The 144,179-nt window shown below is 40.7% G+C and overlaps 1 protein-coding gene and 3 long non-coding RNA genes across 7 annotated transcripts; 1 reads left to right on the top strand and 3 right to left on the bottom strand.

Annotated features, from left to right (window-relative positions):
* Positions 1-279: 279 nt before the first annotated feature.
* On the bottom strand, positions 280-12,845 carry LOC138918805 (uncharacterized). The gene is made up of 2 exons (XR_011428575.1): positions 12,529-12,845; positions 280-565 (listed from the first exon to the last, which is right to left on the bottom strand). It is a non-coding gene; the product is annotated as an uncharacterized lncRNA (long non-coding RNA).
* A 25,116-nt stretch (positions 12,846-37,961) lies between these two features.
* Positions 37,962-46,662, bottom strand: NABP1 (nucleic acid binding protein 1). Its single transcript, XM_023622247.2, has 6 exons — positions 45,915-46,662; positions 45,489-45,627; positions 42,725-42,796; positions 40,925-41,000; positions 40,407-40,473; positions 37,962-39,322 (listed from the first exon to the last, which is right to left on the bottom strand). Exons 1-6 carry the CDS (start codon positions 46,003-46,005, stop codon positions 39,153-39,155), a joined length of 615 nt encoding a protein of 204 aa, XP_023478015.1. The 5' UTR covers positions 46,006-46,662; the 3' UTR covers positions 37,962-39,152.
* Positions 45,551-126,593, top strand: LOC102149599 (uncharacterized). 3 transcript variants are annotated; one of them, XR_011428571.1, is made up of 7 exons: positions 46,620-46,895; positions 48,426-48,519; positions 83,974-84,265; positions 87,618-87,796; positions 120,877-121,024; positions 121,678-121,734; positions 124,595-126,593. It is a non-coding gene; the product is annotated as an uncharacterized lncRNA (long non-coding RNA). The 3 variants fall into 3 exon arrangements; XR_011428572.1 differs by lacking the exons at positions 46,620-46,895; positions 120,877-121,024; positions 121,678-121,734; positions 124,595-126,593 and adding exons at positions 45,551-45,764; positions 111,503-111,843; XR_288751.4 differs by lacking the exons at positions 120,877-121,024; positions 121,678-121,734; positions 124,595-126,593 and adding an exon at positions 111,503-111,843.
* On the bottom strand, positions 107,728-114,169 carry LOC111768776 (uncharacterized). 2 transcript variants are annotated; one of them, XR_011428574.1, is made up of 4 exons: positions 114,082-114,128; positions 113,322-113,437; positions 111,572-111,710; positions 107,728-109,088 (listed from the first exon to the last, which is right to left on the bottom strand). It is a non-coding gene; the product is annotated as an uncharacterized lncRNA (long non-coding RNA). The 2 variants fall into 2 exon arrangements; XR_011428573.1 differs by lacking the exon at positions 113,322-113,437 and having other exon boundaries at positions 114,082-114,169.
* Positions 126,594-144,179: the final 17,586 nt, after the last annotated feature.

Below are 144,179 nucleotides of genomic sequence, written 5' to 3'. Positions count from 1 at the left end.
GACCATGAGGACTTTTTGTTTTTTTTAGGAAGATAAGCCCTGAGCTAACATCTGCTGCCCATCCTCCTTTTTTTGCTGAGGAAGACTGGCCCTGAGCTATGATCCGTGCCCATCTTCCTCTACTTTATAGGTAGGACGCCTACCACAACATGGCTTGCCAAGCTGTGCCATGACCACACCCAGGATCCGAACCCACAAACCCCAGGCCGGTGAAGTGGAACGTGGGCACTTAACCGCTGTGCCACCGGGCCCACCCCAGGACTTTCTGACTGTTAGTAATTTTCTTTTTTTTTTTTTCTTTAAGATTTTATTTTTTTTCTTTTTCTCCCCAAAGTCCCCCAGTACATAGTTGTATATTCTTGGTTGTGGGTCCTTCTAGTTGTGGCACGTGGGACGCTGCCTCAGCGTGGTTTGGTGAGCAGTGCCATGTCCGCGCCCAGGATTCGAACCAACGAAACACTGGGCCGCCTGCAGTGGAGCGCACAAACTTAACCACTGGGCCACGGGGCCGGCCCCAGTAATTTTCTCCAATAAGATGTGCAGCAAAAGAAATAGGTTAATTTAACTGCAAAAAAAAAAAAAGAAAAAGAAAAAGATTAAGCTCGGACTCCAAAACATTTAAATTGGATAATCAAATTATTTCATCTTTTATAACTTGATTTTCTTCTTTTCGAATATTTTCTTCCAAGTTTTTTTTCCAAAGAGAAATCCGCCTCCTTGATAAACACTTTCATTTTAGAAAATAAAGTTGTATTGCTGGAATAATCCAGTTTTAGAAAAGATAGAGTATATTATGAAACCAAAAAACAAGGGGATTTGACTACTGCATAACCTTGATGGCAGATTAGAATGCATGCCATTTCTCATCTTCGTTTTAATTTTCCTTACCTACAAATTGAATTTCAAATACAAGATGGGCTGATAGTGTTGAGAGAGAGTTTTGTTACTTAAAGTATTTATGTCAGTCCTGATAATTACACTTGAGCAATAGTAGTCTTTCCTCATGTATTTGTGGAATACTGATTCTTCCTCTGTCAAAATTACTCATTTAAACCCAGGGATTTGGCATGAGAAGATGAAGCTCGATGAGGGTTCAAAATTGGTTGCTAATTGCCACCTTGATTCTGCAATCCCTGAAGTTTCTCTGAACAATAGGCTTCACACAATTTTAAATTAACTCAAATCTACATTAATTTAAAATAAATGTGCATGCCACATGGCACTTTCACCTTGGTGGAGACAAAGAAATCTGTCAGAAAAACAGGATAGCCAAACTGGAATGTCAAAGTTCTGAAAAGTTTAGGGATAGCTGTAATATCAAAAATGTACCTTTTCAGTTACATTTCGAGTTTTAACTATTACCCCAAAATTATCTGAAATCTTAAGGGGAGTTTTAATACTTACTAGTCAACCTGAACTCTGTATATATATATTTTTTTTTTTTTCTTTTTTCCTTAGGAAGATTCACCCTAAGCTAACATCTGTTGCCAATCCTCCTCTTTTTGCTTAAGGAAGATTGGCCCTGAGCTAACATCCGTGACAATCTTCCTCTATTTTGTTTGTGGGTTGCTGCCACAGCATGGCCACCAATGAGTGGTATAGGTCCACACCAGGGAACCAAACCCAGGCCTCGAAAGCAGAGTGCACCAAACTTAACCACGAGGGCAAAGGGTTGTCCCCTCAAAATATGTTTTTTATTAAAATCCTCTAAATACAGGACTCAAAGTGACTGAATGGAAATCTTTTTAAATGGAAGCCAATGATTCTTATTCAGTTCTCTCAAGGTTGTTAATAAACATTCACCTTTTAAAATAAATGAGTATATCCAAACACAGAACAGATGTTTCGATAAAAATTGGACGACTTAAGCTACCCAAAACAGCATTTCCTAACAGTTTTCTTGGCACATTCAAATGATGTCATATTCTCCTACTCTGGCTAAAAGTAAACCAAAAAGGAGAAGTATTACTGGTTCTACACAAGTGAGTGACCAGAGTGGGAGTCTTCGTGGCGCCAACCCCCTGCTAGGACATGATAAATGGGAACCTTCAAAGCGCAGAGATCCTTTATGAATCAGAAACCGGCCCTGAAGGCCGGGGAAACTCCAGCTTCTTCATTCCCTGAGAAAAAACACAGTTTCTAATTGTTCTTAAAAATATGACGAAAGGACAATGATTCTGTCCATTTTTTTTTCAGCATCTGAATTAAATGGATGTATAGGAGTATGCCTAGAGGGAAAGAGGGAGCTGAAATTCTGCAGGATCCTAAAATCCAGAAACTTTTTGTTAAGTGAAAGTCACAGGTTCAAAAATGTCCTTTGGCCATTGAATCAAGTCTGTATTCCAGCTGACCTTTTTCTTTTTCCTTTAGACCTCCTTAAAGTCACTAGAAATTTATATTTTGAGAGATATGTATCATTTTTAAAATAATATCCCTTACTGGAACTCAGATACAAAGTCCCTGAGGTCACGCTTTGATCTACTCCCGTGAATTGATCGATGGGGATGACTCCAGTGTGCTGCTCCTCTCTTGAACTCATGAATCTCCTGTATCAGGTGGGTATTCGCACAGATTGAGATGTGAAAGGGGTAGAAATTAGCAATGATTTTTCTGCCCAGGATATGAAAAATGCTAGCTAAATGCTACCTTAGAAGGTTCAGTTTATCCACCAGCTTCACAGGTGATGGGCTAGAAAGGGCAAAAAAAAAAGTTTTTGTTAAAGAAAAAAAGCCACAAACTAGAAATGTCAAGGATAATCTAAGCCAAGGGAGTCATCCTAAAGCCAGTGGTGACATCACTGCCTTTCACCCTACTGTCAACAGACACTGTATAATTTAAAATAGAAGTTTACAAAAATATGTTTTTGTAATCCTAAAAGAATGAAATGGCACTCTCTCAAGAGATAATACAATTTCCAGGGTGGACATGCCCTTAGGGATTTTAAATTAGAACATGATACGTGTCTTATACAGCTAAGCATGGTAAAAAATGTTGTGCTTAATGATAAAATTGAGCAAACACATGGGAACATGACATGCCCTGAAGTTATCATTTATAACAAGAACAAAAATAATCTGAGAATAAAGACTTTGAAGAAATAGGAAAAACAAATTCACAATCATGTGGAGGGTCAGTGGTGAAACTAGAAATTGAATTTACTAACATATTCTATGCCCTATTAGTACTAAGTTTCAGAAGTCCCTAGGTTTTCATACCATGTTCAATCTTTTTGTTGTTGTTTTTAATTGTTGTTTTAATGAAAGGAAATATTTTATGTGTAAAAGAAAGGATAAATTAATCAGTATAACTTACTAGAACAATATTGGTGACATATGCTCAAGATATAAAATAAATCACTTAAAACATGTTTAAATTACTCAAATTCTAGCTTTGAAAAAGTGGGCCCACATCAAGGGAAACACACAATCGAGTGGGAGCATGAGGAATGTGGTAAGTAGCGTTAGCCAGCCATATGGAGCTCCTTTTTCTCTTCCCAGCTCCTCAGGCTCAGTAGGTCTATGCGTATTATTCCCTGGGATGGGCTGGTGTTTTCCTTTTTATAGTTCACATGTAGCAAGGTCAAGCTCAAGTCTACCTAACTTATTCTCTTCGTAAGCAACAAGTCTCCTGTAAACCAAGGCAACTCACATTGGCTCTGGTTATCTAGTCCATATTGGTGTGCTGTCCAAGGTTATTTTCAGAGCCATAACAAACATCTTTGGAAACTTCAGAGCTCCAGCCAATATAGACAAGCTTGGGAGAGCTTTTTCTAAATGAGAAGAGATACTCGCTTTCTCCCAGTTTTTAAAAAAATTAAATAAACTTTTTATTTTGGAATAATTGTAAATTTATAGTAAAGTCGAAAAGAATATACGGAGAGTTTCAGCATGCCCCTCTTCCATCATTAATGTCTTACACTACCATAGCACATTAGTCAAAGCTAAAAAAAAAAATCTTGGTACATTACTATTAACTAATCTCCAGATTTATTTGGATTTCACAAGTCTTTCTAATAATATCCTCTTTCTGTTCCAGGATCCAATTCAGGGTACCATATTTTATTTGTTTGTCATGTCTCCCTTGTCTCCTCTGATCTATGTCAGTTTCCCAGTGTTTCCCGGGACAATTTTACAGCATTTGCCAGGTTTCTCTACTGTAAAGTTATTATTTCTCTCTTCCTATAGAATATGATTTAAAATTTAGTCACTAAGTCTGGCCCATGCTCAAAACAGGGAGGCTTCCACCTCCTGAAGGGGAGAGTATCTATCTATCTATCTATCTATCTATCTATCTATATATAATGGAATTCTCTTGTAAAGAAAATTCATCTCTTCTCCATTTATTTACTTATTTATTCATTCATTCAATCATTTATTTCTATCAGTATGGACTCATGTATGCTTATTTTATGCTTTGGGTTATAATCTAATACTATGTTATTTATTTTGTTGTTCAAATATTCCAGCTCTTTCAAGTTGTCTCCTGTGTTACTTTGGTATGATGCTAATGTCTTGTTTTTCTCTCCCACATCTTTGGAGCTCTTTTCTTTACACTATATAATTTATTCCCTTGGGTACCTTATCTAGTCCCTTGACTTTAAATAACATCAGTATGTTGATGATGCCTAAATTTATAGCTCAGATTTCTCCACTGAACTCTAGACTTTCATGCACTTCTGCCTTCTCCTCATCTCCACTGGGTGTCTAATAGGCATCCCATCTCAACAAGTCCAGATTAGAATTTCTGATCTTCCTCTCCTGCCCCACTCAGTCTTCTCATCTCAACCTGCAATAATTCCATACATTTTTGTTGCTCAGGTCATACCTTACATTCACCCATCTATCCATCCATCTACCTAGAATCTCACCACCTCTTGTCACCTCCCCTGCTATCATCCTGGTCCAATTCACCATCATCTCTCTCCTGGGTTATTGCAAAAGCCTCTGCACTGGTCTCACTTCTTCCACTCAAGCCATTCTGCAGCCCTTTCTCACACTGCAGCCAGAGTGATCTTGTTAAACATAAGTTGGATCATGCTGCTCTTCCCCTCCAAACTCTTTGTTGGTGTCCCATCTCATGTGCAGTAATGGGTAAATTTCTTAGCCTAAGTTCTTATAGTGGCCAACAGTTCTCTATATATCTACTGCACTCCCCCCTCCCTGCCATCTACATCGCCCATGTACACATACACAAACACACACACACACACTCCCAGTGTTACTCTCTGAGTCTTTCTTCTAACAGTCTCCCCCTCAGTCACTCTATACCAGCTGCACTGGCTTCCATGCTATTTCTCAGCCCACCAGCCATGCCCCTGCCTTAGGGCATTTGCGCTTACTGTTCCTTCTGCCCGAAATGCCTTTTCCCCACTCACCCACTTGCCTCATTCCTTCACCTTCTTCAGGTCTTTACCCAGATGTTATACTGTGAGTGAGAACTTCCCCAAAAACCCTATTTAAGATTTCAATCTCCCCTCCCCATCACTGTCCACCACCTTCCTACTCAACACTATTTATTCTTTTTAAAGATTGGCACCTGAGCTAACAACTGTTGGCAATCTTCTTTTTTTTTTCTGTTTTTCCCCAAATCCCCCCAATACATGGTTGTATATTTTAGTTGTGGGTCCTTCTAGTTGTGGCATGTGGGACGCTGCCTCAGTGTGGCCTGACGAGTGGTGCCATGTCCGCACCCAGGATCCAAACCAGGAAAACCCTGGGCAGCAGAAGCGGAGCATGCAAATTTAACCACTCAGTCACGGGGCCATATTTTGCTGCAATTTTTATGAAAACTCAAAAATGCAGGCCATCTAACTTGCTTCTGAACAAAACAGCCAGACAAGGTTTCTTGTCAGGTGAGTGTCAGGAAATGGTCAAACCTGGCCACAGCTGCCAGCAAATAAATGGCTTCATCGGTTTAGCTCAGGGAGAAATGTAGCAACAAAAATGTCACCCTGCAGTAACTAAGTGCTCTAGAATAGTGGTCTCAAAAGAGAGGAAATACAGTCCAGAAGTTCTAGAAAAGTTAGAACTACTGGGGCCGGCCCCACGGCGTAGTAACGGTTAGGTTCCTGTGCTCCACTTCAGCAGCCCATGGTTCACAAGTTTGGATCCCAGGCGTGGACCTACACATGGCTCATCAAGCCACACTGTGGTAGTGTCCCACATACAAAATAGAGGAAGATTGGCACCGATGTTAGCTCAGGGCCAATCTTCCTCACCAAAAACAAATTAGAAATATTATTTCTATTTTATCTAAAGAAAAATAGTAAAGTAGTTAAGCCTTGCTATTATGTCATATACCAGTTGACCCTGGCACCTGCCTTGTTCTGTACGTTGAGTGGTCATGTGCACATCAAATTCCTACAATGTCTTGAGGAAAGAGTGGGAGTTTCATGAAATCAACAGTGGCGCCCGCACTTGTTCATCTGTCTTCAGTATATTGTAATATACTGTTGTTAATTTGTGCCTGGTAGAGCAGCCAGATGCATCTGAAATTAAATTTGCTGATGTGGCTCTTCAAGAAGGAAATCAGCCCCTGGAGTAATGCAGCACCACATACTAATTGTTAGAGAAAGCAACTTAAAGTCCCAACAAATGAATAAACTCTAATGTTTCATTGGGCTCGCACTGGGACTGTTTTCAACTGTATCATATTATCTCATTTTAGCTAAATTAACCCTCAAATGTTGGGCAGGTGACTTAGAAGAGTTGCTACAAAGCAAACACAGACGAAAGATGCTACTTATAAGACAAGTAGAAATAAATTTTAAAATGGTAGTGCTGGCACTTCTTGTAAGAGAACTCTTAGCCACATACAGATAAACACCAAAAGAGTTTACTCCAGAAGCTCCCAAACTTCCTTAGTTCACAGTGCCTTGATGTCTCAGTAGCTTTTTCGCGGTACCTTAGATAAAAAATTGTTAAATATGCAATCTTTTGTTTATTAAGTAGTTAGGTCCAAAGAATTTAAGTATTTAGTTCCTAACAACTTAGCAGCCATTTGAAAAAAAAATAGTACACATAAATGGAAAAAAATTCCAGTCCCTAGCAGTGACAACTACTTACTAATAGGGTATCTGCCCCTGTCGGGGTCTGTACAGCCTCTCAACCTTGGAATCAGATTGGACACACCACCTTCATTTCCTGTTCCACATTGGTTTCCAGAGGCACTTACTTCTTATCCCAGCAACCACCAAAAACCTAGCACTGCAAATATATGCCATTATTGAAAACATTATAGCATTTTCCAATGTTGAAAATAGAAACTACCTGGTACTGGTAGTTCATGTCCTGACCAGTAGATGCTGAGTTTTGCTGTGTTTCACTCAAAAATTTGAAACATCCTGCTGCATCTCTGTGCAACACTCTTGGGGAAATGCCCGAGTCCAAGTCTGGGGCACAAGATACACAAGACAAGCTTAGAACATTTTCTCATATTTATGGAGGGAAAAAAAATATTTTTTTGTAGGAATATCAGCCCTGAGCTAACATCTACCGTCTTTTTTGCTGAGGAAGACTGGCCCTGAGCTAACACCCATGCCCATCTTCCTCTACATTATATGTGAGAGGCCTGCCACAGCATGGCTTGACAAGCGGTGTATGTAGGTCGGCACCCGGGATCTGAACCGGCGAACCCCAGACCACCAAAGTGGAACATGCAAACTTAACCACTGCACCACTGGGCCGGTCCCCCCAAAATTCTTAAAAACAACTAGAGTCATATCATAAGGATTCTGGAACCAATTTAAAGAGGTTTTCATTGGCTGAAGATGGGCTAATTTGAGCACGATAAGATTAATAGCTTTAACGGATTGAAACATCAATATGTTTCAATCCGTGTGTTAAAAATGATGCTTAAAAAATCTAATGAGTCATCCTGTAGATACGCTAAGTCATTATTTTGAAAACTGATAACTAAAAAATTATCTAGCATGTGTCTTCCCTTTCTTATATGAACTGGACCACTGGGTAACAAAATAGTAGACAAAGGATGTTTCTCTTTCTGCACGTATCTCAGCTAGCTAGTAAATAAAGAAGGAATGACACAGTACTAGAATATTATCATTTTGCAACATGTAATGAATTATAAAATCTAAACATCAATTATCAATGACAGCTGCATCACAAGAGAAAGATCCAGATGCTATCTTCCTGCTGCCAGAAGACTACACCACCACCTATGAAGTAGTCTTGCTGAAAAAAATCAAAACCAAATAATAAATCCAATCAACTTTCAAGACCCAATCATCAATTTGCAGGAAAGACAGAGGACAGCAGAACATGCTAAAGGACACTCTAGATATGCAATCAACAAATCTATATTTTTGGCAACTCTAAAACCTAGCTTCTTTAACAAATAAATTGCAAGTAAAAAAGAGGGGAAAAAGAAATATCATGCTGATCTAGAGTGTGTCAAAGGCGGCATATCAAGTCTTTAGGGAAAAGATGGATCATTTAACATATGGCATTAGAATTACTGGCAGGCATTTGAAAAAAGTAAAGCTAGATCACTTATACTGAAATAAACTCAAGAAAATGAAAGATTTAAATATTTTTAAAATGAATGTACTAGAAATATACATATGTGATTTGTTTTTCATGATATTGGCATAGAAAGGGCTTTTCTAGGCAAGATGCCAAACAAAATATACAATGGAAAACATTGATAAATTTGACCACACATAAATTTTAAACTTTCTAGAGAAGAACACCACAAAAGATGTCAAACTATAACCAACAAACTGGGAAAAAAAATATTTATAACATATATATCAGAAAACAATGTAATTTCTTTAACATGTACAGCACTGTTAAAATCAGTTTGAAAAAAATAAACTTCAATAAAAAATAGATGAAGACATGAAGCATCAGGTCCCAGAAAAATAAACACAAGGAAACTATTTCAGCTTTGCTTATAATAGTCAAGTCTTGGAAATACATGGTCATTGATCACAAAAATAAAAAATAAAAAGAGAGGACTATGTAGGTTAAAATAAAATTAGAAGAGATATCAACCAATCACAATGTGTGGACATTGTTTGAATCATGATTCAAAATGAAAACTTTTTAAAAAAAGGAATGATACTTGGAAATTTGAACACTGACCGAATTTGATGATAATAAGGACTTAGTGATCATTAATTTTTGTCTAGTAATGTTTAAGTTTTTAAAAGTCCTTATCTTTTAGAAAGCCATACTGAAATACTTATGGATGAAATTATATGATGTCTGAGATTTCCTTCAAAATAAACAAGGGAGAGAGAGGTGTAGATGAGATAGAAAAGACCATTAGTTGACGGTGGAGTTGGGTGTTGAGTACATGTAGGCTCATAGAATTATTCTGTTTATTATACATTCAAAATTCTCATAATAAAATGGAGTTTTTAATTTTGTAAATAAATACTACCCAAAGAGGAAACAGTATAGCTTGATTTTTAAGACCACGGTCTTCAGAGTCAACCACCTACATTCAAATTTTAGCTTCATGGAGCAATTCCCTGAGCAGGCATGCTCTCAGTTTTCTGATCTGTAAATTGGAGACAATAATCATACCCACCTCCTGGATGGTTATCTCCAGATGATATTGAGATAACACCCAAAAATTGTTAGACAGAAGGCCATTGATTTTCATTTCAGAAAATCATGACATAGATGTAATGTTTCCTATTACATACAGTATTAGTTCTAAATTTTTCCCATACTATCTTTTTCAGAACAAGTAAGTAGATTCTCAGAATCCCAGCGCAAGAGGTGATGTTTTGAAAATTCCACATGGGGCCTGTGGTATGCTGCCACAGGGGATTATGCTCCTACAGACCATTACTCTAGGAGTTTCTCAGAGATGCCAAGAAGCATGGCAAGAAGTAAACAGCCAGCACCAACTGGCCCATTACATAAGTGAGCCACCTTGAAATTATCCCAGTTAGGTCTTCACATGGCTGCTACTCTAGATGACAATTGAGTCAACCTCCTTAGAAACCCTGAGCTAGAACCATCCAGCCAATATACTCCTTAATTCCTGACCCATAAAAATAATAAATGTCTTGAGTGATAATAAATGTTACTTAAAGCCCCTAAAGTTTGGAGTAATTTGTTACACAGTAAAGGATAACTAATAGACATATAAAGACATGCAAACATTAAAATTCCCTGGTAAATATAAGTTCAGCTGTAAAATGCCATTCTGGTTTACATAATTCTCAGAAAAATGTCCTGGAATGAACTTCAGAGAGGTTTCTCTACAAAACCAGTGCTGGTCATGGTTAATACGTGGACCAATTAACACAGCAGATTAAGTGTTGGCTCAAAAAAATAAATTTTGCTTTCTTAGAATATATTATCCACTTGTTTGAAAGCAGAGTATGTTTTTGAAAAACAAATATTTGACTAAAACTACCTAATATAAAGCATAAGATGTAATACAGATTATCAGCAACAAACTGCTCCTCCTGGCGTGTGTAATTTTGGTTTGTGGTCAATTATTTTTTTCTCAAGTGATCTTAGTGTTTCTGTTGGAACCATCTGGCAATACTATTTCCAAACACGCATTGAAAGTTCTAGTACAGAACTTTGCAGGGAGATATGCAAATAAGGTCAGGGATAGTTAGAGCTATAGACTATAATTGACGAAGACTTCAGTTGAACAGAAGGGCTCCTATTTGCCAAGCACTGTGTTAGATGCTAGAAACAGAAAACTCAGTCAAGTGTGAATTTTATAGAACTCAAAGAGTCTGAGAACTCTTTTAAGTATTAAAGGCATTGATTCAGGGACTAATCAATTCAAAAAGAATGGGAGAAAGACCAGAATGAAAATCATGGGCCACAAAGAACTAAGGTGATTGAAGGAGACAAGGGTCAGCCAAGAGTTGTATGACTTCCCTGCTAAAGAGAAATTGGAAGATCAGTTAACACCATCACAATGCCCATTTGCGTCAGATTTTCTCTAATATAATTACTATGTTAATTGTTGAGTAAACACAACTCTCAACTCTCGTTCTGTGGGGTGGGTTCTATTATTCTCAGTATTTTTGATAACCATATAAATTGTACTTGGAAACCATTTATACAAAAATATCTTTGTCACACTGCGCTTAAGTTTTTAAACTTTTAGAACTAAGAAATTTTAATTATTTAACATACCCTAAACCCTCTAATTTCCCTCCTAAAGAGATACCTTAAAGAAAAGTCTTGCATATATACACAAGAATACACATAGAGAATCCCCTTTGCTGTATTGTTTATAATAGGTAATATTGAAATCTCTAATGGGAGAATAAAGTATGGTTTCTTTCATTTCTTTTCATTTTAGGGTTTGTCTAGTTGGTCTTGCTCATTTATTTTTCAAATTATCTTTAGGTTCAATTTGTCTAACTCTAGGGAAAAAGTTTATTAGTATTTTTATTGGGCTTGCCTTAAATTCATATAGTAACTTGAGAGAATTGACATTTCTATGAGGTTAAGCTATTCTATCCAAGAAAAAAAATGTCTTTCCACTTGTTTAAGTTTTCCGGGTTTTTTGCTCTTTATATAACTAACAGTGCCATCCCTCTCATACTCTTAGATCATTGGTGTAGTTGGGGTTGAGCCTAATTTGATTGAAGGAAAAGAGTGGGCACATGACCCAGGTTCTGCCAATCAGAGTAAATGTTGGGTTCAGGAATGGGTGGGTATATGACCCTATCTGGACCAATGAGCATCGACTTGAGAATTGTTCCTGAATCTATCGGGAAAAAGAGACAGGCTGCCAGTGTTGCTAAGGTGGTAGAACATAAGCCTTTGGCTGTTTGGGAAGAGCCTAAGAACAAAGCCAACACCAAGAAAAAGACAAGTCCAGTGATGGAGTATGCCAGGTGCTTGATGACAGTCCTTGCATACTAGGACCTGGCCTTGCTTGATCATGTACCCTGGCATCAATACATTTATTGTCTTAAGCCAGTTCAAGTTGAATTTTTATTACTTGCAACTAAAAGAGGAAACATAACTAATATAATACTCTTTTCCTTTTTTGGAATTACATGTAGAGCATGATTCCACTGTTATAAAATTATTTCTGTCTTCTACCTTGGTCATCTCATTTCCTCTGGATCAAAGTCTTGAGATGGGGGAAGGACATAGCGGGAGATGTCCAAGCCCCTTTCTCCCTAGAGAGAGCTCAGATGAGCAGTCCTCACACGTCACTTTCTCTGAAAATTCTTTTGCCTCTATAGCTGGACAGGAGGGTCTTTGCTTAGCGCCATGTAATTAAACTTACAGTGAGGATTTCAGCTTAGGGAGAAACAGTCTTTCTGGAACTGATCTTTTCCAGCCACTAGACACTGTTTCATATGCATAAGACTCGAGATAACAGTGAGTCTGATATGTCCCTTTTTCTCAACGTAAAGATCAGCCTCATAGTTATAGCTTTACAAAGCGGAGATATGCTTTGTAACTGATTAAACACATAAAAGGACAGAAGGCATGAACCTGGAGCTACTGTTTCTAAGCAGTTTAAATATGCGCAACCAAAAGCTACAAGATATCTTTACTATACCTGTCCTCATTTCACATATTCTGCTGCTTCAGGCTTGTACCACAAAACACAAAGAGCCCAGCAATACAAGATACCCAGCAAATGTGCAGACAGCATTTCCCAGCGGGGGCCTCCGCCTCTCCCAGCATGGGGCTCTGCCTCTCGGTGATGTGAAAAGCCTGTCACAGACGGACTTTTCAGCTGATGCTGCAATCTTCTTACATTCTGGATAAGCAATTTCGCTACTGTTATCTTTTCACATGGATTTCAGAAATGGTTCGTATGAGTTTGGCACAACGTGGTCATCTGAAATTTTCAAAGAAATGACATTTCTATCCCTGGAAATATAAAGTAAATTTGTAAATGTATTTGAGGATTTTTGTTTTAAACATTGCGTTACATATTCTAGTTACATTGTATCTATTGGCAATCACCACCTTGTTTCTCTTTATCCAGTCTAGGTGAGATAACATATACCCTCCAAAAAATGTTTCAGAATCTCTAGAAAACTGTAAATCACTACTTGCTTCCATCCATTCCTCCTATCTTAAACTATTAAGGATTTATTATGTGCTCAATTTCTTGAATTCTGCACTAGAATCATTCTTTATTCCATTTCACCCTTCATTTTCCTCCTTTTTTCATTCTCTCCCTCTTGTCCTTCCTTCTTATTGTGGAAGGTCCTTTGCTAGGCCCTGGATTAATGTTCTGTATGTGTGTATATACGTATGTTGGTGATAGAGTTAAATTAAACTGTTACAGGTACATCAACTTGACCTTAAGTTTTGCTTACTGAGAGATTTAGAATGTCTCCATATAGCTGGAGGAATGATGGAGCAGGAAAGCCAGGACTCTATTTACAGCAGGGGGAAAAAAATCATGAGAAAGAACTCATTCTAAGGGAAGAGAGAGTCAAGATGTCCATTTTAGTTGTAGGGATGAGGGTGGTAAGTCCTAGACAAAAGGGCTACAATAAAAGAGTGAGAAAGCCAGGTGATTTCACCATCACAGTTGAGTAGAAGACCCCAGCCTGCGTCCTCGAACAAAGATCAACAATTATCTATCCACAAAAAACACTCTGGGAGAGCTTAGGAGTCCACTTAAGAAACTTTAGCTACACAGTGGAACAAAAAGTCTTCTGAAACTAACCACACAAAAAAGGGAAGAAGAGCTTCATTTTCCCTGCATATCCCGTCCTCCAGGCTGACATTGCACAGTACCAAGAGGGAGCTCCTTGGCTCAGAAAAGTCCCTCTCACCAGGAAAGAGAGAGTGAGTGACCGGCTTCCTCAGCCTTTCAGGGCAGTTCACCAAGGACCCACTTTGATCTCACCCTATCCAGAGACCATCAAAACTAAGACATCTAAAGATGGCTAGGAACAAGGAAGCAGGGCAGAGGCTACCAGCAGCAGCCATGCAGTGGGAGCGACAGTGGTTCCCAGTGACCTACTCTGCAGAGGGCCCCAGCGGTGTTCACTGCTGAAGAAACCAATGGCCAGCACAGATGCCATGGGCCCCCTGCAAATCTCACCAGCGAGGTTTTCCCCCGACAAGTTTCCCATCTTCAGACACCAACTCTCCCCTTGCTGCCTACCCAACCCTGCCTTCCCCCAACACCCAGCAGAGCTGGAATCTGGCAGCCAGCCCTGGCCTGTGCTGCTGAGTGCAAGAAACCAGCCCAGACCCCAGCGGCTGACCCTCACCACTGTATGTGCTTTCAGGGTTAGCTCCTCCAGCTGTGCATGTGCAAGACCCTTGCCCAACTCCCACCACAAGCCTTCAGTGCCATACACATGCCCAAGGAGAGACCCTGCAGCCATAGGAGTACACACTGTCTGCTAGGGCCCCCACAGCTGCTAGAATGCCCACAGTTGGCCCCAGCACTTGCCACTGGGCTCCCCGCTCCCCATAACATGTGTGTCTGCATCCAGCCCCTGCCACTATGCAGGCACCTGTAGCCAGCCCCCACAGCCAATGTATGCACACCACCAATGCTGGCCACCACTGATGCTCTGCTCTGGTACCTGGAGGCACTGCTAAGCACCCCTCATTCTTTCAGCCACTGTGAAACCTCTGAAGTGTTTGCCAAGGACCACACAGTTGTTGATGTCATAGACCCCAGCAGCCACCACAAACCCCTACACTTGGCATCCTGTACCACTAGACCCTGGGTTGCAGTACATTACAGCGTGCAATCACCATAAACTCTGGAAGTCAGTCCATAAACTCTGGAAGAGGTGACTGCTTCTTCAAATGTTCAGACATCTACACAAGGCTACAAGAATCATGAATAGTTAAGGAAACACAAAAGGAACGAAAGGAACACAGCAAACTTCCAGCAACTGATCTCAAGAAACAGAGATATATGAATTGTCTGACAAAGAATTCAAAGTAATTGTTCTAAAGATACTCAGAGAGCTTCAAGAGAACAGAGATAAACAATTTAACACTATCAGGAAAATAATACAAGAACAAAATGAGAAGTTCAACGATAAGACAGAACACAAAAAAGAACCAAACAGAAATTTTGGAGCTGAAGAATACAATGACCGAACTGAAGAATTCAATATACACATTAAACAACTAACCAGACCAAGCAGAAGAATCATTGAACTCAAAGACAGATCATTTGAAATTATCCAATCAGAGAAGCAAAAAGAATAAAAAGGAATGAGGAACGTCTCTGAGACCTATAGGTCACAATAAAGAGAAAAATCTGTACATTATTGGAATCGCTAAAGGAGAAGAAAGGGGGAAAGGGGCAGAAAGCTTATTTATTAAAAGAAATAATGGCTGAGAACTTCCCAAAACTGGGGAGAGATTTGGACAATCAAGTTCATGAAACTCATAGGTTCTCCCCAAATTTAAACCCAAATGATCTTCTCCAAGATGCATTGAATTAAACCAAAATCAAAGACAAAGAGAGAACCTTTAAAGCGACAAGAGAAAAGAAGCTTGCCACTTACAAGGGAACCCCCATCAAGCTATTTCTCAGCAGAAAACTTACAGGTCAGGAGAGAATGGGATGATGAGCAGAGTGCTTGGCACTGAAGCCACCAGCCTCCACAGCATCAGAATATGGCACCTCAGGACATATTATGCAGGCTCTTAAAGCCCTGGCTGCCCTGAGCCCAGACTTAGGGACAGACCCAGCTGTCTCACTACCACCTCTGGCAGTCTCTAGTTTTAGGCAGTGCTAGGTACTAAGGCAGTGGGGCCATCAACAAGGAAATCTGACCGTCCTTGATGGACATCACTGGACTCCTGGAGGCATTGACATTTTGGGCTCCAGTAGCAACAGAAACTATCACCATACTCAGGGTCTGGAGGCAGTTATCTCCCAGCACTCATCATCAGAAGCTAAGAAGGGCCCAACTGTGCCTGTATTACTAGTGATTATTATCCCAGCACTTAACACAATACTTGACACAGAGTAGGCACACGGTGAATATTTATGGAATGAATTGGTGAACAAATGGATGGATGGATGGGTGGATGAATAAATGAATGAACTAGAAAATATCTACATCCCAGGATATACATTTTCAACTGTGGGAATAAACTCCAAAGGTTGTCTTTAAAAATGTATGAAGGGTATGTTTGTGAACACTTACAACCCCAATCAAGCTGACTGAGAGCCGTCTCAAGAAGGCAGAGCTGGCATTTGATTGTAAGTAGAATCCTAATCAAGTATATCAGACTCATGTTTGGAAGAAAAACCACATGAATAGAAGATGATCAGCCACATAAGCAGGGGAAAAAACAGGATCCCAGAGCAAGAAAATGTTTACAAATAATTATGCAAGTGTTATCTAGAGGAAAAGGAATTGTGACTGAATATGACCATTTTGAATTTCTTGGCAGCATCATTCTTACAGTAACTCAGTCTGTCCCAGCTGGGGGACACTTTTTGAATCAAATCACTCCTAATATTTAGATTCCTTGCTCACCAATCTTCTGCCAATCTTGACTGTTACAATGCTCTCTAAAATTTGACAAATCCATCCATAGGAGACAAGCCTCTGAGAGCCTGGGAAATGCCAGGCCACCTGAAGGGCTGGCACTGCATCAGTGTCCTGGCAAAATGAGATTTCAGAGCCCCAGGGCTGAGGACTAGTTATGCCCTGATGGTAGTAGAACTCCCAGGGTGAATGTCACAAGCTGTGGAAAGTGGTTGGTGGCTGGCTAGTCTTCCAGAAGTGACTTCTCTGCCTTGCCCTGTGACTTCGCCAACATCATCTGTCTCCTCAAAGAGCCAGAGGGGGAGAGGAGGAAAATGGCGGACACCACTTGGCAGCCAGTGGCTTGTAATAAATACAAGAAACACCCTGGAATCCCCCAGAAATGTGTAAAGACTTTTAAAATCTCTGGATTTTTCTAAGAGAAAATAGAAACAGAACCCAAGAAAATCCATTTTGTGTCTGTCACTACAACTCTATGCTTTGTTGGCCCAATGTCTCTGGGAAACTTTGTTTACACCATATTTACCCCAAATCTAATAAAATTCAAAGTCACTTACCATTTGTTCCTGTGCATCTCACCAAGTCACCAATTACCTCCAAATTACCAAGTTCATCTTGTTCATTGATTATCTTGGTGCCTCTGAAACATTTGACATCATAGATCACCAGCTCTTCACGGAAACTCTTTTGTCATTAGGGACAATGGTGCAAAGACATGCTGTGTCTCTCCAGCGGCTCCTTCACTAATTCTGACTCCTCCTCATGCTACCTGGAGTTCAGGCTTCAGACCCTACTCTGTGTCTTCTCTCCTGGCAAGCTCTGACACATTCTCACTACTCCAATCACACTTGACCAATATTCATTTATGGAGCAGCTCCTGTGTGATATGCTACCTCCTCCCTACTTGTGACTCAAGTATCTGGAACTTTAGACCCATGCTCATAACAAAACTTCTGGACATTTACGTGTTAATGGCCTACCTTCACCTCCAACAAAGCACAGTAAAACAATTGTACTTTCTATCGCAAGTAATAGGATAAGCAAATCAAAATAGCCTAACCATAAGTGAAAATTATTGGCTCAAGCCCAGGTATGGAGTAAACTTCAGGATTCTGGCTTCTTTTCTCCTTCTCTCACCTCTGCCCTTTTCCTAGGGTTGCATTAATAGTCAGGTCGGCTCTTGGCCTTAGCACTGTCTTCTTAGAAACCTCCATGCCGTGAGAGCCAAGTGGAGGAAGAAGAAAATGCGCAGGCTGAGGTGCAAAAGAAGAAAGATGAGGCAGAGGTCCAAGTAAATCGCTAGCTTGTGCACCCAGAGAGGCCATGGGGGCAAAAACATGGAAGGCCAGAGGACAGGGATGCTGGTACAAGTTGGTGGACTGCTTGCTACTGTCTAGAACTTGTTCCAATGGATCTAAAATACCCATCACCCTCTGACCGCCACAACCACCTCTGAGAGATCACCTTGCTCATACCAAAACAGTCCCTTTTGGTCCTTTACCCTGGACCTGTGACATTCTGAACTAGTTGTGTTCTCAGCTGCTTCTGAGCATGAAACACATACTATAAATCTTCTCTTCTGCTGCCTTAAAAAAGTCTTCAGGTGGGCTTTCTCATGGTAACAAAATGGTTGCTGCAGTTCCAGGACTCAAATGTACATCTCAGATTACAGAAGAGAGCCTTTCTTTCACAGCCATTGCACAGAAATTAAGGGCTTTATTCTGACTGATGAATTGGGATCAGCATCTACCTCCGAATGGTCACTGTGGCCAAAGCAATGCTTTGAGCTATTGGTTTAGGCCATAGCTCCAGGCTCATTCTTGAATCAGTTACTGGGGCAAGGGGATGTGATTATCATGATGAGCTTAGGCCAAGCAGAGAATTTCTCTGGAGCAAGAGGTGTGGTCAGTCCCACCAAAAGCATGGCTGCTACATTGTGAGAGAAGGATGGAATGGATGCCAGGGACGCAACCAATAATTTTAGCTACATCTTGTCTACTTGGGACTTGGAGAAAAGGATGAATTCTATATAGTCAAGTTTCCAGACAGCTAAGCATTCACTTCACTCCTTATGTATATTAACCAGTTTGAATGATATAGTTCAAAAGTATAGTCTTCAGGGATCGGTCTCGTGGCCAAGTGGTTAAGTTCGCACGCTCCACTTCAGCAGCCCAGCGTTTCACCAGCTCTGATTCTGGGTGCAGACATGGCACTGCTCATCAGGCTATGCTGAGGTGGCGTCCCACACAGCACAACCAGAAGCACCTGCAACTAGAATATACAACTATGTACTGGGGAGAAAGAAGAAGAAGAAGAAAAGAAAGAAAAACTATATTCTTCATATCTCCAAATTTTAACAGAAGGATACCGAACATGATTTAACCTTTTAATGATGATTTGAGGTCATCGTGATGTAAATTCATTATTGTATCAATTACAGTACAAATGACTGACCCCAGGAGTTACCGAACTGTGCATGGCTGTGGCCCATTAAACGACTTTCAGAGTGCTTTGCACTTTAACAAATTCTATCTACTTTTTATGACTTTTCTCCCTCTTCTTTTTCTCTAAATTGCTACTTTGAATCTACAGTGGAATATGGAACTAGATAATGAAGGTTTTTAAATTGTGTATAATTTAAATTTTGTAAAAACAAAATTGCCTAGGAGGAAATATGCCAAAATGTAAACTGTGGTTGCCTTTGGGTAGGGACATTAACTTGTTTTTGTTTCCTCACTATTTTTTTCTATAATGATTAAGAGTAACTTTTATGATCACGCAACACACACACACATCATACACATAAACACAAAATTAAACAAAGTCAATAGGATTTGAGCGGTGCCTTAGAGTTTCACAAGTGGAAAAATGTCCCAGCTATTAATTCTTGCAGTCTGTGACAGCTCTTCCAGCAGATCGGAGGCCTTGTTGTTGATTTACTGCTGCCTGGTATGTTCTGAGTCAGGCAGTGTACACACTTGAGAAGAGATCATGGAAAAGTCAGAATGTACCAGGGGGAAGGTCAGCTGCCTACCTACCACGAGACTTGACCCGGTAGGTCACCTCCCAGTGGAGACTGGCCCTCAGCCTTACAGATGGGGAAAGCCAGTTTTGCCTGTGCCCCCAAGTTGGTCAGCTCATGAGGATGATGACTCAGCACCATGGAAACTCAGAACTCACACATGTGCTCCTTACCCAGAATACCAGTTTAATGACAGACAATGAAAAGGGACCTGTTACTCACAAGGAATTTTTCTTCCAGCATGGAAACCATTTGGGGAGCCAAATTATAATTAGAAGGTTGGTTTGGTGAACCTAAAATTAGAACAAACTATGAAGTGGCATAAGGTTAAAATAGCCTGGTACATCCACCCATCAACACACTGGGTCATATCTGCCAATCACACCAGACTGCCTAAGGCCTCAGGTCCCTCCAAACAGTGCTTCTGGGACACTGCCAAACTTTATCTCCATGACTCACCATTTTATTTACTTCATTACCAAAAACCCCTCTTTCTAATAAGCCATTCTTTCTTTAGATAAGTTCACACAACCACAGCTTGTGGATAACCATCATTGCTCTCAAAGGTACGTATCTTACTTCTCTTTGTAAGTATAGCTCTCTAGGGGAGAAGTTTCAAGTTTCAGGGCCCACTCACAGTTACCTCCCACTCTACATACTGCATCTGATTTCTAGGAGAGCTGAAATCCAAAAAGAAAAGGGTGCAAATAAGTATATAAACAAACTCACTACCTTCCACACAGCTCCTCCACCAAGCCAAATCAGTTCTCCAAACCAACTTACCTTTTTAAAAAATTAATGGTATGCTCATCTTTGACCCATCTCTTCTGTTGCCCCTTATTCTTAGGGAGGCCAAGTCTTGTTTACTCCTTATCCATCCCTCCTCCTTCCATTGTTTCTTGCCACTCCCACTGCCCTATTCTTTCTTATCTCAACCTGAATACCGCAATAGTCCAAGAACTTCTTCCCTTGTCTGCATATTATCGCCCTGTTAATCTTCTAAGAACTTTCTCATTCAAAATATTTAAGGGCTCTTTACAAAGAATTAAATGCAAATGCCTTGGACCTGTGCTCAAAGTTCTCCCAAATCTGACCTTTATGTTCTGTCTTCACTTCCTGTGACCCCTCAACAAGAACCCTCCATTTCAGCCTTTGTATACTCACTGTGGACAGATGAAAAGTCAAATACAAACGATGCTTTATGTTTTGTAACGCAAACTATAGGGAAGAAGTCTTAGAAATTAACACCAACAAATGCAGATTTTCATTTTAACAGCTCATTCACCTTTTTAAAAAAAAGTCCCTGTATTTACCTTCACAGTCTCATACATACATTCATAGAACCATGGCTGGCTACCAGGGAATCAGCAGTTATCCGTGGTTGCAGTCATGCTTTCGAAGGAAACCTAAACCTGTTCAATGTAGGTCTTAATCCAAGGACAACATGAAAGAGGCATCACATAACTTGTACTGACTTGTGACCTACCATCATTCAGAAATATCCTGGAACATAAATGTCTCTGACATTTAATGTGATAGAAACTCTGCTTATTCCTCATGCAGGACATGACCCTGAGGAATGTAATATGATCTCTCAAGTTTGGTCACCTTTCAATAAGAACCCAACACAAAGTGATTTGAGCAACAAAGGGAATATATTGACTCAAAAGTTCAGACATGGCTGCATCCAAGTGTCATCGGGACATGTCCCCACCTCTCAACTCTGTATTTCCCTGTGCTTCATGCCCTAGTAGATTCTTTCCATACAGGAGCAAAGACGGCACCAGGAGATCCAGAGTTATAATTTCAGCAAAAGGATAATGTCTCTTTTCTAGTAACATCGATAAACATCCTGGGGTGGGTTCTCATTGGCCGAGCTCAAGTCATACACCCATTACTGACCAATCACTGTGGCCAGGGCATACATGACTTGATCACCCAGGACTCTCTCCTATACTCCTGCTCCCTGCTGAGGCCAGAGGATGGGTCAGTCCCAGGGAATAACATGAACTGAAAATAGAGGAAATGTGGTTCTCCAAAGGAGAATCAAGGTGCTCTTACCAGAAAGGAGAACAGACATGAAACAGACAGGAGACTCCTAGGGCAGATTCTCACATTCCTGGACAAGCCTAGTACCTCTTACATAATATGCTCATCAATGAGTCCATGACTTTATAATCAACAGTGCGGATGAACTTTGGCAATATATATCAATATTTTTATATACATACCCTTAACCCAGCAATACCATTTCCAAGAATAAATAGCTCTGCTAGTAAGTGCTTTCCTATGTGCCCAACATTGGCCTAAGCACATTGCATATGCTTTTCATTTAATACAGAACTCTAGTATGAAGTGCCACTCTCTCCAGTTTTGAGCTCAAGAAATTGAGCTCAGAGAGGTTAAGTGATTTAAGGCTGCACAGCTAATAGGAGGCAAAGCCAGAATTCAGCCGTCAAAGTCTTCACCACTATTAGTTACTTCCCTCAGAAGTCTCTGTGGCATACAGTCTTACGAATTTTTCTAAGAAAAAATATGACAGGTGAGAAAGGATGTACATCCAGGAGGTTATTTATAAGTATTTGTCCACAGAACTCAAGTGTGAAATAAAGTATCAATAAATTATGTCAACCTACATATGTCCTCTCATTATCAGTAAATATACACTAAGTTCCTACTTTATAAAATGATAAAAGATTAATGACGTTTTTTGTGAGGCTGTGAAATTACAAGTTTGTTCAAACCAGCTGCCTAAGCTGCAAAAGCAGCCACAGTCAAGGTTAATCAAACACAATAAGGCCCAGTGCATTGTTTCCTATCTATCACCATGTCAGTTTATCATCTCAGAAAAAAACAAATGCTTAATCTGTACAATCACTCAAAATATATCTTTATATGTTAGAGCCATCAACTATCAGGCCAAAGGGAGCGTCAGGCTAAATTATTTAACTGTGATGATGCTCAACACTGGAACATTCCACCAGATGGGAAAGTGAGTGGCCTGGGAGCCCACAGAGCTGCTGGTTTTAACCGCTGCTCTCAAGACGGAGAAGCTTCCGTTAGCAGTCAGCAAACTTCGCTCGGCCCCAGTTCCTAAATCAGGATGAAAGAGGGGTAGGACAGCAAAAGCCCTGATGCTAATAAAGAGCTTAGACCACCAGTAAGGACAGCTGGACAAGCAGCCACACTGGTCCAGGCTTCTGACATCTGCCTGGACTTGGGGGGAGGAGGGAGAAAGCTGAAGCTGTGTATGTCACTAACTCATTATTGTTACTTTTTTTTAAAAGATGAATATTAATGTAAACAAAGTCAAGTTTTTACTGGACCTCAGCTTTTCTTTTTTTCTTTTTTTTTTAACCTCTTGTGATACACATAAAGATCAATTACTTTATAATCAGTCTCTTTTTAATCATGCCTCCATTTCTCATTATCCTCAGCAAATATCACCCGAAAACACTCCTGAAAAGCCCAAGCAGGAGAAGCTCATTTGCACAAGAGTAATGATTTAGTCCTGTGAACTTTTAATTTGCATAATCTCCCTTCCATTCCCCCCTTTGTGAAGGTCTTTGATATTTTTTTCTCCAAATGACACGGGTTGGGAGAAAGAATTAAGCAAGCATCAAAGTTCTAGCTCCTGAGTTCTCAGCTATTACATTAATCTTTAAGATTTTTCTCTCCCATTTATTAAAAATCAGTGACTCATCCAAATTTACACATAAATCCAAATCAAAGTTAATTAGAATTTTGGTAGTCTAATGTTTGTCTCTTCCCTTATTAATTCCTGGAAGCTTGAAGCAAGGTTCTGTGTGTTATTGTGGAAGAAAGAAACAGAGAAGTCAGTGATTAACAAGCAGTGTTTGCATAGCAGGATTCAGAACTGGGCCCCGGCCCACTCAGTGCCAAGAAGGGCCAGACCTCTAAGCAGCCCACCTGATGGTCAGCTCAACCTCCTCTGGAACTGACATGAGCCCTGCCCCCAGTCTGAAAGAGGGAGGAGGGAGCTAAGAATTAAACAAAGGGCAAGAGAGCCCCGCTTGCTGACTTCTTTTTCTTGTCCTTCTCTATAATCGGTAAAAGCAGCCAATTATTCCTGGAAATTGACTTTCTCTCCTTCTTTCCTGTAAAGTTAAAAAAATACCATGCAGCTTTGCAAAACTTCTACTGGAAACAGAGGGAAAAAAGTGCAGGAGGTAAGATGGGTGCAATATGGAGATTATCACGCAACAAAACATTTTTGGATTTAGTTTTCTCAAAGTGTACCTGGACACAAAATGTAAGGAAAGTACATGAGTAGGACAGGGAATTCGATCTAGTATACTTATTAGTGAGAAACTGACAGCAAGAACTCCAGCACCCAGAATTTTATTGCACTTTGATTTTGCTTTAGGAAGTTCATGTGGAAATCACATAAAACAAACTGAGAAGACTAATTTTCTTCCTAAACTGTTCTTGAATAGTGTTGGAGAATCTTCCAATGTATTTTATTATTTTAAAAAATCAGTTGCATTATTAACATTCTTAAGTCTAAAGAAAATATTGCAGGAAAGCTAAGAAACTCAGGCTTACACCAAACAAGCAGCTTAATCAACCATAGATAGGACAACTTAGAGTTTTAGAGCATAATCAATTTACTTCACATTAATACATTTGAAACTACTTTTTATAAAGTTGCAAATTCCATGCTAAATGTAATTTGAAAGGAGATAATTTGAAATCCTGGAAAAACTTAAAACCAAAAGAGTTAATATTGAGTGTAACCCACACTGGAGGGCTGATGCGGGCACTGTGGCCCCCTGGAAAGTGCTCCTCCATCGGAGTTCTGGAGCCCCCACAACCCAGGGGCCTCCACTTCTCTGCATCTGCACCTGCTCCCCCACTAACCCCTGAGCCTGGCAGTTAACTCTCTGCCAGTTGGCAGCCCGTGACTCCTCAGGGGAGTCCTGAGATGCAGATGGGTAAAGTGCAGCTCCCTGTCCTTTGGCCCAGCACCGTTTGACCCTACCTAGAGGAATCTCAGAGCAACATGCTGGTGTTCTAGCATGGTATGCAGTCTAGTGCATCAGGGCTTTCCCTTTATCTCTGCAGCTCCCTCTTTCGACAGGATCCAGCCAGCACTGCAGGACCAAGGCTGTGTTCTGAGAATAGTCACTGCATTGTATTCAGAGCTTCCTCCCACGCTGATGACTAAGGCTTTGTTCTGGGTTAAGTTCCACATGCTCAGATCCTTCCTCCCAGGATGCTTCCCCTCTTTCCCACCATCTTCCTCTCTTCCTCAAACACAAGCATCAGGCAGTCTGACCAGCGTGCCCACAAGGCCGAACCCCAGCAATGGGCCAGCTCGAGTTCACTTCCCAGGAGGCTCTGCTGCCTCCAATCGACAAGAAATCTAGGCAAGCTGAAACTCCAGAAGTACTGATAATGCCAACAAAGAGTCCAGAAAAAGAACAGAGAAGGTAATGGGCAGAATCGAGAGCACTTTCAGTCCCACTGAGCAGTGGCCACAGATTGCTTTGGACCAATGGGTGCTCCAAGCTATCCCATAGCACGGCTAAAACGTGGGCGTGGGGGTGGGCACCTAACGCGATAAGCAATTTGTAATACTCACATTGTCACAAAAGACCAGGCAAGACCAGACTTACACTTAACAATTTACATAGCCAAGTTCACGTTCTTGTGGCAGCTTTATCACATTTCCACCCGTGAAGTGTCCAGTCCCTTTGAGATAAGAAAAGTTGTTTTCCAGCATCCCTTGACCCTTCCTTCTCCAGATGCTACATTTAAACATCATCTTCACTTTTCAATGCTCAATCCTCCGTGCTCTTAAGGAGCTATTATTGTTTTGCCTGAAACAAAATGATAAACTTTGGATTTTGACACACTGTCTGTGCAACACTGATTCAACACATTCAAATGAGACACTTATGTTGATTCAATATGTAATAGAAACCATATAGAGGAGTCATGCTTTATGCAGGCAGAGGGTCTAAATTCAGCATATAAAATAAAACCATGTAGCACCTAAATTTATTGAAAATTCTCTTAAACTAATTTGGAATGCATAATTTTGTGTATACAGCCCTACACAGTATACCATTTTCAAATTATTCCACTTCATATAAAAGAGACATGAAAATATAATTTTTGAAATTTGTTAATTCCATAAGAAAAGAGTGTGAGAAGTTGGTATTCCTCATTGAATTCTGGATGAGGTAACTGGTTTGCATTTAGAGTGCATGTTCTATTTAAAAAAACAAAAAATAATAAACAAAAGCATGTCTTTAAGGGCTAGAATCCCACAGAGCAGCAAGATGCTCCACTATGAGCATCACATGAGAACTGAGACAACCCAGAGGAGCGCCAGTTGTTGGTGTCATGGTGGATGCACTGTTAAAAGGAATATTCTCGTCTTTCTCTCACTTCTATCTTGTTTTTATTGTTTTGTAGGCTGTTTCTTTGCTAAGCCAAGCACTTTTAGCTGAATTCCCATAAATTAAATGTGTCTGAAATGCAACTCCACTGTAGAGGGAAAAAAATATAGCAGGTTGATTACCCAGCAATGTTCACTTATTCATCTTTTTAATCTAAATATGAAGTTTGACTCCTCTTGTCTGGGAGAGTGAATCCTCCTGTTGCCACTGCTGCATGCAAATAGATGTCCACACACATGCACATATGTATGCTTGTGTCAAATACATGTGCACACACACAAACACACCGCCACCACCGAAGGGGCAGTAAATGAAACACTTTCCTCTGAAATCTCCAGTCGAGATTCAGTCCACTTCCTCCCACTAGTTGTTAAAGTCCTTGGCACCTACAACCCCCACTTCACCCTCACCATGTGCCAAGACATCTCACCTACTTCCCTGTGCCCCTGTAGATCCCTGCATGGTGACCACAATGCCCCTGTTGGCACTGAGCTGCTCCAGGGCCCGTCAGCGCGCTGCCCCTGTTCAGGGCCCTGCTGTGCACTACACACTCTGCCACCCAGGCTGTCACCAGCACTTTCCCAGTTGCCACCTTTCTGCCCCGGCACTGCCGGCAGAACCTCTACTATTGCTGCATTTGCTGACGCAGCAACTGCTACTGCTGCCTCTCCCCTAGGAAGACAAGAAACAGCAAAACAGGCCACTCTTAGGTACTAGTCAGCTAGTACTCCCTCAGGAGTCCAAGGTCTGAATTCCTGAACTCTTGATAATGCTACCTTGGGAGAGCAGCAGGGGGCCTCATCAGCAGTAGGGCATGCTTCAGGTTGACTGATGATAGGAAATCATTAACACACAATAAAACAACAACAAACACTTACACAGCACTTAGAATATTCTAGGCACTGTTCTAAGCGCTTGACAAAATTATTTTGGCCGCTTTTAATTTGGCCATTTGTACCTATACTGGCCTCGTAGCCCTAGCCCCAAAATTTCCAATAGGAGGAAAATCACTTAATCATAATCAGCCAGGCTGACAGTCCTGTCTTCTCAGTCAGTGTGTAAGGTTGATACCTGGCTTCTCCCAAATTCTGAGCAATCTTAGAATGCTAGATTATAATATAAAGCTTAGGCTTCTTAGGGACAGATAATGCGTCAACTCACCTTTACAAATTTTTTTTATAATGAAAATGAGTAAGGAACGTTTATATATACATACACACGTATGCCTTTATGTGTTTATCTCATATATATATGATACATGACAGATATATATGAGAAAACATATGTCTCATATATTTGAGATAAACATACCTCTCTCATGTATATCTCATCCATATAAACATATATAAAAAGTAGAAGAGTATAATGAATGGGTATGTACCAGTCCCATCTTCAACAATTATCAACATGTGAATAATCTTGTTTCACCCATATCCCCACCCACAGGATTATTTTGAAGCAAATCACAGACATCCTAACACTTCATCTATCAATACTTTACTATGGGGGCTGGTCCACTGGTGCAGGGGTTGAGTTTGCACATTCCACTTCGGCGGCCCGGGGTTCACCAGTTCGGATCCCAGGTGCGGAGATGGCACCGTTTGGCAAGCCATTCTGTGATAGGCATCCTACATATAAAGTACAGGAAGATGGGCACAGATGTGAGCTCAGGGCCAGTCTTCCTCAGCAAAAAGGGGAAGACTGGCAGCAGATGTTAGCTCAGGGCTAATCTTCCTCAAAAAAATAAATAAAAATAAAAATAATCAGCTTTTTAAAAAAAAATTTTTTTAAATACTTTACTACGTGTAGCAGTTATCAATTTAATACTCCTCAGCTCCAAACCCACCCTTTTTTGTTCCAATGTGTGGAACTGGAGCTGGACCCTATAAACTTTCTCTTTTGTGAGCTCGCAAGATGTTAAACTTTGTCAGTAGAGAACACCAGAGGGACACTGGAAGAGGAAGGGGTAACTCTTGCAGGTTTCATTGCGCTCTCCCCTGCTTGTACTTGTAGTTGAGAGCAGCTGCAGCTCATGAGCCACACAGCGGTGCTCACCTCCCAGGGAGTTTCAGCAGCACCCAAATGGGGGGCTTCCCGGCGAGTGCTGCTGGCATCTCAGCCAGCTTCCCAGTGAGCCTCATAGATGCCCCGCTGGTGCCTTCCCATAGAGCTGGGTGCCCACTCCTGGTCTGCGCCATCCCAGTGAACTTCTCTGCCATCCAGTGGGCCAAGAACTCAACCTCTCCAAGCAGATGTGGATCTTACCACTGGAGTGGGGATGTGAGAGGGGAGTTTGCTCCTTCCTTGGGTGTTCAGTCTCAGCCCTGGTAGTAGTGGCCGCTCCTTATACCTCCTCTTGCTCTATTCTTTAATGTTTGCTTTACCCCTTTGTAGTTAATTTCCTAATACTAATAATTCTTTAAACTTCCTCTGTTCGGAGCACTGTGTGGTTTCTGTCCTGACTGCACCAATTGATACAGAATGTAACTCCAAAAAATAAACACTCCTTTAACATAGCCACAAAACCATATCACAACTACAAAAATTCTAATTCCTTAATATCAATATCTAGTCACTGTTCAGATTTCCCCAAATGTTTAATAAACACATTTATCCAGTTGAAACTTTCCCAACCAAAATTCAAATAGTCCACACACTGCATTTGATTGATGTTTCTCTTATCTTTTCCACAGCCTCTTGCCTTCCCCCCTTGTTTTCCTTATAATTGATTTGTTGAAGAATCAGAGCTGTTGGTCTTGTAATTTTCCATGGTATTGCTAAACTTGCTCCTCTGTACTGTCCATCCTGTAAACTAGTCGTTAGATCTAGAAGCTTGAACAGATTCAGGTTCAACTTTTTGAAAGAATGCTGGTATTAGTACTTCCTATTGCTTCATATCAGGAGGTACATAACATCTGGTTGTCTATTTTTTTTGTGATTGATCGGGGGGGAGGGGGTCCTGAATTGTCAGTTAGCTCTATCAAGAAGTTTCTCATAGAGGCCAGCCTTGTGGTGCAGCGGTTAAGTTCGCATGTTCCACTTCGGTGACCTGGGGTTTGCCGGTTCAGATCTGAGGTACGGATGTGGCACTACTGTCAAGCCATGCTGTGGTAGACATCCCACATATAAAGTAGAGGAAGATGGGCACGGATGTTAGCTCAGGGCCAGTCTTCCTCAGCAAAAAGAGGAGGACTGGCAGCAGATGTCAGCGGAGGGCAAATCTTCTTCTTCAAAAAAAAGTTTCTCATCGATTCTTCCAAAAGATTTTAGAAGACTTTGCCTTTTTTAAGGAAATACATTATGACTTAGTGATATTTCCAACTCAAATTTGTAATTATACTTAGAATTTATAATTTTATTTAGCATTTTTAATTTTATATTTGTATATCTTCTCTTGATTCTTAATACTATTAAAAATTATTTTATTTATCCTAGAATATATATAATAGATTCAGATTAATAATATTATCATTAATGATATTAACATTTCTTCCTAATTCACTTTTATCTTGGGAAATATCACTAAGAATGCATAGACAAATGACTATATTTTTAAAATAGTTGAAATAATTCTTCTCTGTGTGGTTAAGCCACCAAGAGAATTTTCATTTATTTCATTTTGCTTTAGCTTTAGATATGTATTTTTATCTTGATTTTATCTATGTATATGTGCATGTGTGTGTACATCCATATGTGAAATATTTCCATGACTCTAAAGTTATATCTACAAAACAAGGAATATTTACCGAAGTCTAGCTTCCATCTGTATCCCCTCCCTTTTCCTATAGGAAATCATTTTTTATTGATGTCATTTCTTCTATATTTAAAAATAAAAGCAAAAATAGTCCCCCCTCCTTAAGTAAAAGCTAGCACATTATATGTACATTCTATACCTTGCTGTTTTCCACTATATAACAATATATCCTTAAAATATCTTCATAAAAGTATGTGGAGAGATTTCCATAGCAGTTGCTTAGTTTCCACTGAGCGAATGCCCTACAGTGTATTTAATCATTCTTGAATTGGTGGACATCGGAGTTTTTCCAATCTTTTGCTATTATCAGCAATGCTTCACTGAACATGTCTTTTCATATTTTTGCCAGTGTACCTTTAGTACTGTATCAGTTAGCTTTTGCTATATATAGCATGCTACTTCAAAACTTAGTGGCATAAAGCAACATAAAGATTCTGTAGGTCGGCAATTTTGGCAGGGCTCAGCCCTGTCCTTCCTTCTGCTGTTCTCATTCATGTGACCCAAGTCAGCTGTCAGCTCAGTAGGAGCTGGACAGTCCAAGACAGACTCAGTCACACGTCAAGGGGTTGGCAGGCTATCAGCCAAGGGGCCTCAAGTGGCCTCTCATCCTCCAGTAGACTAGCTAGCACTCTTTTATATGCTCTCATGGCCTCTCAGGGCTCCAAGCACATGGACAGAGAGAACGAGGCCCAAGTACAAGTACTTTTCAATCTCCCGCTTGAGTTAAATTTGCTACTGTCCTAGGGCACTCACAAGACCACTGTCACTGGGAAGAGGGGCTTACCCAAAGACATGCCTATAGGAAGGGGTATTCCAGCAGCCATTTGAGAACAATCTGCCCCAAGGACAGAGCCCCAGAGGCAGGATTGTTGGGTCACAGGGCATATTCAGAAGTAAAAGTGGCCAATGCCCCCTCAGCCCTAGGATTAGGAAGTTCCCATTCCCTCCAACTATAAACGAAAATGCCTATTTCTCATAATGTCACTCGAGTGCGTTTTCAAACTTTAAAATTTTTGCCAATCTAAAAGCAAGTGTATCTCAACGGCATTTTAATTTGCATCTCTCATTATGAGGTTGAGCATTCTTTTCATAGGTTCAGGAGCCATGTGAAGTTTTTTTCTGTGATCTGCCTCTATTTCTCCACTGTTTTCCCACAGTGATTGGTCTTCTCTACTTTTACAAGCTTTCTATGTGTTAGGTACTGAGCCCTGTGTCGGTGATATAAATTACAAATCTTGTTCCCAGTTTATCATCTTTTTCTTTTAAACATGCAAATGTAGTCAAATTTTTCAATCTTTCCTTAATGTTTCTGGAGTTTGAGGTATTGTTAGAAAAGTTTTCTCCATTCACAAATAATGGCGGAATTCACCCATGTTTTTCTAGTGTTTATATGGGAGGGGTATCCAATTATCTCATTTCTTCCCCTATTGAGACACTACCTTTATTGTAGACTTTGAGTCTGTACTCAGTTGATACACAGAGTATAACTAATCCTAAGCAAAAATATGAGTCAAATTGTGTACTTCTGTCCTCCATCTTCCCCTCTGTCTATAACTGAATCTACACTCCCTTCTAAAGCCAACTCAAACCCCGGCTCCTGTCCAGCACTGTCCGGTGAGTCAGCAGAGGACAGTGAGTCAGGAGTACGGGACTCTGTCAATTCCTGGATGCGTGATCTCAGGCCAAGTACTCAGTCCTTCTAAATCTCTGTCTCTTTATCTGTAACGTAAGGGTAACAAAACCTCTCTCACAAGGTCATTCGATAGAATAAGTGAGATGATGCCAGTAACTCACTAGCATAGAACTGGCACACAGTAAGTGCTGGATAAATTATGAGGAGCCCACTGAAGACAGAGAGAGGAGCCTTAAGCACCCAGTGATGGAAAAAAGGAAGTATCTAAGAGTGGGAAGGCAGAGCTTAATGCAGAGACAACTTCACTGGCAGCAACTGTGTGTCGTGTGCTTGTACGTGTGTGCACAAACTGGGAACAAAAACACAATTGTGTTTTCTGTAATGTGTCTTTCAGGGATGCTTCCCTGTAAACCGAGAGTGGGAGGGTCTTTCCTTGACAAGGAACTTACACACTCTTAAGTATGCCAACTCTGAATCCCTACATATGAGAAGAAAAGGCAAAACCCCCAAAGAGTAGAAGGCCCTTCTGCTCAGCTCACACCTTAAGAAAATCAGTTTTAGAATCAAAATCTGAATAGCTGAGCACTTGACCTGAGAACACTGAAGTTCCGGTGAACCCCTTGTACTCCTGGCACTCAGCGTAGCCAGTGTACCTTCTACTCCGGGCGCTCAGGGTAGCCAGTGCACTCCTTCTACTCTGGGCACTCAGGGTAGCCAGTGCACCCCTTCTACTCCTGGCACTCCATCCCAGAGGACTTCACAACACATCCTGCCGAGGCTCCCCCTCAACCAGAGCTGCTCCTCGGGTGGAGCAGAAGGCCCCAAGCAGCCAACTCCTTCCAGCCAGTCCTTGGACTGCACGTCCTGCTCACCTGGTCTTCATCCCAGCAGTTTCTGCCCCAAGAGTCTTGCAGGTCAGGTGTAAATCTTGAGGGGAAAAAATAGATTTTAAGGACAGAGCTGAGGCTAAACTGAAACAAGGAGACAGAAAAAAAATACCATGGTCTTGGGGTTGTGTTTCTGAGACGTGTGGGGGGACTGGGTTTGGCGGTACTCGGGCACGGTTGGAGTTGGAGTCACGTAACTCCGTGAGGCAATCTAGAGCTGCCCTTGGCACATATGAAACTTTTCCCTTTAGTTAAGCTAAGAATGCTTTTAACATATCTGAAGAGTCACTGCCACTGAGTCCAGGGGACAGGGACTGACTTGGGAAGGCATATGAGGAAGTTTCTGGACTGATGGCAACCTTGACAGAGGTTTTTTTTTTTGAGTTACATAGGCATGGGCATTCATTAAAACTCGCAAATGTACACCTAAGATTTGGGCATTTCTTTGTAAATTTTACACTAAAAACTGTAGAATATGGAATAAGCATGCTGAAATAGAGAAATATTTCCTGCACTGTTTCCAGTTTACATTACATGTATTAAAAAGATGACTGAATGGAACAGATAGATGGATGTGACAAGAGAGTCAGACGTTAATGGTAAAATCTAGCACACAGGTGCTTACACTAAAATTTGGTCAACATGGCCGTACGTTCGAAATTTTTCATAATAAAATGTTGGGAAGTTGCCCAATGCTTTATCAGAAGCAAACAAACTCCTCTGCACTCTGGGTGCACAGCGATCATGACGGCTGTCCCCAGGACTACAGGATGCCTTCCCCTCGGCCGTGGACCTCCTCCTGGCACAAATCCTGGCCCACGAGTCCTCCCTCCTCTGCACTTTCAGAACCACGCCCTGGCCCTCTGGGCAAAGGTGAACGGAAAAACAGCACAGCTGCTGACAGGTCTTGATGAGGACTCAACCCTACAAGCTGTCATGGTCAGTCATCAGCATACTTACTCTTCTGTGCCCAGAGAAGACTGTAAAAGCCTGCCTGTTTTAAAAAAAAAAAAAACTTAATTGCAATAATTTATATAAACTGCTGAATATTTCCGATTTAAAATTACAGAAAAGATTGTCTCCTAATAATGGCATGGAGAAATGACCAGTATTTGCCTATTTCCAATACTCAAGGGGGAAGAGCTTAACATCTGTTGAGCCCTCGATCTGGAACAGCCGTTTTGCCTACACTGGCTCATATAGTTCTCAGAGCCCTGGGAGTCTGCAGCCCCATTATCACTTTATCAGGAGGCTCATGGTCATGGAGCCAGTAAACAGTACATCCAGGACTCAGAACAAGATCTTCTCAGCTTAAAACCAAGTTTTCACCAAAGCACACTGTCACTGACATTTAAAGTAGGTTATGGTCTGCAAAGCTAACACAACTACAAGTCATTTGGCCAGGATTTTACAAAATACCACTGGTTAAGGAGTAAAATTTGGAAGGGCAGTTTCATGTTCTACTCCAACTGTTTTTGCCAAACCACCACCCAACCAAAGGTATTTTTAACAGTTTACACGTCCCACCAGTATTATTGACAAATGTAGCAACAATACAAAATATGGCAATCTTTCCTATATTATCTGTAACCGTAGGGCAGTTCAGGGCTTTATACACTTGCTTAACTGAGGGGTTTTCATGTCACAATGTTGCTTGTTCATAAATTAAACAGATGGCCCAACTACCCCTTAATCATCTTCCCTATCATGCTTAAACCACCAGACAAAAATTCTTATCCACTGGAAAAAATGGAACCTTCTCACTTGTTAACCCAGATTCCTAAATGACAGAGACTATAGTCATCACCCAGTAGGTGGCACTAGCAGTGCTGACCAATCTGTTTTTATCTTTTCTATCTTTAGTCCAGCAACGTTAGGTCAGAGGTCTTACTCAGTCACTAGGGTTATAATTATTTGCAACAAAAGACTAGCCCCACATGGCCGTCAGATCATGCCTTGCATATTACTTGTCGCTGGAAAATATTGTACCTGCCCCTCTGTGCAGAATGAGACTGAGATCTGTAAGTGGCAGGTTCCTCAGGCATTCTTAGGAACGTTTACCAGGCCTCCAACCGCACTACTTTTCAATTTGGCCAGCTTATCTCCACATGATAGAGAATGGAGGAACACCTGGGGAATAGGAGGAAGACAGAAGATGCTGCAAACATACATTTGCTCAGATAAACAATAAAATCTATTCTAAAAAGTTTTAACAGAAACCTAGGGTGAAAAAGCTTATCTTTTCTTTGATCTACCTAGGCCCAGATGGAGCTCGGTGACTCCACTATACACAATCTGATCTTAACATCGATATAATTTGAGTAATTCTATTTAAAACTAATTCAGAACTCAGTGCTCACATCCAGAGGCCATAAGCAACCTCTTCTGCTTGAACTACCCTGCTTTACCCATCAGTTCTGCCGTTTGGAGGCATATGCTTCTAAGTACAATTTCTCCATGTGTTACAGTCCAGAACTTTGGTCAATTGGAGCCTCACAAAGATAAAAGGAACTGAAGATACATGAAGATATATATATCTTGAAACTTGGTTTCAAAGGAAAGTTATTCCTGTGTCAGGGGGAGATATCAAGCACAGGAGACAAAAAATCTTCAGTCTTTGTTTCAAGAGCAGCTCTCCCAGACCTACACTTATAAATTCTCCATTTGGTAGAGCAGATGCAACCTGTACTTGTTCTAACAAGTTCCTGTGGAGAATCTCATATAGGTGGTTTATAAAGTATTCTTTGAGAGTTTTATTCAATACATGGACTAGGAAACTGGACTGTCTATTCTATATCCAGAAGCATAAATTTTGAGTAAAATAGAAAAATTTACTTGAGTTTCTGGTTGGAAATGGTTACATACAGAACTGGTTTTTAAAGACACGTCAATAGTTCTTGAGTTGAGGTTAAGTTAGACGTAAGCACGATGTGACGGTGAGGACTGTGGGGTGTCAACAGAGTCTTCAGAGATCTGGGCTCTACTGTCGTTCAACAGCTGAGTCACCACACCTTGGGTCGACAAGTTCCTAAAACTTGAGGAGCCATGATAAAATTGTGGGTTACCTATCAAGGCTTTTCAAAAGGCTTAAATAAAAAGTCCATGTCAAACGCGTTAAAACGTTCACTTTCTTTACATCACACTGGTTATCTTGTAGTGGTAAACAGTCCTAAGTAACATCTTTGGGTCTCATGTTTTTAATGAGGAAAAATGCTAAACAAATGGCTTATCATATAGTCCAGACTTGTCTCTAGTCTGTTCCTTCGTCTGTGATCTGTGCTTTGAGAAACCTCATTAGACCCTTTTAGCTTGGAAACCTGGAGCAATTTGGTTACAGTATTTGAACACAAACTCTGGTGCATCCCTAACAAAGCAAACTTCAAGAAATTTGGAGAAAAGTTGAATATACCTAGGAAGTAAAATGTTTTTCTAGCCTCTCCCTCAGGGCCTAACAACATACCATTCACAATAGTGCTATTTTCCAAAGGTCACAATTAGATTTCCTCAGAAGCATACCTTAGCTGTTAATCATTACAGCTACTTTGTGAAATGTGAGACTGTTTAATTACCCCAATATTTAATCATTGGCTGGAACCTCAATACACAGGTTTTCCCCATGGCCAAGTATATCTGCCTTTACCCTTGTCATATAACCCATACTAAACAATTGACTGTGACCCTCTTTTTTTACTAGAAACATTCAGGGTTTCATCAGATAGGGGAAGAAACAAATAAGTGAAGGAAACAGAGATTAATAAAAATAAAAGCCACCATAGGGTAAATAATTCCAAGACTAGAGATAAGAAGAGACTTAAGTTTGGGAAAGTGTTCCATGTTGACTCTGCTTTCTCATGGTTTTCCAGCTTGCTGTCTCTAGAATCTTTCCAAATACATCAGAGAAAAGGATCTTAAGGCAGCAGTCATTACCTTAAGAGTAACAGAGAAGGGAAGTCATTTCAGTGAGCAAACTGGAATGTCAGATCTACATAAAGTAACAACTGCCCCAGTGTCTTCAAACTGACGTAAAACTTTTTCAATTTGTACCTTCTGAGAAAACTGTTTTAGGGCCAGTTAACCAGCCTCCTATACTTTAAATGTTCTCCTATCATAAATTATAACTTTTTAGTAGCCTCATGTCTATTTGTTTCTGGCATCACTCCCTTGGCATTATTACTCAACCCAGCAAGTTAAACATTCTTTTAAAATGTTGAGTGATAAAAATACAAGTGACAAATACTCAGAACTACAAATATTCAGGGTCTCCTCACGTTAACTTGTCCTCAAATTTAAAGGAGAATTACTAAAACTACAGTAACAAAGCAAAAAAGTCGGACTACTACAGGAAAAGCCGTCTCAACGCCCCTGGGGCCGCACACTGCAGCCTTCACTGGGACACGTCGTCGCCCGGCCTTACAGGTTTCATCACCCCCTTTCTGTACCATGGCAGGTCCCCAAGACCCTGCCCAGACAGGAGGGGCCAGCCGGCTGAGGAGACTTCAATCCACTTCAGGACTGTTGTGCAGAAATGAAATGGGACCCAATCTTAGTAGTGTGTGTTTCTACACTAAATGGTTTTGGTTTTCGGGAGGTGGTTAAACTTATTTACAAGTTGACAGCTGAAAGCACCAGGAAGGAGGAAGGTAGGAAGCTTTCTTCCTCTCAGCTTCTTGATGAGAACGGTTCCAGGAGACTGCAAAGGCAAATACTCATTATGGACTGTAACCCACTTTGCTTTGGTTTTGGAGGCTTCCCTTAAGAAAAAAGACATCTGTTAACAAATGATAAAGAACACAGAACAACGAAGTTAAATTACTGAGGCAAGTGTCCATTACAAAAGTAAACGCTTAGGTCTTTCCTTATTTATCGCAAGATGTTAAAGGTAACAATACCTCCACACCTGATCTGCATTTTCTTCTATTACTGAGCTATGATTAGACAACAAACATCTGACTGCTTATGTGCCAGAAATCACTTACATGGAAAATCTTCAATAATTCCACAAACGGGTACTGTTACTTACTTGTTTTTTATAGTTCTGGGACCTAAGGCTTACGGAGGTTTCAATGTAATAACTTGCCCAGCACCACAGGTGAGATAATGAGGCCAGGATTGGAAGTTCAGCAACCCATGCCCCACATTTTGGTTTTCAAAAACTCCAAAATTCTTTCTTTCAAAATCACTTTTAACGTTATATTCTCACAAATAACTTAGTGTTACTGCTCCAATCTCTACTTAAATTTAAAATAAAAAATTATAAACTAATTTGTAGCATTTCTTTTTACTCCAAATATCTGTAATTTTGTGAACATCTTAAGAAACTATTAGTCACAAGGTCAAATTAATCATAATCATCAGTGTATGAATAAAGAGAAAACTTCTTTCTAGAATACATAAACTCCATTACCAAAGTACTATAAGGCATAAACAAGCTCCTAAAGATTATTCATTATCGCTCCTTAAGATTATTCATTATCTCATCTGCCCCTTAACACTCTCCACACGGTGCCTAATACGCAGCATATACTGAAATCTTGTTAGATACACTGAATTAAAAGCAGATAAATAATCTGGCACAAATTTTTATATTCAAATGCTATGCAGTTTTCAGAAAACAGAGTCTACTTAAATTATTTTGTGATTTAAGGTGAGGAAAAAAGACAAAGCGACAAATACAGCTAAGTAGTCGCCAGGCTGAAGTCGTCATGACAACTACAGGCAAATGTCCTGGCTCTCCACTGTGAATCACTGAAAGAGCAAAAATAAGGTAGGTCGGTTAACACGAATGCAATTTTATTCAAGAGATAATATGAAGAAGAGTTGAATTCTAACAGAGGAAAACTTCACCAGTTATCCACCCTACAGTAAAAAGTGGAACTGGGGACCATTTACAACACATAAATAAATTCTACGTTTACATTTCTGAATAAAGCTGTATTCGCTTCTTTGAGAGAGCCATTTCTTAACTTTTGCTGATAAGGCTTTGTGAATTGTGTTCAGAAATTTGACAATCTACATGCACACACACGCACCTCAAATAAAGTTTAAGTGCCTAGGATTTTCACTCCAGGCTGAGTTTCTGCAAGTATCTAGGACCCTATAACTTAAGACTGCGTATTTCTACATGAATTCAATTTGAATTGCCTTCACTATAATGTTTATCTACGATTTTTAAAAATAATTAAACCAATGTTTATTATGACTTTAAAATTCCCTCTAATTAAATATTTGACATGGTACTTCCAAAAATAAATATTCAAGGCCTCCTTTTTAAACTTTCCCTCAGGGTAATGCACAAAGTGACAACAAATATTAATAGGACTACCCTAAAATAAATATAGTTTTTAAAAAATTACTCATTATAATACAGAGCACTTTCTTTTCATAATTCTGATAAAGAACACGTTTTTTGGTAATAAAACAAGAATTGAGGATGATTCAGTCCTTGGAAAATATTAATGGCAGTCACTCAATGAAAAAGTCAATCTTTCCTGGAGTCACAAACACTCAAAAATTGCTATTAACGTTGACTGAGTTTTCATTTTTTTGGTGGTTATTGCTTTAGTTAGCAATATCTGAATTTAACACAACAGAACAACTCCCACTAAGCCTTATTTTAAATATTACAAAATGTATACAGAAGATAGACTCATAGAGGCTATAATGCTGATGTCTTAAAGTAACTCACCCATGAAATGGGTGCAGATATTTTAGAGGATATCCAAAGATCTTTTTGCTCTAAAAATAAATGCCCCTACTTTTCAGTGTGTTCCCAGTCTTCAATAGGAGACTTGAGCAGCCTAACAGTTCTGCTATTAAAAAAACCCACTCTGATTAACAAACCAAAAACGTAAAGGAAAACCGATAAGGACATAGTTTTCACAGTTAACAATAAATAAAAGTGCAATATGTGTTCAAGTAGGGCACGTAGTTTAAAAACTACATGTGACTATTTGGCATAGGTCATCTTTTAAAGGCTCTCCGAGGGTCCCTGCCATTACTTATTGTGGTCATGACTGTTTGATTATTAGCTGTTCCTGGTAGCTGTGGATTTACAGGTCCTCGGCCATTGCTTCTACCAGCATATGAAAACTGGCATCCCCTTGATTCTGGGCCAGTGTGAACCCCATTTCCTAAAAAAGAACACAAAAATTCAATATCATGTTCAGATACTGATCTATAGAGGTACATATATTGGAAGTTCTAACACATGCTCTTAATGCTTACAACTAATAGTAGGGAAAACAAACACCTTTATTTTCAAACAACTGGAAAAAACTCAACGTGAGTTCTAGGTTTTTCCAAACATATAATTACCGTAAATATATTAACTTGATGTTATATTAACAGAGAGGAGAAAAAAGAGCAATTTGGGCAGCAAAATGAGAAATCAGTAGAATAGGGGAAAAAAGCATAGGTAACTCACTGCCTATGTTATGAGGGAAAAAGAGAAGGGGCAGAATGGTGGATGAGTACTGGCATTTGGTCCAAATACGGTTAATAATGTCTCAAAAGAGACAATGTAATTCCAACTCTTTAAAAAAAAAAAGACAGCAAAGTTTCCCACAACATGATGATCACCAGCTGTACCAAAACATGTAGCCATTAGGTCAAATAAAACTTCGGCCACCCTAATGAACTCCAATCACGAAGGACTTTTCCTGAGACTTTTTTATTTCCTCAGTCTTATTTATTCTTAAATAAAGACTTCAAAAGACCTTTAGCATGGCTGCGAGAACCATTAACATGACACTTGGGTATTGGAGGAGTAAAGGCTAATCTATTAAAGAGGCAGCTATCAGCACATGAAAAATTAAGGTGAGCTATTAATCTGAAGATAAAGGGCTTTCGGTGTATGGAAAATAACCAATAATTCTGCTTCTACTATAAATAATCAATAGATGACAGAAATTTTATAAAAAATCAGTGGAAAAATACCACGATGTACCACTAAAATGTAAACTTCTTAATTATTAGCCAATGTTCACCACTGTATCCTGGTCCAAATGTTTAAATATAGAATGTGCTCAATAAATTAGCTTAAGAGGGTATCTGCTTTCTAGAGAATCAGTTACTTGGGAATTCCCTGTTTACTAGTTAGTTCCCTTTTAGTACTAATTTACGCCTAAAGACAATTTCTTCCTCTAAATCTTTTATATTTTCTCTTAATTCTTACACCTGATCACAAACACGCAAAAAAAAAAATACATATCTTACCTACTGGTCCAAAGGTACCTGTACCCACATTACTATTCATGGAATTATTCTTCTGTTCACTGTGTGCCTAAAAAAAATTTTTTTAATGTAACCAAATGAAGATTCAAAAATACCACACATTTATATTATTATAATAATGTTGTTGTACTCATTCATTTTTTCTAAATTTTTAAGGGTTTTTTTCCAACAAACTTTTTAAAGATTTATCCAGCTCCATTCAATGTTAAAATATTCAGGAATACTTTCCAAAGCTTTCGCAGCTTCTGTTACTTCTTGTTGCATTTCCTGATTATCACTCCCCACTCCTCAAAGTGTTAAACGGCACATATATTTATGATAATACAGACACATATACAGACTCACAAAACTATAGAATAGAAATGACTTTAAAAGTTTTTTTTAAGATTGTCTTCATTATACTCTGGGTATAAGAGGGTCAGTAAGCTAGCCATAGACTTACAATACACAACCAAAATAAGCCTCATCATAGAAACAGACTATACATTTGGATTAATTACCCCTTTGCTCTGTTGTCCTCGATAATCTGGGTTGGGTTCACTGAAATTTGGCACTTCTGAATAAACCATACAAAATCTAAAGGAAAATAAAGGACAACTTAAATGACTTCTGAAATAAAGTAATCAGCTCTCTTTATAGAACATGCATAACATATAGGAATGAAGAATTTAGGTGTCAAATGAATTAACTAAAAAGGAACACACTAAATCACTCTTCATTTACAACAAAAACTTCCTAAATGCTTATGTTCCATAAAAACAACAAATATTTGATTGCCCACAATGTATGAGCATTCTATTTTGTATTTTAATTCTTCTGTACTGCAAAAAACTAAACCATGTCAAAGACTGAGGACACAGAAACACATCTTTGTCCTGTTTTTCCACACAGGCTGACGCCACTGAACCATGTTTAGGATTCCAGAGGGTTTTTCCCCCCGCAGTGGTGATGGATTTGCACTGATCCATTCACACACTCTCATCCAGTCCCTCTCTTTTGACCAATCACTGTGAATCTGCAAAGATAATCATTCAAGGTTAAGAGGAGGTTCTGCAGGACTGAATAAAAACAACTGGCTATCAAGACAACAGTTTATCCCAGTGCTTCTTTACGTTAACTATGGAGTATACTAACACTACATGCAAGCATTTTCTTAGCTCCTCACCCCACAAATAAGAAATTAGAACAAGTTCAGGTAAATACCAGACTAATTCTGACAAAGTCAAGTCACCAAGAATTGAGTGACCTCCAGTGGTTCTTCACATAACTGATCTCCATTATTATAAATACTTCTCTGATGAAGGTCGAAACAACATCCTACATCTTTCTGTAATATTGACGCTAAAACCTTTCATGACACATTGCTCTAATGCCATTCTAAATACAAACATAAGTGAATCCTAATTTTCCTCCCAGCAAAGGCAAAGTGTTACCAGTTTCTGATCTTTATCTTTAAAAGCTAGCAAGATTGCTTATTTTTTCCAAACAAAGTATCTTATCTCTGCAGTGTGGAAAAGAGAAGAAAGTTTTCTTGTCTTTCTTTTTTTTTTTTTTTGGTGCTGTTTGTAGCTTCTCTCTTTAAATATCCTCCAATTTCACGGGTATTAAGCAGATGTCTGAGCATTAACCAAATAGAACAGTCTAATGATTTGGCGCACCACTATCCCACACTTTATGAGTACATCCCACACGTCTAGGCCGGCATGGAGGCTGAATTACCTTTACACCCCTAGAGAGGATGGCTCCTCCAAGTCAGGGTGGAGATTACCAGGATAGTAGTATATGGAAGCTCGCATTGCGGCTGCCTGTACGGTACCTAGACTGTGGATAAATACAGGACTTCAATTTTCACTGCTGCAAGTCCTTTTACCACGAGTAGTACATATTCATCCATAAACAGAGAAAAAGAAAATTTAAACTTATGGCCTGAAACCCATACTTAGCTTCTAAATTTGGCCATTCACTAGAAGACAGAAACTACTTCAAATAGCACTCGTCACACCTGAAAGATGCATGTTTTCAAAGCTGACAGAAATGATCCCACTGGAGTTTGTCTCAAGTGCATCTTCTTAATGCCCTTTGCCAGGAAAAACTGACATTCTCAACCACAGGAAACAGTAGTGATAGCTATTAAACTAGTACATACATGCAAAGTTATTTTTACAGTTAAGCTGCTGAGGTCATTCAGTTTACCAGTCAAACAAAGCCAGGGAATAGGCTGACATTTTATACCTACCAGTCATTCTATAGATATTATATTGCAATTTACTCAACTACATGAAATGCATTTTAATACTTACTCCCCAATTTTTTGAAGCTCACCACCCCTCCCAGTATAAAGTGTCAGACATCCTTTCCACATGGATGCATACCTAGAAAGCAAAGAAATATCAGTTTTGTAGAAATCTGCACATTTCCTTCTACTTAAATCAAGTAAATCTTTCTACTATATTTTTTGTACTGGAGTGCGAGTGGACATCAGACCCTCTGTCCACCAGAGCAAATCAAATACAATGAATCTAATTTTGATTAACTTGTTACTTAGTAAGGAATAACACAAAATTCTACTGACAAATTTTGACATAATTATCTAAACTATAACTAACCTAGAAGTCTTTTTGCAAAGCAAGCATTGTTATACCCCAAAGATCACATCTTTAGTCAATTAACAAGGGAACTTTCAATTGCAGATTCAAGCAGAAATTATTTTTCAATCACAGAATATACGAAATCAACAACCTAGTGTTTACTTTTATACTCATTTACTCAGTCTAGTCAGATATTGATATAATAGTGTTTCCTTTGCCTCCATAAAAGACATAGGGTTCCCAAGCTACTGAAAATGTGTTAAAAGTTAATCAAGGTGCTAAAAAAAACTAAGGTCGAAAATCTATCACCTATCTGCCTTTCCAATTTCCAATTTTTAGCACCACCCCAGCTGAACAATTGTTTACCCTAAAAAATTCTGAATGCAGACAGCATCATAAAATAATCCTACACACAAATCTAAGAAAAATGTAAATTAATCAATATGATAAAATCAGTCCAAGGTTTGGTTTTCATTTGTTCTTTATACAACTACTGTGGTAACTTAGAATGATAAATTATAACTAAATATTGTTTATGTTGATAGCTCATCTTTTTAATATAGATTAATAAAAACGTGCTAGTTCCACATTATATATTTCTCTTCACTTACTAACGTTTATTTACTAAAGACTCCATTCACCACTCTGTTATGTTATATAGAAAGTGACTCAGGAGACAGTGCATTAATGTTTCACTTTATTAAAGTAAGAATTAATGCCTATTGAGAAAAAATTTGAAGTTACAATTAAAAAATTTAACTTTCACTTGTTTCAGGAATGAGATCAATATTAGCAGGGTTTTCTGATAAATATACCAATATTCAAATTACCATTATTTAGATGTATGCCTTTCTTCAAAAGCGACTTTTCTTAGATTCAACTAGAATTTAAGGGCCTTAAATGCGCCAGACTCCAAGCTGGATGTGTTATTTTAGTAAGTAAGGTATAATCATTCCCATTTTACAGAAGTTGAAGAAGTATAATAACTTCAAGGTCACACTTAAGTTAGGAAATAGTAGAGTTTCTCTAGTTTTGAATTTTCCTTTAAATTGTACTTCTTGGTATTTGTACTCCTTAAAGTTCTACAGATACTATAGAGCAAATAAACTCAGTTTTTCCAGTTTTTTTGATGGACATACCTAGGTATTTTCTGTGACTACAGAATATAAAACATTTGAAAGGAGATGACTTTTACAGTGTATAGAGTATTTTTTTTTCTGCTTTTTCTCCCCCAACCCCCCCAGTATATACTTGTATAGTTTTTTAGTTGTGGGTCCTTCTAGTTGTTAGAATACTTTTAATTATTGGATGAGAGACCAAAAAACTTTAATCATGCTAATCCTCACCACACCCTCTCAGGTAAGAATTCTCTTTTGTGGAAGTTTAAGATGCAATTAGTGTCCTAATGAGTCAGTGTTCGAGAATAAAATGTCTAAGTCCTGACTCTCACTTCCTTCTTTGATGAAACTCTGCCTCACTTCCTGAAGATGTTGTAAGATCTGTCAGATGATATCGAAGGGCTCCAAACTCCTACAGAGTGATCCAACACTTCTCTGAGATTCTATTTACTATGCCAACATCAATCTCCACCTGCTCTTCCTATATTTATGACCAAATTATTACAATTCTATTGATCACCAAAGTTCCCCAAATCTATTTTCAAGACCCTTTTTCTGGCTTTTTATCTTCCTAAGATAAAAGATTTGGTAAATTTTTAAAGGCAATCTGATTACCAACCCAAAAAGAGATTGTGCTAAATAATTTTTTAAAGCCAATGTGCCAAGTGACTCTCTTGGATGGAGGTATCATAGATGTCTTTCTGCCAAACATTTTCTGCACATCATTCTGATTTTTGTACAACAATGACCTTACAGCAGTAGGCACAAGAAATAATTTTTGAGAATGTGCCTTCCAGATATTGTAAACTTTCCTCTTAACTTTTACCTCCACGTACAAATTCGACATGCCACAAAGTCTGCTAAATTCTCCAACTACGATCTTAATTTATGTCCACACCATCTAAATTTAAAAAGTACAGGTAAAATATTGGCAAGATTTCAAAAGCCATTAAAAAGGGGAGAAGGTTGGAAAAAAACTAAGTGACAACTACATTAAATAACTTATGAGAAAGATAAAGTATTGACTTTGTTAATCGTATCAATCTACCAAAAAGACTCAATAATCTCAGGACAGTATTTTAAAAAATCCTTAACCTGTGAACTGGTGGGCGGGGGGATGGTTAGATTTCGGGCTGAAACTGATTGCTTTGAAGGCGACGGTGTTACATCCGAACCCTGTGGACCATCCACAGCTAACATCTAAGGGGTTCAAAACTCCTCGGAGTGGTCCACAGAAAAAATACGAAATTTCCGAGCTTGCCAAGATCACGGCATCAACCAACTCCGATTCCGCAGCCCTGCTACCGATGCAGGCAGCACTCTCCTCCCTCCGCCCCCCACCTTTTAGGCACACCTACCCTCTGGTCAACCGAATAATATCCCCTGGCTGTATAAGACCTCCGATTTCATCCCACACGGAAATAGTGATGCTGCCCGTTTTATCTGCTACTTTGCATGATCTCACTTCATGGCCGTCTTTGGTTTTGGTCACGCGTCCTGTGAGGATTTAAAAATCAAAAGGGGGGAGGGGTGTATTAGATAACGAGGACTTCCAGAAAGGCTCTCTAACTGCTCCTCCGGGACCACTGCATCTTTAAGCTAGGAAGAGGTCGAGCCCCGGCTTCTCGCCGCAGGTACGATCCGAGCCCCAGCGGGGACCCCGGGCCACGTGGATGGGGGAAGGGAGGGCGGGGGAGGGGAGCCCCCGGCTCGCGGCGGCGGCGCCCCTCCCTCCCGCCCCGGGACGCACGGGGCTTGCGGGCTGGGCTGCGGACCCCACTTACCTATCTCCAGGACAATAAAGACGACATTTAAGTTTTTCAGTCCGGGCTTAATATCTTTTATAAAAAGAAGTGGGTCGTTGACCCCATTCATATTGAGGCAGGTGCGGCTGCGGAGACGCGGATGGGCAGGGAGCGGGACAAAGCTTCCCACCCTCCCGGGCCAGGGGCGAGGGCGGAGGGGCGACCTTGGGCGGGGGGAGCAGGAGAAGGGACAGAAAGCAGTAGTCAGGGACGGAGGAAACTAGCTCAGACGGCACTGAGCCTGAAAAAAAAAAAAGAAAAAGAAAAAAGCGCTCGCAAGTTTAAAAGAAAAAAGACGAACCGCTCCGCACACCAACCCCACTCGCCACAGGGCGACAGGAAGACAAGCGTGCGAGCTGCCCCCTTCTTTGCAGAAAGGAAGAAAAAAAAAGGCAGCGAGGGGACGCCTCTGCCCTGAGTCCCGTTCACACACACGGGCGCGCGCCCACTGTGACCGGGGCTCTGGGAAGGGACGGGCTGTGACAGCAAATGGAGAGCGCGGACGGAGCACTCGCGCGCTCAGAGTCCCAAACAGCGACTGCCGAACGCGCCCGCGCGTCGGCTGGACCCCCGAGACGCCCCGCCCCCTTGTGACGTCACGCGGCGTCGGCACGCCCGCCGCCCCGCCCTCCAGGCCCGGGGGAGGGGAAGCGAAGGGGCGGGAATGGGCGGGAATGGGCGGGCGACGCGCGCGCAGCCTCCCTCGCTCCTCCCCAGGGCTGTCAGCGCGGACCCCGCCCCCTCAGCCTTCCAATGGGCGCTCGGCCCCGCCCCGCCGCCTCCCGCTTCCGCCGCCGCGGCGCAGCGTCCTCTTTGCCGTGCAGTTTCCTTTGCCGGCATTTCCTCCCCGATGTCTAGCTTCGGGGTTTCCTTGCGTTCTTTCCCTCAGGGTTCAGTCTTCCACCCTTGTCCTTTGTCCCACGGTCACAGGGAACAGGTGCTGTGTTTAGGACCCAGTGGGTATGTTAAAAAATGTGCAGCCGGCTAAGAACAAGGCTCAGGCAAGGGTGGCTGGGGGCGGGGGGAGGGGGGCGGAGGCGAAAACCAGGCAGGGGTTGGTCCGTGGTGCAAGGCTGGAATTTTAGGCCCCGCAGGGAACTTAGAGATCGGTTCAACCGCCTGATTTTAATCATATTTAAATTGAGGTCCAGAAAGGTGAGGTAGTTTGTCGAAGGTCACCCAGCAACTTGTGAGCAAGCAGGCCTTCAACACTGGTCGTCCGACCTGGTCTTGCACTTTTCATCCTATAATACTACGCAGATACACAAGTAGTGAAGGTCCTTGGCAGACTTCTTATTTTTCCTTACCCCTTACCCATTTTGCTTTGCTTCTCTACACTTGTTTTTTTTATATAGACTTTAAAGATTGGCACCTGAGCTAACAACTGTTGGCTCTCTTTTTTTTTTTGCTGCTTCTCACGAAAGCCCCCCAGTACCTAGTTGTATATTCTAGTTGTGAGTGCCTCTGGTTGTGCTGTGTGGGATGCTGCCTCAGCATGGCCTGATGAGTGGTGCCTTGTGGGCGCCCAGGGTCCAAACCGGGGAAACTTTGAGCAGCCAATGTGAAGCCCGTGAACTATAGACTATATTTTAGAGTAGTTTTAGGTTGACAGCAAGATTTAGAGGAGGGTCCAGAGATTTCCCGTATACTCTCTACCCCCATGCAAGCATAGCCTCCCCCATTACCAATATCCCCCACCAGAGTGGTACATTGTTACAGTTGGTGAACCTTCATTAACACATCATTATGACCCAAAGTCCATAGTTTACCTTAGGGTTCACTCTTGGTGTTATACGTTTTATGGATTTAGACAAATATATAATGATATGTATCCACCATTATAGTATACAGAATAGTTTCACTGCCCTAAAAATCTGCTGTGTTCCACCTATTCATCCTTCTCCTCTAACCCCTGGCAACCACTCATCTTTTTACTGTCACCATAGTTTTGACTTTTCCAGAATGTCATTTAGTTGGAGTTACTCAGTATGTAACCTTTTCAGATTGACTTCTTTCACTTAGTATCATGCATTTGTTTCCTCTATGTCTCTTCAAGAGCTGTCAGATCATGCGCTTATTTTTATACATCCAAAGAAATCATATCACAGCAGTGAGAAACCCTGTAACATAACCTGGGGGAAAAAAAAGATGAATAAAGTTTTCTTTATGTCGTGTAGTGAAAAGGGCATGTGGTTAGAAGCATAGCTGAGCTCAAACTATTTACTAGTTGGGTGACCTTTAGGACAATTGATTAAGCTTCCTACTCATAATTTAATCATCTGGGAAATAAAAGGAGGCCTGCGTCACAGGGGATTACAGGGGGTCATAAATAAGTTGTCCAACCAGTACCTAGCGAATAGTAGATGCTCAATAAATATTCTCTCCTATTTTCTACTATTAAAGAAAAGAAAAACAATAGCTTAAGCTATGATGGCTTAGTCCTTTCATCAGTCCTATGTGGTGACTAGTATTTTTATCTCCATTTTGCAGATGACGAAACTCACCAGAGACCTCATAGCTAAAGAATGGCCAGCCTGTGTTTTGAATCTAGGCAATCTGGACCCCAGAGCCGTCCAGCCTAAAGGTAATTTTTAGACTTAAATTGCAGTGGTAGAATTATAAGGGTCAAAAACAGACTAAAGAAGTATTATCAGCAAGATATATCTGTAGGGCTTTAAAGAATCATCCAATTAACTATTAGTGATGGTAACAGAAATGTTGAGAACAGTGTCAGAGAATTTGCATGGCAGAAGCCTTCATTTTTCCTGGATTCTTTATGAATATTTTGAGATCAACCACCGCTTCCCAAACATCTGCAAACAAGCAGCATAGATATATTACAGCCAGAGAAAAGAGTTTCAAAGGCAATCATACCATTAGCAGGAGAGTCAAGACATTCTTAAGAAGGCAGAAGCTTCCATTTCATGGATAAATAAGGCCCAGAATGCCAAAGACAGTGATGTAATGCTGGAAAATGGTGTAAAATAATATTATAAGCATTATTTCAACATCAAATAAAACAAATGATGAAACATGTCAGTTAAGGGCAGAACCACATCCAACCTCAGGGCTCCCAAAGACTCCCAAATGCAGATCAGAAGCTCTGATTCACTATCTAACAGACCTTGATGCTTCAGTTGGATTTTCCTCAGAGCTATATTCTTCAACATAGGCAAACGACATTCTCACAGAAGCAGTATTAAATCAGACCGTTTTTTTTTTTTTAGAAGGTTTAACCAGATCTTTAAAAGATTAGCAATAGACAGGAAACCAGTTAAGAATATTTAGGAAAGTTGTGGCCAAGAGTTTGGGTAAAGAAAGTTAGCCACTCCCTGCCCCCTCAGTCATTTGTTCCCAGAAAGGGGATTAGGTAGGGCTGCTCAGACCAATTTCATTGACATTTATAAAGAGGAACCAGACACATAGGAACCAAGCCCCATGAAAGCAGAAGCTGGTGCTCAGAGGAGCAGCCCAGCCCTGCCCTTCCCCCAGAGGATAGAACTCAGGCAAACATTTACTTCCTCCCCTACCAACTCAACAGTTCTCAGAAAGGAAATGGCAACCAAGTGCTTTCTCATTCACCAAAAGTAAAGACAGCCTTGAGAAACAAGATGGCATGGGCAATGCAGAAATCTTCAAACCAGGCCAGTCGATTTCCACTACCCGCAAATCACTCCTCAAGGGTGGTGGTTAATGCAAAGAGAAAAGGGATGCCTAGGATGACTGTTGCCACCCAGATAATCTTTTCTGATATGACCATTCAGTGAAATAAGCAGAGCTCCATCACTCTGCCCAGCCAGTTAGGTCCTAATGATTATATATCTGATTTTTTACTATATTCACAAGATTGCTTCATGGTTTTCTTCCTTCTAAGACTGTTGCTCTTCAGGCCTTCCTCATTTTCATAGCCCAAACATAAACCTTTTTTGAGATGATGAGAGGTTTATGCTCAGAACCTCAACACCACTACTTCCATGTAAAGAAGATCTTGCTGGGGCTGGCCCCTTGGCCAAGTGATTGGGTTCGCTGCTCTGCTTCGGTGGCCCAGGGTTTCGCCGGTTTGGATCCTGGGTGCAGACATGGCGCCACTCGTTAGGCCACACTGCGGAGGCATCTCACATGCCACAACTAGAAGGACCCACAACTAAAATATACAACTATGTACTGGAGGGATTTGGGGAGAAAAAGCAGGAAAAAAAATTTAAAAACCAAAGAGAAGATCTTGCTTAGTAAGATCCAGTACAATACAGAGGGCATTCATAAGGTTCCAGTTATCTGGGTCCTCACTGATAAAGGTTTTCCTGTCAATGTTGCCTGCCTCCCTCTACCCATCCATGCTCACTCCAGGTCCTGGTTTCTGGCATCACAAAGGTCATTTTCACTTTCTTTGCACTATCCATCTATTTAAAATTTTTGCAACATCAATAAAACTGCTGGTCAAGTACTGTTTGATACTAGATGTTTTGTGTGGTGACACAATAAAAAAAATTAACAAGAACTACAGTGTTCTCACATTACAGAGGTAATCTACTTTGTAGCATAATTGGCAAGGTCAGAAAAAAAACTTTTCTTAATCTTCTTAAAAAGATTTAACCAAAAGACTCATAAGTAATATTTAGTAATATTTGCAACAATAGCTGATGCAGGCTCGGTGAGTTGAGAGTTGAAAGAAAGATTTCTTGGACTCTCAAGATCTGGCAGTAGTGCTTTTTTATTCCAAGAATAGCCTGGAGTAGCATGGGGACAGGACCCATAGGCAGTGAAGAGCTTCTGGCATGGGCATGGGGACAGGACCCATAGGCATTGAAGAGCTTCTGGCATGGGCATAGGGACAGGACCCATGGGCAGTAAGAGCTGCAATGTGTTGAGGGTTAGAGCTAAATTTATAAGGCATAGGTATCTGAGTTATTTTTTTACGAGACAAAGGAAAGATCAGGAAAAAAATCGTTAAAATGGTATCAGTGCAGTTGGGGTCTGGTTATTGGGTGGTCCTATAACTTTAGATAACAGTAAGACTGGATTAAGTCAGGACATCCTATGCTTCCAGAGGGTGATACAGATCAGCATGTAGGGCAGGATACCTTGGGCTTCTCTCCCTGGGGCAGCCGTGATCCTCATCAATAGCCCACAAATCATCCCTATAATGATGAATGCTAACGCACATTGAACATTTGCTCTGTGCCAGGCATTTTACACTTATAAACAGTTTGTACTTATTAATATATTACTCAATAATTAATATGTGCAAAGTGAATTTTCTCATTTTATAGTAAGTTATGAAGCTGGGGTTTAAAACCAACTGTCTGTTTCGTGCAGTAACTCTTTCTCCAAAACAGGTTATTTGTCCTAAAAAGTGCATTTCTTTGGTTATCTAAGTGAGTAACTGGACTTTTTGAAGGTTTGTAGTTCACGCTGGTAAGTGCAGTAACATCTGATCTGATGTCCCGTGTCTAATTGTGTGGGGACAGCTCAGTCTGCTTGTGAGGAACAACTGTGTGGTTTCCCTTGGGAAGATAGGTACCCCTAAATGAGTTGATTCAACTCAGCTACATTATCTTGTTAAGATCCTCGGCTCCTGTGTTCTTAAGTTTTTTTTCAAATGCACCATATGTGTAAATAGCTGCCTGAATTTGTTTATTCAACTGAAAAAACAAAATATTATTGGCAACTGAACTAACTCAAAACTAATAAAATTGTTTCTTTATTAGTAGAAGATTTATCTAATAGGAGTATATGTCATAGTCCTCATACTTAAAGGGATATTGTAGAGAATGCTACAAATCACGTGTACAGAGAGCATGAGAAGGCTTCTGTAGGATCAGAAGTCTTTTTCATACTGTAGGTCTGGATGCTTCAACAAGAGTTACTTGCTACTGTTTGCTGATGTTTCCCAGTGTCCGATGTTGCTATAGACAAATGTTTCTGACCGCCCAAAATTCATACGTTAAAATCTAATCCCCAATGTGTTGGTATTTGGAGGTGGGACCTCTGAGAGGTGATTAGCTGTGAAGGCAGAGCCGTCCTGAATGGGATTAATGCCCTTGTGAAAGAGACCCCAGGGAGTTCCCTCACCCCTTCCACCGTGGAGGACAGCACAAAGATGGACATCTGTGAACCAGGAAGTGGGCTCTCACCAGACACTGAATCTGCCAGTGCCTTAATCTTGGACTTCTCAGCCTCCAGAACTGTGAAGGATATATATTTCTCAATTTTTGCTGTTTATGAGCCACCCAGTTTATGGTGTTCTGTTATAGCAGCCCAAATTGACTAATACATATGTAAAAGTAAACAAACAAATAGTTTAAAAATCAGCTGTCCTGTTCCTTAACTTGCTCTAATTGGCCCTACAAGAAGTATGTGACAGTTCCTCCTAACATCACATCTGACACATGTTGGAGTGGAGGGCTCGATGACTCTTTATGGAATTTTGATTTATCTTAGTTTCTCTATAATAAAAGTAAATATCTTTTCTTATTTTAGAGCAGTATAAAGCTCACAAATGTGTTCTCCTTTTGATGAGGATTTTTAGGCTGGTTACTTTTAAAACTGCAGATGAGAAGCAGGCTCCAAGGACTGGAATTTTGCTTGCCCTTTTGAGAGACATTTGCGTTTGTGAAGGAAGGGGGTATGAGCTTGTAGGGACCTGAAATTGGCCATCCCAAGATATGTCTCTTTGGCATCGGGATTGTTTTGGGCTGATTGCTTTTGATAAACTGGGACAGGGAGGGAAGCTCTGGGGAATGGAACTTGCCCTTGTTGGGACACATTTACATTTGTAACGTAAATCTCTATCTGTAAGAGGTGCCTCCCTCTCTGTACCAGGAAGAAGAAGAGAGATGACCTTATCCCTAGAAACTCTTAATGGGGAAGGCAAGAACTTAAGTTGGTTGCTGTCTGGCAATCTCATGTAACTGATTTAGGGTGGTGGCTTCTGACCTTTACTTAATCCGATTTGATTCTTGTCCAAAAGTCATGGGATCACCCAACGACCAGACCCCACCTGCACTGATACCATTTTAACTTTTTTTCATGTTCTTTCCTTTGTCTTGTAAAGAAATGACTCACATACCCATGCCTTATAAAATTAGCCCTAACCCTCAACTCGGGGCAGCAGCAGGAGCTCTGACTGCCCGTGGGTCCTGTCCCCACGTACCAGCTCTGCCTGCCCATGGGTCCTGTCCCCATGCCAGCGGGGGCAGCAGCAGCGGCTCTGCCTGCCCATGGGCCCTGTCCCCATGCTATTCTATTCTCTAAATAAAAGAGCACTACTGCCAGATCTTAAGAGTCTAAGAAATCTTTCTTTCGACTTCTCGGCTCACCAACCCCGCATCACTTTCACACACATACATACACTAATAAATCACCAGGAAGAAACAGCAAATTCTTCCTACAAACCCCTAAATGAGAGCATTTCCCATGTGAACATAGAGGGTCCCAGTTGGAAGCATGCTTCCACTTAAAGTGCTCTCACCCCTAGGGGCCGGCCCTGTGGCGCAGCAGTTAAGTGTGCATGTTCTGCTTTGGCGGCCCAGGGTTCCCCGGTTCGGATCCCGGGTGCAGACATGGCACCACCTGGCACGCTATGCTGTGGTAGGCATCCCACATATAAAGTAGAGGAAGATGGGCATGGATGTTACCTCAGGGCCAGTCTTCCTCAGCAAAAAGAGCGGGATTGGCAGCAGTTAGCTCAGGGTAATCTTCCTCCAAAAAAAAAAAAAGTGCCCTCACCCCTTCATCTTGTATATGGAAAAAAACAGGCCCACAGATGTGAATAAGATTACCACCTACAGCCCCTAACGAATTAATGGATCTCAGTAATAATCATCATAGGCTACTAATAGCATGACAAGAAGAACAACCAGTCCAAACCAATTAAATCAGAATCTTTTAAGGTGGGACTCAGGCATCAATATATTAAAAAACCCCTCCAGTAATTACAACATGCAGTCAAGTCTGAGAACCACAGCAGGTTAGGAGAGGTTTTTTTTTTTCAGACTATTTTCTTTGTTTTCCACATGCCTATTAATACTCTGGAACAGTATTTCCTTTGTAATAACTTGGGAAATCCTGCATTGAGATAAATTTCTGGATGTAAAATTACTGAGTATATAGTTAAGACTTCTGATATGTATTGTCAAATTACATTTTAGGAATTTTGAAGAGATTTACATTCCCACTTGCCCTTTGTATAGTTCTTAAACATAATCCATTAATTTAGTCAACAAATCTTTATGGAACAACTGCTATGTACCAGCACCAGGATGCATCAGTGAAAAGTAATACAGACAAAAATCTCTGAGTTCATAGAGCTTACATTCTAATGTGAGTAGACAGACAACGGACAAAATAAATAAGTAAAAGTATATAGTATATTAGAGGGTGATGAGTTCTAAGGTGAAAAATGAATCAAGGGAGGGGATAGGGATTTAGCAGGAATGGTGGCAGAAAGTCAGGGAAGGTGATATCTGAGTGAAGAGACACAGGAGAGGAGGGAGCCATTGAAAAGGCCCAAGCTGACTGGCTCTTTCCAGGCACAGTAAGAAGGCTGCTGTGACTCAAGCAGAGTGAGCAAGGAGAGAACAAAGATGAGGATGGGGAGGAAGCATATCATCTATGAGGACTTTGGCTTTTACTTTGAGACAGGAATCTGTTGGAATGTTTTCAGCCAAGACGCCACATGCTAATCTGCCTTAACAGGATCACTGACTGCTGAGTGGGGAACAAAAGGAGCCAGGGAGGAAGCAGGACAATCAGTGAGGAGGTTACTGCGTTAATCCGCTTGAGATTGTGGTGGCTTGCACCAGGGTGGTAGCCGTGGTGAGGGTAAGATGTGATCGGCATCTGGATCTGTTTTGAAGATAGAGCCAACAGGTTCACCGTCTGGTTGGAAGTGGAGTATGAGAAAATGAGATGAGTCAAACAGGACTTTCAGACTTTTGGTTTGAGCAACTGGAAAGATGGAGTTGTCATTCACTGAAATGGGGATGACCGCAAGTGGAACAGTTTTGGGGATGTGGAAAGATCCGGAGGGAGATTTTAGACATGAAAAACAGTGAGGCAGGAAGAACACAGTAAGGAGAGTGGTGGGCTGGATGTCAGGTGAATCGAATGTTTCTGGGAAGAAGGGGTGATTGTTGTGTCAAATGCTGCTGGTAGATCACGTGCTGATAGATCAGGTGAGATAAAATGGAGGGTTGATGGTTGGGTTTAGCATAAATGAAGGTCACTGGTGACCTTGACAAGTGTAGCTGCAGTGCAGTTGGGGAGGGTAAAAGCCTGAATGGACTGAGTTCAAGAGAGAATGGACATCAAACTATTGGAAATGACAAAGAAAATATATATAGCTCCTTCTAGGGGGATTGCTGCAAAGGGGAGCAGAGAAATGTGGCAATAACTTGAGGGGAAAGTGGGACAAAAAGATTTCTTTCTTTTTTTTGCTGAGGAAGACTGGCCCTGAGCTAACATCTGTGCCCATCTTCCTCTATTGTATATGTGGGATGCCTACCACAATATGGCTTGCCAAGTGGTGCCATGTCTGCATCCAGGATCTGAACCAGCAAACTCTGGGCTGCTGAAGCAGAACATGCACACTTAACCACTGCGCCACTGGGCCGGCCCCAAGAAGATTTCTTTTTAAGATGTGAAAATTAATATCATGACTGTAGGCTGAAGGGAACGGTTCAGTAGAGAGAGGGGGGAATGGCAATTTCTAGAGATATCCTTGTCCTTGAACAGGTGAGAGGGAGTGGGAGTTAGTCCCCTGTGAAGGGGTTCTTAGGAGCCTAGAAGGTTCTTCTGGAACAGGAGGGGAGATGCTAGTGAGTGGGATGATATGGCGGTGTAAGTATATGGAAATTCTCTTCTGATCGCTACTATTTCCTGAATGAAATAAGCAAGATTATCCATTTACAGTGAGGATGGGGAGGAGATGGAAGTTTGAAGTGTGAAGAGGAGCCTGGTGGCACAGCGGTTAAGGTCACACATTCTGCTTCTCAGCCACCCGGGATATACCGGTTCGGATCCCGGGTGTGGACATGGCACCACTTGGCAAAAGCCATGCTGTGGTAGGCGTCCCATGTATAAAGTACAGGAAGATGGGCACGGATGTCAGCTCAGGGCCAGTCTTCCTCAGCCAAAAGAGGAGGGTTGGCAGTAGTTAGCTCAGGGCTAATCTTCCTCAAAAAAAAAAAAGAAGTGTGAAGAGGGTACAAAATAGTTGTCAGGGAACCAGGGAACGTGGGAGAGTGAATGAACTAGGGAAATGTATTACAATTTTAGAATAAGACTAAAGTCTCACTTGAAGGCCCTTTACAGTAAATAAGGTTAGACCAGCACACGTGGTTTTGTGTTTATCTTCAGACACACTCATCTGTGAAGGTTTCGGCACAGACAAGGCTGAGAATCGGATTTAACCAGTATTGGAGTTTTGACAAGTGATAGTAACCCTATTTTTGCAACGTATGTTGTACAAATCTTTCCCAGTTTATAGTTTGCCTTTTCCTTTTATCTGTATTTTTTTTTAACTATACAAACTTTGTATTTTTACTCGGTCAAATCTATTATCTTTTCCCATGGTTTCTTGCATTGCTTTTTTGCTTGAGGGAGTCCTTCCTCAATAAGGGATGATAAAACTTTCTTCTATACCTTCTCCAATTTTTTATGGTTGAATTTTTAACTCTTTAATCTATTTGCATGTATGCTGTTATGCAAAGTTCTAATAAAATATTCATCAAAAAATTCTTTTTCCCCCACGTTAATTGTTAAAGAAACAATTCCTTACCCTTAGATTTACAATTTCTTTAAAATATATTATTATCTTTTCATATTTTATAAGCTCTAATTCCAAGTTATTATTCCTGGGTCACTGATTTATCTGTCTATTCTCAGTACTTAACATGCTTTAACTACTATATATTTATAATTCTTCAGCTTCTGAGGCACATACCAACCTCCAGCCCCCTTTTTATAAACTTTCTTTAATCATTCTTGCTTACTTATTTTTCTAGAAAATTTTGTCATGATTCAAAAAAAGACCCCTCTCAAAGTTTGTTTGGAATTGAAAGAAGCTTAAACATTAATTTGGGAAAAATCAATTTCTTTGTAACATTCAAGTTCCCCATTCAGTAACCATGCTATGATCTTCTATTCTGGTCTTTTAAATTTTATGGGATTGATTACTCATTCATGTTTTTATACCCTTTAAATTCCCCTTAGACATAGAGTTTTGCTTTTATTTTGGTTTTGCTAGAGTTATTCCTCAAGTGAATTCCCCAGAAAGAAAATCAGAAGGTAAATTTCTGATACTTTACATATCCAAAAATGTCTAATCTTTTTTCTCATGTACACATGATATTTTGAGCAGGTATAGGATCTTAAGATTGTAATCTTTTTCTCTTAATATTTATTGCTAAGTCCAATGGATAGAATTTTCCTGGAAACACTACTGTTAGAAGAAATAAATGGAAAACAACCTAAATGTCAAAAAAGAAGAGATTTATTAAATAAGTTAGCATACCATTAGTAGGGAAGTCTATAAACTATTTTTTTAATAAGGTAAATATACATGCATGATAAGGAAACAAATCTATGTGAAAACAGGAGGCTGCATAACAGTATGTATACTATGATTAGATTTTTGAAAAATAAAACCTACATGGATATATATTGGTCTATCTATTTTTGTATCTATATATCAGGAAGAACATGTATCAAATATTAACAAATCACTATAGGTATTAAGATTAATGTGTATGGAAGAACTTTCACAGTTTTAAAATTATGCCATATTACTAATTAACAGGTGTACAATTTTATGCAGCTAAGGTACACATTTACTTCCCCTTTATCAGCGCCTTTATTTCACTTTTCATACTTCTTCATGTACAAATACTGGGTTAGGTGCCTCTTCTAAGTATTCCCATGACGCACTGTACTTATTCCACTTATAGAACTTTTTACTTTAATATATAATTGCCCATTTGTCTTTTTTTTTCCAAGTAGACTGAAAAGTCAGGTCCTTCCTGTATTTCATCATTTTATGTTATGCCTTACAAAGTATCAGTTCAATAGCTATTAGTTGAAAGTGTCTGTTTCATTTGAAAGGGAATGTGTGTTATCTAGTTGTCTGGAAAGTAAAAGAGATAATGTTCAGCAGGTAGAAAAGAGAAGTCATACAGGTGGAGTGGAAAGTCCTGAGGATGAGCTGTGTCCACTGGTTGAGCAGCCAAACCACCATGGGAATGGTTCTCTTACCTGCGGTGTAAGTAAGGCCCAAGGGAACAAGGCAGAGACTTGTGGGAGAAACTATACAAGAGCAGTAAGAAGGTAACTGGCCGTCTCTATGGGGGAATTCCACTTTAGGTAGGAGCCTATGATGTAAATGTCTTCCTCTGGTGACCTAGTAATTCACATATCCCACGTGGGTGGGATAACAGGAGTAGCATGGAACTTCTGAAGGGGAGGCTGGAAGGCAGATGTGACTGTAAAAGCAAGAGAAAGTGGGACTTGCTTACCAGGGTAAAGACTAAGCTGCCCCAAAAAAGAAACACCAAAAAGTATACATCTATGTGCAGAGGCTTAAATAACGTGGAAGTTCATTTCTTTCTCATGTTACCGTCCCAAGGTGAGTGGTCCAGCTTGGCAAGGAGTCTCTACCTCACAAAGTCGCTCAAGGATCCAGAGTCCTTCCAGTTGTTGCTTCATTATTCCCCAAAATGATATCTTCATGCTCGTGGTCAAAGTTAGGTTGTGGGCACAGTGTTGCAATCTGTGGAAAGCGAAAAGGGAGGAACTCCAAGGCAAGTGGCTTATCTTTTAAGGTAGAGGTGACCCAGAAATTACATATAACTTCAACTTACACATTACTTCAGTTTACCTCCCATCAGCTAAAACTTAGCCACATAATCGCATCTAGCTGTGAAAAGAGGTTGAAGATCTAGTCTCTGGCTGAGTAGCCATCTGCTTAGTATAATCTCTGTTTCTGTGGAAGAAGGAAAGTATGGAGAAAAACTAGAGGGTTTTGCCATATAAAGAAATCAAATATTGGTTCATAACCTGACTGATAAAAGTTGCCTTGAAACTCTTAGGCTGTCACTGCTGGTCTAAGACTGCTAATGCTTGGGGCTGGCCCCGTGGCCGAGTGGTTGGGTTCACGCGCTCCGCTGCAGGCGGCCCAGTGTTTCGTTGGCTCGAATCCTGGGTGCGGACATGGCATCGCTCATCGGGCCATGCTGGGGCAGCGTCCCACATGCCACAACTAGAAAGACCCACAACGAAGAATGTACAACTATGTACTGGGGGGCTTTGGGGAGAAAAAGGAAAAAAAAAAATCTTAAAAAAAAAAAGACCACTAATGCTTGTACAGTGCAAAAACCAAGGACAATGGAGGGAATTTAAAGCTCAATGTATTCAATTTAAGGAATCATCCTTTATTATGAGATAATGTGCTTCCTACTTTTTACGTTAAGATATCTTTGATGTTGTGATGATGATAGATAGCATTTTAAATGTCCTTTTTTTCTTTTTTAAATTAAAATAGGATATTGGCAACACTGCATCAGTATACCCACTCCCCAGTTTGTGTGTATGTTTTTTGAGATTTTACTCGTTCTTGAAATCCTTATCTGGGACCAATGCTCCATATGACAGTCAAGCACAGAAGGTCAGCAGAGAGGCCAGTAATTAGTTTTGTTATTATCCCTACTCCTCCCTCCACACTGAAGGTGGCATCTCACCCCCAGGATGGGTTTCCTAAACTCTCCCGATGGACCCACCATCTTCTCTCTCTCCGTAGCCAGTTAGGTCCCTCTCCTCTGGATTCCCATAGTATTCTTCACATGGTTCCACCATAGCATTTAACATATTGCATTGTATTAAAAGTTAATGTCTCCCATTCACAACAACATGGATGGACCTTGAGGGTATTATCTTAAGTGAAATATCCAGATAGAGAAAGACAAACTCTGTATGACTCCACTCGTAGGTGGAAGTTAACATATAGACAAAGAGAACTGATTGGTGGTTACCAGGGGAAAGGGGGATGCGGGGAGGGCACAAAGGGTGAAGTGGTGCACCTACAACATGACTGACAATAATGTACAACTGAAATTTCACAAGGTTGTAAACTATCATAATCTTAATAAAAAGTTTAAAAAAAAAAGTTAATGTCTCCCTCCTCCTACTTGAACATGAGCACCTCAAGAATAAGGACCATGTGCTCACTGAAGATATTGTTCTTTTCAATATGAAAACATCTGTATCACGTTGCTAGGACTGCTCCAACAAAGTACTGCACACTGGGTGGCTTATACAACAGAAATTTATTTTCTCGCAGTTGTAGAGTCTAGAAATCTAAGATCATATGTCTGACAGTTGGTGCTGGCTCTGCGCTGGGGTGCTTCTGTTGCCCTCCACATGTGTTCCCATCTTCTGGTAAGCGATGCTGGGTTTCAGAGCTTGGTGATCTCAGGGTTCCAAGAGAGCAAGAGTGGAAGCTGCAAGGTCTCTTGTGGCTTAGACTCTGGGACTAGCACAACGTTACTTTTGTCACATTCTACTGGGCAAAGCCAGTCACAAGGCCAAACCAGACTCAAGGAGTGGAGAGAGAGCCTCTGCCTCTTGTTGGGAGGTGTGGCAACATCACATACAAAGAAGCATGTGAATACAAGATGTGATTCATTGAGGGCATTAGTATAGTGCATTTCCACAGCTGAAATTTCCTACAGGATAACATTCTGCTTGCCAACCTTCCAGCCATGCCCACAGCTTCCTTTCAACAAAGTGAATAGTTCATATGGTATCATGCTTTGTACTTTGTAACTCTGCCACCTGGCTTCGAGAAGTCGGACTGGAGATTAATGTGTGTATTAGTTAGGATTAGGGCCACCTTCAGATAAGAGAAAACCCCACTTGGCTGGGCTTAAACAAGATGGAAGTTTATAAAAGGATTCACTGTAGGTTTCTTTTAATATCCAAGTTCTCTAGTGCATTTCAAATGTAATTCACTTTCCAATAACAACAACAACAAAATAAAAAGATGGAAGTTTATTTCTGGCTCTTGTGAAAGTCCAGAGGTAGGTTCTTCAGGATTGGTATTGGCCTCCACATTATCTGGCCTCTTCTGTCTTACTGCTCCATTGACTGTACCTGCCATTCCCAAGGTTGCCTCATGATCCAAGATGGCTGCCAAAGCTCCAAGTATTACAGCCAATTTCACACAGCAGGAAGGAAAAAAAAGGAGCGGAAAATAGAACCCACTTTAATTAAAAATACTTCCTAGATGTTGCATGCTCAACTTCCACTTATATCCCATTGGCCTGCATTTAGTCACATAGCCACGCCTATCAGCACAAGGGATTGGAAAATGTTTCTGGTTGCCACATGCCCAGCCAAAAATCAGGAGTTCTATTACTACAGAAGAAGGAGAGAGCCGATATTGATGGACAATCAGCATTCTGCCACAGGGCTTGACCTAAAGGTAGACATGAGTGCGCTGTCCATGGACATATAATGTGGCCTGGTATGGGAAGTATGCCCAACAGAGGCGTATTATTATTAATTTCCTCCTTCTGCAAACACAGTATTTACTGAGTCCTTTCTATGTGCTGAGCACTGTTCCAGCTACTAAAAATAGAGCAGTAAACAAAACAGACAAATTTCCTGCCTTCATTCAGTTATACTCTAATTGGGAAAGATAGGCAATAAACAAATAAACAATATAATGCAGAATAGTGATAAGTTTCATGAATAATTCATCTAGATAAAGGGATAGACAGCTAAGGCATGTGGGTGGGAGGGGATAGTTATTTCAGATAAGTGTCATATGAGCAGGGACAGGAATGAGGTGAGGAACAGCCACCCAGATATCTGGGAGAAAAGGCACAGGCAGAGGGAACAGTAAGTACAAAAGCCTTGAAGCAGGAGCATACTTAGAATGTTTGAGGAACAGCAAGGAATCTGGCATAACTAGAGCAGGGGCTGGGGAGAGATAGGAGATGAGGATGAAAAGATAGCCAGAGTTCAGGTCCTGATAAGGACCAGAAAGTGGACTGTGAGTAAGATGTTCTTTCTTCAGGAATCTGAAAGCAAAGTTGTGTCAGGGGTGCTTAAGATCATCCCCAGGTTCCGTGATTTGCTGGGGGACTCACAGAACTCAGCATTTAGTCATACTTAGGGCTATGACAGTGACAGGATACAGAGCAAAATCAGCAAAGGGAAAAGGTGCATAGGGCAAAGTCTAGAGGAACCCAGGTACAAGCTTCCAAGAGTGCCCTCCCAGTGGAGTCACTCAGGAGGTGCTTAATTCCTTTAGCCACAGGATGTGACAACCAACCACTATGAAATGCTGTCTACCAGGAAAGCTCATTACAGACTCAGTGCCCAAGGTTTTTATTGAGTACTGATCACATGGGTACCCTCTTCCTGGCGCGCACCAAATTCCTAACCCCCCAAAGGAAAGCTAGTGTTTACCATAAGCCGTATTGTTTGTCCAAATCATATCGTTAGGCAGCATGAGGCATGCTTGTTTAGCAAATGGTCAGAACCCTTCTGAAACCTAAGTTCTCAGATACCAGTTAAGGGCCAACCTTCCAAGCAGGAGTTTCTAAGAATAGCAGTCTTGGGCCTGTTGTTAACTCTTTTCTGCACAAAAACACAGAGAGAGATGCATGAAGTAAAGTGGAATATGAGCCAGGAAACTGAACAGAAACTAAGCAACTCCATGAGTTAGTAGAAGCAATGAGTAAATAGAATCCATGAAATAAATAAATTGAGGAGGAGCCAGAGAGCAGTAATAACGGCAGGAGGAAGAAACAGAGAAGAGAGAAGCCAAATCAAGTGAATGGAAGGGCATCTTGTGCAGGAAGAATGAATACCCTTCTATGTGACAACAAGCCCAGTATCCCTTTTGGGACATTAGAATTGCTGTATGATCCTGGAGACCAATGAACAATGATCTGGTTCTTCCTGAGGCCTGATTTTTCCATTAAAATGGTTTCCCATACTTGCCTCCTAATTTCCTCTTGTAGCCTTATACTAAATTCCAAGGGGCTGGCCCAGTGGTCGGCTCCACTTCAGTGGCCCAGGGTTTGTAGGTTCGGATCCTGGGCACGGACCTAGCACTGCTATTCAAGCTATGCTGTGGGGGCGTCTCACATAAAATAGAAGAAGACTGGCATGGATGTTAGCTCAGTGACAATCTTCCCCAAGCAAAAAAGAGGAAGATTGGCACAGATGTTAGCTCAGGGCCAATCTTCTCAAAAAAGAAAAAACAATTCTGATCACGCAAGATCAGAGGCATGTCTGTGCTCCATGAAAGCTGAAAGCACCTCACCAATACACCCAGGTTTTCAGCCATTCAAAACATAGACTTTATAGAGAAAATTAGTGTGGTCGCCAAGGGATCACTGACCAGCTGGATCAAGGACCAAGATTCCTAGTTTGGCCTGAAACCTGCCTCCACCCACCACCAGGAAGCATGATCGAGCCACATCAAACTACTCACAACTGTACTCAGATGCAAAGTGCACTTTTATGCTTTTTAAATTTTGACCATGTAGTTCACTCCACCTCGAATTCCTCATCTTTTCATCCTCAGAAGATACCTCAAATGTTGTTTGCATAAACAAATATGAAATAAATTATGTTCCTAGTACTTAGCATAGTGCTTCACAAATGGTAATTCTTTAATAAATGTGTACTTGATAAGTGAATGAATGAGTGAATGAATGAACCAAGAAACAAAGGAAATGAGTCACCTATTGAAGAGTTCTGATCCCAGGAGTCAAGGCCAAAGCTCTTCGACCAAGACACCCAATTCTCAATTCTCATGCCTGAAACAATAGTATCTCTCACCTATTGGGGTACTTATTATTTTACGAATTATATTGCTTATGCATTATATTATTTCTTTGAATCTTCAAAGAAAATTTTTTTAGCAGATGTTAGATAGCCATGTTAGTTGATTCTAATAATTTCCCTAGTGAGGAATCAGATTCTTTTTTATTTTTGACTTATGAGAGGACTTAAATATTCCCCAACCAAAAAAATATGTGCTAAGTACACTCCATTTTGTAGTATCCAAGTATGTATACAAGTGAGTAAACGCAGAATCGCTCTCCTGCCATGAAAGTCCTTCCTGTCACTAGTGCCTCATATATGTATGCATATTTGTAATTAAACTTTTCAAAAGGGAATACTTTCAAGTAGTATTGTTTTCATAATCTACCACTTATGGCACTGAAAGTGAATTCCCTAAGAAATTTCACAATAAAACCAATTCTAAAAAGCCTAGTCATGGTCATAGCAAACATCAAATAGAATCTAAATATGTTCCCTTTCCACAAGATCTCTTTTAAGTAGTGGCCCTTTAAAATCTGATAGTATATTTTATAGCTTTCCTTTATTTCCTTGAAAGTTATTAGAATCAAGGCCTTTGGTTAAATGCTTTGATGACATGCTGTAGTTGGCTGTTGTTAACATACAAGAGGTTGCAAGAACTAAACACAATAGATTCCCAGAAACTGAGGACAGATTTTTAAAAAATAGCATCATCTGAAATGGAAGCTAATTAGAATTAATTTTGAATTTCCAAGATTAGCCATCTAATCATCTAATCATGTGTGGATGAGATTGGGGTGTTGCCCAATTCTTGTGTGTGCAGGAGAGGAGGATATGGTTGAGGGGTTGCAGAAGGAAACTAATATTTTTTGAGCATTGTCTTTGTGTTAGGCACTTAACATACACTTTCACTTAATCTTACAACACCCCTGTGCATAAACATACCCTACAAATTACTGCCTTTCTTTATTTCCCTGTTTTAAATAAAAAATTAATCTAATCTATTTTTGGGAAGATAACACATTTGCATGATTAATAATTCAAAAGGTAACAAAGTGTTTCTAGTTTGACGTCTCTTTCCCATGTCTGTTCCCCAATCCCCCAGTTCCCCATTCCCTTCGACCACCAAAGTTACCAATTGTGCATCATTCCGTAGATAGTCTGTGCCTTTATAAGCAAATATGTATATATATTCTTTCCCCTGCCTCTTTTTACAATATCCTGCACCTTGCTTTTTTCCTTTTTAATACGTCCTAGTGATCTTTCCATAGTGATACATAGCCTGCTCATTCTTTTATAGATCTTCGCAGTATTCTATTGATGGATGTACTGTAATTTATTTGGTTAATCCCCTATTGATGGACATTTGAGTTATTTCCAATTGTTTGATATTACAAACAATACTGTATATAAGCCAAGACATATGTCATTTCACACATGTGGGAGGGTATCCATAAAATAAATTACTGCCTTTTCACCTTTCACCAAAATTTCATTTTCACTCGATGAACAATTTTTGCACTGGGTAGGAATACTTGCTAAAACACTTTAGTCTTTTCTTTGTTCGATACAAAAGACTCATTCATGTCATAGACTGAGACTACATCCAAATTATGTGTTCCACACACTAATTTACACCAAGACGGTTGCCTCACTAAGAACAATCATTTCTTAGACCTTCACCTGTATTGCCAGAACTAACAATTGGGAGACCCACAAAAAAAGTAATAATACCATTGACTGCCTGCGAAACAAGTTGAGAGCAATACCAGGCAGTGTTTTGGCCTGGCTCATGAGCATAGCAACTACTCACTGGCCTCAGAAGCCTTTCAATTCAAGTTGACATCTCAGCAAAGTCTCTAGGTCTGTGGCCCTTCTGGAGAAGCTTGTCTATGTCCAAAACTCTCTAAACATTTCCTGTCAGAGTTCTTAAAATTGTAATCCCTAGGATATTTCACAGGCTCCCATTAGCAAGGGTCAGGAAAGTTACATGCATTGTTTTCCACTTACCAGTCCAGAGCAGAAGCCAGTATGCTCTGAGCTAGTTCCAAACAGTTAATTTAATGTGGGTTAGACCACCCCGTGGGCCTTATCAATGACTGTTCAGTCACTGCCCTCAGGAGCCCAGTGATGGGATCCATACCACTGAGCTTCCATGCTACTGCCTCCTCCAAAGTAAACCCTGATCCCAGACTCTCCCCTTTGTCCTAAGAGCTACTCAAATGAAAATAGCCCTCCAAGAGGGAACACTGTAGACTGAACCAGTCTTTACACACCGTTTTGGCTGATTTTATCATATTCTGTACAGGATAACACTTTAATGGGGAGGAGGAGAAAGAACTCTGTAGATGTGTCATAGGGTTGGAACAGAGTGCCACTGAGAGGGGGGCTCTAAAAGATGATTGATACACAGAAAAGGTTAGTTTGCCTCAGAGTCGTCCCTGGAATATCATCCCCACCATCGCCCCTCCCATTTTAAATCCGCTTCTGAACATGTGGAAGAACAAAGGTCAGGATGGAGTTTTTGACTCTGCAGTGTTATAATAATTAACTTTACTTAATGACTCTTTAAGTATCGGCATGCTCTAGGATCAGTAACTCTAATCAATGCATTAGATAGTCTTCCAAAATTACTTATGGGTACCTATGAAGGGTGTTTGGGATTATACCATTTTTTTAATACAGTCAGCTCTAAGAACAGTTTCATAGCAGTTTGTTTTTCAAAAGAATTTTCTCAAGAGGTGATCCTGGGTCTTTAAGCATAAACTAAAGGTTATCTCTCACAGAGACATAGTTTATCAAGGTCTAAAATCACTCAGGCTGAAGAAGACCTCTGCCTAACTGCTGGGGGGTGGGGGGGCGGTGGGCAAGTGGAGTGAAATGCCTAAAAAAGTGGGTCACACAGTTAATTACACACAGTTTAGCCAAGAGTTAAGCAAAAGGCAATCTCACTCTATCTCTTTGATCTGTATCCAATTTGAAACTGTCGCTGGCAGCAACTTGGTTTTTGTTATCTTCTGAGCTCTGGAAGGGCCTGGGCTGGGCTGTATCATTTATGACCTCTCCTGGCTGGCTGGGAGCAGCTTGCTCAGTGAATGTCTGGGGCAGTGGGAGAAGAAAGCCCTGTGGCTATCCCACTGGATATAAACCCTAACTGGAAGCATACAATTAGGCTGCAACTACCATGCTCTCTCCTTCATTCCCAGAGAATTACCCGGGAACATTACTGGAAATGAGCTGTCTTGTCCAGTCAGCTCCCATTCTCTCAGGAAGGTTAGAGCCGTGTGAATTTCACAACCTTTGCAGCTTCTTGGGAAATGCATTATGAGTTTCCAGATCTCTTGCTTAGCCTTAAGAGGATTTCCAAGTGATTGCAAAAGTGAAAATAAAACCCAAAGCCATTTGTACTTTGGTATTTATGAATAAGACAGGAAGTGAAAATTGCATGCAAGTAACCTGGACTTCACAATCATAAGGACTTTTGGGAACTTAGTGAAATTCACGGTCCCTGTATGGAAGAAATAAATATTGTTAACGATACAAGCTTACTCTTGTCATATACCTCAATAATTTATGGAATGTTAGGGCTGGTAGAAATTTAAAAATCATGTACTTCATACCTTCATATCGTGAATTTGAGACCAGAGAGATGAAGTTACTTGTTGATGTGCAGTGAGTTCATATGGTAGAAAGAACACTAGGGTTAAAATGAGAAAACTTGAACCTGAGTCTTAACCCTGCCCCTTTCTGATAGTGGTTTTCAGATGAGCCAGTGAGCATCAATTTCTATATTGGCAAATTGGAGTAATTTATACCCCAAACAGGCTATGAATGTTGCTCTGTTGTGTGGGAACAATGAGATGCCATTAGGAGCTTAGAAATACTTTGGCTCTTACAGAGTCATACTAGTAAAATTCACACATAATAGATAAGAAAGTCACATGAAATTGTAAATTGATGACAGAAAAGTCTATTTTTTCCCTGATTTTGTAGAGTACTACATGTCCATTGTATTAAAAAAAAATCCAGGGGCTGGCCCCATAGCATAGTGGTTAAGTTCAGTGTGCTCTGCTTCAGTGGCCTGGGTTTGCAGGTTTGGGTCCTGGGCATGGACCTACACCACTCATCAACCATGCTGTGGTTGTGACCCACAGGCAAAACAGAGGAAGATTGGCACAGATGTTAGCTCAGGGACAGTCTTCCTCAGCAAGAAAAAAAAATCCACACAATAAAGAAGAAAATGAGGATTATTCTTAATTCCTGGTGAAAGTATTTCCAAATGTATTCTGGAAGAATTCCTCATATCCATGTATATAGGATCTTGCCACATCTGCTTTTGACACTTAAGATACCGGTGTACTTTTTCACTGTATTTGAGAGCACTCAGAATTCCAAGCAAAATGAATTGGGTACAAAATCTGGGAAGCCAATCCGATGTGAAACGTGATGGTAATTTGATAATACAGGAAGAGGCTGAGTGAATAAAGTAAGAATGATTGGCAAGAAGCAAAGCAAAAGGAAGCCCCCAAACCCCAGAATGGAGACCAGGTACGGTGCTAAGGTGTTGCAGTCTTTGCGTAATTTACTCCTCTCAACTCCCCTACACCATAGGTTCCACTACTGTTCTCATTTTTCACATGAAGAAACTGATGGTCAAGGAAATTAAATAAGTTACTCAACATCATGCAATTAGTAAGTGTTAGGAATTGGATCTACACCCAAGCAGTACATTTCCAGAGGCTGATTTTTTTAATTTATATTTTATTTTTACTAAAATTACACATATACATAATTTAAAGGATCAAATAGTTGTTCAAGGTTTATTTGAAAACAGCAGTCCCTAGTCTCTACCTGCCTACCCCATTCTCACAACCTAGAGGCAACTATTTTCCTTCCCTCCACCCACCAACGGCTGATTGGTAAGGTGTTTACCTCTGTGTTGTTAAATAATGTGTTTGAATTATTACTTTGCGGGTTTTCTGTTTTAAGCATTCTCTATTGTCATCTCATTCTAGAAGGGGAGGATTTAGCCCTCTGTCTCCCTCATTCCTCACCGTCTTCATGAGCTTGTGTCCCCTCTGCCCATTCTCTCAGTATAGTCTGCTGTGGTCTGAATGATTTTGTCCCCTGAAATTCCTATGTTGAAACCTAATCCCCAATGTGGTGGTATTTGGAGGTGGGGCCTTTAGGAGGTGATTAGGTCATGAGAGTGGAGCCCTCATGAATCGGATTAGTGCCCTTATAAAAGAGACTCCAGAGAGATCCATTGCCCCTTCCACGGTGTGAGATTACAACCAGAAGGCATCGTCTATGAACCGGGCAGCGGACTCTCATCAGACTCTAATCTGCCAGCGCCTTGCTTCATCTTGGACTTCCCAGCCTCCAGAACTGTGAGAAATAAATTTCTCTTGTTTATAAGCTATCCATTCTGTGGTATTTTGTTATAGCAGTCTGAATGGACTACGATAGTCATACTGTGATTTTCATTATATCTAATATTCAGTGCTGACAGTATTATAAGCAGGCAAATGCTATTCACAGCCAATACCTGTAGACCACCGTGACCACTTCTCCTTTCCTACACAATCTCCTATTTTCCCTGGAATTATTGTCATGATTATTTTACTGTTGTTTACTCAGTTTTCTTTGTACTTATTACAAACTCACTCTCCCTCAGTTGTATAAATCTCCTTTCAGTGTATTTGAATGCACTGGGGACTCTAACCATTTCATCTTCTGGAGGAAATCACACTAGCTCTAGCCCAGGTCAGATGCCCTCTAGCATTAGCTCCACTTGGGAGATTGAGACCCCTTTATCCTTATTCTGGGGATTCTCTTCACCTCTCTCCGGTCTTGGATCCTTTTTCCTGATTCCTATGTCTGCCTCTTTCTTGGTTTGTTCCCTCATTTTAATGAAAGACACAACTCAGGAGTTTCCTGAGAAAGAGTACAAAGGAGGTAAATTTTTTGAGACCTTGCACATCTGAAAATATCTTCATTCTACACTTAATGGTTTTCACAGCATAGAAATCTGTTTTTCCTCTGAATTTTGAAAGCCTTTTTTCCTTGTCTTCTAGATTCAGGTGCTGCTATTGAGAAGACAGATGACATTCTGGTGGTTGATTTCTTATATTAAACTTTTTTTTTTCCTGGAAGTTGGTAGTTTTACCTCTTTGTCCCTCTTGTTCTGCATTTTTTGTTTATTCTTCAGTATAAATTTATTGAGTGCCTACTATGTGCCAGGCACTATTATAGGTGCTGGGATTATGTCAGTGAAAGTTTTATGATGATATACTCAGGTGGGTATCTGGTTTTACCCATTTTTCTGGGCAGTTGGTGGGCCCTTCACTCTGGAAAGTGGAGGATTTTCTCATTAATTGTTTCTGTGATAATTTCCTATCCTCTGTTCTCTGCTTTCAGTAACCCTATTATTAAATGTGGGGCCTCCTGGACTGCTCCTCTAATTTTTATATCTTTTCTCTCCTACTGTCTGTTTGCTGGTCTTTTTACTGTACTTCATGGAAGATTACCTTAGCTTTATCATTTAGCCCTTATATTGAATTTCTTATTTCTAATGTCATATTTTCAATATCCAAGTTTCTTTTGAGCTTGCTGAATATTCCTTTTATAGATAACCCTGTTATTTTTTCATGTCTTCTCTCTCTGAGGACAAGACAGTTTGTTTTTGAAGTTTTCTATTGGCAGAGTTTGTTTTCTTCGAGTTGCTTTCTTCTGTTAGTTTTGGTCTCTAGCTTTCATTAATAGGCATTCCTCAAACATCTGGTAATTGCTGGCTGTTCAGTTTTATTTTAAGAAAGGGGCACTGAAAAGAGGATGCTCTGTGTGCATAAGGGGATCTTCATTGAGCTTGCTACAGGATGGTGTGACATAGGCCAACGTTCTGGACCCGTGTCAGTATCTTTTGTCTTCGCTGATTAGATTACCCAGAGAATTCTTCCAGCCTTCTGCCAAGAAAACATAAGCCTGGCTAACACTGTTCTAGGAGCCAAGTGGAGGAAGAAGATTGAGGAAGTCTCGGCACACAATTTATGAACTTAATCCTCAGCCTTCAGTATTGTAGCCCTCATCCTTTCCCCATAATCTCAATCCAGATTATCTCTGTTTTTGGCATGAGAATAAACCATCAGTTTCATACTGAATGAGGGAGAGGCCATCTCCCACCTGCAAGGGATAGGAGCGGGGGATTAGGGAACTACCAGCTTCTTACAAACACCCCTTCTTCCACCAAATCTCCTGTGCAATCGCCACCCTCATTCCCTCTTCCTAAAGTACCTGTTACTCCAGTTTTTTAGGGCTCTATATTGTAAATTGTCTTGGCTATCATCAAGTTTACCATTCAGCTTTCTTGAGTGACCTAATTCAGTTACTACTTGTCTGTCTGCTTTCTAGTTTCTAAAAGATTACTCTTTTGTCTCCCATCCCACTCCCTTTGTCCTTGTGCATTTATGTTTTGTTAAAAATCATTTTAGGGGCCGGCCTGGTGGTATAGTGGTTCAGTTCGCACGTTCCACTTCAGTGGCCTGGAGTTTGCCAGTTCAGATCCTGGGTGCGGACCTACGCACCGCTTGTCAAGCCATGCTGTGGCAGCCATCCCACATATAAAGTAGAGGAAGATGGGCATGGACATTAGCTCAGGGCCAGTCTTCCTCAGCAAAAAGAGGAGGATTGGCAGCAGATGTTAGCTCAGGGCTAATCTTCCTCAAAAAAAAAAAAAAAACCACAAAATCATTTCATTTTCTCTTACCTGGGTGAAGGAAGGAAGGGATTTGAACGCTTATGTTCAATCTGGCATCTTTAACTGGATTGCCAGATCTTAAACTAGTATCAATATGTTATAGAGAAGTCTGCAAGGTTTCTTCTTCTTTTTTTTTTTAAAGATTGGCACCTGAGCTAACGACTGTTGCCAATCTTCTTTTTTTTTCCGTTGATTTTTTCTCCCCAAATCCTCCCAGTACATAGTTGTATATTGTTTTTAGTTGTGGGTCATTCTAGTTGTGGCATGTGTGACGCTGCCTCAGCATGGGCTAATGAGCAGTGCCATGTCCGCCCCCAGGATCTGAACCCTGGGCCGTCAAAGTGGAGTGCACGAACTTAACCACTCCACCACGGGGCTGCCCACCCCCCGCCCCCACAAAGTTTATTCTAACTATTCTAGAAAGATGGACACTAAATCTAGCAAACACAAACACAGTCACTCAAGAAACGTGATAACCATAGTTGGACAAAATGTCCATCGTGACTCCATCTTTTTTTGTTGTGATTCCATGCTCACCAGAAATCTTCTAATTATGTGAAACTCAACATGTCCCAGGGAAAATTCGTAATCTAATCCCTAAACTAGGTTCTTTTACAGTGTTCACCGTCTTAGTAAGTGGTACCTCATCCTTTCATTTCCTCATGTCAGAAACTTAGGAGTAATTCTAACGCGTTCTTCCTCCTCAGCCTCCACATCTCCCCGTCACCAAGTCCTGCCTATAAATATTTGTGACGTGAGTCTTTCTTTCCATCTCTGCTGTGAAGACCTCAGTTCAAGTTAGCAACGCATCTCGCTTAGCCTTCTGCAGTTGTCTCGTAACTGGTCTGCCTGCAACCGTTCCAGCCCCTTGCTTGTCCATTTCCCTTTGCAAAATGCAAGTCAGATCTGGTCCTACACAATCTGCTTAAAATCTTCAATGACTTCCCATTACTCTTTAGATAAAGAAGACGATCCTTAGCAAGACCTGTAAGCATCTGCAGAGCCTGGCCTGTTTCCTTCTCTGGCCTTATCTAGTGGTACTCCTCCCCTTGCTGTCAGCTCCCCACCCATGCTGCCTTTCTTTCTGATCCTCTTTGTTCTGAGGCTCCTTCCCCCAGCACAGACCCCTTCAGGCAGAACAGCTGCCTCCCACAGCTGCTCTCAACAGCCCAACTTCCCTCTTCACTTGGCCAGGGTTATCACTCACTCATTGCTTAAGTCTAGGTTCTAGAGTCACTTCTTCAGGGAAATCTGGTGACGTCAGCCTCCTTTTTAATATACTCACACTGAAGCGCGCTTCATTTCTTTATAACTCTTATCTCACTTGTTAATTAGGCCCTCGGTTTTTATGACTATTTTATTAACATCTGCCTCCCCCACCAGATTGTAAGCACCATGAAAGCAAACAGCATGTCTATTACTTTTCAACACTATATTCTCAGGACCTGGCTAATTGCTGATTGTCCCTTTAAGGGTTGATTTAAAAAGAAAAGGTAATATGTATCTTGGCTGACATCTTCCTCAAATTCAGAAGAATTTCAGTATACTGAGTATCATGCAATCTTTCCTTTAAAGATTCAAAGTCATTATAATAAAAGACATGATGAGCTATAGTAGATTTCTTAGTCTTTTGAGTGTATAAGGATATTAACCATGATATTAAATAGGCTCGGACTGATTTTTCAGAAAAAAGGTGAGACAATTTTGGCGTGTTTAAAAGGGAATTTGAGGGGCCAGCCTGCTGGCGCAGCAGTTAAGTTTGCACATTCCGGGTCATCGGCCCTGGGTTTGCCAGTTCAGATCCCAGGTGTGGACCTACACACCACTTGTCAAGCCATGCTGTGGCAGGCATCCCACATATAAAGTAGAGGAAAATGGGCACGGATGTTAGCTCAGGACCAATCTTCCTCAGCAAAAAGAGAAGGGTTGGCGGCAGATGTTAGCTCAGGGCTCTAATCTTCCTCAAAAGAAAAAGGGGGAATTTGAATTTTGTAATGCTCAACAGAAGACTAAGAGATTGGTTCAATTACCACATTCAAATATAGGAAGCATTAAATAATGACAATTATTATTATCATTATTGAATACTTATCGTGTACCAGTAGTAGGCAAGACCTTTAAATACATTATCCCGTTTAATTCTCACAGCAACCCTCTGAGGTAGCTAACTGGCAGTATTTCCATTTTATCAATGAGAAAACCCAGGCAAGTTAAGGAAGAGGTTAAGAAGCTATGGGTCCAAGCGGTTGAGTCAGTGTTCACCCCAGGCAATCTGGCTCTAGAGCCTGTGAGTTTAATTCCTTTAATGAGAAAGGTGATGAGCAATTCTTTTCAAGAGGCCAGGAATTTGACCAAGGAAAACTGATCTTAAATTTGGGAGAACCTTCATTTGGACACAAGGAAGAACCATCTAGAAGTACTCAACGTTGGAATTAGCTGCTTTGAAAAAGTAAGTTGCATGTCTATTCTGATTGACTCTGAAAACCAGAATGGACTGGCATTGTAGCCCAGAAGGGTAAATTAATCATGTGTTTGAGGTCAGGGCTTAGACCCGATGATCTTTTGAGGTCCCCTCCGGTTCTCCAACTCTGAAAGATCGCTTAGTGCTGAGTTATCTTGTGTCCTCAGCCTTCTCCTTGGTTGAAAGTTTGCCTAATGTAGTCAACTTTGTATTATCCCAGGGTAGCTTACCCAGGACAAATCTTGCTTTACTGAGTTTAGTAGTCACTCTGCTTAATGACTTGCTGTGTTAACAGCTTGGCATACACTTCATCCACAGTCAGCACCAACTCAGTTTAATTACTTGCTTTGTTGACATTATACTGTCTTCAGGGAAACACTTTGAAACCCAAAACTTAACCAACTCCTGTAGTACCACGGTCTCCCCCACCCCCCCCCAAAAAAGTATGGGATCATAAATTATACTAAAGAGGAAGAAAAAGGAGAAGAATTTAAAGAAATTGACATGATTGACAGGACGATTTTGATGAACTCAAAGAACATGAAAAAAAGATGAAAGAAGACAGTGTGACAATAAATCAGAATGGCAGGGTTTATAAGAATAGTGTTAGGAGGCCAACCTGGTGGCACAGTGGTTAGGTCCACACGTTCCAGTTCGGTGGCCTGGAGTTCACCAGTTTGGATCCCGGGCGTGGACCTATGCACCACTTGTCAAGCCATGCTGTGGCAGGCATCCCACATATAAAGTAGAGGAAGATGCACATGGGCGTTAGCTCCGGGCCAGTCTTCCTCAGCAAAAAGAGGAGGATTGGCAGCAGATGTTAGCTCAGGGCTAATCTTCCTCAAAAAACAGAAAAGTAGTGTTAGGAAGACTAAATCCTTCTTTAGAATTATCTTGAGGCTTGCTAAAAATATGCTAAGGATACTTTGGAAAAAGAGATATATTTTTAAACACACAGAGAACCCAGCTTTCTGGGGCAAATGTTGTACGTGGTGGCAGCTGCTGTGTAGAGGAAAGCACAGTGGAATTGCGGTCTCCACATCTCTTCCTGGAACTCTCCATGGATCTGCCCTGTTCCAGGGAAGCTGCTACTGTCCAATCCCCATGCAAGGGAAGTCCCATTGCCCTCACTGTGTATTGGGCTGCAAGACTCAGACAAATGGTTCACACCTGCTTTTGGGGAATACTTGTCTAAAGGCCTTAAAACCTTAAAATCTATATGCTCAACTTCACCAAATGCCATATGTCTGCCTGTCATATCTAAAAAAACACTTCCCCCACTGCTCTGTTGAATCATTAGAAGAAAATGGGAAATAAAGGATGAATTGTATATCTGTTTGGACTCTAGGCAAGTTCTCTGCACTGTTCTATTTGACTTAGATAACTATTTTTTAAAAAAAATCCCACATAGGGAGTTTAATCTGGTTTGTGGAATTAGAGATCAAAAAGTCAGGGGCACGTCTGTGCATCAGCCTACCCGTGGGCTTCTGTAATGCTGTAATGTTTTAATGAAAGAGCACTAAAACCTCTTAGCAGTTTTGATTGTCTTCCTAGGACAGTGCCAGTGGCCCACAATGACCAGCAACTCTTATGTATGTGAAGATGATTGACATTATCATTCCCCAAATGCTCTAAAGCTCTAGTTTTATAAGGTTTGTCACATTTGGAACTATTAGTTCAATGTCTGTCTCATCTTCAAGTTCACTGCAGGCTTTGTCTGCCCAGTAGTGCTGGATGGTGCCCTAAGAAACTGTGTGATGCAATACCTTGCTGCTCCTACTTTATACCCTAATCCCTTCCCACACCGTCATCTTTTATGACTGTCTTTTCTCTGTTGCATTTCTAGTATTTAGCAGAATCCTTGTCACAAAGTAAATGCTCAATAAGTAAGTGGGTGGATGAATGAAAAAGTAAATTAATGGCTTGGGTGTATTTTCTTACTGTCCTCAGGACCCTGGGAAGATCACTTAATCCCGTGTTCCCAAACCTGGCTGTACTTCAGGATTACCCTGGGAGCTTTTTAAAAGCAGGGATTGTTCCTCATCTCTAGGCTCCAAATAGTAGTTTGCAAAACTCCCACAAGTGGCTATGATGAGCTCATAGGTTTGAGAAGCTAGGATTTAATCTATCTGGCCTCACTTTCCTCATCTGGGTTTGAGAAGCTAGGATTTAATCTATCTGGCCTCACTTTCCTCATCTGGAAAACAACTGGTCCTGCTGCGTCACAGAATGTCATTAAAATCAAAAGCGATAAACTGCAAAGTACTCTAGCACAGAAGGGACTGTGCATGCCTGTGTACGGTAGGACAAGAATGGAGGGCAACCCAATAGACCTGCCAGGGAGAACAAACACACAATTTCACAACCCAGGTGCTTCTCTGTGGCACATACGTGACTCATCAAATTCTAAGATTTGAACAGGATCTGCATGTTTTCTAAACAAATCAACTCCTCACCTCTTTGTCTATAGATCTCCTACATTTCCCTTCTGCTAAACTTAGAGACAAAGCACCTGTTTTATATAAAAAATAATGAAGGTTATTAGACAGAGTAGATTAGGGGAAGACCATTCATTCATTCATTCATTCCTGGCTTTAATTCTCCACTTGTTCAACTGGTCATAATTCGTCATTTGAATCTCATGCAAGGTGATGTCTTCAGGCTACTAATCCCCCTCCCTAGTGTCAACACCACTGTTGCAGACGCCATCAGTGCTCCCCTAGAGTCCCCAGATCCCAGTTATTGTTTCTGTGTGCACATCCCCCAGCTTCTGCACACTTAGTTCTAACATAACTCACTGGCAGCCTTCTTCAGAACTACCCTTGGGCTACAGGAGCCCTTTAGGCAGGGTGCACTGACAGGCAGAAAGTGGGGGGGGGGGGGGGGGTTGGAGGTGGGAATGTCAGACTCCCTCCCTCAGTAGCCAGCTCCTGACCAGCAGAGGTGTAGGAAAGCCCAAGTGACTTGCCTTGGGGCAGAATAAACTATGCAGTGTCATTTACACTCCAGAGCTCCCGTGGGTCTAGGCTGAGAATGAGACCTCACCAGAAATGACACGTTTGCATGGCTTCTTCCTCTCCACTACTCCATTTCACCCACTCCCTTACTGGTTTTTTATTTAAGAGTCCTTAATAGTCATTTGCGCACAAGGCTTCATCTCAAGATCTTCCTCATAACTTCCTCATGTTGCTCAGCTTAGATATTATAACCTAAAAATAGCTTTCCATTTGCATTTGTCTGATTACAAAGATGGAGTGTGCATCCATGTGTCCATAATAGTTAAGTCAGTTGGTTTCTTCTTTTGTGATCTCGTCTTTGCCCGTCTTATTAATTCAGATTAGGTCTTTTTTTTTTTGAGGCATAATTTACATACAGGAAAGTAAACAAATCTTAAGTGTACAGCTCAACAAATTTTTGCACATGTACACACCCGTGTAACCACCACCCGAGTCAAGATATAGAACATTTCCAGCATCCAGCGGCTCCCCCATATCTCTTCCCATCTGCAGTTACCACTCCCAAATCACCACTCTTCTAATTTCTATCATCATGGATAAGTTTAATTGGTTTTGTACTTCTTATAAATGGAAACATCCTGTATGTACTCTTTTGTGTCAGGCTTCTTTCATTCAACATTACACTTGGGAAATTTATCCATGTTGCATGTGTCATTCATTCTTTTTCATTGCTGTGTTGTTTTCCATTGTGTAGCTATACCACAATTTATTTATTTATTCTATTGTTGATGGAAATTTGGGTTGTTTGCAGTTTGGAGCTATTGTGAATAAGGCTGCTATGAACATTCTTCACATGTCTTTTGGCAGATATGAGCAATCATTTCTGGGTGTATACCCAGGACTGGAATTGCTGGGTCATATGTTATGTGACTGACTAGCTTTAGTTGGTGCTATAGCAAAAATTTTAACTCTTTGTCCTGTTTGGGTAAATTTCCCCCTAGTTGATTGCTTGCCTTTTAAATTTTACTTGTCTTCTTTTTTCCCAAGTTTTATTGCAGTATAATTTTCACACATAAAACTCACCTTTTTTAAGTGTAAAGTTTTAAGAATTTGGCTAGGATTACAGTAGGATAACCACTACCACAATCAAGACAGAGAACATTTCCATCACCCTAATTATCTTCTATTTGAACATAGAAATATTTAAATTTTTGATGCCATCTTGTATGATGTATTGCCTATTATTTCTCTATTTTAAAAATTCTTTACCTGTTAATTCCTCCAGTTGAAGTCTAGAATTACTCTACAAAGTGTCAAAACAAATTTCATTGCCTTCTTATCTGGAAACACAAACATGTAATAAATACAGAGTCCTGGCTCTTGAGCTGGACAGGTCAGCATAGGAATCCCAGTCACTTACTTGCTGGATGACATTAGGCAAGCTCCTAGCCTCTCTGATATCAGTTTCTTCTTCTGTAATGTGATTATAGTAACAGTGCCTTTGCCATGAGTTTGTTGTAAGAAGTGGTGAAAATAATGAACATATAGCAAGAGCATGCTATTTACCAGGCACTGTTCTAAGCACTTTATAGGTAGTAACTTATTTAATTTTTTTTTTTGAGGAAGATTAGCCCTGAGCTAACATCTGCCACCAATCCTCCTCTTTTTGCTGAGGAAGACTGGCCCTGAGCTAACATCCATGCCCATCTTCCTCTACTTTATATGTGGGATGTCTACCACAGCATGGCGTGCCAAGTGGTGCCATGTCCGCACCTGGGATCCAAACCGGCGAATCCTGGGCTGCCAAAGCAGAACTCATGCACTTAACTGCTGCGTCACCGGGCTGGCCCCCAGTAGTAACTTATTTAAACATTACAACAGTCCTGTGAGGTACGTATTGTCCCTCTCCCAGTTTTATAGATGGATAAACTGAAGCACAGAGAATTTAAGTCAACTGAGTCAGGCTCAAGAGCTGTGTGCTGGCCACTGCAGCACTTCTCCACTTCATAGATAAGGAGATGACAAAGGGAAAGCCTGGAGTACAGTGCCTAGCACGAAGGACACAGAAATGCTAATTTTTTTTTTTTTTTGTCGCTGAGGAAGATTGGCCCTGAGCTAACATGTGTGCCAGTCTTCCTCCATTTTATATGAAAGACACTGCCACAGCATGGCCTGACGAGTGTTGTATAGGTCCGTGCCCAGCATCCAAAGCTGTGAACCGCACGCTGCCAAAGCAGAGTGCACAAACTTAACCACTACGCCACTGTACCGGCCCCAGAAAAACTAACTTTCATCTTTATCATTTGTCTTCTTTATATACTGAATAAAGTTACATAATTGTCCTTATATAGGTCATGTACATTTCTTGTTAAGGCTCCTCATAAATATTGTGCACAAGATGTCTTTTTTTCCCACTGTTTTCTCATTGTTTATTTTGGAGCATAGTGAAAGCTATTGACTCATTGTTTATACCATGGAGCTAAAAGACCCTCAGCAGCACATCAGTACCATTTAAAACACCCCTCCAAAAAGCAACTTTAATTATGTCTAGTGCTCTTTTAATATCAGATGAAGTTAGTAGATAGTAATGAGGAAAAAATGGAAATAAGAAATAGCATTTTAGATTCTTTCTCCCTTGGTTAAAGGGAAAAAAGAGGGGAAAGAGTAGGAAGAAACAGTACACTCATCTGAGACTAGTGCATGAAAAACCAGAGCATGTTACCTCTCCCCCAAAATAACACTTTATTCTCAAGCTCCTTTTTAATGTTATACTTTAAAGCAATGTTTACAGTTTCAATTGACTAAGTAAATTTTCTAATGTCTTCCCACCGCTTGGAGGATTCTGAGATGAGCAAACACTTCTTCCTACTGCATGTTTGTATATTTTATTGTTCTTGTTCATCTGATCGGGGGAAAAAAAAGGAGGGGTAACGTTTTTTTGGAAAAATTGATTTCTCTTAAATAGATAGCCAAACATACTTGTTGGGGACAGGGGGAGAAGAACGTTCCTCTTGGGCAAAAGATTAAGAGGTTTTGACCTTTGTATAGTAGATACATTTAAAAGTGACTGTGTCAGCTGTCCTGAGAACATTTTAGCGCCTGTGAAGCTATGCCTGTGTCAATGTAACAATGACAGATCTGCTGCCAGTCAAGAGGCCAATGGGAAAAGATGCTAGTCAAAGAACAAGGAGAATAACTCAAGGAGGATTAATGAAAGGACTGTTTACAAAAGGTGTGGGCGGACAGAGGAACAACAAGGAATGGTTCAGTATGCGAGGGCCAGTAATAGTGAAACTGTTACCACCTCGGACCAAAAGGGAGAGAGTGAAGGAGCGGTGACGGGAACTCGGAGAGCCTGGAGGTAAGGCCACATTCTGAAGATCCCAAAAGGACGATCATATCCAGATCCAATAATAAGTATAATGTGCACTCAAAGGAGGCCCAGTTACAGCACTAGAAAAGGTGGTATTTCCCTAAAGCCACTCAACACGTGTTTCTTGAAATTAATTTTATTAAGCATAAGAAAATCAGCTAATGTGATAATCAAAACTTTGGGTTTGTAAATGACAAAAACCTAAGTCAACTGGCCAAAACAAAGAAAGAGAATTTATTTGGTCACAATTGGGAAATTCAGGAGTGCAAGTGGCTTCATATGTAGCTAGACCCAGGGGCTCAGCTAATTGTAAATCTCTCGGGGTGAACAAGCATGAGAAGAACTCTAGCACCGTCCCTGTCCTCATTCATTCCTCCCAAGGGTAGGAGGCGTGATCTGGGTCTGTAGGTACATGGGTGCAGAGGAGGACAGTGGGGGCTAAACTCTAGCAGAAACTCAGGTCACCAAACCATGAGCCATGGCCTGGGAGAGAGTTATCCAGCTGGTGAACTGGGAAAACGATTGGGCATGTGGGCATGGTTCAGCTCCTCCAGGGCCCTTCGTTTTGTCTGATCAGATCATCTGTCTTCCAGTCCGCCCTCCTACCTTGTGCTAAGCACTCTGCAAACGAGGGCAAAGTCTAAAGATTCCAGCCATGCCAGTGGCTGGTTGTAAATCAAATTAACTAAGGAGTAGAAGGTTAGAAAGTTCTTTCGGGCAGCAATCCAAAGCCATGAGCTCAGTCAGCTTATCAGTAATAAAACTATTTCATCTCCATTTACCCAACCTCTGCATCTACCTCTCAATTTATTCTGAATTTAGACAAAGAGGGTATTATATTTCAGACCCCGAAAAACTCCATCAATAGTGTTATCAGGATACTTTCTACTCTTTCCATCTCTCAACAATGCTTTTCTTTCTGTGCTTCATTCTCAGGCAGATTTTTCTCATTTTGGAGTAAAGACGGCAAAAGAAAGTTCAAAGTTTACCTTGATCTTGCAGCTTACAATTTCTGTGAGAAGAGAGTGACTTTCATGATAACTCTAGCAAATATCATGGGGAAATTTGTCATTGGTTTGGCCTGGGTCTTGTCTTTATCCCTGGACAGGAATGGAGCACCTTGATTGGCCACACCTGTGTCACTTGACCACTCCAGTCTCTGGGACTGGGTCAGCCTCACCTGAGCCGTACAAGATAATGAATGAGGAGGGGACTACACTCATGAGGAAACTGAGCAGAGAGTAACTAGTTTAGTCTCAGCAGATTGCTAAGGACTTCAGAATGCTTTATCATTTTTTTTCTTCTTGTTACTGGTTGTCACCTTGGCTATACATTGGAACCACCTAGGGAGCACACCAGCCCAGACTAATTAACTCAGAGTCTCCTGGGGATGGGACCCTGGCATCAGCATTTTTACAGCTCCTGAGGTGCTGCTGATGTGAAGCCAGGATTGAAAAACAGTGTATGTAGAACATTATTTCTTTTCTTTTCTTTTTTTTTTTGAGGAAGATTAGCCCTGAGCTAACATCTGCCGCCAAGCCTCCTCTTCTTTTTGCTGAGGAAGACTGGCCCTGAGCTAACAGCTGTGCCCATCTTCCTCTACTTTATATGTGGGACGCCTACCACAGCAGGGCTTGCCAAGCGGTGCCATGTCCGCACCAGGGATCTGGACCAGCTAACCCCCAGGGCCACCAAACCCCCAGGGCTGCCAAAGTGGAACCTGCGAACTTAACCGCTGTGCCACTGGGCCAACCCCCCAAAAACATTATTTCTTATCTGGGGCCAATTAAGGTTGACATTGATCTTGTTCTCTAGCTAGCTTTAACTCATTCAAAATAGGAAGCCTGAGCGTAGAGGGAGATTCTGGGAAGACAGAAGTAATAGTCACATGGCTTTTGAATCTTTCTATATTTCTATGTAAAAACAGACAGAAAAACTAAATACAAAAACCAAAACCCGTGAACAACGTATGCAGCCAAACTGGGTACAGGATATGCCCACAGACCGTGAAGTGACAGCAGGTGATGGCAAACCACAGTTTCTGTTAATGGATGCAGAGGAGAGGCAGCTGGGTGTCTGAAGGGTGCAAGACCAGGAGATCCACAGAACAGGGGACAGCAGCTGCCTTCCAAGACAAGGCCCCACCCAGAGGAGAAACTGCTAGAAGTGGAATCAAATTGAGCACAACAGGGCCAATAAAAAGTGAAGGAAAGAGGGGACCCCTCCAAAGTCAGGGAGTGGAACAGAGTCGGGAACTTTCACAAAAGAGAGTCAACTCCAAAATGTGAAAGGTAACACACTAAATTTTAAAAAATAATTATCTTAGGCAGTAAAATTTCTTAAAATTTTCATATATTTCTTGTCATTTAATACTTTTTTTCCAGTGAGCTTGTATAGCTGAAATAGTGAGCATGTATTTTGTAACATGCATATTTTACAAAAGCCATATATATTTAAATTATAATACATATTTAAATTAATATTGAAAGATAGTACTCTAAAATATAGGTGCCTGAACTAGCTGATATATCCGAAAGGCAGTACCCACAAAGATAGGACCCACCCTGAGATCAGCTAAATTAATCCAAACCGAGTAATCAAGAAGGAAAGTGGGGCCTTCCAAGACAGACTGTGCTAACAAGCCACTGGTGCCACCGCCTTCTGCTGTAGACTTGCTATTGTTTAGACATTATGAGGGCAATGAATGGTAACTAGCCGAATGCATAAGTCTAAAATATGAATGAATGTAGAGTATGAGAAAACTTTAAATCAGTTTTGTTTTTTTTTTTAATGAACCTTAAAAATCAAGCAAGCATTTCAGGAGAATGAAAAAACTAGAGTAAAGATTATTTAGAACTTTGAATTGGAGAATACTGCAGTGTTGGGCTAAACTCAGTTTCAATAAATAGAGTCAGCTGAAGAAGTAAGTCTAAAATCAGGTCTCAATCTCTTCTCTACTGTAACACACACATGAGAGACTTCCTGCGTACATAATGCTCACCATTTCCCACATGTTAGCTGATCCTCTCTCCCTAGAAACATGTTAGAATGCAAGTGAGAGATTCTTGAGTCCCCTTTATTTAAAGAACTAGAGGAAACCTTGGAAAACTTCAGGACAACTCTTGTCAGTAACGATGAGGTGGTGAGGGCTTTGGCGTTGGCATGAACCCACGTTTGGCTGGTAATCTGACCATTTCCCCAATCTACGTTCTCAGGCAAAGTACTTTACATCTCAAAGTTTCATTTTCTCCATATGTAAAATGGGCTTAATAATTCTACACAGGCTGTTGTGATAATAAAATGAAATAATGAATGTAGAATATTTAGCACAATGCCAAAATGTTGGCTATTAATAATAATTATAAACTTAACCAGTAACAATCTCTGTATGGATGACAATACACTAGTGTGAAGGGGAAAAAGTGCCGTTGAAAACCAGTAATCTAAATAGTCTTAAGTTTCATTCTTAATAAAATTCTTTTATTCTTTATATATTTCCTTCATATAGTATTCAGGTTAATAAATTACTTATTATTATTTAAAATATTACAAGTACCTACTATGTATAAGGCACATTCACATTTGATGGTAATTAGACAGTAAAGGTATTTGGTTTTCTCTCATTTTATTTAGCTATTTATTTATTTATTTTTCAGGGTACTCTTCAAATGAAGAGTTATTTTAAAACCAAAGTAACAGCCTGATGGATGGATGCCTGTACAGACAGCTCATCTTCACTTCTGAGCCTCAGCAGGACTTAGCTGGGCTTCTGGAGTACTGAGCTGAGCCTGCAGCTGTGCAGCCTGGAGCAGCTCTCCCAATCCAAGAGTGGGAGGTCTGTGGGACCACAGATTTCACCAGCTGACTGCAGAAAAGCCCTGAGTTCATCTCAACACCTGTCTTCATCTCAACACCTGTGTTCTGAGTTGTCCAAGCCCTGGGAACCTGGTAAACAAACCACCCTCAGTGTTAGTCCCTGTCGTCAGCAGAGTATTGTAACCAGCTGATTTCCTGTGCATGGTTGCAAATAACTTCGTTTGAGTGATTTCTCACCCAGGTGACTAAATCAACTGGTGGGTTTAGCGTTTGTGTGGACAAAGACTTAGAACCTGTTTTCCGTGGTGCAATTTTAGTGTCTGCGATCTTTCCAGTCATTTTTGTCTACAAGCTGTTGGCCCTGAGAATTATTTACATTTTAATTACAAGTGCTCAACCCCCTTTAGGAAGCGAGGCAAGCAGCTTATTTACTTCCTACAGGCAGGCTTCTGAGGAAACAGCTTAGCCAGGCTTGCTGAGCTATTGAACCAAACTAAAGTAACTTGCACCAAGTCCTTATCCGCCAGCTCTGCTTCTCCTCTGCTGGGGCTTCTCAGGGGAACCAAAACTGAAATAAGCTGCTCTATGTAGCAATCAAAATACTGCCTCATTTTTTCCGGCTTCCTTTTCTCTGGATGAAGCAACCTTCTACCAGATTCTATTTGCGTATATGTACAGCTCTCATTTATTGAGCATTGCAAGGGAGTGAGTTTGTTCTCTATGTGCCTTTTGAAATAGCTTATCCCTTTAATCATTTAACCTTTTCCTTATTTACCAAGAAATATTTTTAAATATCAGTCGGACTCATTCCCCTTCTAAAACAGAATACACTAAACAGAAAGCAAACTTCCCTTGATGCCACGTGGCTGTCACTGTGGATTAGTCATTGAGATGTACTCTGATACCCACAAGGGCGACGGAAGTGGGAGGACTTGTTTGTCTCAACGTTAAATAATCCCACACTGATATGTCCGAATTCTTGTTTCTGCCTTGAGGTCTCTTCCTTCCCTGTCTGGCTGTCTATCTCTAACAGTCCCTTTCTCCACTTCTAATGTGCTGTTTCTAATCTGCCATGAACTGGGAAATCAGCTGAGCCTGTTCCTAGAACTGGGGAAATCAGATAACCCTATTTCCTAGAACTAAATTCCTGACGTCATGTTCTATGAATGGAGTGCATAAACTTCAGTGTGTACTTGGCTGTTAGTTAGGATGCTTTTGGCTGCAAATAATTGAAAATCCTGACTCATCATGGCTTAAACAACAAGGCAATTTATTGTCTCATGGAACAAAGAGGCTCCAAGGAGGATGGAGTCCAGGTACCATACTTCAGGCCCCATTTTACTCCTGGTAATTCTACCACCTCTGCCTTTCATGCTTGGCTTCATCCTCCAACTGGTGACAATATGTCTGCAGTGGTTCCAGAAGCACATGCTGACAAGCAATGTTCCAAGCAAGGAGGGAGAACATCTCCTTCTGTGTCTCTTTTAGGAGACGGAAACCTTTTATTTTTTTATTGTAGTAACATTATACAAATTTCAGGTGTACATTGTTATATTCCGATTTCTGTGTAAATTACAGCACATTCACCACCCAAAGACTAATTACAACCCATCACCATACACAAGTGCCTAATCACCCCTTTTACTGTCCTCCCTTCTCCCTTTCCCTCTGGTAACCACCAATCCAATTTCTGTCTCCGTGTGTGTGTTTGTTGCTGTTTTTATCTTCTATTTATGAGTGAGATGATTTGGTATTTGACTTTCTCCCTTTGGCTTATTTCACTTAGCATAATGCCCTCAAGGTCCATCCATGTTGTCACAAATGGCCAAATTTCATCCTTTTTTATAGCTGAGTAGTATTCCATTGTGTATATATACCACATCTTCTTTATCCATTTGTCCCTTGATGGGCACGTAGGTAGCTTCCAAGTCTTGGCTATTGTGAATAATGCAGTGAACATAGGGGTGCATATATCTTTATGCATTTGTGTTTTCATGTTCTTTGGATAAATACCCAGCGGTGGAATAGCTGGATCATATGGTAGATCTATTCTTAATTTTTTGAAGAATCTCCATACTGTTTTCCATAGCGCTGTACCAGTTTGCACTCCCACCAGCAGTGTATGAGGGTTCCCTTTTCTCCACATCTGCTCCAACATTTATTGTTTCCTGTCTTGTTAATTATAGCCATTCTGACGGGAGTGAGGTGATATCTCATTGTAGTTTGATTGCATTTCCCTAATAATTAGTGATGTTGAACATCTTTTCATGTGCCTGTTAGCCATCTGTATATCTTCTTTGGAGAAAGTCTTTTCAGATCTTTTGCCCATTTTTTAGTTGGGTTGTTAGTTTTGTTGTTGTTGAGATGTATGAGTTCTTTACATATTTTGGATATTAACCCCTTATCAGATAAGGAGAAAGAAACCTTTCCCAGGGGTTCCCCAGCTGACTTGTCCTCAGGGCCCAGAATTGCCATTTCCTAAACCAACCACTGACTGGGGATAGAATTCTCATGATTGACTTGGACTAATTAGCATCCTGGACCAAACTGGAATCCTCTTAAGAATAAGAAGAGTAAAAAGTAGACATTTGGAAGGGAACCAACAATATATGCTAGAAATTGAAATTGTCTGCTTATGATTTTTTAAACAATTTTTATAGATTTGCAACTGTGTCTATAGTTATTTCAGATTTGGAGCAAGTCGCTTTTAGAAAAATGAGATATTGTTTTAAAATACAATCAAATGGTAACTAGAGATATTTAATGAAAAACTAACTTTGGGTTACATGTACCATAAATGGAGACAAATTTTGGTGGTTGCTTCTCTGTGAATATTATAACACTTGAATGATTCAACCTAAAGTAAAAAGACTACACAGTTTATTACAAGGAAATGTTCAGAGGAAGGAGCTGTTGAGAGGGAAGAGCTGTAGAGGGGTGAGCCTTTTCATGAAGGCCAGATACCCTTCAAATGACTAGCGGTAAACGCATTAAGTGACAGGAAGATCCCAGCAACCAAGATTCAGTTCTTGGAGCACATTAGGTAGGAGGTCTTAAGACCTAGACTACTCTTTAGGGTATAAGCAATCATGGATAAATTGGGCAGATTTGCCCATATCTTTTGCTTCTTTCTTGCAGCTCTGGAAATCTCCCTATATGGGGAGCTCAAGTGAGCATTTCTTCAATTAACACAAGAATATAGATATAGGACTGTTCTTTTAGATCAATTAATGCACCCCTCTTATTTCATAGAGTTCAAGCTTCCAAGAAGACATCAGCTCTTCTTTGAAGTGGTCCCTGACTCTCCTCCCCATCTCAAATTGTGATTTCATGTTCCTTCTCTTTGCTCCCTTAGCATCTCTGCATACTTCCAACATAATATTTACCACACTGGATTATAGTCTTTGATTTTTGTTTGTCTTTTCCCCTAAATTCCAAGTATCTTGACAAAGAAACCAGGTTCTACTTATTTTTGTGTCCACAGGGTCCTAGTGCTTAATGATTATCTGTCAGAAGGATGGATGAATAGATCGATGGAGAAACTAAGGAGCAAAGCAATCAGTGATTTGTTCCAGCCCACTCCGGAAGAGGGCTGCTCAGTCAGGGTAGAAACCTAGTTTCCAGGGCTGTTTTCCAATTCACAAATCTGCTACGTCTATGCAGGTGAGTTTTTGTTGGGGATTTTGTTTTTAAGTAAATTCTCTTAAGACTATGCTAGGGCAAGTAGAATGTGATGACACCAGAAGTGAAAGGATCCTGAAATCCTGGCATCAGGATGTGCGGGGTTTTAGGAATGGCAGTGTGGCTCAAAAAGACTTCTTATGAGAAACAAAAAGACTCCCAATTCTCTTCTTCAAGGCACCTTTGGTTACCAACCATTTAGGAGACTGAGCCCTAAGCCTTTCCCCCCACCCCGCCGCCCCCACTGTGTACAAAAGACAAGATGCTGTGAACATGAGGATAATATCCACTAGAAGCCTCTATCATTCATTTTGGCTTTGTGACAACTTCCCTGGAAACTCAACATCTTGAGGGGTGAAGTTGGTTTTTGTTTGTTTTTTTTTAAAGGTTGGCACCTGAGCTAACAACTGTTGCCAATCTTTTTTGTTTCCTGCTTTTTTCTCCCCGAATCCCCTCAGTATATAGTTGTATATTTTAGTTGTGGGTCCTTCTAGTTGTGGCATGTGGGACATCACCTCAACGTGGCCTGATGAGCAGTGCCATGTCCGCGCCCAGGATCCGAACCGGCGAAACCCTGGGTCACCGAAGAGGAGCGTACAAACTTAACCACTCGGCCCCTTAGGATGAAATTTTTTTACTGCAAAGTTTCAGTGTCACTTTAGTGAGATCATAGAACACTCTTTTCTTGCACTAGAACCAGGCAGAAAGTCTCACTCACTTACAGCCAGCACAGTCCCCAGGCTCATTATGGCCTAACTGGTCACCTAAAGTAATGAAAGGGGGAACAGCTTATTCTTGTTCCAGTTGCCATTTGACCAAAATCCTACCAGAGTCACCTATCTGTGAGCGTTTATTCCTCACTATGGAATGTAACTCTTGCTCATCCCTGAAAAACTTGAGTGACCCGTTATATTGAATGGTGAACCCATTCCAGAAGGTGGACTGAACTGGCTCCAGAACTGGTGAAAGCATCCTTTTTGCTTCACATTTCGGGACTCTTGTGAATTATCAGCACATCAAGCCCTAACTAGAAATGCAAGATCTTTCAAATTTCACGAACTACAGCAGGTAATTTGACTGAAAACAATTTGGCAAAATGAAATTTTGCCAAATATAATTTGACCAAATATGAAGTGTTTATAGGTATTTAGTTTAAAAGTAATTTGGTCAATAGGAAAATTGGTAAAATAATACCTACATGAAAATGAGTAACCACAATCACTGCTTCTTTTAGTGTTGGTAATTTTGGTATATATACCATGAGGTGGCTTTGTAGCTATGTATCTTAAGCATTTTTGTCTGCTTGTTAAAATTGGTTCCTTTTTTTTTTTTCCTGATTACTTATACTCTTTGCTTCAAATGGAACAACCTGAAAGACCAAGAAAAGTAGATTGGTTAAAACAGCATAAATATCCATTAATAAAGGGATTCATTAAAACAGAATTTTCATATATTTTCTTTTATGCTTTATTTTATTATTTAACTTCTTTTGTTAATTTTCTCTTAGTGTAAAAGCAATGTTACTCAATAGAAAAAAATTAGAAAATATAGCCATGCAAAAATGGGATATTATGAACACTCATAAATTTACCTATCCAGTTGACACCTTGAAACCTTGAGTTATTTCCTTCCAGGATACACACACACATCTAACCCCTGAAAATAGGATCGTGCTATAACAATGTTTTATAACCTCTGATGTAACCTCTGTATAAGAAGGCCACAAACTGTTGGACCTCGACGCTGTTTTAACTAGTATTCTATTGGCCAAAAACAAATTAAGAATTATTTTACATCCAGATAGTGGGAAAAAAGTGATATGTGGACACAAATGCTTAAAGCCACATAAAGGGTTATGAAACTACCCTGTGATTAATACTAATTATTAATATTTTAACAGCAGTTTCTACAAATTCAGAATTTTAACCAGATTGTTCTATCGGCCAGTTTTCTTTGGATCATCTTTTTCAGTTCCTAGTTGCTTGTGGCCAGATCAGTTTTGAGCAAGTTATTAGGAGGTGCAGTTCATTTTTAAGCTCGGCATCCTTCCATGTCAAAGCTGCCAGAGATGTCTGCATCAGTCATTTCCAACCCATCTGCTCTGCGGCACACAACCTCTGGGTGGCCAAATTAGTGACACACCTGTGGGCCTTGTGCCAACAAGAATTTCGGGTGACCTTCACAAATATATTCAAGAGAATAGAAGTAAAAGTAAAGGGAGATTGGATGAAGGGTGCACAGAAACTCTCTGTTCTATGTTGGCAACTTTTCTGCAAACCTAAAATTCATTCAAAATAAAGAGTTAAAAAAATAGCCTGAAATATAAACAAATTGGAGAAAAATCTTTCCTGAAAATTAGGAGAAATCAACCTCCCACCCCCGTACACACGCACACACACACAGAGTGATCAGATGAGACCAGTATGAAAATTGGTACCCAGGAGGCATGCTGTGGGGGGTTTACACAATATCTGTAGTTGAGCTGGGCCAAACATTGTCATTACAAGAATAACATTCTCATCTGTGAAAACGCACTGCTTAAAGAGGAGAAGCAAAAGATTTCCTGCACTTAGGTCTGAGACATTTTTCTGCAGGTTTTTGCAAAGTGAGGATAAAGTGATATAGGGGTTAACATCCTCAACAACACCCCAGCTCTAAATAAAATAATGTCCTGTAGAAGCAGGAGTAGGATCTGCATTGATAGGCAGAGAGGGCAAAGAAGTTAGATTTCTTTAATAGTCATTTGAGATACTAGAAATATACTTTAAACAATTTTCTCTTTAAAAGAAAAAAAAGCCTAATTATGGGCAGCAGTGGGGTAAGAATATTTCAGGAAATATTAGCATACCTGCCTTGTCAGGAAGGTTTAAAAATAAATACTAGACAAGACAAGCAGACGTGATATACAGGTCCAGATCACATAGCTATTGGCCAAAGCTGAAAAGCAAGACTTGAGGCAGCTGAGTTTTAAGAAGAAATGGAGCAGCACAGTGTTCCCTTAAAATACGTGACAAATTCCATGCCGCCAAGTGCCACCTGCACTGTTTATTTGTTGGCTTCTTTATTTCAGTCTGTTAAAAAAAGTCTGTCTGTTGGGAGGCACAGCCTGTCCCAAGCAAAATCAGAAAGAAGCATAAGCTGTATCTACTATTGGCTTCCTCCCTATAACTCTGTCCTCCTTCAACTTAAAAGAATGTTGCAACAAGGCTGAAAGAAAGGAGTGGAAGCATTTAGCTCTGCATTCCTGAGGTCCAGTCTTGATTAGAGGAAGGATTCTTAGGATGCAATCTTGAAGAAGAGAGAGGGTACTGGGAAGCGTGGAGCCCAGAAGCAGAGGTAAACCCTCAAGGGACAGAATCCAATGGAATACAGGTGGGCTTACATGAATTCCAACTGGGAAAGAGAAGGAAGATCCCAAGGGTTTCCTTTATTCACAGGACCTTCCCCTGGTGGGCAAAGGGTGGAGAGGGGGCCTGTTCCCACTTTAGACTCACAAGGTGTCATGCTTTTTCATCGCCGGAGATCTAATCCTCTCATGAAATTGACTAACCCTATAGTGTGAAGGAGGCCCTTAATGAGGCTGCTAGAAGTCTATCCTGGAGTTTGTGGGGATTGCGAGGGAGGGAGCATTGTCTACAGACCCAAACTTCCTAGTGACAACTCCAGGACTTGGAACCCTGCCAACCTGAGCACTGGTCTCCTAGGCCAGGGAGTTCCTTCTGTCCTTACTCCCTTGTCTTCTCTTCCCCTCTGCCCCAGGATGCTGGGCAGGCAGGATCCATTCTTCCTGCAACTTCTTCTCCAGCCTTTGCCTCTGCCCATGCTTAAGTCTCTTCACCTCACACCCTCTCCCCACATGCTCACCCCAAGCATGGCAACACAGGCTTCCTGTCCTGGATGGATCATCACTCAGCCTCCAGACACCTGGGCCTGGTTCTTTTGAGAGTGGTTGGGTGCAGCTGCACAGGGGGAGAAAGGAAATGAACCAAGGAGCCTCAGCCATGGGCCTTTGCAAGTGAGGAGGGGACAGGAAATCCTGAACTGCTGATGGCAAATCCTGATGCCTAATTCCCCCATAATGCAGATTCAGATAAGGAAGTTGAGACCGAATGTGACTTGTTCCAGATCACTCATTTATTTATTGCCAAAGTCAAAATTAGAATCCAGCTCACACAGATACCATACAATTGACATGGCTGCTTCTGCCATGCCACGTAGAAACAGAAGGAAAACCATGATCTTTCCTGAAATACCCATACTAATAGGAGATTGAGAAAAATACTGGAAAGCTTTACACTGAAACTATTGAAACAGGTACTATGAAACTAACAAAGAAAAGTCTAAATTGATTTTTTTTAAAAAAGCTTGCGTTGTCCATATAAAATAATATTAATTTGGGGCATATCCACACAGGGCAAAATATCTTTTATAAATATTCACTAGTGTGAAATATCGATTACATATATTTTCATAGCAATAATCAAAGAGATGGAATTTCAAAATTAGTTCTGCCTTCCTTCCTGAAATTAGGAATGGTTTTGATAAACTTGGTCAACTAAAAATAATCTCTCTGTATCTGTCGAGTTGGTAAAAGTTTTTTAGGAAACAAATATTGTTTTTCTATTTTAGAATTGAATCACAACTTCTATGTAGAGACGACGGTTTCTGGAAGAGGAGCTATTTTAAAATGGCCACGAGGGTCTATAAACCGTTTATTCAGCATTGCCTCCCTTGCCTAAGAAAGTAATCTGATGCTAATCAAATGATTGGAGTATTCAGTCCAATTAAACAGATATTTAGTACCTAAGTGATGGTTTTCGGTATGGGACACAAAGAGATGCTGCTCTCACAGAGCTTGCCATCAGAGGGGAGGATTAGATAAGGACAGACAGCTGTCATATGAGGTGAACTTCAGGTAGGGTGAGTGAGCAAGAAGGGTGCAAAGAGCTATGGGGATTCAAAGGAAGGAGGGAACACAAATATTTGTTGAAAAGAACTTTGTACTGGAATAAATGAGAGATTCAGGAGAAGCAGCTGTGGAGGTAGATGCTTGAGACGTGCCTTGAAGGATGGGAGGGATTGAAAAAAACATCCCTGGGCTTTGCTCCAGAGCACAAACATGCAGAAAATGCAAATATTTAAGATGATTTTTAAAAGATTGTGTGAAATATTTTAATTTGCTCCTTCTAAAAACACTTACCTCTTTCCACTGTGGTGAACTTATCCAGGTCCCCCGATCCCAGCCATTTTGGGCAGCCTTCTTGTGTGAGACCAGAGGCGTCCTACCAGCCTGGGGACCTTTTGCTTTTGTGTTATAAATGCTACTTCCTCCCTCCTCCCCATTCCCATAGCTCATATTGAGTCTTCATTTGTGCTTGCACTGAGGATGGCATTGCTTATAACTTAATTCACTCATTCGACAAATATTTATTGAACATCTGCTGTGTTCCAGGCATTGCCAGGCGCTAGTAATAGAAGGGTAAATGCAAATTATAGGGAAATGCAAATCAAAACCACAGTGAGCGATCACCTCACACCTGTTAGGATGGTCAAGAAAACAAAAGATAACAACTGTTGGTGAGGATGTGGAGAAAAGGGAACCCTTGTGCGCTTTTGGTGGTAACGTAAAATGATGCAGCTACTATAGAAAACAATAGGGAGGTTTCTCAAAAAATTAAAAATAGAATTACCACATGATCCAGCAATCCCACTTCTGGGTATTTGTCCAAACTAATTCAAATCAGGATCTCAAAGAGATATCCATCCTCCCATGTTCATTGCAGCATTATTCACAATAACCAAAGTGGAATTAGCTTCACAATGGAAGCTAATTGTTTCACAGTGGAAACAAATTAAGTGTCCATGACAGATGAATGGATAAAGAAAATGTGGTATATACATACCCTGGAATATTATTCTGCCTTAAAAAAGAAGGAAATCCTGCTACATGTGACAACATGGATGAACTTGGAGGACATTATGCTAAGTGAAATAAGCCAGACACAGACGGACAGAGACTGCATGATTGCATTTGTATGAGGTCTCTAAAATAATCAAATTCGTAGAAACAGAGACTAGAATGGTGGTTGCCAGGGTCTTGGGGGAGGGGGGAAACGGGAAGTTGCTGTTCAACAGGTGTAGAATTTCAGTTATGCAAGATGAAAAAGTTCTAGAGATCTGCCCTACAACATCATGCCTATAGTTCACAATACTGTATTGTGTACTTAAAAACTTGTCAAGAGGGTTAATCTCATGTTAAGTGTTCTTACCATAATAAAAAAAAAAATTTTTTTTTAAAGGTGAATACACCTTTAAAAAATCAGGTGCACGCTAGAGAATCAGAGGACACAAAAACCAAAAGGTAGATGAGACCACAGGGCAGAGGAACCAGACCAGCAGGGTGAAGCATTCCTTAGAGATATTTCTGCAAGCAGATTAAGCCACCCAGGCTATACTCTTAGGCCCACTATTTTCTAAGTACTCCAAATTAGAACAGTATGTACTTTTTAATTTTCCGGTTTGCCAGTTTGATAGGCAAAAAATAGCGTATTGTTTTCCCCCTGGGGCTGGAACAATATCACAGACTCCTTAGCAAAGTTCCTGCTCTCCCAACTCCTGGCTGGTCCGTTTATGGGAAGTGCCATCTTATATTTGGCTGTTGTGGAGAAACAACAGCAAAAAGAAGGCAACGTCAAAAGACCAAGTTAATACTAGAAGATTCCCTATGGGCTTCCTATTCTGCTGTGGCCCGAAGAGAGGACATTTGGTAAGAAAGAGATGATCTCATGCATTAAGGTATGACTTCTTGTTAGTACCTTGGAGTTGATTCTACGTCCTACTGACACTGCGTTCAGCAGAGTGGAACCCTGCCCCGTCTTTTTGCACCATCCTCTCACCTTCCGACGTTGTCTCAGACAGTGCTCCGCTGCTCTTCTTAGGGTTTCCATGGCCAGTTTTTTTGAAAGTGGGTGGCCACGTCTTCCTCCTTAGTCTGTCTAATCTGGAAGCTCCACTGAACCCTGTCCACCATGGGTGACTCTGCTGGTATTTGAAATACGAGTGGCGTAACTTTCAGCATCACGGCAACACGCAGCCACCACAGTGTGACAACCTGCACACACAGGCGGTGTGGTTCCCTGAGCAGAAACGAACCCAGGCCCAGCAGGGAGAGCGTAAAATCTTAACCACTAGACCACCAGGGCTGGCTAAGTTAAGACTAGCTCAGTTTAACAAGGAGAGTCTTTGTTCCCTGGGATCAAGATGGTGCAATACCTTGTATCCAATACAGTTCCCGCAGCATGCAGGTGACCACAGAGCACACACTCCTCCATAGGAAGATTATTCCCTCCCAGGGCCAACCACGTGAAAGGAAGGGTGCTAACCCAATGAATAGGCCATGTCCTTCGCACACTATGTGACTAGTATGCCCAGAGCTGAAGAAAAATCTGTCAATGCAACTACGGATTTGCTGGGCCTGATCTAGCCCCTGCCTCCTCCAGCAACGTATTTAGCCACTCTCCTCATCTACTAATAAAAGAAAAGATGGTCTGGGTGACACGTAGCCACATTGGATTTGTAAACAGACAAGGAAAACCAACAGCTAAATAGAATTAACAAAGGCCTTAATTTGTTGTGTTGTTTTTAAAAATCTTTAATGAGGTGTAACTTACATACCACAAAATTCACCCATTGTTAAGCATAGAATTTAATGATTTTTAGTAAATTTACAGTAGTGCAAAATGTGCAAACTTTCTATCACCCCAAAAACACCTCTTGTGTCCATTTGTAGTCAGTCCTTGTTCTTATTCCCTGTCCCCAACCAACCACTATTCTGCTTTCTCTCTCTTACGGATTGGCCTTTCCTGGAAATTTCACGTAAATGGAATCAGGCAACGTGTAGTTTGTTATTTCTGGCTTTCTTCACTTAGCATAGTGTTATTGAGCTTCTTCATGTTGCAGCATGTATTAGTACTTCTTTACTCTTTATTGCTGCAGAATATTTTGTTATACAGATGTGCCACATTTTGTTTTTTCATTCACCAGTTGATAGACCTTTGGATTTTTTTCTGTTGGGGCTATTATGAATAAACGTGCTATGAGCATTCCCATACATGTCTTCGTATGGATATAGTTTCCATTTCTCTTGGGTAGATATCTAGGAGTAGGATTGCTGAGTCACATGGCATGTGTATGTTTAACTTTTTAGAAACTGCCAAACTATTTTCCAAAATGGCTGTACCATTTCACATCCCCAGCAGCAATTTATCAGGCATCCAGCTTCCTCAGTAACAATTGTTACTGTCTTTTTGACTATAGTCTTCTTAGTGGGTTTATTTGTTTTTAAGACTCAGATTTTTCTCACCCCTCAAGTCCCAGAAACCAGCATGGGGTAAGCATAAGCTGGGTCATAACTCGCTAAGACTTTTGAGACTGTGGCAATTCAGGGGAGAGTTTTTTTATGGGAGACAGACAACTACATGCTTGTTATTATAACAAAGAAGGAGGAGAGCAAGCCAGACACCTCCGTTGTCCAACCTTTATTGTCTAAAGCAGGAAAACTAGTTCTTCTAAGGATAAAAAGTTTCCTTTAGATTGAAAATGATCTCAACTTATTCATGCAAGAATTAGTGAACATTTACGAGCACCTGTAGTGAGAGAAAAAAAGTAATTCTCATATGTTACATGAAATGAGAGTTAATTTAACTTAAATATTTTTGACTATCTGTGGAGAAAAACACATCACATTGGGAGACAGAAGAGTAAACCAAAGTCCCTGATGAAAGAATTTTAAAATCTGCTCACTCTGATATATGGAGGTGGGGGAGAGGAGGTAGGGTGGGGAGGGGGTGGTCCCATTGCCCCTCACTGATAAAAATTGCAGAGTCACAGACACCTTAGCATGTGTCTAAGAAAGTGAGTATGTGTGTATGCAAAGGGGTAGGGAGTTGAGCAAATGCTTGAAAAAAAATAATTTGGAGTGTTAAGAACTATAGCCCCAAAGTCAGCCTGTATGTATACATTACTAATTCTGAGAGTTTCGAATTGCCTTCATATTAGTGACCCGTAAGAAACTTCTGATCCATCTTATGACTCATTGCTCATGACTTTAAAGCTATTTCAGGGTTTGTCTAGATCTTGTGCAGTTAGTTGGGGAGGGCTGAGAGGAGCACACCAGGAAAGTGAGACAGTCCTATGAATATGTCCTACAGTCTTGCCTGTGCAGGTGGAGAAGGGATTCAATGGGCTTCCCCATTCCTTACAGAATAGCACTTCTGATCTTCCTGGAGCCCTGAGCCAAGATCAACCGGAAACTTCTGAAGTCTGATTGGCCAGCAAGAGCCATTGTGTGTATCCCAGCTCCACATTCAGTGAGCTCTAGAACCAGCAAACATGATGAATCAGGCCTTGCCTCTCACCACCCACCCCAGGACTGGTCGTTAAACATTTACCAGCACCCTACTGCAGCGAGCTATACAAACTCTGTAGCAAAGCATTCAGGGTGATCTTCCTTTGAGCGTAAGGAAGGGTTCTGAGGGTTACCTTGGAAGGCATCTGCAACAAATAGTACGAAAGACTCAAATGGTTTCACACGTAGAAAACAGACTAGGTACTTTACGATGGCGGGGATGACCATTGGGAATTAAGCTCACAGTCCTGTGAGACAGATAAGACAGCTGCATAAAGAACGATGCTAGGAGACAGAAGGTGGCCAGAGGCGTAAAGTGCCAACTGGAGGCGATGATTCAGAGGAGGGTGAGGCTGAGCACACAGCACATTCCAGTGCAGGGCCTCTCCGAGTGAGAAATGCCTGGGTCGCTCCCTTTTTGAAGTTCCTGGTGTACTAAAACATGAAGAAACACCAGAACAAGGTTATAAAAATTATGGTCTATTTTAAATGTTTCCACTAAACATATTACTATGCTTAACACATGAACACACAAAATACAAGGCCATACAATTGCACTATTAACAAAAGCATTATAGAAGTTATTAAAATAGTAATTCCCTGCACACTACAGGGGGTATGGCTTAAATTAAAAGTTGTCTGATAAACATCTTTGCGAACTGTTGTCAAATCTCAGTGACTGCTTGGTAAGCCTCACTGGGACGTTAAGTCTAAACCTGAGGACTGTGGGGACAGAAAAGCCTGGCTCCCAGAGCCCTTTTTCATATGCTCATGTTCAAGATTATGGCAAATCTTCATGAATTCCAAGCAGGACCTTGTCTGTCATCTACAGAATGAAGCATTTATCCAGCAGAACTGGGAAATTTTAATTTTGCAGAGGTGAATTACTCTAATAACTGAAGTTTATCTCCTTCAAATGCCCAAGCAACTTTCACTATATTTAATGGGAAAATGTCCACAGCCTTCTACTACGGGTTGTTGAAAGTAACATCCCCTACTCTTGAGTCAGGAGTATTGTTATCGTCTGCTCTGCTGACACCACATGGCAAGTGACAATACGGCTTTGCCCTTTTAAGGTTCTGCTGCTGCCGTCTCGGCGCTGGACTCCCTTCCTGCTGTGGTCTGCACAGCTGTCCTGGCAGTGTGGCTGTTTTCTGGTTGGCACTTACTCCACACGTGGGCTGCTGCAGTTGGGCAATAGGATAAGCAGCTTGTTTACGTTTGTTGTACAGTGAGAGGGGGTCTGCGACATCTGACCCTAATGGGGCTCCATCATCCGGCTTTTGCACAGACTTCAAGGGTTTGGGCTGTGTCCTGAAGCTAACTGTGGTTGCTGGCAATCTGGCATCCTATGAGGAGTTGTTGATTTACTGTTATGGGCCGAATTGTGTTCCCCTCTCCCCAATTTACATATTGAAATCCTAACCCCAAGTACCTCAGAACGTGATTGTATTTGGAGATAGGGTCATTAAAGAGATAGTTAATTTAAAATGAGTCATTAGAGGGGGCCCTAATGCAGTGACTGATGTCTTTACAAAAAGAAATTAGGACACAGACACACAGAGAGGAGACTGTGAAGAGACAGGGAGAGATGGGCCATCTACAAGCTAAGGAAAGAGGCCTCAAAGGAAACCAACCCTGCTGACACCTTGATCTCAGACTTCTAGCCTCCAGAATTGTTGGAAAACAAATTTCTGTTGTGTAAGCCACCCAGTCAGTGGTCCTTTGTTTGGCAGCCTTAGCAGACTAACACACTAACCCAGCAGCTTTTGCCCCTGTGGTGCCATGTCCTAATATGACACCTGCAACAGAGAACAGCACACGCTCTCCTGAAGGCTTCCCTCACCCAGCCCACGTCTCAGGCTGACTCTTTTATTTAAGCTGTTGGTAAATTATTGCTAATATTAAGATTTTCCAGGTAGTGCAGTGTCAACTCATTGAGGAGAACGGAAGAGATGACGGGACCCTGCAGGCAGAAAGAGAAATGACCTTCCATGTGTGCAAGAATAATGAAGAATTTAAGGGAGAAAAATGTTTCACCTGCAGGAAGATGGATTCTGAGCTATCAGTTAAAATCTAAGAAAATTGCCAGGAGTCATTGTCAACTCTTTCCTAAATAAATACATTAGTCCAATTAGTACTGAGACCAAAAAAAGTCATAAGCTGGCAATTTTTATACACAAAACATTAAGAAAAAAACATAAAAGTAAACCATTAGGGTATCCTTGGACAAAAACCACAGTGAAAGATGATGAGTGTGTGAAATTCTGATTTCAGTGACTTAAGGAAGACATCAAAGAAACAGAAAAGGCCCAGAGAAAGACATTGACAATTCAAAGGGAAAGCAGGGTCTTAAAAATAAGGACAGATGGGACCAGGAAAAAGGGAGCAAGAAGGAATAGAATCAGGGATTTTGAAATTATGACCATGAAGTCTGGGTGCACAGGGGCTGCCTCTTCAAACCCCAGAGAGCCAGACCTAATGAAAGGTGCTAAAGTTTGAAAAGTATGGTTTTAGGATAAATAAAAGGCAATCACTCTTAGCCTAATAAATAAAAGACAATATTCTCCCTTCTCCCAGTTGTTGGTACATACACAAGGAAAAAGGACACAGATTTGAAGCAGATTTGTATCAACATGGGGTGATTGGATAATATTAATGGAAACTGTGGATGTTTGAGAAATTCCTTATCAGCCGAGACTGAATCCAGGGTGAGCAAACCCACTCCCCCACCATTGGTCCCGGAGCCCCTGCTGAGACAGAACTGCTCTATCCTCATAGGGCACAAAACAAAGACACCCCAGAAGTCTTGTGGGGTATCGGACATACAGAACGGAAACTTCCAAGTCTTGGAATATCTTCAAGGGGACTGTATTTTTTATTTCCCTACTAACCCTAAAATGTTCCTGTCTTCTTAGAAGTGGTGGCAGTTTCTAAGAATACATAAACAACAAAAATATGTTTTATAACTGTTCCTAGTCACTAAAGTAGAAAAACTTAAACCAACATAGATCCATTCCCAGTCAATTATCTTCTATTGAAAAACACTGTCCTTGTTTCCACTTCATGCCTGGCAGGTGCTCAGACAGATTGTACCTGGCTCCAGGACTCTTATTCCTGGGCTCAGAGATGTCCTTTGCAGACTTACTCCAAAAAAAGCAACAGGTCCAGACTTTGCTGGCCAAGCCCTGGGGCAACAAGCTGACATTATTAACATATTAGCTCCAAACCTGAGCACGTGCAAGCAAGGACACAGGGCCTGGCAGAGCTGCTAGCAAGTCAGATTCCAGAAAACCTGACAGACTGGATGAGCAATTGTAGATGAGCATGACCAGGTGTCCACAAATTGACCACTTAACCCCACATGATTTTATTTCTCTGGCGACCAGAATGGCAGGAACTTTAGCCATGTAACTCACCCGCCTCTGAGCTCTAATTAAAGTTTGCTAGGAGCTTTATGATCTGCCCAGACAACTACCTGGGGATGCAAAAGCACTCAGTCACAGCGCTGCTGTTATTATTTTGTTGTTGTTAGTTTTATTCCTGTTTTACAATAATGATTCAGAGCATAATTGACTCTGAGGGTTCTGTTCTTGCCTCTGTTTGTACGAGAGCGGGTGGCAGTCTTTGTTTGTAATGTGCCCTCCTTCCCTTCTGACAATGGTGCAGGAGGTGCATGCAGCAGGGATGATGGACATGCACCGAAGCATCCCTCCCCTCTCCTCAAGACTCCTCTGGCCGGCAGAATCGGGTATGAGGTGAACAGTGGGGGTGGAGGGTGGAGATCTGGCTCGGAGCCGTTCCTGACATATTGTCCATGGACAAGCACTGGTTAGCACATGAATCAAACCCAGGCTTTGATTCAGAAGACTTTTTAGCTCAGATTCTATGGCTTGAGATTGGAGGGCTAGAAGAAAACAACTGGCTAGGGGTTGAAGCTAGACATTTAACTTTCAGAATCATTTAATTCAGAACCTGAAAGATACACACCCAGAGCCGGCCTGGTGGCGCACGCAGCAGGTTGGGTTCACACATTCCGCTTTGGCAGCCTAGGGTCTCTCGGTTCAGATCCCAGGTACAGACCTACTCACTGCTTGTCAAGCCATACTATGGCAGGCGTCCCACATATAAAGTGGAGGAAGATGTGCACAGATGTTAGCTCAGGGCTAATCTTCCTCAAAAAAAAAGAAAAAGATACACACCCACACCCACCCCCGCCCACTGAGTCCCAAACACCACACCATTGTTAAACCATCAGACAACTCATTCTCTATACCAGCTTGGGAGTGAAGATTAAAGAGTCAAACTTTGACCTATTCAATTCTCAAACTTAAGCCTGGTAAACAGAACATCTTTGCATTTGGAGGAAACTTAGATGTCTATCAAGTCCAGATTTCTACACCACATCTGAACTCCTGTGATAACATTACCAATAAATGGTCATGCACTCTTTGTCTGAATACCCCAAAGGAGGACTGAGATTGACCCTGAAACTAACAAAGCATCAGAGTGAGGGCCTCTCACTTGCAAGGGCCTCTCCCAAGCCCTCTGCTTAACTTTGTATCCATCATTTGTATTTCTTGTCTTAAAGAGGGCCTCCAAAATATATAAGCTTCAGGCCCCAAAAAGCCACACATGGGGACAATAATACTCCAAGGGCCATCCACAGTACTACCCTACACTGAAATAAAATCTGCCTCCCTACAAGTATGCCCAAAATGTCAGAAATGTATTTTTGGTAATATAGTGATATTTCTGAGATTGGGTGTATTTAATGAGTGAGTAGAGTATACGAGAGGATTTTCTAGGGGTTGGTCCCATGGCTGAGTGGTTAAGTTCATGCGTTCTGCTTCAACAGCCCAGGGTTCGCCTGTTCAGATTCTGGGCACAGACCTACACACTGCTCATCAAGCCATGCTGTGGCAGCATCCCACATAGAAGACTCTTAGAATGACCTACAACTAGGATATACAACTATGTACTGGGGCTTTGGAGAGCAAAAAAAAAAAGAGGCAGACTGGCAACAGATGTTAGCTCAGGGCCAATCTTCCTCACCAAAAAAAAAAAGAGAGAGAGGGTTTTCTGAAAGTCCTACATTTCAATTTAAAATCAATTGCTCTTTTCTTGCCCCAGTAACTTTACCTGGGCTGTTCCCTCTTTCTGGAAGCTCTTGTCTTTCTTGTCTGATTATCTCCTGCTTTGCGGATCTCAACTCATACGTCCCCAAGAATGTCCTCCCTAATTTCCTTGATCAGGTCAAATCCTGCCTTATATAGTGGCATCATACCATGCTTCTTCATGGCACATGTCACACATAATTTTACTCACATTTGCATGTTAATTTCTTTGATTACTCTCTAACTCCCCCACCCAACTGGAAGACGCATGAGGCCTGGACACTGCCTTCTTTTTATCATGTCCAAAACCCCAAGCTCAGCACAGAGCCTAGCACGATATGTATTTGTAGACTGAATCAATAATGCACGACAAGGTTAAAAGGTTTGGGTAAGAAAGGTTCTCTGGATTTAGGTTAAACATAAATTCAATAAGAACTAAAAAGTCAACGTTATAAGGCATTACATTTTAGCTCATTATAATGTATATTTTCTGACAATTATTTGCTGTCCAACAATGAAACAGGCTATCTTAAAAAGTAGAGTATGTTCCTCAAAATTACATGTTTACTACTAAGGACGTTGAAGAGGAAAATTCCATAAAGGGAATTCTGTAAAGGTAGAGTTGGACTGAGATCAACTAGATCATGTAAGGTTTATCTCAACTAGAAATCCTATAAGGCTATGGTCACTGACACACAGCTTTTATTAGTGGAATTTATGACGATCTGCATGAGTGTGGAAATGGTGCGGTTTCACAAGGAAAACATTAAATAGAACTAAATAGTTTCTATTAGAAATGTATGTTCAATATAAATAGAAACCAACACATAGGAGTAAGTATATATAAGCAAATAAAAGCATGACCACTGATAATAACTAAATTCAGGAATGAATAGAGGGGCCGGCCCCGTGGGCGAGTGGTTAAGATCGCGTGCTCCGCTCAGGCGGCCCAGGGTTTCGCCGGGTTCGGACCCTGGGCACAGACATGGCGCCGCTCGTCAGGCCACATTGAGGTGGCGTCCCACATGCCACAACTAGAAGGACCTGCAACTAACATATACAACTATGTACTGCGGGGGATTTGGGGAGATAAAGCAGGAAAAAAAAAAAAAGAAAAGAATGAATAGAGATTCTTTCCAAGATGGAGTAAAAGGGACTGAATTTAACCTCCTGCCTGAAACAGGTAGAAAACAAAACAAGGCATATGAAACAATGGTTTTCCAAAAATTGAAAAACAAGCAGCATAGGACTGTGACCCCTGAGAGGAGATGACTCATGGGCTTGAACCAGTTTATTTCCTAGAGGCCATTTCCAGGCTGCAACACAGGAATGGGGAAACCACACAGAACCTACAGTCTTGCTGAGTGGAAAGGAGAGAGATCAGAGTTCAGAGAGGGCACAGTGGCCAGGATTTGTAGAACCGAGTGCCAGAGAGGAGGGAGCTACACAGAGAGAGATGGGGTCCTGGAAATTTAAAGAGAATTTCATGTCTTTGATTGAGTGCTAATATGACACGCCTAAGAGGAAACCAGCCAGGGCTGGAACAGAAGCATGAGAATGAATAGGCAGAAAAGTGTTTGGAATTCATGCAGGGGTGGGAATAGTTCATGTTCATGTCAGCCAGAGTGGAAACACCTCTTCATGATAAAGACACTGGATAGGGGAGGGCTTGGCCAACTACAGCCCACAGGCCAAATTCAGCCCACAGATTTGGGTTTGAATTTGGGTTTTCAAACTGAGAATGATTTTTATATTTTTAAAGAATTGTAAAACTAAAGAAAAATATGCAACAGAGACTATATGAGGCCTGCAAAGCCTAAACTATTTACTATACGGACTCTTACCAAAAATGTTTGCCAATCCCTGAAATAGCATTGAGATAGTTATCAGCTTAATAGTGGAGATAAATTAGCCCTAAGCTAAAGGTTGCTCTGGACTTACCCTAACAAACTTAAAAGCAATCCTGAAAAGAATCCTACAAAGGATCCTAATTCCTGGTGATTTAGCTAGCAGTGAACAAAATCTAACACTATTTAATGAAATACAACAAAATCTAGTGCCCCTAAACATAAAACTCATGTCAGGCATCCAACAAAAAACTGCCAGACTTGGAAAGAAATAAGAAAACATTACCCTATATTATTCTTCTATTGCTGTATAACAAACTACCCCAAAAACTTGGTGACTTAAAAAAATAATCATTTCTTATTTCTTATGGTTTCTGTGAGTCAGGAGTTCTGAAAGAGTAATGCTTATTTGCAGAGTAATGACAGGGAAATGGTTATTTCTGCCTCATAATGTTTGGGGCCCAAGCTGGAAGACTTGAAGTTTGGAGGCTGAAATTTTCTGATGGCTCGTCCACATATTTGGCAACTGATGCTAACTGTTGGCTACCTTTTATGAGGAAAGAGTTAACAGAGCAGGTCTGGTTGCTTATTCCTTGAATATCTCTAAAAGAACCTGGAACCGTGACTGGCCTTTGGCTAACCGCTGAGAATATGCCCTCCAATGTCAGGGACTGATGATTTTGAGGTGGAGATGTGGAGCAGTGGGTTGTGCTATACCAGCTTATCACATTGATTTGCACAAAAATCAAGATTAATGATGTGCACCTGGTTCCATTGTTGGAGTCCTGAGTTTTAATTGCCATAGCTGGTTGCATAGCAAGATATGCTTATGTGACCAGCACACCAAAAAAGCCTTGAACATGAGACTCCAACAGGTTTCCCTGGGTAGAGACATTTCAGACACGTTCCTGTAGTTTGCTATCAGAGAAAAAGCACATCCTGTGTGGCCTCTGATGAAGGAGGACTCTGAAGCCTGTACTGGACCTCTCTGGACTCTGCCCAAAGAAAATATCTTTCCTGTTGCTTTACTCTGTATCTTTCAGGATAATAAACTTTAGCTGTGAATATAATCTTCTCTTGACTCTTGTGAGTCCTTCTGGCCAATCACTGAGCTTGGAGTGGTTTTGGGACCCTCAAAACACCATGAAAATACCAATCAAAAGAAAGCTAGATGTATAAATTATTCACTGTTGTATAACAAATTACTCTGAATTTAGCAGTTAAAAACAGCAAACATTTATCGTTGCATAGTTTCTGTGAGCCAGGAATCTGGGGTGGCTTAGCTGGGAGTTCTTGTTCAGAGTCTCTCATAGTCTAAGTATGCGGCTTGGATAGGTCTGAAGGGTCTGCATCCAGGCCCACTTATGTGGTGGGTGGCAAGGGGCTTCAGAAGATCCTCAACATGTGGATTTTGTTTTTAGGATTTGCCCTGAGCTAATATCTGTTGCCAATCTTCCTCTTTTTTTTTCCCCTCCCCAAAGCCCCAGTATGTAGTTGTATATTCTAGTTGTAAATTCTTCTTGTTCTTCTCTGTGAGCCGCCGCCACAGCATGGCTACTGACAGATGAGTGGTGTGGTTCTGCACCCGGGACCTGAACCTGGGCTGCCGAAGTGAGTACACCAAACTTTAACTACTAGGCCATCAGGGATGGCTCACCATATGAATTCTTTATAGGCTGCTCATGACATGGTGTCCCCCAGAGGAAGTGATCGGAGAAAGAGAGAGAGAGAAAGAAGGCCTATGACAGAAGCCACAGTCTTTTATAACCTAATCTGAGATGTGAAATAACTTCACTTTTGCCATATTTCATTGGTTACACGGACCAATTTTGGTACAATGTGAGAGAGGACTACACAAGAGCGTACACCAGATGGGGATCATTGGGGACCATCTTGGAGGCTACTAGAATAGCTATATTAATGTCAGACAAGGTAGCTTCCAGAAGGAATATTATCAGGGATGAAGAAGGACATTTCATAACAGTAAAGGGGTTAACTCCTCAAGAAAACGAAAAATCCTAAATGTGTATACTGAGCTTCATGCCTAAGGCTAAGACCCAAATAGAAGTTTTCTCCATTTGTGTTTATAATAGGACCTTTTCTGTAGGAGATATTTAGCATATTTCTAAGTCCACCCATGCTTCATCATCATCTTCATTGTAGTTGTCCTCATCAACATAAAGGAAATCCAAAAACCAATTTTTTTTTATTTTAGCAAATAATTACGGAGATGCTGTAACAACTAAAATTTCCCTTGTAAATAGTTCTGCTTTACATAAAAGCACAGTGGGGAAAAGTCACCTAGGTGTTAAGAAAGGGCACGGGGTTTTCAAGAAATCAGAATTCAGCAGGGCAAGCAGGAAATCATAACCACAGACGAAAAACAAGGGCAAAGCAGCAGAAGGTGACGTCAAGGTGATGTGTATTTTTAATGGGTGACAGGCCAGCAGAATTTGACACTGATGGTGTCTGGGAAGTGGGGCGAAGGCACTAGAAATTCTATCAATCAGGCCATGAGCATGGGAGGCTGAGACTGTCTTGTTCACCACTGACATCTTGGTGTCTGGCACAGTGCTGGGCACCTGAGTAAATTAATATGAAATGTTTATCTCTTTATGGAAAAAAACAGTCTGTAATGGGAGGGCCTGACAAAATGGACCAATAGCTTTAAAGACATCACTTTAATAAGGACTCCAGAATATAAACTTTTATATTTCAAGACTAGCTTATCAGGTCTCTTCCTAAATTCTAACAGCTTGTGATAAGAAGAAAAGAAAGATCTGGAAGAGAATTATATGCAAGAATCAAAACAGACAAATTTCAGATTTCCCCTGCCATTCGAGATTCTCCATGATTTGGTTTCTACTTACTTTTCCAGATTTCTCTATCAGTTCTACGTTCTGGAAATCTGCCATTCCAGTCAAATTGACCAAATACTGTATTTTCTTGATTTAATTTGTACATTTCCCCCCAGCTTTTAATATTTCTGAAATCAAGAAGTGTTTTACCATCAAAGCATTTGGATTGTGGTGTTCCTTTAAACATGCCTCATTATTTCTTCTTTCAGAGATTTGGCTAAAAGTATTTTTTCTTCCTTTTTTACATCAGTTGAAATACAGCCAATCTTTCCAGACCCAATTTATATCCAAAATCCCCTAAAAAAAACCTTCCTGGTCAGCCCTTCCAAAAGTCATTTTACTTTTCTCTGACCTACAGTGGTACTAAAATCTAAGTTGACATATTCTGTACTACTTAATATGGGACTTATATGCGTCCCTGTATTATTTCTCTTTCCAGATTATAATAAGAATCCAGAGGGCAAAAACTCTCTCTTACATCCTTGCATTTTCCACAGCAACTAGCATATTTTCCTCATTTTGATGATCAATAAATATTAACTCAGTGAATGAAGGGATAAGTTAATAACTATACACAGTTATGCTTACAGAACACAACTCGTTACAAAAAAATGGGAACAACAACACTATGAGAAGATGTCCGTGGTACGTGGTTAAACAGGAAAAAAAGCAAGCTGCAGAACAGTGTGTATACAATGATTTTATTTTTGTCAAATCAACAACAAATTTCTCCCTAACATATAGGATAGGAATGTTTGTAGATACATGGAAAGCTGTTTGGAAGAACACAGGCCTATGGTTAACATCAATTATCTCTGTAAAGTGGCATGGAGGTGAGGAAATTATGGAAGTTAATGGCGGATTTCCCCTTTTTAGTTGGGGAACTATATACACACACATATACACACACACACACACACACACCTGTGTTATTTGCCTTTGGATGAAAAAAAAATCAACAAAGTATGCGAATTAGTTTTGCAGTGAAAAATTAAGGGGAAAAAAAAAGAAAGAAAGGGCTGCCTGTCTTTCAAGGATGTAGCTTTATGGTGAAGGGGAAAGAGAAAGGCCAAAATTCAATACATAGCAGTTGTGAGTTATGAGATGTGACAACCAAGAAATAAGATTAGTTCAGAAAACTATAGAAGAAAGTAAATAGTTTTCTGAACCCAGATGTAACAGAATTCTGGGGCCTTGTACACTGGCTGACTTAAAACCCACTGTCACACAAAACAAAGTGGAATGTTCAGGGCAGTGGGCCAGAACAGTGAAGTAAGTTATTTTAACAAAAAAGCCTCTTGCTTATGTTAAGATATAACTAAAGCAAATTCCTATTCAAGAGACATCTCTCAAAGGTGTTTTTCCTCATAAGAGTGGCCCTGTCAGAGATGTATGGCAGGTAGAGAAAATTGGGCGTTTATACACAATCCCATGACACCACTGACGCAAACTAAACACGCTAGATGAATGGGATATTTGTGTCTCTGCCATCAGTTACAACTGTTAACTTTTTTATTTTTAATTTTACTTTAACTCCTAACCATGCACCAAGGACTGTGCTGTCTTACAGGTTTTATTTTATTGGTGCCTCCAAAAAGACCCTATGATATTACTCTCTTCATTTCACAGATGGGGAAACTGACGCTTAGATAAGTTAAGCAAGTAAGGGAGTCAGGTTTGAACTCAGGAAGTCTGTTAATTGATGCCAAATCCCTTCCTCTTTGCTTCGCCATAAATGTGCCTGTCACATAATCAACCCTATTATCGCTAGATATCCCTCTATTCCTTATTTCACTTTCTTGCCCCACTGTTGTGTGAAGTTGTGTCCTAATTGCCCATATTTGTGCCAACATAACACAAGGATCAGCATCACACATCTCAAATCAGTTCTTCCATCCACTTGGCTTCCTGGTTTTATTAGAAACACAAAGAATATTCTGCTGGAAGGCAGATGTTCCCGAATCTTACTGTTTTCCTTTACTAACTTGTTGTAAATCAAATCACCTATTTTCTTTTTTGAACAGTTCACAGTTTCAGCTTTATTCACTAGAGAGGGAGAGAAGTATGTTAGTCATTGCATCAAGCAGTATAGGCTCACAATCCCTTATCCACTAAGTTTGAAATCCAAAGAGGTCTGATAAATGAAAGACTTTTCATAACTCATTTGGCATCAAAGCCTGACCAGACCTGAAGTCATCTGGCAACAACACCTGCCCTGAACTGACTTGAGGCTATTTTTAATCTTCATTGGTCAGAATCAGTGTGAACGTTCACACATTGCACTGCTGAAAAATCAGTTTGTTTGATTACGGGGTGCTGCCCAGACCTCACTCAGAGTTTTGTGTATGATATGGTGTATTTACCTTGTTATCCATCCAAGATGGAAAAAGTCCCAACTTACAGATCACATCTGGACCTCAAGGGTTTCAGATAAGTGATATCAGATGTGTTATTTTCTTTCTTTTACCCCCTCCCCACATTTTTTTAAGGAGTTAAAGTGAAGTGTTGAATATTTTCCCAAGTCTAGTGCTTTGATTTGGTGAACATCTATGGCCAAGTTATACAAATACTTTGTGACTTTAGAAAATTCAAGTGTTGAAGTGGAGCCCTTTTTAAACTTTTCTTAATCAAAAGTCATTACACAGTCTCCACCTGGCAGATTATTTCATTGTTCATTGATGGTAAGCCACTGAAAGAATTAACTTTCCCCCAAAGAATTAACTTTTGTTTCCCCCTCCGACGGTGTCTAAATGTGGGACACTGCTCTCTCAGGCCACTGGTTGGTTGTCTGCTGAACTGTTTTGGAATATGTAAAGCTGTTATAATCCCATGTGGAACAGATTAACTATAATGATGAAAATTAAGGTGATCTAGATGAGCCTTAAATTTCTGATTGAACTGGATTCTTTCAATCTGAATTTTCTGGGTACATTTACGCAAACTCACAGGGTTCATTGTTCCCATTCATCTGTCATGGTTTTCTAGTGTTCTGCACGTTCTCCCAAACTAAGGAGCTACACCGTAGCATGTGAGCATCCATTAAATCTAGCACTTCAGAAATTTAAAGCTGCCACAGAATTATCGTTCATTAAGTGAAATTTTCCATGATCGGTCTCTGAGTCATGAAATTCCATTCTAAGAGCCGAGGAAAGATTCCCAAACGAAAGGGAAGGAAAAGCACTTCTGACTTAAGGCACTTCCCTGCTTCTCTGTGGTAGATCAGTTGCTATGACAGTCGACTGGCGCAGAGAACATGTACCTAGGTGCTTAAAATAGCCCAAGAGTACTTTTCCCTGATGAATCAGATTCTGCAAGGAATTACTAAGTCTTACAGTATTTACATGATATGCTGTTTCAGCAATAAATAACTGCAGTTACACAGTAGGGTTGAAAACTTACTGCTTAGTGTTTTTAACTTTTAGCAGAGAAAAACAGGAAATTCCTTAGTATTTAACATATACAGGAATATGTGCCTGTTATTTTAAAAAGCCTCCATTCGGTTCAAGTTGAAATAATTTTGATTTGAAGGCCACACTTTAAAAGCATTAACTAATCCTTATAACATCTGTGTGGCATAAATGAATGCAAGTATGCCCATTTTACACGGGACTGATTAAAGATGTCAAGTATATTTCTACCTTAAAGTAAATTTTTCATCCAGAAATGAAACCAAAGACCTCAGACTCTGTGCTCCCTGAGTAATTGCAGTGTAATGTGACTGCTTTTCTCTGTGTACCAAGTTATTCTTGATGATTCTCAAGGTCTGCCCTTCGTCTTTACAGAGTATTTCTTGGGTAAGCAATGGGTGGGGTTGAGGACCTAAAGAATGCATGAGAGTAATGGCTCCCTCAGAAAGTGGGGGAGGAGGACGTGCCATTGGGGCCCCTCGTGGGTTAGCAGTAGCTCTCTGAGTTGCTATCCCTGTTAGCAGGCATCCAGGGCACCAGCTCCCTGAGCTGCCCTTTCCCAACCAGTCCAGGCTGCTCTTACTCCTGAATCCTTCTGCAGAGTTTCCCTCATCAGCCATTCTTGTGCACAGACCTCACTCTGCTGCCAAAAGCAATAAATGGCCTGTCAGACTTGATGTGCGTGGGGCTATGACCAAATGGGAACTTAAAGCCAGAGAATTTCATCTCCATGAGGTGAGGTACCAGGGCTACTTCATAAAGCAGAAGTGCCAGATCCACCCTTTAGTGATGGTCCTCAAAGGGGAATTGGAGAGTCCAGAGAAAAACCCTTAAGAAAATCTGAAATAATTATACTGTAGTTGGGGAATTCTGAAAAGAGAAAACTTGCTGCAGACTTTTCTACTTCTTCTCTTTCTTTTTAAACAGCTACACACCTTGTTTCTGTGCTAAGCACCTATTTCACTAAATGGGAACTTCATTTGAGGTCTTTCATCCTATAATGTTTATTTATTATTCTGCTTCCACTTAACCTTTTTCTCTCTTTTTTTTCAGTAAATATTGCTCTAAGGATACAGGAAATCCATTAGCCCTTATTATCCATTGAGCCAGCAGGATACTTACTAAGCTTGTGGAGAAGCCAGTGAACGCTACAGGCTTGGCCTGCCCCAGAGAGCTGACCTTCTGGGGACCTGAGCATCTGAGGAACAAAGCCTTTATAACCCAGGAACTGTGTGGTGCTGCTTCGAAGGTTTAGCATTTGCTGGAAAAGAATAAGGATATGTTGGTCTACATTCGTTATTCAGGGTCAAGTATCAAAACAAAATCCCATATTAGGCTTTGGCATAACCCGAATTTGAATTATGGGAGATAAATGATCTTGGCATTATACTGGAGTTTTTGGGCGGAAAAAGTACTATAAAAGGAGACTCTAAGGCATTGTGTAATACTAAAAACCACTAGTTGAAAATTAAAACATTTTAAAGTTCATAATAAAAGATAGTTGCTATTTCTCTGTATTCTTTGAATGGAGTTTAGCCAAAGATATATGTTATTAGTCATTTCAGTCAAAGAAACTGCACCAGTTGCTCATTTGTGCAGTGATTATGTACAGGTTGCAAGTAGGGATGGCATTTGTCTGACGGTCTCCCAGCCTGATTGTTGTTGGTAGTCCTCATCCTTTCCCCCAGTTCCTGGGAGCTACAGATCCTCTCACTTCTGGGTCAACCACACTCACATCGGCTCTGAGAAGATGCCGCAGCCTCTCCCTGTGAGCCCCTGCTTGACCAACTTTGCTATTAGCAGATACTTTCTTACTAGGTTTCCTTTGAAGATCTAGGCCCATTTTTTGCTCTCTGTTCAGAAGTTATAATATGCACTTCTTTGGCTCCACTACATAAAACCGCTTTGTCCCAAGCCAGCCCACACTCTGCCAAAGAAGGATTTCCTAATTTAGGAAATCAGATCCACTCAACAAATTACCTGGCTCTGCTTTTAGTGCCCCTATGGGCACAGGTTAAATGCTTTTGCTAATATAGTTGTCAAGAAATTGTGTTGGGGACCTGGACTGAGAAACAGGTGTCAAGATCTATAGCTGTAGCCCTGTACCTCCAGACCAAGATTAGCAGGGCGAAAAAGTTCAACATCCAGTCGAGGGTCTGCAGGTCTTCCAGGTTCTAAATGAGTCTGAGAAAGATAAATAGATTTGGAGAACTGCCTGGACACTACTCTTGAGTAACCACAGCAGCCCTTTTAATTATTTATAACAAAAAGATATAAATCTAAATGAATCTCAAGCTAGCAAGGGAAATATTATCCCAAGTTCACTGGAAAGTGCTCAAGCTGTGGAGCTCCTGGGAGATGCTGGACCAGCGATAGACAGCCATCAGAGGCCAGTGAGCAGGTCAGGCCAGCAGAGCCATCTGACTCATGCAGGGCAGTAAACAGACTCTCAGGGGACAGTAAAGAGCTGCCTCCCTTCGGCATAAGCTCCCCAGAGGACAGTGGCCAAACAGAGTTGCATGAGCAGTTCATGCCAGTGGAGGACCTCAGTACGAAAAGATTATTTTTCCCTATAATCTTTATTGATACATCTCAGCAGCATTTCCTTCTGACTTGTTATTCCCAATGTGTTGGCAAGTCTCCCTAGCCTACTAGCTTCCACCTAGAAGTTATTGTCTTTGGAATTTTAACCAATTATTCCAAATATCATTCCACATCAGAATTCTTTATTCCAACAAAAATTTCAAGGGGTTTGTGCCATTTTTTTAACCTAGCACAATAAATACTGCCAGATTTGCATACATGGGTATCTCGAACAATGACTTACAGTAGGCAGAGCCCAACCCCTGCCTAATTCTGTGAGTTTCATCACCTTATGGTCCACAGGGCAGAGAGGCCTGAACAAAAGCATCCACTGGTATCACGTTTTGTGTATGCCCTTCCAGTTTTCTTCATGCACATCTATTTATACATAGATGGCACTGTTACCTATAAAGTAAAAAACTGGAAGCAAACTAATTGTCCAAAATTAGGGAAAATTTTCACCTACACTGTATTATAGCTGATTGCTAGAATATTTTGCTGCTATGCCAGTGATCCTTAGAATATTATGTAGCAATGTGGGGAAAGAATTCAAATGTACATGTAAGTGAAAAGGTCAGGACACAAAATTATTTGTGTGCTTTGATACAACCTATGTAAAAATAAATGCACACGGCGGGGGGACTAGAAGGACATATGCAGACCTGATTAAGGAGTTGCTATTTGAGGATAGTATGATTATGGATCATTTCCTTATTTTTCAAAATTTTCATAATGTTGCTACATTATTTTTACAGAAAATTAAGCATATTATACATACATACATACATACGTGCCTCTTCTAAGGCAGTTTAGGACTTTGCTGGGCCTTGAATTTTAAGATTATCAGTTCGAATTAGAAGTAATAAAAGCTCTTACTTAAACTAGTTTAACCTAAGCGAATTGATTGAGATCTATCATTGGAAAGTTCAGAGGCTGGACCACCTTCAGGGCGAGCTATTCCAGAGATTCATGGGGTCCTGAGTGCTGGGGCTCCATTTCTCTCGACTTTGCCTTGCTGCACGTATCAACCTTCTGGTCACACTTCTTACCTTGTGGCAGAAAAATGGCTGCAGCAGCTCCCTCGGAGCGAAAGAGCAAGGTCAACTCCTCCCCCAACCATCAAACAACCGTCTTTGCTTCACTCTGATTGGACCAACATGGACCAATCACTGAGCCCAGCAGACTGCTGCCCTGGCTACGGGTTAAATCACGCCGTGCGAACACCAGTCTGTGGTAGGCTGGTTACTGTTCGCGAGTGTTTGTTGCCCCTCCTTGGGCGAGGATTTTTCTTCCCCACCTCACTGACTTCAGGTTTGGCCATAACTTGCTCTGGCTTTTGAAATGCAAAATACCAAACAATGTTCAGTACCAAAATGGGACATAGTTGTTTAACACTATGGTTAGCTGCACTGAAGCCATTTTGTTCCTCCTGTCAGGTAGAAGTGTTCAAAGCCAGTATGTGGTTCGCCATGCTCTCTTTTCCCATACAACTGCAAGCAGGGTTCCAAACAGAGGCGTCACTGTCAGCCTGGGTTCAAGGTTGAAGATGAAACTGAGTAGAGCCACAGCCAACCAACCGTGCTCCTCTAGCACGAGCTGTGCCTTTGTTATTATAAGCTGCTGAGATCTGATGGTTGTTTGTTACCGAGCATATGCTCGCCCATCCTGACTAGGCTTGAGTCCTGGCTTGGCCTCTTCCTAGCTATGTGACCTTGGACAAATTATTTCATTGCTCTGCACTTATTTTCTTTATTTGTAAAACAGAGATGATACGTAAAATTCCTGGTACGTACTTAAAAATGACAACTGCTATTATTTGTTAATAATAAGAATTACAATTCTTACTCCCATGGGGCATTTTCTTCTAATTTATCTCAGTGATTATCAGGGGGGAAAAAAAGTGCTGCTATCTGAAAGAGGAGCTATACTGTATTCCTTTTTACTAAGGGGAAGTTACAGACCCAAAGTTTCGGTATACATCCTGATCATCTGTAGACAGAACGAGAAATTCGTCCTCAAGATATAAATGTTAGTTCCCTGGAATGCTCTTATTTTTTTAAGAAATAAAAAAAGATTAACCCAAATTTCATATGGGGAAAAAATGCTTTTTCACATTCAATACCAAAATGTAATATAGCTATTCAACAGCACAGTTGGCTTCACTGAAGTAATTTTGTTCCTCCTCTGAGTTATCTATTATTGAAGATAGTCAAGCAACGGATATTGAAATAGATGACTTTTCTATTCCATTGTGAAAACTCTTGTGTTCCCTGCACCCCTTCCTAAAAAGTGATGTATTCTTTTGTGTGTGCGTATGAGAGAGAGAGAGATTATAGTCAGAGGGATGCAATTTAGAAGTAAAATTTCTACTTTCTTTTTCGATTGAGATTATAATTGTATCTAGACTTGAATCTAAGTTGATTTTGTAATCAATAATTATTTTACATTCTGGAAGACATTTTCTACCTTAGATATTCATCACTGACATCTGATATCTAGTACGTTTTTTCAGATATTGTAGGTTTTATCTTGCTTAGTTTTCTGGTATCTAGTAATTAAGATATGAGGCAATTATTTGTCCCTTTAGATAAAAAATGTGCTCTGAAAAATGTAAACTAAATCCTGGTTTAAATGCAATGGAGCAGTAGTTCCCACACACTGCTGTGCAACAGAACTACCTGAAATGTTACACACACACACACTTCTGGGCCCCACCCCAGGACTTGTGAATTACAATTTCTGAAAGTGAGGCTTAAAATTTTTTATTTAAAAAGCTTCTTAGACACCCATATCTTGGTTTCTAAATATCATTCTCCACTAAAAGAAAGAAAGGATCCTTGCCGAATGGCTCATTCTAGAGTTGGGATGGGGAAAACTTGTAAGATGAACTTAGAACATTTTCTGGTGCCAGAAAGTAGAAAATTGCTCAAAGAATGATCTGAATCATGTCAAAGAACACAGAAGCCTGATTGATGGGGCTCTTGCTGGCCACATCTGGGAAAACTTGAATGTGAAAATAAAATAACAATAGTAAATTATAACCCATTGAATAAAATAAGTCTATATTGATATAAAGAAAGGAGGAAGGAAAGAAGGAAGGGAGGGAGAGAAGGAGGAAGGAAGGAGAGAAAAGCTCTTACAATAGAATGCCAACTAATAAATGTAGAAGGAATAATGGAATTTAAAAATCACCAGTTGAGCAAGAATCATGAATAGATGTTAAAACCAATGGGTGAGAGTTTGTGAGGAATACATTATTTACATCGTCTCAAGTATCTCCCCATAAATTACTTCTTAATGACAAAGGGAAAATAGTAACTTTACAGTGAAAAAGGCTGGCAGGCCCCACTGTACTAGCTTGAATGGTAGCCCCCAAAAGATACATCCACGTCCTAACCCCAGGATCTGTGAATGTGACCTTATTTGGAACAAGAGTCTTTGAAGATATAATTAGTTTAAAGATCTCAAGATGAAATCATCCTGGATTACTGAGGCCCTAAATCCAATGACAAGTGTCCTTATAAGAGACAGAAGAGGAGAAGGCATGGACAAAAAGCAGGAAGAGAAGGCCATGCATGCGAAGATAGAAGCAGAGACTGGTGTGAGGCAGCCATGAGAAACGCCGACAGTCCCCAGAAGCAGGAAGATGCAAGGAAGGATCGTACCCCAGACCCTCCAGAGGGTGTACGGCCCTGACAGCGCCTTGATTTTGGACTCTGGCCTCCACACTGTGAGAGAAGGCTTTTCTGTTGTTTCACGCCGCCCAGTTTCTGGTAATTTGTTATGGCAGCCCTAGGCAACTAATAACCACCTTAACCAAATGATGAGTGTCGATATCACCAATAAAGGGATTATGTCCTGTGGTTCCTGAGGAGAAGCTCACAGCGTTTTTACTCAATGTTCCTGCCCAAATTGCACACGCTGAATCTAATCATGAGGAGATATCGCACACATCCAAACTGAGAGCCATTCTACCGAAAAAGGAGGCTGTACTCTTGAAAAATATTGAGGTTATAAAACCCAATGAAAGGCTGAGGAACTGCTCTATAGACGAAAGGAATATGGGACAAAATACAGTGTGTGTCCTTCACTGGAGCCTGGACTGTGAAAAAACTGTCATTTCTGGGGATATTTAATTGGCAAAACTTGAATAGGGACCCTGGATTGAATAGTAATATTGTATTACTCTGAAAGTCCCTGTTTTTGTTACTCATACTGTGAATATGTAAGAGAATATCCGTGTTCCTAGGAAATGCACACTGAATATTAGGGGGTGAGGGAATATCCTGTCTGCAACATATTCCCAAATGATCCAGAAAAAGTATCTATGCATATATGGAGAAAAAGATGGAAAAAGTACATCTGGCAAGTATTATCAAATGTACATGAAATTATTTCAAAGTAAGATGTTAAAAAAAAAGCTTACTAGATTATTATAATTTGTAACCCAGGATGAAAACCACTGCAATAAAACTCACTTGATAAGGCAGCAATTCTCACTTGGGTGATTTTGCCCCAAGAAAACATATAGAAATGTCTGAAGACATTTTTGATGGTCAATGACTGCGGGGGATGGGGCGTCTGGAGAAGTGCTACTGGCATCTAATGTGTATAGAGGCCAGGGATGCTGCTAGAACGGTAATATGCACGGCAAAGCCACCCACAACAAGTAATTTTCTAGCCCAAAATGTCAATAGTGCCACTGTTAAGAAACCTTGCTTTTTTGGAGGGTGTTCCGGTGGCGCAGCGGTTAAGTGCACACGTTCTGCTTTGGTGGCCTGGGGTTCGCCATTCGGATCCCGGGTGCGGGCATGGCACCACTTGGCAAGCCATGCTGTGGTAGGCATCCCACATATAAAGTAGAGGAAGATGGGCACGGGTGTTAGCTCAGGGCCAGTCTTCCTCAGCAAAAAGGGGAGGATTGGCAGCAGATGGGCTCAGGGCTGACCTTCCTCAAAAAAGAAAACCTTGCTTTAAGGGAGTTATACACCTTAACTAACATAACCAGATTCTAAATCCTTATGAGAAATAGCACCAAATTTGGATAGGTTTAGAATACTCACTAGAGGAAAATTATCAAAGATTCCCATTTTACAGGTAAAAATATATTTGCATTTAAAGACTTGGAAATCACATACAGAAATGCATACAATCACGTCACTCCATACATCAGACAGGAATAGTGGAGGGATGGAGATGCATGGAAGTTCTTCAGCTCATTCATTTTAAATCAGCCAAGTGGCTTTCATGATATTGGACCATATGTCTGCTGAAAATGTGATTTCAAGGCATTAGGACAGCTTGGTGAAAAGACTTTCTCAAACTTATGACTATACTCATAGAGCAGTATGAATATATTACATTTACTGGTTACCTGGGATCATCCATAGCACTTCTTCTTAAATCTAAATTCCGGTTTCTATATTTTTAGCATAGGAGAGCTACACAAACATGACCATGACTAATGAGTGAAGAATCCCATGGCGTTAGTTGGATTTTTCACGTAACGAGTAATTTGCATGCCTCCGTGACTCTCAGCTGCAAACACTCATTTCTCAGTCATGGATCTGTGCCCTGGCTGAGCTGACTCCGCTTCAAGTTCAGGTCCGGTCTGCATGTCTCTCACTCTGCATCCGGTGGTTACTCAGACAGATGGCTGCTACCTCATGGCACATCACAGACACTCAAGAACCCGGGTCAAACTCTGCAAGAACATTTAAAGCCTCACTCATGTCACACCTGCTAATATTCCGTTGGCCAAAACATATGACCGAGCCTGAAGACACCGGGGCAGGGGTGCATACTGTGTCTGCTTTCCTGGGAAACACTGCAATGTCACATGCACATTATTCTAAGGTTATTGGGTGTATAATCATATTACACAAGCAGCAGAGAAGATTTGAGAACAATAATGCAATCTACCATACTACTAAACGCACTCTACAATATCAGATGTTTTGGAAGAAACTTTCTGATGCTACTTACACACATTATATTAACTCAGGAAACTGGCAAACTTTTTCTGTAAAGAACAAGCTAGTAAATGTTTTGGGCTTTGTGGGCCATACAGTCTTTGTGACAACTCTGATGTCGCATGAAAGCAGCTACAGACAGTAGGAAAACAAATGAGTGTATCTGTATTCCAATAAAACTTTGTCTGTGGACACTGAAATTCTAATTTCACATAATTTTCACGTGTCACAAAATCTTATTCTTCTTTTGATTCTTTTCAATCATTTAAAAATTTAGTATCTATTCTTAGCTCAAGGGCTGCACAAAAACAGGGAGTTGGTCAAATTTGACCACCAGGCTACAGTTTGATGACCTCTGTATTATTCATTCATTGATCTTAGAAGACTATACAGTACAAAGAAGAGGCAGTAACCAGGGAGTTCAGAAGATAGCTCAAGATGTAGAACACATACATGTAAAACTATTCAGGAAGCTCTGAAAAATAATATACGTAATATATATACATAGCACAAGTCCAAAACCACGAATGATAGGAGGCATGGTGCCAAGGAGAAGTTATTCAGGTATAATAAGTAGGACAGAATTCCTTGAAAAGGTAAGTTTTATAGATGAGAACATGGATTCGCTGTCCATCCGTTCTTCATACAGAGAGAAAAAGAAAACTTTTAGTAAGGGCTTCCAGTCTGCAGTCTATTTTATTTTATCAATTTTTCCTTTCATATAACATTTAAATAAAACTTACTATTCTTAAAATTCTGTAATTCATATAATACAAAAATGTTGAAAACAGAAATTGAAAGTTAGGCTATGGTCCCACCACACAGAGATGTCCTCTGTTAACAGCATGGTATGTAAGTCTAGAGTTTTTTTCTATACATACACTTATGTGTTTTACTGTTGTTTCTTAAAGTGTTTCATTATACCTAGTGTTTAGCAGCTTGCTTTTTTTCCACTTAGTTGTATACCTTGAACATCTTTCCATGCCAATAAGAATAGTTTTATCTCTTTTTAACAGTTGCATAGTATTCTATAGCATGGGAATACCATCATTGATTAAATCTCTTTTTGATCTGCATTTAGGTTGTTTCCAGTTTCCCCCTATTAGATGCAATGCTGTGATAAACGTGTTTGTAACTAAATCTTTATCTACATTAACCATTTATTTTTAAGGGAAAAATATCTAAAAGTGGAAGTTCTGGGTCAAAGCTTAAGAAACAATTTTTTTCGAAAGGTTTTTCTTCTGTTTTCTGGTATTGAAATCAAGGTGGTCTTGATTTCTAAATAGCCAGGTGTACTCATTGATTTGCAAATGAAATAAAAAGCCAAAATACTCAAATCAGAACATATCTAAATGTTGTAAAAACTTAGGTAGTAATTTTTATAAGATACACAAATATGCAGCTAGTAAATTGTTAGAGCTAAGAATTTTAACTGCAATCCAGTAACTTTATTTCCTTTACTCCATAAATCATTAAGAGCAGTGGTTCTCAACAGGGGTAAGTGGGTGTTACGGTTATCTACTGCTGTGTAACAAATCACCCCAAAACTCAGGGGCTGAAAACCACAGTTTGTTGTTATCACTCATGGCTCTGTGGGCCAGCTGGGCTCAGGTGTGCACTTGCCTCAGTTGGCTCTTGGCTGGGGTGAATCATCTGATGGCTCCCTCACAGGGCCGGCAATTGGTGCTAGTTGTTGGCTATGAGCTCAGCTGAACGTGCCAACCTGAGAGGCCACATGTGACGATGCTCAGAGATAGAGTGTCATGAGAGCTCGTGTCCTGAGAGTGAGTCTTCCAAAAGTGCCAATGCTTCTTGTGATCTAAGCTTGGAAGTCCCAGAATATTTCTTCTACTGCATTTTCTTTTGTTTCAGCAAATCATTTCCCAGAAGCAAGGGGAGAATTAGACTCCACCTCTTGATGGGAAAGCAGCAAGTCACACTGCAGAAGAATCTGTGGGACGGAAGCTATTATTGTGGCTGTCTTTGGAGGATGCAATCTGCCACAGTGGGGAGTTGGCAGGTACCCTCTGAAACTGTGACTAATTTTTCACATATTTACATCTTTCTCTGAAGAGAAACCTGAATATTCATAAGATCCTCAAAGGAATCTGTGACCAAAAAAAAAAAAAAGTAGAAACAATCATTGATCTAGGTAGATTATGGCCTATTACATAATTAAATTTATTTTATACTCTGATATTCCTTTTAGGGATACTTAATCTCTGCTACTAACTTGGAATTTTTCAGCTTCTAACTATGATTCAATAAGAAACTCATCCAGTTAAAATTTTTAAAAAGAAATCAGAATAATTCTGACAGTGTGAGTATAAGTCAAATGAAACTGGATACACACATATACACACACATATGTACATGTATATAAACATGTTCTGAATTTTAAACAAGAGGCTTGACTAAATGGGGTTTGTGTTTTGGACCACTGTTCCCATTAGAGCCACCTCTATCTGATACTTCGAGAGAGAGCGCTAATCGACTATTAATATTCTACACACAGTTAGGGGGAAATTTCTTTTTAGACCCCTGCAGCACAGTCCTGCACAGTGCACAATGATCGCCATCACAGACAGAGCAGGAGATTTGATTACTTTCATCTCAGGAAATGTGACTATAACTGTTATTATTGGTCACAAAATTATCTGGTTTTTATTACAGCACTTGACTCTGTGACCCGCCAGAATCTGTGACTGCCTCACACAAGCTCCATTTTGAGTAAGAACTGTTTCTCTGTTTATGCCCCTCTGCTTGCTATCAGTTTCATCAGTTTGTCCCCTCTGGACCTCAGTGGAGGCGGGAAGGGGAGGGCAGAGAACTTGGGAAGGGGTGCAGGAATCGACAGCCAGCTCCTTCCTTCACAAGAGGTTGGTAGAAGCAACTACATTAGTCAACAAGCCAACCACAATCCTTTGCTAAAATACATATGCAAATTCAAGATACAGATTTAACGAAAACGATTCTGTTGCTGCCGTTTTGAGGTTGAGATGTCTCAAGTCTCTTTTTTGTCTGGCATGTTCATCTCCCCAGTCACCTGTTTCTCAGACAGTAACTTCTCAAAGAGCCTGTATCAGTTGTCCCACGACATTCTAGATTTTGCTGATTTTTTTGACCTGTTTCCATCTCCTATGTCTCTGTAACCCAGAATTAGATATAAAGTGTTGATTAGATTCAGGACTAACACTTTTGGCACAGACGCTTCCCAGGTGGCCCTATGTACCTCATATTACCTCACACCAGGAAATGCAAAATATCAATTTGCCCTGCTTTTAACAACGCTGATTGATGAGTAGGTCTAGGCCATGACTGGTTGATTCCTAGTTGTGGAGTTGTAGTGTGACCTTTTGGCTCCCTCGGAATATCCAGTTTCCTCAATAATATTTTGTTTCTTAGTTTTAGCATTCGTAGATGTTTATTGCTTGAATGAATTATTTTATTAGGTGTTGTAAAAAGGTGATTTTTCTAATTCCATTATTCTTTCTACATTTACTATCTAGAATACTTCTGTAAGAAGAGTCTTCCTTCATCAGCTAGAGCTATTCTGTGACTTGCAAATAGAGTTTTGGCAGGAAAGGCAGATCAAGACTTAATTCTTTACCTGTAGTTGCTAATTTTCAGAGTACAGAGTCGCTAGACTACCTCCAGTAGCGGCACATGAGTTGTGTTAGTTGCTTTGGCTTTCTTTTTTGAGTATCATTATAAATTCAGGGATATTTATTTAATTAGTGTGTTTCAATCAATTGTCATTTTTCTTTTTTTTAAAGATTGGCAACATCTGTTGCCAGTCTTCTTTTTTTTGTTCTTCCTTCTTCTCCCAAAGCCCTCCGGTACGTAGTTGTATATTCTAGTTGTAGGTCCTTCTGGACGTGCCATGTCCACGCCCCGGATCCGAACTGGAGAAACCACAGGCCACCAAAAAGGAGCGCGCGAACTTAACCACTCGGCCAGGGGGCCAGCCCCCATTTTTCTTTTTGATGGTAAACTTGTCCACCTTCGGCCTGTGGACAGCCTCCTTGCTTTCTAGCATAACAAGATGATCTAGTCTCAGTGTGTCATTTGCCACTCTGCATCTGGAACCAGTGACCTCTCCGAGAATCGCCAGTTCCTTTTAGCAGGGAATCATGTTTAGAGACCACAGTTTGGGAGCTAACATGCTCATTGTTACTGGGTTGTCATTGCTACGGGGTCTTTTCAGTGGGCAGAGCTAGGGTATTTTAACATTTTGAATTTTTTAAACGTTTAAAATTTTTAAACGTTTAAAAACATGAATTTATATTCACATCACAAATTCAAATATATTTGAATCTTTGAGATACCAAGTTCAAATTTCAAATATCCAAATAGTTCAAATTCAAGTTTAATCAAAAGTGATCTAAGTTTATTTTTAACGTTACGCTTCATCTCCTCTATCTTCCAATGAAAATTATGGTTCTTAACAACGTTATCACTAACATAACAGTAACATAATTACTTATTTAAAGTATAATGTATGTAATAATTTCAAAATAACATAGAATAATGGAATATATGAATATTACTTCTAACGATGAGACCACTGCAGGTGAAGATTTCTTCGCAGTTTTGTTAGACTATATTCCACTAACGATGTGTGATACATCCTGTGTTCTAAAGTACCCAATGGACCTAAGTATGGGTAAAAGCTTTTCCCTTGAAAAGGGGAAAGGGCTGGCTGGGATAATGGTCAGAATGGCTTCAGTTCCCTTGTCCCCACTGAGCCCTTAGAAGAGAGGAGGGCAGGGCCCCAGGTGCCTGGAGGGTGGAGATGCATCAGCCTGGTGATACAGAGTGGCCTGAGCTGCTCCGAGCCCCGCTTCCAGGGCTGTTGGGCGAAGGTGGCAGCCCCTCGAGGAGCTATGCCTCCAGCAGCCCCAAACAAAGAGATGAAATACGAGCCATGTGTGTATCTGTGCACGGGGTCCGTGCACCACTGCAGGGATGGCGTGGCCAGACACTTCACCGCTGCAGTGGGGGAAGTGTTTCATAGCAGTTTGATGCTTTAAAAGAATAAATTGTGTAAATGAAAAGCACATACTCTTCTTCCAGCCCCTAGATCATCCCAAACATTGCATTGGACAGCATGTGGCGCCAGCCTGACATTTTTGGGTGCATCACAGGGCTTTTGGCTCTTATTTATCTTGTTCTTATCATGTTGGCATTTAAGCACCTTATCACCATACATGTGAGAAAAGATCCCGTTTCTTTGAGCTGCGTTTTTCAACCAGTGATTCAGCAGCACTGATAGGCTTTGCTCTTTTAATTTCGAGCTGTACTCACATTTCTGCTGGGAGGCAACGACAAAGAAAAACAGGTGAGGTTGGCAGCCCCCAGGGAGGCAGCAGGGGCCAGAGAGGAAAGGGGGGAAACAAAACGAGGAACGGCTTTGGTTCTTTAGGTAAACCGAAATCTGTTTCTCTCCCTGTGAGACGCCACACACTCACAGTCTGACTTTCTTCCCTTCTCACCTGTTCCTCCGCTGTTTTGCCCAGACCCCTCTTTTCCAGCGCAGACAGGTGCGGTGACTTGCTCATCCCAGTCTCTCTCTCTCTCCTCTACTTAGGCGGCCCCCAGGACTCCTGCTCCTGTCGCGTCACGCAGTCGGCTGCCTGTTGTGATCCTGGAAACCCGCTTAGTTCAGTCCATTGATGTGAATTTCTGGGAGCAATTTGGCCACTTTGTTTCTTATTTTTCCAGCCCTTTCCTTAACACTTTCTATTCGCAAAATATTTGCTTAAAGCAATAGTGTCAATCATTAATGTTCCTAAGTATTCCACAGTGAGCTTGCTAGAAATACCAGGCCCTCTTCTCTGTCTTTAGATTCTGATCTAATAAGATCAGATCGAATAGTAGAGTGCTAGTGATACTGATGAAGGAAGTCCAAGGGTTGCACTTCGGGGAAAAATGGCTTACATGTATGAGGGGTGGAGGTAATGAAGGATAGCCCTCAATCCTGCCTGCTCTCTTGCTCTGTTGGGGAAGCCTCAGTGGAATGTAGGAAGTTTGCCCATGCCTTGTACAATGGATGGAATACTACTCAGCAATAAAAAGGGACTGACTGCTGATACCCAGAACAGGGATGAATCTCAGAAGAACTCGACCGAGTGAAAGAAGTCACACATAAGAGTGCAGACGATAGAAACGGGATCAGCGGTTATTTGTGGGAGCGAGGGGGATTGACTGGGAGGGGATTTGAGGCAACTCTGGTGATACAAATGTCTGTGTCTTGATTGACAAGGGTGTGCATTACAGGAGTATATGCCTTTGTCAAAATCTATCCAACTGTACGTTTACGATCTGTGCTTTTCATTGTATACAAACTATCTTAAATGTTTTAACTTGACTATACCCGTTTTGGGTAACGATAAAATTATTTTTACCAATTTTTTTTTATCAATTTGTATCCCTTAAAAGCATGCAAAAGGCAAAACAAAACCTGTTGAGATAGAAAGTGATCTAACAAAGTATTGCAAACATGGTGCGCACTCAATAAAAATGTATTCACGACTGACGGTCACGCAAGAGTAGTTCATTGCAACAGTCTGTTTATAAGATGCCTCCTGGCAGTCCAGCAACATAGTCAAATTCAGCACTGTATAGGAGATTAAAATTTCCAAACCCTATAAAAATATTTTTAGCAATCCTCCATCCCATCAATCCAGTTATTCAGCCTTTTCATGGGAGTACAATAAATAAAATCAATACCTTTTATTACTTCACCACCAGAAACTGTTACTATAGCCAAATTCAAAGATGTAAGGCTGTCTGCAAGCTGATCCCTCCTTCAGGGAGTATTTTATGAGGAAAGTGCACTGTTATAATTTGGTGTGAAGAAGGAAGGCTATCCTTAAATCCTAAGAAGGACTTTGCAGGTTGAAAAAGCACAAATCAGGAGTATCAGTCCCCTCTGTATGAGCTCTAGCTGGATAAATACAGGGAAAAAAGTCAACTATTTTTTTCAAAGAAATAGTTTCCTGAAAATATATACAGGATGATTTTTATATTTATTTCTATAATAAAAAGGATATACTACCGCATCCCAGGCAAACGGGACAAATCCCTCCTTAGTACTTATCTTTCTTAATTGTGCTCTGTTTCTAGCGGTAACTGGCCTCGTGATATGTGTGTGACTCTCTTCCTTTACATTTCCACCCACTTTGAGGAGTATGACCAAAAAACCCCAACTAAGCAAACAAGCAAAAATGCAAATCAAATCTTCAGATTAAAAGATAATTTCCTGTGAGATTATGCATCCACAATGTTGAAGATATGCACTTGAAAGCATCCGTTATCGACAGGAGCTCTCCAAATATTTTCCATTGTTTTGTCTCTACAGAATTCACCAATAGAGAAGAAATAAAGAATAAAACATTTTAGGACAGCTATCACTGGAGAAATACGATTTTCTTTTTCAATTTCTAGAGGATAAGATTTTTAAAGGGAAAAAATAAAAATGATGAAAAAGTAAGGACAATTCAAAAACTGGGAAAAGTTTAAATCCTTCAACCACATATAAAAATTTTCATTTCGTAATAAAAGAATTAGAGCTTTAACAATTCAAACTGTGTTTGTTCTGGTGATCTCAAAATCTGGTCCCCAGATCAGCAGCACCAGCAGCACCTGGGAACGTGTTCGAAATGCACATCCTTGGGCCCCCGCCAGGCCTGCTGAGCTGGAAACTCTGGGGGCGGGGCCTGGTCATCTGTTTGAACAAGTCCTCCAGGTGATTCTGTCGCAGAGTAAAGTCTGAGAACCACTGATTTATTCCAGAAACATTTATTGGGTGCTTGCTGTGTGCCAGGCTCTGAGAAACGCACTGGGGACACAAAAATAAAAAATTATCATGATCCATAGCTTAATCACGAAGAAAAAAATATTAGCTGGTAGAATCGTTTTTTGAAGACAGGAAATAGGAGACTCCCCTGGCCACAGCGAGGTCAGGTAGGACCACCAGGACACTGAGAAGTTCTATGGAGGTTGAAGCAATGGTCCTCTGTCAGAATCACCTGGAAGGATTTTCAAAACCACAGGCCTTGGCCCTCCACAGACCTCTGGAATCCCAATCTCCTCGAGTGGGGCTCAGGAAAACCGTATTTTTAAAAGTTCCTCCAGTAATTCCGCTGTTTACCTGCAGTTAATAATGATGCTGCTGCACGGTGCTCTCAGGTTCTGTGCTGTTCACCACCTCCCCGTCGTCAGCTTCTCCAGGTGTGGTCCGTGGGTGACCTGCACTGAATCATCTCCAGGAACACTGCTGGTCAGGGGAGAATGTGTGCTGGCGTGTAAAATACAGATCCCAGGCTGAACTACAGTCCCACTGAATCAGAATCTTTGGGGACAGAGCTCAGCAATAGGCATTTTTTACAAAACCCTGGGTAATATTTAAGCTCACAATGATTTGAAATGTACTGCCTTATCGATTTCCTCAAGCAGCTACTTTTCAGCTTTCTACTATAGTCTAGTCTCCAAGGGTCTCCCATAGAAAATGTTCCCTGTCTCCTTTCCTGTCTTGATATGTGTGGTGGATAAGTAACAGCCTCCCAAAGATGTTCACATCCTAATCCCCAGAATCTGCAAATCTTACCTGGCAAAAAGGACTTTACACATACGATTAAGTTAAGGATCCTTTTTTCTTTTTTTTAAGGTATGCTCTTTTTTTTCTTTTCTTTTCTTTTCCTTTTTCTTTTTTTTTTTTTGGTGAGGAAGATCGGCCCTGAGCTAACATCTGTTGCCAATCTGCCTCTTTTTTTATTTTTTATTTTTTCTCCCCAAAGCCCCAGTACATAGTTGTATATCCTAGTTGTAAGTCATTCTAGCTCTTCTCTGTGGGATGCCACCACAGCATGGCTCGATAAGTGGTGTATAGGTGCCTGACCAGGACCCCAACCAGTGAACCCCGGGCCACCAAAGCAGAGTGTGCAAACTTAACCACTCAGCCTCAGGGCCAGCCCCTAAGTCAAGGATCTTGAGATGAGTGATTATCCTGGGTTATCTGGGTGAGCTCAGTATAATCATGAAGATCCTTAGAAGAGGGAGGCTCATGGACCAGAAAAAAAGATGTGACAATGAAAAGACAGGATCAGTCAGAGAGAGCTTTAAAAGATACTACACTACTGGCTTTGAAGATGAAGGAAGGGACCACGAGCCAAGGCATGCAGGCAGTCTCTAGAAGCTAAAAAAAGGCAAGGAGACAGATTCTCCTCCAGAGGCTAGTGAAGGAATGCAGCCCCACCAACCGACACTTCGATTTCAGCCCAGCTTAAACCCATCTCGAGTCTCTAACCCAGATTTGTGGTCATTTGTTATAACAGCAATAGGAAGCTCATAGAATATGGAAAGGATACAGAAAGGAAAATAATTTAGAGACAAACAGTGCTATTACCAAAGAAACTTACCTCCTTTGGAGATTTTACCACGTAGGAGATGGCATATTTAGTGTTCTCTTGGAATTTATACTTATTAAACAACTTCTCTGACTAGAGGCTTTAATTAGACCTATAACTACAGTGATCATAGCAAATGATGCCAGAACCTTAAAAAAAACCTCAGTTGCTTGACAGCAGTATGATTTCCTTTTCAGACTCAGTCTTATCAGAAGATACAGAAGGCCATCCCCTGTGCACAGCTAGTGACATCATTTTCCCTGGAGTCTACTCCCAGGTGGCCGATAAGTCTAAAAATCCTCAATTCAGAGGAAGAATCGGGAAAAGCATTCATAATGGGCGTACTTCACATGATGTCAGCAGTTACATAGTAAAACCTGTGAAGGAACTCAACACTGGGAAAAAGCCTTCAAAATCCTCTTCAATTATCAGCCTGTCACTCACTCTTTACTTGCTTCACTCTTGCCAGTGGGAGGCTCACTTCTTAAAGCAGTGGTTCTCAAACTGCAGCATGCATCCGATCACCTGGAGGGCTTGGCAAAACACAAACGGTTGGGCCCTGCTCCCAGGGTTTCTGACTCAGCAGGTCTAGGGTGGAGCCTAAGAGTTTGCATTTCTAACACATTCCCTGGCGCTGCTCTGCTGCCTGTCGGGGGATGACACTCTGAAAATTGCTGACTAGAGCGATGGCTCTCAGTATTGCCTGCACTTTAGCATCACCTGGGGACTCGTTCAAATTCTGATGGCCAAGCCACACCCCGGGCCAATTAAATCTGACTTCCAGATGGCCAGGCCAGGCCAGGCATCTCGATTTTTCAAACTCCACAAGTGATTCCAGTGTGCAGCCAAAGCTGCAAACCCGTGCCCAGGAGGCCAAAATAACAGTGGAGAAAGGGAGCCAGTAAATTAGCCAGCTAGGGCAAAGGGGCAGTAACACTGACCGTGAGATGCCTGGCCCTCTGGCTACCCCTGGGCCCGAGAATCCCCTTTCCAGCAAACGCTTCTCCTGTGTCTCATCTAAAGGAATAAGAATAAGATGCCACCACATATCACCCAGTCAAAAGACAGGACATTTCTATTCGATATTGGAGCCAGGGGAGAATGGGAACCTGTTGAAAAGGATAATACAGTTCTAAATACTGTCTGTCTGTTTAAAAATTTATCGTAGTTTTGTATGAAGTTGCAAGACAAGCCCTTAATCTTCTCATTTACAGAAAGACTCAAAGAAATGATAGTTTCTTATGTTAAATAAAAGTTCAGTGCTTTATTTCTCAAATAGCCCCAGAATTTTCTATTTTTCATGCAGTTAATGTCCTGTGCTTCATATCCAAGTATTTCTCTCTTCCTCACATACACATGGTATTTTTATTGTTATGAATATTTATTGATTCCAAATGATGTCTAATCACACATTTCTCAGTCACCTCTCAATTCAGGTTTTATTTTAAATTCATAGTTTTCTGTCGCTATCTTTTAAATTCATAGTTTTCTGTCGATACCTACATGACCTGAAACTTTGAATACCTACCACTATATTATTTTTGCTTCCATTTTTTTTTTTTTGAGGAAGATTAGCCCTGAGCTAACATCTGCTGCCAATCCTCCTGTTTTTGCTGAGGAAGACTGGCCCTGAGCTGACATCCATGCCCATCTTCCTCTACTTTATATATGGGACGCCTGCCACAGCATGGCTTTTTGCCAAGCGGTGCCATGTCCACACCCGGGATTTGAACCGTGAACCGGAGGCCACCAAAGCGGAATGTGTGCACTTAACCGCTGCGCCACCAGGCTGGCCCTTTTGCTTCCTTTTGAAATAAACTGCAAGGCACTACTACTTTCTAATACATAAGCTTATCTTCTGTTGCTTATTGTCAGAGGAGTTCTGATAATAGTTGCCCTCTAAGGGGATGATTTTTTTCCGTCATATGCCCCCAGTTGCAGCTCTAATCTATCCAGAAAACTCTGACATGTGATCTGATATATTTACTCATTTTTATCTCAGATTTGATTGATATATGTACAGAAAGATACTTTACTTTGGATTTTCGCGTCTGTCAACAAATATCTTAAATCCCTTGAGCAAATGTGTTCGTAACAGACTGTAAGAAAGAGCGATTAAAGTCATTTATTTCTACCTGGCTATTTGATGTAAAAATTCCTTCAATATTTACTTTCTTATATAAAAGAAATTTACAAATTGTTTCTGCTTTTACTTCCTGGTGGGAATCTAGCCTCTAAACATTCTTTTCAGCTTTCCTTAGATGATTGTAAGGGCTAACGCCAGAAAGAGAGCCACATCTGACTATTTTAGCTCATTTCGTCAGAAGATCCTCTGACCCTGTATGTTGTATCGCAGAGTTGAATCTCCTCCAGAACACAGACCAGGTTTTACTTACGGTACTACTTATTAGTCAAAATCAGCCCACAGGACAGATTAAACGAAGGTGAATGATAAGATTTACTTCATCAATGTCAAAGAAATTAAGATAAGGAAATGTATGTCAAATGGGTTATTTAACATCAAATGTGTTACGCACATGCACATAAATTTAACTATTTTCAAACTGGAGGTGAGAATCCCTGAATTTAGTGGAAATTAATGTACACGTACAAGCATATTAAACGAAGGCATGGAATTTTAATCTGATTTTTATCTTACTTTAATATAAGCTTGTTTCCAAAGTGGGTTTGTCTTTGTTGCTATTTTCCTGAAAATACATGGTGGCTGAAGAGAATTCACATATTTCAGGGAAAGTAAAAGTTGGTACCCTCTAGCCTTATACCCCCATGTTTTGTAAACATAAATGGCTCCATACTGTAAACACTATACTTTAACTGCATCTCTGTTGGTGTTGGATGGTTTTCCACATAAACACATTAAGATTTCCACAACAAAATCACACTTGTAGGCCATTTCAACATTTGGATATATCCTAATGTAGTCAACCAATCCTCTCTCGATAGACATTTAAGTTATTTCATTTATTCAATATTGTAAAGAACTTTACAAGAAACAACCTTGTACATGTATCCAGTTATTTCTTTAGAATAAATTCCTAGGAGTGGAATTGCTAGGTAAAAGAATACAAACCTTTGAAGTTTTGATATATATTACTAAATGTCTCCAAAAAGCTTTCACCAAATTTCACTCTTACTGTGTATTGTTTTCCTCCATGTTCATCAGCAGGTTATTTAAACAAACCGAAAAACAAGTTTATTGAAATAAATTTGCAATCATAAAATTTACCTGCTTTAAGTATACAATTCAATTACTTTTTAGTAAATTAACAGAGTCGTGCAACTCTCACCACAATTCAGCTTCAGAATATTTCCAGCAGCCCCAAAAGGCCCTTCGTGCCCATTTGTAATCATCCCTCACCCTACCCCAGTGCCAGGCAACCACTAATCTACTTTCTGCCTCCATCCTTGTGCCTTTTTCCCGTGTGTCATATAAATGGAATCATGCAATGTATGGTCTTTTGTTCTGGCTTGTTTCATTTAGCATAATGTTTTTGAAGTTCATCCATTTGTCACATGTATCAATACTTCATTCCTGTTTTATTGCCAAATAGCATTTTTGATAATTATTAAAAAAAAAAAAGAATCCTTCCATTCAAAAACTAGAAGATTCTGGACACAGGAGTCACTGGTCTCTAGCACTCACACTGTGCAAGAATTCTGAAGACTCCTACCTCAAGCGAGGAGAAGTGCCTTGCCTTGACCATGATTCTGCTTTCGGCAAGAAGCCTCTCTCTCCGTTTTTCTCCATGGTTGTTGCTTTGCCCTCTGGGAGGCCTGTCCTGGTCCCTCTCCTTCTTGGTCATGTTTGCAGTGGGAGTGGAGACTTCCTCCAGGGAGACTGAGCAGCTTTTTCAGCCCATTTCTTGATCTTGCAAGTTTGGGGGTCCAAGGATGCTTTTAAGGCTCAAGCAGTCAAAGGCTTTTTCAGTCCAGGCCTGTGATTTCTTTGGCAATATGTTTTTACTTAGTAGGCTTCTGATCCATTTACTTCCACATGCCAGGAACCCCACCCACAGTTCTTTCCTAAACATAATTATTAATCTTGATTTCTTTGCGTGCTTCCTCACCCTCACGCCTTTCTTACATACACACAGCTTAACGCCAGCATCCTTGAGGTCATGCAGGAGTATGAGAGTCTTGGGAAAGACTATGCCCTTAATCTGGTGTTTGTCACAGGGCCATCACTTAAAGGCATTTTCAATCTTTTTTCCTATTGTTTGAGGTCTAGAAGCAGTTAGCTTTTCCAACTCTTAGATGCCCCAAATTTCTTCTCTCTCTGTATTTGTTTTTATTTCTGCTTGAAAATCATCCGGTTACTTACTGACTCATTTTTTTTCCTTTAAATATCTTCCTAATTGAAATCAGTACAACCAACACACAACTCAAAATTCGGTTTCCAATCTCTTCCTCTAGAGCTACAGGCTCAGTGAGGGCTTGATCTGCCCTCACGCTGTCTCCAGTGGCGGTTTTAACACATATTTTACCGCTGTATTACGTGGGTCTCCGTCTTCCCATCGTCTGATACAGTTTCCTTACTGGTCATGCCAATTCCACATATTTTAGCTTTTCATTAGAGAGCTGTACCTCATTTCCAAAGCCCATATTCCTATTAATTAAAAGTATGCTAGTACTAAAAGAAATAACCACCCCCCAAATCTCAATAGCTTAACATATTAGAATTTTATTTCTCACTCACATAACATCAATTAGAGGCAGTGGAAATTCAGGGTATTCTGCTCCACAGTCTTTCAGAAACAGCCTGACAGATGCTCCGCTGTCTTCAACAAACGCCTTTCCAGTTCATCCTGCATTGACGTACAGCCAGCAGATGAGGGAAGAGAGAGGCTTGAGCATTGTGTGAGAGGCGGTGACAGGCCACACCTGGAAGCACTGTACACCATTTCATCACTTCCTCCGCATCCTTCGGAAAGCATTCCTTCACGAGTCCACACCTCACTGCAGGAAGGTTGAGAAATGTACTCTATCTCCGTGCCCAGAAGGAAAATCAAACAAGTCTGGCAAACAGCTAGCCAACGTCGGCCATAGCATCACATAAAACTTTTAGCTTTTGACTCAACAATTCCAGTTCTAAAGGTCTTTGCTAAGAAAATATTCTGAAATGCAAAGACATTCATTCTGAGGTCATTTAATGTCTCGAAAATAAACATAAATAAATAGAACATTAAAAGTAGTGCCCATTTACATCATGGAATATGACAGCAATTAAAAATGATTTTTATTAAAAATTTTAATCATATAGGAAAATGTTTCTGATGTAATATTAAGAAAAAATAGGACACAAATTTGTACGCATAATATGTATACATATATTTTAAAGAGCAGTAAAATGACTGGAAGGAAATGTGCCAAAATGATAACACCTGTAACTGTGTGATGGGATTATAGATTTGTGAATTTCTTCTTTTTCTGGTCCTGATTATCCAAATTGCCCACAATGTAATACCATTGTAATCAGAAATAAATAAAATGCACATTTTTTGAACACATAATAAATTCATAGTCACATCTAAGTCCTCTAGCACTCTAATGACCACAAATGTCAGTATCTTTAACAATGAATTTAAAAAGCAAGAAAATAATAAAATAAGGTATCTTAATCCTCTTTAAAGTATAAGAAGTCAATATTATCATTCTTTAATTACACATTCCGGAAAAATACCTTGAAATGGACAGGGTTAAAACAATTTCTTCAGAGAAATTCCTATACTACAGCAGGAATGCAATTTTTACTTAAATTTCCCTACCCAAAATGCCTCTGGTTTTTGTTTTTTTAAATTTTATTTTTGCAAAAGTGTCTGCATCCATTTCTGAAAAGAATATCTTCTAACGCTCTGTCTCTCTCCATTCCTTCAAAATACAACCCATAAGAGTACATTTGACCCAGCATTGGCAGATGGTGTTTATCGCTCACCAAGGTTTTTAATAGAAGCTTATTTTGTATATGTCCACCTGCTTCTGTATTGGAAGTAGACAGACAAAAAGGGCATCAAAATCATCACATTTATTACCACACTGTTGGTTTCTTAGAGCGTAGAATGGATAGTGCCACATTTCACGAACAGTTCTATCAACACTGACCTGGTTGATTTCACACTCTTCATAATCAGATATTCCCAAATCTCAGACACTTGCCTAAAATGAAGCTATTATTTTCACCTATGTGTAGTACTGCAAATCTGCAGTTAGTGGCTGTTGACTTTTCTGTTCACATTTGTGGGTTATTTTTATTTTAGCATGAATAACTCCCATCTTTCTCATCATTGTGGAGCTGGGGCTGCTCGTCTGAATTTTTGGTCAGTTAACCTCCATGACTCATCCTCTGTCTTCCCAGCTGAATGTGCTCCCAAGGGAATTTGTCAACATATGCAAAAGATATTGTGAAAAGAAATCAAGGGATAGGATAAAGCATGGTGTGTTCATACTTTCTTAATAGAAAAAGTAGTTTGCACTGAATTTTTTTTCTACTCAGAAATGAATTCATAGCATTGTCTCCTCACTCCCACTCTGGTATTTATAGGGATTATTTTCTATTATGAGCAGAACTATTATTTTTTCCTTTTTCAGAACGAGGAAGGCAAAACTTTAAAACCCAGATATCTCATTAAATACCTTTTTGATTATTTCCATCTATGAATACATTTTTATCTGTTTTCTGGCGATGCTTAATGTACAGTGAGTAACTGTGAATGGTCAAAGTTGTATGGAGCTCCTAACACAGTTCTGGAATCTAATCTGTAATATTTTTGCCAGGGATTATGCAGAAACTTATAATTATGTTTTACTTTGGATTTATCCCATCTTTACTTTATCTCATATTAAAGTATAATCAAAATCAGCCTGTTTCCATTTGGTTGCAAATCCCCTTCTTAAAGCACCTATTCAAAAGTCTCCCCAATTTTCATTTTCTCTGTCTTTACTTATTATATTAAATCCTGATATCTGAAAATTGAACCATATAGTAGTATTACCATGTTCTTTTAAAAATACAGATCATATCTATTCTTCTTGTATTTTCACATTATAACTGTGTTTCTTCAAATCCTTGGCAGGTTACAATTAGATTTCTAGTATGCCATTGTATTACAGTAAATACCATTATTATGGCAGAAAGAATTCACTTTGTTTAGTGCCTGTTCGGATAGTCTGCTGAGATACCGCTGATACCAAATGTCATTCTCATTCTTTAATTATAATTTTTAATCTTCCCTGGTTTACCGTTCTTTCAGTAGATTAATTATTTTTACTCTAAAATTTAGAAATCGTCTGAGTTTAATAATGTTTATTAACGAGAACTGTAATATGCAAAGGGCTTTTTTTCTCCACCTATAGAACAGTAGGAACAACTTTGTCTTCTCAAACTCTTTGGCCTATAACATACGAGAGAACTTTGTGGAACAACAACTCAGGTTTATTATCGGTAGCTGAATGCATTTCTGAGAGTAGTGTTACTTACCTTCCAACTAGTTAGTGGTCACCACCTTAAAAGTCATGTGGTCAAAGACAGGGAGCTTCCTCTGTCTAGGGCCGTTGTTTACACAGGGTAAATCAGGTCATAATCCTTACACCATACACAAAACTTGAAGCATGTATTTAACAAACAGGTCTATAATAAGATGAGAGCGTAAGCCCTGTGGTGGCAGGGACAGTGTCTACCATGCCTCTCACTAAATCCCCAGGACATACCACAATGCACCAGCACATAGTAGGTGCTTATGAAACGTGTGTTGAATGAACAAATGTGCACGTGAATGACCCTCGCTGGTTCATGGGTCCAGATTTTGTCCCTCTTGCTGTTTGCATGGATACAGCTTTAGTTAAGATGCAGTCCAATCTAAGCAAATCAGTAAGAATGAGCAATGAAGTGTGGTGGGAGAGGATGGACTCTACAGTCTGCCTGGGTGGTAACTCCCGTCCTGTTCTTCCTCTGCGATTTGGGCCACGTTGTTTTATCTCTCTTAGCCTTGATTGCTTTCTCTATACAATAGGAAAAGTAATACCTACCTCCCAGATTTGTGATGGGAATTAAATGCAGCAGTATTTGTAAAGGGCCCAGATTAGGATCTGATGTGGACGTTCATGTTTATTAGGTGTAGGGGATAAATACTGATAGTCTCATACACCAGTCAGTGATTGCGGTGTAACAAACCAGCACAGTATCTCAGCAGCATTGAACAATCAACACTTACATCTCTCTGTGGGTCCACTGCCATGGCTCTGCTGATGACTGGGCGACTCTGTGCCGCAGGTTGGGTCCAGGTCTGCTGCCTGTGTTTCTCAGCTTCCTTGTCCCACAGCACCGCCTAGGGCATGTTCCTCTCATGGTCTTGGCAGGGATGGGAGAGGGCAAGCCTCCTGCACAAGCACATTTCAAGCCCCTGCTTCTGTCATGAACGCTAACATCACATTAGCTAAAGCATGTCCCATGACCATCCCAAGGTCAAAGCACGGGGAAGTGTACTCCTTACCTGGGGGTGGGGTAGGTTGGCGGAGAGAGGGAATGTTTTTGAACAATAATACAATCTGACACGTGTTCAGAAACTAGAGGTGATGAGGGCCATCAGTCTTTTTTCCCTTATTCTTGCTGCTGGGTAGAATGATACAACATAAGTAAGTCTCAGATGGAATTCTGCCATACACACAGAGAAGGAGGCACCAAAGCAGTGGTAGAAACTGCTCTGTAAATTTGACAGAGTCCCAGATCTCCACCCTCTTAGATGCTCTGATGGCTCCTGTAATGAAAGGCTTATTTTATAGTGGGAGGATTTATCTAACTTTTTAATAGGAGTCCAATGACCAAAATCTTCCGAATCTGAACCTACTGGGCCAGAGTCAGAAGTCAGGAGGGCCCTTCTGAAGGCTCCACTTATTGGGACTGTGAGATTCTTACACCCTGCGCACGCAAGAGGAGGAACGCCTAGACAGAATTTTCAGCAAATCCACATTTCTTTACTAATTTTATCAATAAAGAAATCATTTCCAATAAGCATAAACATGTTTATAATAATATAACCATTAAAAAATCTTTGCTGTTGATCAAAAGTTAGAAGAAACCTAGCTGAAGTGCTGGAGTGGCTCCTCTGGGGGGTGTGAGCCTGACCCCTGCCTCTCCAATGTCGGATATCCATTCCCATAGTATATTCCTAACCAGGGCACTTCAAATGGTAACTAATAATGGCTTGGGTGTACAACTACGTTCACTGAAATCAATCATTGTCTATGTTAAAGTGTTTTAAAGTAAATTACAGATAACACAACACTAGTAGATGTCCAAAAGAACGTTGAGTGGATGATTTCTACACCTGCCATTTTACAGTTAAATTGCAAGTCACTGTTAGGCTGTGTCTCGGGGACTCTTAAAAAAAAGAAAAGTAAATAAAAAATAATCATTTAGCATTTGGTCTAAGCATTACCAAAACATCATGTTAATCTTTTGTTTACACTATATTCATTCTTTTTGCATCATAAAGCCAAGATGTAAAATTGGGCTAATAATGAAGACAGCAATTTAAAAATCATGTCACAATTCATGACGCCCAGACTTTGTTCAGCTTTTATTTAAGAACAAAGTCTTCAAAATAGCATTAGAGGGGCCGGCGGTTAATTGCACGCGTTCTGCTTTGGTGGCCTGTGGTTCGCTGGTTTGGATCCCAGGTGCAGACATGACACTGCTTGGCACACCATGCTGTGGCAGGTGTCCCACATATAAAGTAGAGGAAGATGGGCATGGATGTTAGCTCAGGCCAGTCTTCCTCAGCGAAAAGAGGAGGATTGGCAGCAGGTGTTAGCTTGGCTAATCTTTGTCAAAAAAAGAGACAAATAGCATTAGAGTTCTTTTTCTTAAGTCTTTTGACCAAACAAATGGACGTGAGGACAAATAAATCTATCTTAGGGAGCCTTCTGCAGATTGTCAGGTAGTTTCCCTACATCATCTTTGTAGGACTGGTGTGACACGCCCTAGAATGGCCCTGCCGTCCAAATTCTCGGACGTGGGTAGCTGTCCCTGATTAGCCATTTATTTTAAGACAGAGAAGGGAGATGGCAGATGTCTTTGAATGTTTGAAAAGTTGTCAGGCCAAAGAGGGAGAAGAGTTATCCCAGGTGTCCTGGAGGACAGAAGCAGGGCTCATTGAACCTAAAGGGAGGTAGCTGGATTCACCGTGAGGGAGGGCACGTCACAGTCAGAGCAGTGTGAACTGTAAATGCTCCTGAAGTGGCGGTGGGCCAAGGTGAGCACAGTCTGCAGTATGGTTGGGGGGGCAGAATGAGTGACCTCCAAGGAGCCCTCTGCTGCTAAGATTTTATTAGTCCATGATTACAAGGAAAAAATGGAGATTTTCCCCGAGTTTGTATCCTTTTTGGCCCTGTTTCCTTTTCCGAGCTTGCCTCCCCCATCTCTTCCCGTCAGAGTCAGACTCTCTGACCAAGAGCCTCTTGAGTTGTTCAGACCTGACTTGGGTAGCCTTGTGACGCTCGCTGGCACTACTTCAAGAGAAGTCTCAATTCCAAATGATCGCCCTTTAGTTATTGCATAAATTTCTTTAGAAGGATAATTCCAATAAAAGTTTCAACACATTTCCCGTTTTTGCCTTCTCTTTAATTTCTTCACCAAAAATAGGGAGAAAATAAGATTTAGCTAAGAGTTATAAGTAGATAGCTAGTATTGCACATTCTTTGCTGGCAGTCTTCCCTAAAACTGACACATTTCCCTCATTTATGAAGCCATTTTCTCTCCCATATGCAAATTTTACTCTTAGAAACATAAAATATTTTAGAGGATTTTATGCTTAATAAACATTTATTTTTAATACTTCCATGGTCTCTCTTCAATAAATTCCTTCCTTTTGTGGCAGTTATGGACAGCTTCAGGAGTATAGGCCCAGGGGAGACTTTCTGATACACAGAACCAACAGCGCTGTTACACTGTTCAATTACTACAACTGTTCCCTTTCGTAGTTTCTAAACTGATACAGTATTATTGTAACTTCTTCAAATCACATGGGTTTAATAAATGGAATTTTGAAAGCTATTATTTTTCTAGTAATAACTATTACTTGAATCATCAAGAATACCATTCACTTATAGAAGCAAATCTCAAATAGCAATCGCTTGTTAGTCCTCCAATTTTGAAGCATCACTTATAAAGCACCAGAAAGGCTATCTCCTCTCACTCAGGCATGTGTGTGTGTGCGTTAGTGTGTGTACGTATAGAAGATCTTACTAAGGCTAAAGAACCCTTGAAGCAGGTACACCACTCTCTCTATTTGTGAATACAAGTGGACACACATACACACACACATGTATATTCATCCAGCCCTGAGCCTACTGTGTACACAGCACTGCAGTTCTCTGTCAGAACATTTTTGATTCTGAGATGGTGTCTCAGAGGATCCAATGTCTCTAATCAAAGAAGTCTTGAGTTCCATGTTTTATGCAGTGAATATAAAACACCTGGCTTCAGGCAGGCCATTGTCATCAGACTATGGATGAGGACATCACCCAGCCCTTCTCTACCCAAGTCCACAGTGTATTGTCAACGGTCCAACAGCAGGGATTTGGGCTCAAAGGCCGAGAGATTCTGTTCAAATTTACTCACATTAATGTGTTCATTCAACAAATGCCTGAGACTTTTCTAAATAAAAGTTTCAGCCATTAGCCTCTGGGGATTAGAGGCAGATGAGTCTTCCTCAGTTTCCCCATAGCCTATTCAACAAGCAGTAGGCTAAGATGAAGTTGATCGTAAGCCAAATTCTGCCAAATACTCAAACGTTTATTAACAAGTGGCACAAAAATAGTCAACCAGAACTGGTAAGTTTGAGGAAGTTATGCTCTCTGTCCTCAGATGTGCCAACAGACACTTTGTATGAAAGGTTCACTCCCAGGTGGAGGCCATGATGTTCTAACGGTGGGAACAGGTAACATTTGGATTAGGAGACGGTGCTCTGTGACGTGTGGGACCCAGGACTCAATGAGCTCTACCCTTGAGGGCTTCTTCAAGGCAATTTTGGAGTGGCTGGGCTGGGTGGCGGTGCTTGCCAGATTCCTGTAAGTTTTCACGCAAGCGTGGTTGGACTTGAGAGTCTGCATATATGTTGAACACCACTCATTTCATCAGTTAAAAATTATTTCTTACATTTCTTATGCTAGTTAGCAAATTCTCACGTGCAGATTTCCACAGCAATATTTGAAGTGCTTGGTAATCGTGCCTGGAGCATGGATTCCTCATCAGGATACTTCAAATGCTGACTCACTGCTGCTAGGATATAAATGAAAAATGAATTTCATTCATACATCACACTGTTTATCCTGAAGTGTTTTTAAAGTAAAGTTTTGCAAAGGTGATACAATAATCTAAGACTGAACTCAGGAATGCTGTAGCCTTTCATTGGTTTTCCTGACTGCTAATTGAATAACATTGACAGCATTATTGGAAATCTCAAGACTGTGATGATATGAGGCAAAATGGTGATGTCAAGTTTCCACTTTCTTTATACCCCTTTTAAACTCAGCATCCAAAACTCAAAGACAAAAGCAGCATCTCCTCTGTCTCTTCTCTAGGTATTTGCTACCGCTGTCTTCCCATTGTGGTCTTATTTGGAAAAAGAGTCTTTGCAGATATAATTAAGTTAATGCCTTTGATATGAGATCATCCTGGATCATCTGGGTGATCCCTAGATCCAATGACAAGTGTCCTTACAAGAGAAAGGAAGAGGAGATTTGACATAGACAGAAGATAAAGAAGGAGCAGAAGGCCATGTGAAGACACATCAGAGACTAGTTATTCCACTACAAGCCAAAGAACGTGTGGAGTCACCAGAAGCTGAGAGGCAAGGAAGGATTCATACCTAAAGCCTTTGGAGGGAGCGCAGTCTTGCCAACACCTTGATTTCAGATTTCCGGCCTCCAGATCTGTCAGAGAATAAATTTCTGTTGTTCTAAGCCACCAAGTTTGTGTTGGCAGCCCTAGGAAGCTAATACAGTCACCAGATCCTCTTGAGACTACCTTTTTAGTGTCTTTGAGTCCACCCCTTTACCTCTACCTCATGCCACTGACATAATTCAGGCCACCATTAATTTCCACAAATATTTGGATTGATAGGAAAGGAGGTTGATAGCGGCAAAGACAACCTTCTAATCCGAGTTTTACTGGGGCCTCATCTTACAGACCCTATGCTTTGTACTCACTCTCTGTCCAAACTGAGCACTTCTGGAAATGGGAGAATGCCGTCATACCTGACCATCATCATCAGCTGAGTTCTTTAACACACCCGGCAGTCAGTTAAGCCAGGCAGCAGAAGCATACATAATTTAACTTTACCTGAGTCTGAGAAACTACAAATATTTCTCATCTATCCATTGAAATTTGCTTCTTCTTGCCACGTATGTCTGATATTGCTGCAGTGTGCTGGGAAACACAAACCCATTGTGAATCTAAACGTTGCTCCCTTCTCCTTGGACTGAGGAAAAGCTCCAGCAGAAAAAGGACTCCAGTGCTCAGTGGGATTAACCAGATTAAACCCCCAGCTGACTGATTGAGAGGCGACCTCAGCAAAAGCTTCAAGGCAGGAACAGTAACGAGTGCAGCTGTAATATTGATAAATACTTGTTCAACACCTGGAGAGCTATTTTCTGAATTCTTCTGAGCTTTAAAGCCTGCAAAAAAAAAAAATGATCTCTCCACTAAGGTGGGTGCCCATGGGCAGGTGTTCCAGCAACTGTGCCACTCTACTGAGTCTGGAGATCCCATCTCCTGGGGCTAATTAGGTTATTGATTCCCAAGAACCACCGGCTTCAGGCAAACTACCTACTCTCAGAGACCGAAATCTATTCTAAAGTGAATATTGCACTATGTTTTCCCACTGGCTTAATGCAATTTCAATAGCCTTTATCTACAATGTAGGTATTTAACAAATGCCATTTCGATGGGTTGCTAATTACTGATTATAGGCAATGGTGCCAAGAATGGACTCTTTAAACCCTCTCCAAGCTTTAGGACACTTCTTCAGAATTTCTCTTGACAGCTGTTTACTCATTTTCAGATTCCAGTGCTTCATCTCTTCTTTCTCAACATCTCCACCCAGACGCTATAATAATAAGACGAAAAACATCACAGCATATCAAGTTTGGAGGGAGGTGGTGAGAAAATCTGGGAGAACTTTCTACTTGAAGCCTCTTCTGTTAATGTCTATCACAGCTTCTCATTACCCGAGAACAGAAATCCCAGTGAACGCTTCTGTCAACACATGCAAGAAATAACGAACTGGATTGTAAAGAGAGAGTTGTTATTGTATTTATTTTGGGTTGGGTATAGAAATGGGCCATCAAGGAGCGTGTATATGTGCATAAACACAGATATACATTTTGGCAAAATAAAATTGTACTGTCATAGAAGTGTGACCATAAAGTAAAGAGATTCATTTCCTTGTCAGAATCATTTGTCATTCTGTATATGCATGTACTGTATAATTGTGTTTCAGATGCAGAGACACTGAAACAGCTAAACTCACAAGTATGTTGGAGTCCCTTCTCAATTTAACACTCACTCCGTTAGCTTTATGACTCTTACAAATGCTTCCAAAACTCAGGCTCCACGATTACAGTGAAAATGTAGACAAATTAGGTAGACACACAGCAGTGGGGCACACCACATAGAGCCATCCTAGTTGAGTAGGTGGCCATCACTCTCCATCCTGGTGATCCAATTTCACTTATTCTGGAAAAGTCCTTTTGTCCAAAGGAAAAGACAAGTTCAAAAGTTTCTATCCCCTGTATGCCAACTCCTGTTTGTCTGACATTCCTTTAACCACCATTTATGGACCAGGCACTTTATATATAGTATCTCTAATTACCGCAGCCACTCACAAATGTGCGGATTATGATCATCATTACCATTTTACAGATGCGGAAACAGACTCATAATGGTTAAATGACTTGCCTACAGGCTCACAAATGATAAATAGATGAACATAGATTAGAACTTCTGTCCAATTACCAACCTTCTGTCTCATTACCAAGCATTGTGACTCAAAGACAAAGCCCTTCATGCCCACAATTAATGTTAAAATGTGAATGTAGATAGCACAGGATACTTACGATTCCATGTAACTCCCACTGAGGATCTAATAAGGAAAACAATGAAATGCCCCTACCTAGTAAAGAGGGGCAGGAAGAGATTCTGGAAGAGGAGGAAGTAAGTTTGGCGCCCTGGAAACACAGGGTGCCTCCTCACAATTCTATTCAAGGAAGCATTTGAGTTCTCAAAGCCCTTTCTTATTTCATGTCATAGACTGAGGAAAAGACCTGTTTTCATTCTGGGGCTTCAAAAGTAGCAAATACATTTGAATTATCCAATTCACCATGAAAGCATTGTTAGGGAAATGCCAACACTATCAAAGATGAATCAAATTTTTCTGACAGGTTGAGTTGGACCCATGCTCCCCTTTTGTTTCAACTGATATGTTATTGTTTGGTTTTTCACCATCTGCATATCTTTGCTTAGCCAGCTTTGTGCTAAAGAAGCAACATTCTCAGCTACCAGGTATCAAGTCAGGGTTCAGGCCTTCCTGTCTGAGTTCAAATTTTCAGAATTTGGAGGAAGACAGCACAAAGGTCACTGAAATTATAATAACCTAAGAGAAAAACATACCAAATGAGGCTTTATGGCTTACTCTCTAACATACTCAAGAGAAGGAGGTAGGGAATAAGATGACCTGAATGACATTTTTT

The sequence above is a fragment of the Equus caballus genome, chromosome 18 (genome assembly GCF_041296265.1).
Source record: "Equus caballus isolate H_3958 breed thoroughbred chromosome 18, TB-T2T, whole genome shotgun sequence".
Lineage (NCBI taxonomy): Eukaryota > Metazoa > Chordata > Mammalia > Perissodactyla > Equidae > Equus > Equus caballus.
Note: the sequence above shows the minus strand (reverse complement) of the source record. Positions and strands in the feature narration are given on the sequence as shown.

Coding starts and splice junctions, on each gene's coding strand:
- NABP1 (XM_023622247.2), bottom strand. CDS start 46,005: ATGAATGGGGTCAACGACCCACTTCTTTTTATAAAAGATATTAAGCCC. Junction 42,797..45,488: donor ATTATTCGGTTGACCAGAGG/GTAGGTGTGCCT, acceptor TTTGCTTTCTAG/GTATGCATCCATGTGGAAAG. Junction 40,474..40,924: donor GAGGACAACAGAGCAAAGGG/GTAATTAATCCA, acceptor AATTTTTTTTAG/GCACACAGTGAACAGAAGAA.